The 121896-nt window shown below is 39.2% G+C and overlaps 10 protein-coding genes and 1 non-coding gene across 18 annotated transcripts in view; 8 read left to right on the forward strand and 3 right to left on the reverse strand.

Annotated features, from left to right (window-relative positions):
• The window catches only part of ube2d4 (ubiquitin-conjugating enzyme E2D 4 (putative)), an 8048-nt gene extending 738 nt beyond the window's left edge, over nucleotides 1–7310 (forward strand). Inside the window, exons 2-7 of the mRNA XM_044026264.1 lie at nucleotides 1723–1786; nucleotides 1891–1922; nucleotides 2020–2097; nucleotides 2204–2309; nucleotides 3654–3747; nucleotides 3865–7310. Coding sequence (XP_043882199.1) covers nucleotides 1723–1786; nucleotides 1891–1922; nucleotides 2020–2097; nucleotides 2204–2309; nucleotides 3654–3747; nucleotides 3865–3910 — 420 coding nt within the window. The 3' untranslated portion in view covers nucleotides 3911–7310. The remainder of the gene's footprint in view (nucleotides 1–1722; nucleotides 1787–1890; nucleotides 1923–2019; nucleotides 2098–2203; nucleotides 2310–3653; nucleotides 3748–3864) is intronic.
• A 2782-nt stretch (nucleotides 7311–10092) lies between these two features.
• dbnlb (drebrin-like b) lies at nucleotides 10093–22856 on the forward strand. Of its 4 annotated transcripts, XM_044026272.1 has the most exons (15): nucleotides 10093–10234; nucleotides 11819–11874; nucleotides 12070–12182; nucleotides 12274–12348; nucleotides 12871–13020; nucleotides 13413–13490; nucleotides 14165–14316; nucleotides 14416–14470; nucleotides 15300–15371; nucleotides 16254–16377; nucleotides 17703–17819; nucleotides 19622–19714; nucleotides 19883–19944; nucleotides 20038–20122; nucleotides 20985–22856. In XM_044026272.1, exons 1-15 carry the CDS (start codon nucleotides 10152–10154, stop codon nucleotides 21119–21121), a joined length of 1452 nt encoding a protein of 483 aa, XP_043882207.1. In that variant the 5' UTR covers nucleotides 10093–10151; the 3' UTR covers nucleotides 21122–22856. The 4 variants fall into 4 exon arrangements, with proteins under 4 accessions (XP_043882207.1, XP_043882208.1, XP_043882209.1 ...); XM_044026273.1 differs by lacking the exon at nucleotides 19622–19714; XM_044026274.1 differs by lacking the exon at nucleotides 17703–17819.
• Nucleotides 22857–26597: 3741 nt separating this feature from the next.
• Nucleotides 26598–40019, forward strand: arid5a (AT rich interactive domain 5A (MRF1-like)). Of its 3 annotated transcripts, none has more exons than XM_044027120.1 (8): nucleotides 26598–27568; nucleotides 29501–29685; nucleotides 31651–31727; nucleotides 35207–35375; nucleotides 36145–36197; nucleotides 38226–38323; nucleotides 38412–38571; nucleotides 38728–40019. In XM_044027120.1, exons 2-8 carry the CDS (start codon nucleotides 29682–29684, stop codon nucleotides 39946–39948), a joined length of 1782 nt encoding a protein of 593 aa, XP_043883055.1. In that variant the 5' UTR covers nucleotides 26598–27568; nucleotides 29501–29681; the 3' UTR covers nucleotides 39949–40019. The 3 variants fall into 3 exon arrangements, with proteins under 3 accessions (XP_043883055.1, XP_043883054.1, XP_043883056.1); XM_044027119.1 differs by having other exon boundaries at nucleotides 29614–29685; XM_044027121.1 differs by having other exon boundaries at nucleotides 26599–27568; nucleotides 29614–29685; nucleotides 31651–31724.
• A 1942-nt stretch (nucleotides 40020–41961) lies between these two features.
• On the forward strand, nucleotides 41962–46871 carry gins4 (GINS complex subunit 4 (Sld5 homolog)). Of its 2 annotated transcripts, none has more exons than XM_044025388.1 (8): nucleotides 41962–42254; nucleotides 42348–42434; nucleotides 43327–43440; nucleotides 43532–43629; nucleotides 43706–43794; nucleotides 45041–45131; nucleotides 45289–45393; nucleotides 45638–46871. In XM_044025388.1, the coding sequence occupies exons 1-7, from the start codon at nucleotides 42156–42158 to the stop codon at nucleotides 45383–45385; spliced, it is 675 nt and encodes a 224-aa protein (XP_043881323.1). In that variant the 5' UTR covers nucleotides 41962–42155; the 3' UTR covers nucleotides 45386–45393; nucleotides 45638–46871. The 2 variants fall into 2 exon arrangements, with proteins under 2 accessions (XP_043881323.1, XP_043881324.1); XM_044025389.1 differs by lacking the exon at nucleotides 45638–46871 and adding an exon at nucleotides 45528–45631.
• Nucleotides 46872–48696: 1825 nt separating this feature from the next.
• ppp1r3c2b (protein phosphatase 1 regulatory subunit 3C2, duplicate b) lies at nucleotides 48697–50735 on the forward strand. The gene is made up of 3 exons (XM_044026949.1): nucleotides 48697–48761; nucleotides 48851–48928; nucleotides 49468–50735. Exons 2-3 carry the CDS (start codon nucleotides 48909–48911, stop codon nucleotides 50336–50338), a joined length of 891 nt encoding a protein of 296 aa, XP_043882884.1. The 5' UTR covers nucleotides 48697–48761; nucleotides 48851–48908; the 3' UTR covers nucleotides 50339–50735.
• A 333-nt stretch (nucleotides 50736–51068) lies between these two features.
• Nucleotides 51069–59831, reverse strand: LOC122770002 (phytanoyl-CoA hydroxylase-interacting protein). Its single transcript, XM_044026948.1, has 5 exons — nucleotides 59700–59831; nucleotides 56748–56924; nucleotides 54201–54375; nucleotides 53291–53408; nucleotides 51069–53203 (listed from the first exon to the last, which is right to left on the reverse strand). The coding sequence occupies exons 2-5, from the start codon at nucleotides 56922–56924 to the stop codon at nucleotides 52657–52659; spliced, it is 1017 nt and encodes a 338-aa protein (XP_043882883.1). The 5' UTR covers nucleotides 59700–59831; the 3' UTR covers nucleotides 51069–52656.
• A 2680-nt stretch (nucleotides 59832–62511) lies between these two features.
• Nucleotides 62512–67190, forward strand: polr3d (polymerase (RNA) III (DNA directed) polypeptide D). 2 transcript variants are annotated; one of them, XM_044025391.1, is made up of 9 exons: nucleotides 62512–62621; nucleotides 63322–63490; nucleotides 63602–63645; nucleotides 64822–64973; nucleotides 65058–65182; nucleotides 65282–65444; nucleotides 66089–66336; nucleotides 66421–66573; nucleotides 66806–67190. In XM_044025391.1, exons 2-9 carry the CDS (start codon nucleotides 63332–63334, stop codon nucleotides 66920–66922), a joined length of 1161 nt encoding a protein of 386 aa, XP_043881326.1. In that variant the 5' UTR covers nucleotides 62512–62621; nucleotides 63322–63331; the 3' UTR covers nucleotides 66923–67190. The 2 variants fall into 2 exon arrangements, with proteins under 2 accessions (XP_043881326.1, XP_043881327.1); XM_044025392.1 differs by having other exon boundaries at nucleotides 63331–63490.
• Nucleotides 67191–67756: 566 nt separating this feature from the next.
• Nucleotides 67757–67828, reverse strand: trnac-gca. Its single transcript has one exon. It is a non-coding gene; the product is annotated as a tRNA-Cys (tRNA).
• A 585-nt stretch (nucleotides 67829–68413) lies between these two features.
• Nucleotides 68414–85831, forward strand: gpat4 (glycerol-3-phosphate acyltransferase 4). The gene is made up of 13 exons (XM_044026621.1): nucleotides 68414–68535; nucleotides 70544–71176; nucleotides 73900–73969; nucleotides 74109–74409; nucleotides 76154–76228; nucleotides 76330–76419; nucleotides 81188–81281; nucleotides 81386–81501; nucleotides 81688–81743; nucleotides 81847–81932; nucleotides 83112–83240; nucleotides 83495–83574; nucleotides 84501–85831. Exons 2-13 carry the CDS (start codon nucleotides 71009–71011, stop codon nucleotides 84607–84609), a joined length of 1374 nt encoding a protein of 457 aa, XP_043882556.1. The 5' UTR covers nucleotides 68414–68535; nucleotides 70544–71008; the 3' UTR covers nucleotides 84610–85831.
• Nucleotides 85832–88059: 2228 nt separating this feature from the next.
• On the forward strand, nucleotides 88060–112471 carry inpp5l (inositol polyphosphate-5-phosphatase L). Its single transcript, XM_044027114.1, has 16 exons — nucleotides 88060–88627; nucleotides 93996–94037; nucleotides 95040–95140; nucleotides 96158–96242; nucleotides 102163–102226; nucleotides 104556–104659; nucleotides 104929–104981; nucleotides 106913–107032; nucleotides 107145–107229; nucleotides 107556–107651; nucleotides 108492–108566; nucleotides 108932–109005; nucleotides 109108–109219; nucleotides 109456–109527; nucleotides 109604–109669; nucleotides 111355–112471. Exons 1-15 carry the CDS (start codon nucleotides 88568–88570, stop codon nucleotides 109643–109645), a joined length of 1185 nt encoding a protein of 394 aa, XP_043883049.1. The 5' UTR covers nucleotides 88060–88567; the 3' UTR covers nucleotides 109646–109669; nucleotides 111355–112471.
• A 4051-nt stretch (nucleotides 112472–116522) lies between these two features.
• Nucleotides 116523–121527, reverse strand: nkx6.3 (NK6 homeobox 3). Its single transcript, XM_044025849.1, has 3 exons — nucleotides 120699–121527; nucleotides 118943–119112; nucleotides 116523–117469 (listed from the first exon to the last, which is right to left on the reverse strand). Exons 1-3 carry the CDS (start codon nucleotides 121111–121113, stop codon nucleotides 117248–117250), a joined length of 807 nt encoding a protein of 268 aa, XP_043881784.1. The 5' UTR covers nucleotides 121114–121527; the 3' UTR covers nucleotides 116523–117247.
• Between the last annotated feature and the right edge of the window lie 369 nt (nucleotides 121528–121896).

The following is a 121896-nucleotide window of genomic DNA, read 5'->3' on the forward strand; positions in this document are numbered from 1 at the left end:
ATAGCTTTAACGGTGTTTTTTGCTTTTTGACAGCTACTTCGTGTTTGCTTGGTCGTGTGTATTCACTTAATTCAGACACAAATAATATCAATAATACCTGGTTAAAGCTGGCTAGCGTTAATCTAGTCTTCTCGAAACCCCCCACCATTCCCGTACTTACCGATCCCAGTTCTGTTCAGGTTACCTAGATTCAGACATTTTCAAGTCATATTTACAAAGTTTACCATTATAGCTGTTAAAAGGAACCCATAAAATCACACAACCTAACCAACTAATGCTTTCCTTATGGGCTGCCTGTATAACTTGGGATTTCTATTTCATGTAAATATGAAATATATGATGATGTCTTTCTGTTTTCCTTATGGCTTAGGTTTCCATTTCGCCTTTACTGAGTAAAATATAATACTGATTATTCATTTGTCATTGTGAAATTTCTATTTCTTTATTAAGAATTCTATCCTCATCCACATTTTTTTATAAATATTTCCTTTTAAATTCATATAAATGGAAAGGGAAAGGAAGTAATATAATATGTTAGGTACTAATCTAATTAGTTATTTGGCAAAGGCAGGTGTGTGTGATTGAGTGAATGTGTGTGTGTGTGTTGGCCCATGGTTTGACAGGCACAGGATTTGTTAATAAAGCTGAGCTTGTCAAATATGTTTCTCTTTGTGGTCGGTGACTTAGTGTAGCTGTTGCTGCTGATGATGTGTTTTAGTCACTGAATGACAGCTGCCTTCTGTTGCCAAAACTGAACCCTGGAGTCAGTGTAGCCATATATGGAATGGCAAATGGGCCACTGGAGCAGGCCATGGTGTCTGTGTGTGTGTATGTGTATTTATAACAGAATAGATTGGCTTCGCTTTAAGAGACATTCAATCACAAGTGTAATTTCTCTACGTTCATTATCATTTCATTGATGTGGCCTTGGTGTTTACGTAAATATTCAACATACACCATTTTACTCGCATTACTGTAGCGTCTTTGGATATTTCTGTAGAACATATTCTTTTTTTTCTTTTACTTTGATTACTGCATTATTTATAGATAGAGTAATGATTCATAGGGGTTGATCTTTTCATCCAATGCAAACTAGCCCTGTGCTTTCAAACTGTCAAGCTGCACTAAATGAAAGCTGCCTTGTCTGTATTTTGTGATTTTTGTCTACAATCGTGATGGTAACATAAACATGGCGGTTAGAAAAACATACTAATTACAATTTGGGCAGGCAAAAGAAGCTAGAAGATATTCACATTTAACAAGTTAAACATTTTGGGAAAAACAACACTGAAGGCTATCAATTGATTATAATATTTGCAGCCCTACTGGGATTATGATATGTATCTGAGCTTATTGTAGACATTGACACAATGTTTACACACTTTAAAGTACAACGCATGTAATCACTTCAAATATTTAACCTTAAACGTCTGAAATAGGTGTTTATTGGTTTGGATCTATAAACCAGTTATGGATCTATATTGGATCTATAAACCACAATTTACAGGTTTGTTGAACAAAAGTCAGGGCACAAAATCTGGTGTTTTTCTGGGTGTATCTGTGTAGCATCAGTTTTTGGTCTTAAGTGCCTTGGTTAAGTACACTTATGGCCTTTTCCATGCAATTTTTTAATATTTTATGTATAAAACACTATTCTAATAACAATGCTCTCGTCATTTGGAAAATCATATCTGATTTGTTACATGATTGTTGCACTCTTAGGAGCTATCAGACCTGCAGAGGGATCCACCTGCCCAATGCTCTGCTGGACCAGTTGGAGAGGATTGTAAGTTATGAGAATTTTTGCTGCAATATGCTTGAAAAATAAAAAAATATATATATGTATAACCATATACTTAAACTTTATTATTGTTTTTTTCTCCCCAACAGTGTTTCATTGGCAGGCGACAATAATGGGTCCGGTAAGTGACATGGTTGCCAGTGGAATTACTCAATAACAACTACTACTATGAAATAGCTATTGGAAATATTAATTTCTTTCTATTTCTATTTATTTAGCCTGACAGCCCATACCAGGGTGGAGTGTTTTTCCTCACCATCCACTTCCCGACAGATTATCCCTTCAAACCACCCAAAGTGAGTAAAGGGTCTGACTGTTGTCTCACATAATCAGGCATTAACAACTCCCGCCAGACTTTAACTTGTTTATTTATATGTTTGCTCACTGTGTTTTTTCTCACAGATTGCCTTCACAACAAAAATTTTCCACCCTAATATCAACAGCAATGGGAGTATTTGTCTGGATATACTGAGATCACAGTGGTCCCCTGCCCTAACAGTATCGAAAGGTAAGAGATGATTCAAGATTCATACTATTGTGTGGACAATTAATGTTAAAGAGAATATTGAAATGGATGAAACAACATGCGAATTACCAGCAGTCTGACTGTCCCCGGTATATGTATTGATGCCAATAATGATGTCAGTCTTTAATGTACACCATCTGTGCTGATGCATTTACTTAAAAGCTAATGCTCCAACTGTATGGGAGACATTTGTAGCTCTCACTCTTAATCAGGTCACATGATGATGATGATGATGATGGTGGTGGTGAAGAACCGTTTGTCTTTTACTTGGTGCTGTCAAAGTTTAGTGATGTATTTATGTCACATCATGGTTTTTATGGATGATAGCGGATTATGTACTTAATTTTTCTGATATCCGATCCAGTTATGGACCAATACTGACACAGCTTTATGCTTTTAATATACATTTATAGCACATTTGATCTTTACAAAACTTACATGAAGGTATCACTACCCAGTTATTTGAGGTATTTTTCTTCAACGTCTTTGTGTTTTCTTTCTCATAACTGTTGCATTGCAACTTTTGTGTTGCTGTTGTGCATCCATCAGTCTTAAAACTTGCAGAACTGGCAGTGTTGCCGAGTGACAGCATCTAAGAGACAGCTATGTTGAGAAACAGAGAGAGAGGTACATGGAGCAGAAAGGCTTAAACAGCGTTGAGTGATCTGGCTGTTGGTATTTAATGTATTTTAACTCATGGTAATGTCAAAATAGGTCCAGATTCTTTGTTTCAAAACCTTTACTAAATAATAAAATACAAATACAGAACATAAAACTTCAGAGCAGGGCCATGGACAAAAACAAATGTACTGTCCAATAGCACTGCGCCTATGAATTCCTTGATTTGTCCACAAATCAAAATGATTCCGAAATCTGGTGTTAATTATTAATCGATTATCAAAATGGTTGACTATTAATTTAGTAATTTATTAATCGAAAAATCATTACAACCTGACTCTCCAATCTTCAACTAAAGTCTAACTAAGAGGCTCAGGCAGCATGATGTAATGTACTTTACTTTATTAGTATAGCACTTAACAACAACCCACAGGTGACCCAAGTGCTTTACAGAATAAAAGCTACATAATGCAGCTACATAAATGCTGAGATTCGGCAACTTTAACTAGTCGAAATACATTAAAATTTATTTCACAAATGGCTGTAAATGAACAGATATCCATTTATACAGTATAGGCTACACGGCAGCTTTGATCAAATGTGAAAATGACAGCTGTCATGGTGATTTGAGTATTATTTGACCATATCCTTCTCACCGTCCTCTTAATGTAATATCTCATTTTAACTCTCTTCTCTGTTCTTCTACAGTATTATTGTCAATCTGCTCTCTTCTTTGTGATCCAAACCCCGACGACCCGCTGGTACCAGAGATTGCTCACACGTATAAGTCTGACAGGGAAAAGTGAGTTTGGTTTTTTTAAGAATAGTTTTAATCACTAGTTCCAATATTTTTGATGACAAAGGTCTTGGTTTGCCAACATTTCCATGTTTTTTGTGTGTGTGTGTGTGTTTTTTGCAGGTACAACAAATTAGCAAGAGAATGGACACAAAAGTACGCAGTGTGAAAATGCCAGGGAGATGAAAATACAACTAGAACAAAAAGAAATTTGATTTGTTACGTGAGGCAAATGAGCAACAGAGGGAAAAATAAACTAAACAACAAGCCCATCTTTTGGAGAAGGAAGCGATATAATGAGGTACAGTGCCACCTGGCTTTCCGTGTGCTGAGCTGCTACCATGTACTGTCCTTCATGACTTGTAGGAATCTGCTGAGCAGGACCTGATGGGCTCCTTAAAGCACTCCCATATGGAATACCCGGAAACTCTTCATAGTCCATAGCACCACACTCAGACTCAGACTATAGAACACTGCTATTGTGATCATCACTTTTATTGTCGCTGTTCATGTTTCCACTGACAACAGTCATATCTATCTGTGCTACTCAGAAGCAAAAAAAAAAAAGAAAGAAAGAAAAAAGTTTGATTTAGGAGATGGAATCGCCCTTGGTTCTCAAAGGTACTGTCTGTGTCTCACTGGATGTCTTGTTATTACTGTATTTCCTTGTTTTTATTTTGTGGCCTTTTTCCATGTTGTTTTTCTCAAACGGTGTATGTGCAATTGAGGCAGAATGTTCCTGCAAAAAAAAATGGTGCAGTGCCATCACCAGCAGCTGACCTGTTGGCACATACTGTCTCTAACCCGCTACAATGTGAAAGACATGAAAAGAAGAATTGGCCTCCACCACACAATCAATTTATTAGGAATTAGCAACAGTGTATAGTTGTTTTTGAGGACACTAGAGAGCTGCTGTGAAGAGCTAGCTGACCCCCCCCGCCCCGCCTCACTGAGCCCCTTTTCTCCTGGTAATAACATCTGTCCTGAGTCAACAACGTTGGGTATGACTGTTCACGCTTGTCTTTAGAATGCTTTAGAATGACAACGTGGTATCTTGTCTGGCTTCCCCTGACGTGTTTTAAAATACACATTGATTATGTGTCTGGGAGATTCAAAAATTGCTTGTTTTGTCACGGTTTGGTACAGTTTGGTATGGTAAAGGCTTGCATTTCGATTGATAATAGTTCCTGTACTTAATGGGCAGGGTGTGGTCTGTGCCTGATAGCCACGTAGCGTGACATACCAGTGTGAGAACAACAACGTAGGACATCCAGTAGCTCTTTTATCCCTATCTGAACAAGACGTCAAGCTTTGCATGAGAATAGCCTGCAGGCGTTTGCCTCAACCTTCATGGGATATTTACACCCATCGCAATGGTGATTGGGTCTGAGGACACATTCAGGACGGATTGCTAGTTTAAATCTGCATTCACTCGGGACAGATGTTAATACCAGGTCTGAATGGGTTCATGTGTCATTGCCCCCCCCCATATCCCACATATTAGTAGCCACGCATGGCTGGTGTCTATAGTGCACAAAATACTACTGTTGTACGACTTGGCGTACAGCAACGCTGTGAGCCGCCGCCGCCTCCTCCTCCTCCTCCTCCTCCTCAGTAAAGTTTACTCAGGTATTTAACCAAATATTCAGCCTTTGCATGCAGTGAACCACGGTGAGAAGAATAACCTGGGCCCTTTATCAACAGTTTTCTATTAACTTGTTCACTGGTTTCTTCACATCACACAACAGTAGCTCATGAATAGTTTGTGCTTCCTTTTGGAGCAAACATGATCAAATGTTGAATTTCTTTGTTGTTGGTTGTTTTTTTTTGTTTTTTTTCATGCACACAGACCCTAATGGGCTGCGTTGTCATTTAGTCGGGAACTTTTCTTTCTTTTCTTTCTTTCCCTTGTCATCTTTTACTAGTTTGTGTCATAATTTCCGTTCAGGTTGTGGAATTTTTAACTCTCGGGATGTGAACAGCTGTAAAAAAGAAAAAACGACGCTGTTGTTGAACGTGTACGTGCTACTGTTTGTCTAAAATGAAATGGCCTTTGGTTACAGCGGGTGCTACTGATACTCAAACAAAACAAAACAAAAAAACTAAATGGGAAACTTCAAGTCGGGCGTGTGTAGTTACTAGAGGTCAAATGGCCACGGCAGTTTCGTCTGCTTTAAATATGAGCTGTGCGGAGGCACGGAACTGCCACGGGGGGAAAATGCCTGAGCCAACATCGTTTACATACCTGAAAATCGGGTTTATTGATTGACTGTTGAAGGACTTTCCTTTATGGTAAACGGTCACGGAACGCGTTTAGAGTTTAATTACGTGCAGTTTGCAGCAGCAGGTGAAGGATAAGGTTCATCGAGGATGAAGACGCTAAAAACTCTCTGGATGTTTTAATGGAAAATTGGGCCACGGTGATTAATCCGTTAGACTGAATTGATAGTCAACTATTTTGGTAGTTTGCTAGATTATTTAGAGTTCTCAGATTTCTGTTTCACATACAAAACAGCATATTTGAGAACATCATCACTTTGGTGGTAAACGTCGATCAACAGTTTCTGAGATTTTATGGGCCAAACCAGTAATCGATGAATGAATGAATGGCAAAACACACTCTTTGTCTCCACAGACACGCATCTGTCAATAATTTTTTGCGACTTCATCAGGAAAAGTCGCCAAAAATTGAACTGTAAACGTGTAAAGTGATCAATCACAATAATCATGTGTCATTTAGTCACTCACGCTGGTGTCTGGGAGGACATGCCTCTCTTGTCTCTTGCGTTCCAGCTGTAGCAGGAATGAACTGACAAACTGAGGAGGCGTAAACATCCCTCAACAATCAATCAACAAAGCCAACCTTATGGTTAAAAACCCGTTTCTATCAGGCTCCGACATTTTCCCCTCCCGCGTGGCCGTTACTTGGCTCCCGCAGAGTCGACATGAAGTTGGGACATTATTTTTTTCTTTGTTCTCATTTACGATCCGGTTTACAAACATTTTATTTTTGAGGTTCCATCACGGTGAAACAGGTTTGTTTAGGTTGGTGACACATTTTGTGATCTTTAATTAATATTATATTATTGTATCTTAAGCTTTTAGTTTTAGGCTTTTCTCTGTTCTTTCTTTCTTTCCTTTTTTCCTCTTTCATTCATGTCTCCAGAATTGAACATGATTGTGACGTGTCATATTAGTTTTAATGTAACCCATTTTGACTGTTGGATAAAGTATTTAGGAAATGCAATGATGTCCGTTTATTTTTGTTTGTTTGTTTTTTCCGTCATTAAATCATTGCTCTTTATTTGCTGACGCTGCCAATATAAAGGGAATAATATGATGTTTGGAAGGGGATTGTTTTTTGGGGTATTGGGGCATTATTGAATACACACAAGAAGATATAATAGTAAAAGCATGAAGTCTTTAGAAGCTGATTGTAGAATTAACACCAAGGTTTAGGCACCAAATGTAGATTTTGTTTATCATTAACTACTGCAGAGAAAATAGTCGTAACAGGTTGTTCATATCCAATGACATGAAACATTAAATGGAAAGAAGACTGTACTGCACACCTTTTTAAGTTGTGTTTATTTTTATGTTGTAATATTTATTTGAATACCACCACAGCATAAAAAAACTTTGTGTATACTTAAAATAAATAACAAATATCAACTCGGTTTTACCTGCATTTATTTTGAAAGAAGAGTACAGTTTATGTGCAAATCGAGTGTTAAAAATACAGAATTTTTGCCTTTTAATGATGCAAAATATACTTCTTTGTGTGAATTATAGTGAATTCAGTACAATACAGGTACCTCAAAACATTTAAGTAGTCTAACAGTAATGTGTACTTAGTTGCTTCCCCCATATGTCCACAAATAAAACAATAACATGATATCGACATGAAAAAATGGCGAAATACGCTCTCAAATGTGGCATTTTGTCCACAATCCAAAGATTCAGTAAAGCAAGAACTCAAAAACGTTGAGTAAAATGAATGAACAATATATACAACTTTATTTCATTCATCTCGAACAGTGAAATAAAATGTGGAAGCACAGAAATCATCAAGAAAAATTGTCAATTTTAGGGCGAAATTGACATAATTTTGGTGTCCTTCAAATAGCAAATGTCAAAATGATGCCCTTGTCATTGTGACCTTGAAGTTACAATTTTGGGGTTGGACAAAATAAATTTGAAGACTTGACTTTGGATTTTTTTTTCTATTTCCACAACTCACAAAATGGATAAAGTCGGTGTCAGTTTGAAAAGACGGATTTGTTTCAACTTTCGGAACCAATTTGGCACACATGCGTGTGGTCGGAAAAATGGGGTCAGGATGAGAGTAATTCATTATATAAATGTTACAGTTATTTACAGAAAAGTTGCTGTAAATACAGCATGTGTGGTGGTGTATAACTGGGGTTTAACGGACAATGGAAAATTTGAAGACGTCACCCACATGATGTGACGTCTGTTCCGCATTTAAGAATCGAGATTTGAATCACAATTTAGTCGTGACCTTGCAGAACTCACACCATTCAGTGTTTCAAAAATAAAGGTTGATTTCATTTTGAAACTGTGGTGGATGATGTTTTTTCTATTCTTTCAGACTATTTTCATTTATGAATAATGAGAAATAAGAAATTTAACATGTAAAATAACATTTAGGAAGAAAACAGTATTTGTTCATATGTTTTTTCCTCAAAATAAAAAAAACAACATCTCTTTACTCAGAATAAGTGTAACAATTAGGTCTGTGCCAGTTTTTCAGATTATAAAGAATTTATTTAAAATTTAGAATGTTTTTGTTTAATGCTGAGTACTGAGTATACTAGTTTTACAGACAGGTATATATATACATATATATATAGATATAATGGTGATTTTTGTTGCGTCAATGGAATATAAAATTCAATTCTCCAATTTTAAATACATTATTCCAATGGCGTTTGCAAAGACGAAGTTGTAGAAATATCGAATTAAAAAGTCTGTGGGTGCGTTTGATTTATTAGACTGTGCTTCAAGGTTTGTGCGGTGCAGACAACACAATCTTCAGTTTGCGCACAGATAAATGTTCATGTCTTTCATTTTTACAAAGTGACAACGCGGTGAATGGTAAGTAGGATTCCTAACTGTATTATCACGGATTCATATCAGCGTTTATATTCATTTAATTTCATTTAAACGCACATTAACTCGGAGCTTTCGGGCTCTCAAGCTGCTCATAACGAAAGACACCACTCAGCCGCTTCCTGCCAAGCTGAAATCAGGGTTGCCAGGTTCGCGCGGAGGGCATGCTTTTAAAGCCTTACCTCTGAGTCTGGTTGAATTCTTTTTTTTCTCCGCAGGTTCTACATCTACAGTTTAACTGTTTAATTTTTGCTGTAAAGCTTCAGGTATAGCTGGGAAGTACCACCTTCTGATTAGTAACATATTCCCATAAGCCACTCATGTACTAAACAAAATATACCCATGGATTCACCCTTTTTTTTTGCTTCTGGGCATAATTAAATACATAGCCAAAGAAAGAAAGATTTTCCTGTCACAGATACTCACACTTTGCGACTCAGCTAGCGAACAGTTGTGCTGATCCAATCCAGTTTATTTATAAAGCACAACAATAGGCAAATTAAATTTGTCTTCATAAATGCCACATCTTCAAAATTAAAAGCCTTCGGGGAGAAAAGAAGAGGAGAATTTGTTAATCGAATATAGAGGTATGTGACTGACAGCATGAAGAAACTTATGTACTTACGTACTTCTGAGATACTAAGTCGTAATTATGATATACAAAGTCATACATATGAGATACTTAGTCACGTATGAGATGAGGTACTAAGTTGTACATATGAGATGAGATACTAAGTCAATGATGAGATACTAAGTCTTAAGTATGGGATACTAAGTAAATTATGAGATACTAAGTCACGTTTGAGATGAGGTACTAAGTCGTACATATGAGATGAGATACTAAGTCATAAGTATGAGATACTAAGTCAATTATGAGATACTAAGTCATAAGTATGAGATACTAAGTCAATTATGAGATACTAAGTCACATATGAGATGAGGTACTAAGTCGTACAGATGAGATCAGATGAGATGAGATGCTAAATTGTAATCCATCCATCCATTATCTACCGCTTTATCCTCCACCGGTCGCGGGAGGGTGCTATGCCTATCTCAGCTGACATAGGGCGATAGGCGGGGTACACCATGGACAGTTCGCCAGTCCATCGCATGTCCCTCTTAAAAAAAGATAAAGAAAAAGTTATGGACACCGCCTGTTTTGTTCGGCAGACCTGGCAACCCTGGCTGAAAGTCAGCATCAGCGTCGCTGCCACGCCTCCCAGTAGGAAGGGCGCATCCCGGATAGCTAGCTGGCTAGCTGTACTCAGCGTATAACGATGGCAGTAAACCTGAGCAAAAACGGCCCCGCGTTAACGGCCGCGTATAAAGACGTGGTGGATGAAAAATCCAGCACCAACTGGTAAAGAGCTGCTTTTTCTCTTTAGAAAAATGTTTTAAAGATTGAACAAGGTGCTGTTATTATACTAGCGTCGGAGTGTTGGCTAGCAGTGAGTTTGGTTAACCTTAACCCACCCAACCTTTGATAAACTGTGACCTAGTTATTTTTTTCGTATAGTGTACTGTTTTCTGCCTAAATAAAGTGTCGTGAGGCTTTCTTACATTTACTGTCAGGCTGATGAGAGATGAGCTAAATTAACAGCTACAAACACAGCTGGTTTGTGTTAGTTAACTGCACTAACTTACTAACTAACCAACCAAATAACTAAACATTTACAGTATGTATAATGTAATATTCATGAGTGTATAGTATGTGTATAAGCTTTCCATGCACTCAATAAAAATGAGTGCATGGAAAGCAAATATTTAAGCTACTTCCTGGTTAAATTTCATTTGGGTAAAACAATGACCAACATGTGAAAGTCAAATCCGCTGACTTCTTCCGCTGAGGTCTGAAAGAAACCTGCAGATTACAACTGCCAACACTGTGTTTAATGATGACCTGAATTAATTAACTCAGAGGAGCAATTGCTCAGGGAGTCCCAGCTGTAATATCCACACACTCCTACTCCTCTCCTTGGATTTCACACACTTGCGGAATGTGTCCACAGCTGGTGACACACTACAAGATTATTACCCAGATTATTATCACGATTTTACCCACGATTCACAGTTGGACAGTGTCTACACTAGTCAGTGCTAGTTGGGGACAGTTGGCACAGACATCTGTGAGTGTGTGAGGGGTAAAGACTCGTATCAGCATGTTTGTGAGGGGTAACAGACCTGACCTCATTCATAGTCAATCCAACGACTCGGGACACAATCACGTAGTGTGTACTGATTACAGACCCCACTGTGAACACACGTGGTCAACAGTCAATGAAAAAGAGAAGGTGGGACACAGGAAATGGCACTAGAAGACGAAGACAACAAGAAGTAGCGGGAATATCAATATGACGATGATGTTTGTTTACCTTTTAAATCAGTCTCATAGACATGGCCGCTCTTTATGTCTTTTGTAATGGTTGCATTATGATGCTCTTTATTGTCTCATAGGGTAAAGCTACACATTCTTAGCTTAAACCTTTAATTTTAAAGGCGACTGTGTTGGTTGCTTGGGAACCTTCATTTTGGCCTGATGAATGCAAACTCTCCTTTTGATATTCCATGATAACATGCTTAAGTCATGATGCTATCATTTGAAAGCCTTGTTGACTCATCTTCAACCGCAGCGATTGTGGTTGTGCTTATTTTTAGTGTCGTAACTCCAAATTGCTTTGTTCCAGACGTTCTGAGACTTGTCTTGGTTCTATTTCGGAATTTGTAACCGGGCTGTTTGTGAGGTTCAACACAAACATACTTTGTCTGTAAAATATATCTTGTGGAAAAAGGGCTTGTATAGGTTTACAAAGCATCCAGTTTATGGTTTAATGTGAAATAATGCATGTCGGTGCTTGAATAACGTTCTCTCTCTGTCAGTTTGAGCCGTTTTACGATCATTTCTCAAGATAAAAATAATGTGCTTTATCTGATCTTTCCCCCCCAGGGCCTTGTTTACTTATGAGGGAAACAGTAATGATATCCGTCTGGCAGAAACAGGGGGTGAGTAACTGAATGTTATGATCTCAACACAATTGTCATTGTCAGCAGCGTGCAGCTCCAGTCCTGGAATATCAGCACAAAAGAAGTGCTTGCCTCTGCTGTCTCAACCCAACATTTGTAAGAGGGAAGAAATGTCCTCTGTTACACAACTTGCCGCAATAACCCTCTGACTCTACCACAATGTTGATGTATCAGATGGAGGTCTGGAGGAGTTGGTTGAGGAACTCAACAGTGGAAAAGTCATGTACGCTTTCTGCCGCGTCGAGGATCCAAATTCCGGCCTGCCTAAATACGTCCTCATCAACTGGGTGAGTGCAACACAGACGGGCTGGTTTTTGACTTTATTTTGTCATTGTAGTGGCCATGCTTGACCTTATAGAATCAATATTTGCCTTTCAGACCGGGGAAGGAGTGAACGACTCCAGGAAAGGACTGTGTGCAAACCATGTCAGCTCCATGGCCAATTTCCTTAAGGTAACACCACTTTCATTTTTGAGTTTAGTTTAATATTAGTTCAATATAAGAACATTAGGCAGCCCATGGCCAAGAGGAAAAGAATTGGGCTTGTAACTGGACGGTTGCCGGGTTCAAATCCTGCACTTGTGAAGGGCTGGGTGCAGATAAGTGCTGCCCACTGCTCCTGCCCCTGGCTTGTGTGTGTTCACTACTGGTTATATAATAAGGATGGGTTACATGCAGAGGTCAAATTCACTACCACTAATTGGTCCGTGTGCAAAAATAAATAGAAAGACAGTGAAGAACTTGACATGCTTGCAGCGATTGCTGAAGTAATGTTTAGGGTTGGAATTCATCTGGAACACCCCCTAGATCGGATTTAACTACTACAACACAAACCCCGACCCTGGATTTCAAGCCTTGTGAAATCATTCTTCTACTTTAACTATGAATTACACTTATGTCTCATCTCAAACGAGGTTAACAACCATAGGTGTTTTTAAGAAAATTAACAGAAACTTCTCTGTTGTGTCGTTTCAGGGAGCCCACGTCACGATAAACGCCAGAGCCGAGGAGGACGTGGAGCCCGATGTGATCGTGCAGAAAGTAGCGAAAGCCTCAGGAGCCAACTACAGTTTCCACAAGGAATCCTCCGGTCGCTTCAGGGACAGTGGTCCTCAGGGTCCTGTGGTATGAACTCCCCGTTTGATGTTTGTTTGCACGGTAGAACAGTTAACACTTAGCTTACAGTATTTCTTATCTCACCTTCTCTTAATACCGTCCTGGAGTTGTGACTGAAGGTCCAAAAAAATTACCTGATTCGTGCAGGTGCTGCAAAAGTGCAGCTACTTCCTGTTAGCACTATTATTTAAAATCCCTAACATAAATTGTTAAGACAGGGAAGTAGCTGCACTTTGCACATGCATAGAACAAAGCTGTATTTGCTCTAGCGGTGTTTGATCATGACGTGTGTAGACAATTTCGTGTTTCGGTTGTTCATCTTTTAGTACTCTTTAGTACTTGTTACCAAAGTATTATCATTATCAAGTATTAACAGGTTTTTTTTCCCCCCCTTTGTTCAGGGCTCAGTGTATCAAAAGACCAACGCTATGTCTGAAATCAGAAAGACCAATAAAGACACCTTCTGGGCACAGACGGAGGTAAGTTCCCAACAAATCACTTGAGTTTAATACTTATTTAAATAAATGCTAAATGATAAAAAAAAGTGCCAGAACTCTTTGGAGTTGTCAGTTCTAGTATGTCGTCTTTTCCTTGGGAACTGTCACAGATGCAACCACAGATGACGATGCTGCTCATTTCCTTCCTTTCTTTCTTTCTTTCTTTCTTTTGGTGAAATTGAGATTATAATCTTACCTGTGCACCTTTCAAATATAAACAAGTTGCACGCTCATCAGCTCCACAGTCTACTCTCTCTGTGTTTCATCTCATGTCGCGCGCTGCACACAGGAAGTGATTTACGCAATGCCACGACAGAAGGCGGTAATAGCGACATAGGTTGCAGTTTGGCTGAAAACACACAAAGAAGTACCAATGAAAAGAGTTTGATAAGTGAATTCAACTGCTAAAAAATGTTGCTTTTTCAGCAGTTTGATGGGATTAATGCATCTTATCCCCACCCGCCCATGCTCTGCTTCTGTATACACACAAACACCCCCTCACTCTGGTCTGATAGTATTGCTTGACCGAGCCTGTTTTCAAGTAAAGGACGCAGCAAACGGATAATGCTCAACAAATCCAAGCAGAGAAATAGTTTCACTATGTGTACAATAGTAAACCTGGAGCTAACCTAAGGCTGTTGTGTTTGGCTCTTCAGAAAGAAGAGGAGAAACGTCGGCAGGAGGAGCGGCGCAAGATGGATGAAGAGCGCCAGCAGCTGGAGAGAGAGAGGAAAGACAGGGAGGCCAAAGAGGCAGCGCTGAGGGAAAAGAGGGACAAAGAGAGAGCTTCTGAAATCGAGCAACAGAAGTAAGTATCACCTGAACGGGAAGTGGGCGAGAACGGTTTGTAACGGTATCTGATGAAAGGTTCAAATGCACCTTTGAAATGTCCTTTTTTGATTGACAGGAAGTACCAGCAGCAGCAGGAAGCTGAGAACAAAGAGCACGAGAAACAGCGCTGGGTGAGTGTCTCGCTGTCCCCCGACTGTCTCACGACCTGACAGAGACATGAGGGTGCTGATGAGAGTGAATGTAGACTGTGTTTAGGGGTGGGAGTCTCTGCACACCTTACTATTCAACTCAGAGGACTACATTTAAACTATAACTTGATCCTCGATGTATCTCAAACTGTGTATTTAATGATCCATAATCATAAGTACTATTAATACAAATGCAATAACACATTTCTGAGGAAAAGACACCACTGTGTGTCTCTTAAAGCAATGTTTTAAGTTTTCTAATTAACCGAGTTCTCTTATCTTTTTTCAGCTTCTTAAATTTAAATATTTTTCTTTTTTCTTTGCTCCATATTTCAAATGAATCATTAAAACTGATTGATTTTTTTTTTGGAGAAAATCATCAATTCAAGGTTTGGGAAACATTTTATGAACCAAACAAGGATTTTCTTATAGTTGCAGGTATAATATTTGTTTGTTTTTTGGTCCACAAACCAAATTCATACAGTTTACTGTCACAGATGAGCAAATACACCAGAATATATTCACATTCAAGAAGCTGAAACCACAGAATTTTACAGAGACACTCGCACATACCAATAAGTTTATTTTGTAATTGATGACTCATCGATTAGGCTGCAGACCAAAAGCAGAGGGAAATAAATTTCGATGGCTGTAATTTTTATTTTTGAAGAGAGAATTATGAGTTTCTAAGTATAGAGTTTTATGTTATGTTGATAGTTAAGTAAGTTTCAGTAGTTTCACATGCTGTAGACACATAAGTCAGGAAGTTAGTGAATGTGAGCAGTGTCATCAGTGATGTTAACGTCATCAGGAGGAGCAGAAGGAGAAGGAGTCGGTCCAGAAGAAAGCAGTCAGGAGAGGGGAATCTGTGGAGAAGGCCAATGTGAGTTTACCCATGCTGAAAGTGATCTCTCCACACACTCACACACACACACACACACACACACACACACACAAACTACTTCTCTCTCCTTTTTTTCTAAACGTCCGAAAGCTTTTGATGTCTTTATTGCACGACCTCAGTCCACATAAAGCCAGGGCGTGACCGCTGCGTCTCTGATCACCTGCTTCTCATGTGCGCTGCCATTTTTAGATTTACAGATATCGAAAGTGGCATAAATAATATAGTACATGATTTTATTTTGAAACGGGGTGCACTAAGTGTTGTTTTCCTGTTCTAAATATTAAAACTGCATTGATTGTAACCGACTGTTATGCTGAACAATGCACTAAAAATTGGTATTGTGCGGCATTCTAATTTGTAAGTAAGATATTCCACATAAATATTATACATAATTATTAAAAAATACATTGAATTGACATAAATTATGTTTTGAAAAGTCTCTTAATAAAACTTTTTTTAATCTGTTGACCTAATTATTTGTGTGATAGCAGAATTTGACTACTTTTATAGTCAGTTTCATTGTCTCATGTGAAAAAGCCATGAAATAAACCAGGTATTATCTGAAATGAAAAGTAATGATCATATGTATTTTAAGATCATGTAGTACAGTACAGTATTACAGTAAATATTTAAATTTTTTAGCGCAAACATCTCAAAAGAAAACTTACCATGAAACAACCTGATCCCGTGTAATTATAATATATATATATATATATATATATATAATTTTATTTAAAATTAATTATTTATAAGCCATATTGACCCAGCCTTCGTTCCACATCACAAACCCCCGCTGCTCACTTGTTGTTCATAACCTTGTGCCCATCTGTTGTGCATTACACAAATTATTTATTTTCTCAGGAGGCGGCCTCTCTCATCTCTCAGCGCGCCATGAACCCCAGGGAGATGTTCATGCAGAGGGAGAGAGGAATAACTCCCAGTGACGCAGACGTCCCCTCTGCGGCCCCCGCGAGTTCACAGCCAGGTATCATCATCACCCAAACACCGACAATCAAACTGTTTGCTTCTCCTTCGTTTACTGCAGAGCTCTCTCTCTCTCTCTCTCTCTCTCCTCCTCTGACGCTGCCTTTTCACCAAGCTCAGGTACGGTGGAGTTTAGCTTTTTTAGCTTGTTTATAAACCAGACGGCGATCTTCCGTGACGATGTTCTTGTGAATCGCTCACGGTTTCTTTAAAAAAATGCAACATTTTGTTTTTTAACAGCCAACATAAAAATCCCGGCCTGTTGTCTTATCTTGAATTGATAAATCTATTGCATAGATCCCGTACTTTTGTATTCAGAAGTGAGATCTTTGTCCAATCAACAGTGATATCAATCAAGATGTTATTTTGACAATTTAAACAGAAAGAACTGAACTGAACTGTAACGCTTGGTGGAAACGGGGCTTAATTCTTTTTCTGTCAGGTCGTGGTTGATGCCATCAGGTGATTTTCTCTCTTGAAGGAAACTAGTGCTTCAACAGTAGGCTGAACAATTTATTTTCGTTTTACATGTTTCTAAATCTCAGTAGCGATATAACTTTTAAAGTCAAGATTCAGTTTAATATGTGTTCAAGACCCCTAGGCTCCGTTGTTTAGGTATAACCCAGTGAATATGTGTATCTAGTTGATGCTGTTTGTTGATCAGTTTAGTGAAAAATGTACTGCCCTCTCTGGTCAAACACCAGCTGCTGCATTTACATTTTGCCACTGGCTTTCTTAGTGGCACACACTTTTTGTTCACCCTCTTGTCCAACCAGAGCGAGGCTTGTTGCCTCAGACTCCTCCCCCTTTTATAATAAACGCAGGAGGTGTCGTTTTTGTCGCCTCTTGTTTTGTTTTTATTGTATTGTTATTTTAACAGGGACAGTGCACTAATAAAAAGTAATTGAACCAGATTTCATTGGCCAGGCCACGCCCCCTGCACTGCTTCCCACTTCCTCCCTCACTCCGGTCTCAGCCCACTTCATGGCATCAGACATTTGGCAGAGTTAGCTTCAGAATAGGGGGTTTAGTTACACTTTAAAACCAGATGGAGCATCACCTCATGAAAATATTAGTTTTTGTACTCGTTTATTCAACATTTAAATATAAAACTTCCATGTTGCGATTTGCCGATTAAGTTTCAACGATTTGTTGTTCAGCCCTGTTCGACGCCGTCCTCTTCTCAGTGCTTCAACTCTCCCATCAGACTGTCCGGTTGTCTCCCAGTCATGTTTAACCACAGTGTCTCCATCATGGTGTCCTTGTCTTCTTCTGCTCTCTCTCTCGCTGCATGTTTTGTGGGTTCCATATTGTGTCTCCGCTCAGGGCGTCTGCACAGCCCGTTTCTGCCTAAGCAAGCGTATGAATCTGAGCGAGCCGGCTCACCTCAGCGCCAAGCTTCGCCTGAGCCCGCGGGCTCCGCCTCTCCCGTCCGTGCAGCAGGTGTGAGACTTACGCCGACACACAAACACTCAACACCAAGGCTATGTCCACATTAGTGCGTTATCGGTTAAAAATTGCTTTTGCTCGAGATTTTGCCTTCTGTCTCCAAACTATTCCCAATTTGAGCCCTTAAAACTGAGAGTTTCATATCGAACCAACATTTTGAGGGCCAGGAAAAGCTATTTTTCAAATAATACGTGTGGAAAAATCTAAAAATCTCACCCTTGTGTGGTTGTTTGTGCTTCATGTACGTGCTCTTTATTTTGGTAGACTACAGCGTTCAGTCCTTTTGGGGGATTTATTTATGTATGAAGACATTTATTGAAACCTTGCTGAGTTTAGAGAAAAGAAAAAGATGCTATGTCATTATGGTAGAACCTCTGGACTTCCACGGAACCAGCGTCTAACCACAGACAAGATTCACGTGTGGTACTGAGAAGCTGACGTCACAGCTTCTCAGTACCACACGTAAACAGTTCTACAGACGAAATCCAAATAAATCCAGTCGGCCTGATTGTCGTGTCAGTCATAAGAGTTAAGGGTTTTTTGAGTGTGAAAACGTTACCTGAAGCGATGCCTGGTTTACAGAAAAGCAAAAGATTGAACGTGAAAGTTTGTTTCCGCTCGTCCAGACTAAGATCTTCCTCACAGAAAACAGTGACCCAGTTACCCACATTCACTTCCTGGCTTACTTTCAGTCTCACAGTATTGTCGTCACAGAAATCCCTTCATCTTAATTCTTCAACATCGTCGCTTCTCGTTAGTTTCTGAAACCAAGCAAAACAACTGCACAGGAGAGAATCGGCTTGTCAGCACATTTGAATGTTTTCACATGTGTTTGTATTTATCAATTATAACAAAGTTATAAACCACTTTGATTATCAGGTAATTTGTTTCTGCCCTTTTTTTCAATAATTAAAACAAGTTCTATGATTTTTTTCAGCTCCTTAAATGTGAAGTTTTTCACTTTCTTTGCTCCACATAACAAAGAAATTGTCAAACTGATACATTTTATGGATCTAACAATTAAATAATCTAGATAATAATTGAAAGATTAAATTATTATGAAAATAATCGTTGATTGCAGCCCTAGTTGATGTGGATGCTGATACCGGGGTTTATTCTGGTGCTTGATTTTTATATTTAATAATGACTGTATTTCTGCGGCTGAACAGTTCTCTGAGTAGTTTGAAGAATATAATAAGTTCTAAGTCTAAATGCCCTGACCACACGTTTATGACATGAAACCATCACTTCTATTGTGATTAAAAACTGTGAAATAATTATTTTGAGTATGTTTGTATTCATACATTCATCTCAGCTGTAAAGTGCTGGAAAAACTTGGAAAATGGACCTTGAAAGTGCTTGAAATTGGTCTTGGTCCCTGTGATATGGAGCTGAAACCCCTCGTCTGAAGGCGGAGACATATTATAATTCAAATAAAAACGTCACAGTGTGGATGTAGCCTCACACGCTGACTCTAGTGACTCAGCCTCATTCTTAACTAAAAGCTCAGTCTTCTCATTGTTGTGCTCGTGCGTCATCGTCTTCATTGTCTAATCATGACACATGCTTCCATTCATCAAACTTTGTGTTTTCATCATGAACCTGGAGATCAGTTCTTCTGCTGCTGATCGCTGCTGCTGCTGCTGATCGCTGTGTTTAAAGTGCAGGGGAAGAATGTTCTCATGTCTGAGGCAGGTGGTGGTGGTGGTGGTGGTGGTGGTTTCCAGCCTGTGTGGGCTTGTGTTTGTGTTCCTCTGTATCCACGCGTGTCTGTGCTTGTGTTTTTGGGTGATAAGAGCCTGATGTGGATGACCTGGAACAGTCCAGGTGTGAGTATGATGAGCAGGAGGAGGAGGAGGAGGCAGCAGCTCCTCAGGACCAGCAGAAAGGTGGGGCCCATGTCACATTTCACCCGCCCATCTGCTTCTTACACTCAGAAAGTGGATTATTCCCCCCAGTAATACTGTAATGGGATTAGCAGCTGCTGCTGCCACCTGCTGGTGGATGGATAACACAGCTCAGACAGCATCACACTAACTTTAATCTTGTCTTTTCAGAGGAGGCACCGGTAGTCGACAACACTCCCGTCCAGGAGCCGGCGCCTGAAGAGCCTGTGCAGGTGGTTGTTTACTTCCTGTTCATCTGGACACCTTTTCTTCCTTCACGTAAATAAATCCAGAAAAAACACATTTGACCTCATTTTCCCCCTCAGGTGGAGGAGAATAACTACGAGGTGGCGACTGACGAGAGCTCGGCTAAAACTGTCTGTGCCAGAGCCTTATACGACTACCAGGCTGGTGAGGTTTAGTTTTTTGTCGTTGTTAAGGACAAATTAACATCCTTTTTTATTAAAAAAAAAGGGACAACCTACAGTTAAATACATTAAGATTAGCATTTAGGCATTACACAATGAGTCGATTACTAAATTAATCTTCAGAGGATGAAGAGATTATATGAAAACTATTGTAAGTTATCGATTGATAATTTTGCTCTTTTCAGAAAGAGGAGCATCAAATGATAATTGATACCACATATTTAGTCAATTTAAAAAAAAAAAAATCCTCCATCTGATAAAATATAACGGTTTAATGATGACAATAATACCAAAAAAATGCTTAACCTCAGTAACCAGTTATTGGACTTGCACGTATTGCACCTATTGTCTCTTTAAACTAAAGCCAGATATCAAATGCATGAAACAGGTCATGAAAACTACAAAAAAGTAATATTTGGATGGAAAAAAGAGTTTAAGGAATATTTATTATTAAGTCATTAATAATTGTCTCAGTAATAAATAATAATTGGCCAATGCAAAATATCAGCCTGATTAATCAGTCTACGTCTATTTAATATTGCAGTGACAAATTCACTGTGTGATTGTAACATAGCTCTGAATATCATGTAGTATTTAGCTTGTAATTCTGAACATTTGTGGCTGCTCTGATTACTAAAAATTGTCATTTACTATAGAAATATGTTAGTCGACTATTATTAATGTACTGTGAGATTTTTACATTGTAACGCATTTACATATCTCTATATATTCAGTGTTACGTCACCTTTTGGCGATTTCTACATGTTAGCGTTGTTGCATCTTCACATGTAAATCATCCTTGATCTTTCGTCACGCTCACGCGCACTTCTCTCTCCTTCCGTCAGCCGACGACACGGAGATCTCGTTCGATCCCGACGACATCATCACCGGGATCGAGATGATCGACGAGGGCTGGTGGCGAGGATACGACCCCAACGGCCACTTTGGAATGTTCCCAGCCAATTACGTGGAGCTCGTCTAGCCTGCCGCGGCCCCGCCTCCTCCCCTCCTCCCTCCTCCTCCTCCTCCTCCTCCCTCTCTTCCCCTTCCACCCCACAGATCATCACACAGACAGTAACACACACACACACACACACACACAGCAGAGTCAGTCGTCAGGCTGACAACACGGAGCAAATGAGTCTCCACATCAAGGACCAATGAAAAAAAAAAAAAAAGGTTTCCAAAAAGAAAAAAGTCATTTCATTAAATGATTAATGTTGATGGCATAGTTTAGGGATTCGTGGAAACTTAAAGTCCCTCCCACTCAGTCTTTACCTGTAAATGTGATGCAGTACAATGATCGGCCTTCGTTATCATGAGAAGTTCTTACATTTCTAGTTCACATTCCTTTACAAAGTGACTTCAGTTCTAATTCAGGTATTAGTTTTAGGGCTGGGTATCAGCTGATTTTCCGCTTTATCGCTTTGATCAGTTTTTTCGATATGATGCGATTCACAGTAATGAGACATTTCACTTTCCATGCCAGGTTTGCTTGGTGTTGAAAGAGATTTTCACAGAATTAAGACTGAAAACTGTATAAAATCTGGATCTCTCTCACATGGTACGTCATTAAAAATATCAGGGATGCACAATATTATCGGCACAATATCCGTGTCGGACGATATTGACTTTAAAATACAACTGAATAAAACAGAAGGCTGAATATCTACATATGTGTTCATTTCACAAAAGAAGAGATGAATTTACCTGAGGTTGGGCGTGGGGGACGTATATATATTGGTATCGATAGCGGTTACTGTGTGTCAGCAAAGAGTCAAATATCGTGCATCCTTTAAGTAGTTACATTAACACACTCTGTGTTTAATTTGACCACACAGTGCAATACAGTCGTTAATAATTCAAGCTCAAACATGAAAACATTTGTTAAAAATTAATTAAAAAGGTCAAACTATCCAGCCTAGAAGCTCTTCAGACATTTAAAGTAATTAACCAAAGAAAAACGGAGATGTTTTGAAGTGATGGATGGAACGGAAAACACAAACAAACTAAAAATGTCCTCCTCAGCAGCAAGAGATCCATCCAATAATTATAGGACTCAGCATCAGATCGATATGAATCAGAAAATCAGTTGTTTCATTTAACCCAGCCCTAATGATTTTGTTGCTTGTAGCAAACGCGTTTCAGGAGGAAAAAAATCAAAGACGGTGTTTTTGCCTTGTTTGTTGTTTCTTTGCCTTTCTTTACCGGCAGACTGAATTTTCCTTTTTTTTATTATTCTTATTCTTATTGTTATGATGCAGTTGAACCTCTTACATTCTGTGTGAATTAAAACAACAAACCTTTTTTTAGCTTAAGTAAACTGTTCCGACTGTGGTTGACGTGAGTATTTAAGAAATCATGTTTGCTGTGCTCCTGCTGGGGGAGTGAGAAACAGGGCAAAGTTTCCCTTTAACTGTGACTAAACTGGGTCTAAACGCTTATGTTTTCATTTCAATCTCCTTCTGTGAATCAGATCATTTCAACACGTCTTCACGCGCGCTAAAATCACGTCGGGATCCTTTCTGCTCTGTCAGATTGGGATTGGAAGAGAAAAATCTTTTTTTTTAAACCTTTTGAGGGTCGGTCGTCGTCAGGAAACAATGTGTTTGTTGCATCATTCCTTCATTCATTCCTTCATTCATTCATGTTTGTTTTTCCCAGAGTCTATATAATAATGCACAGACATTCTTCATAATAAAACAAATAAACAAGCAGGCATTTTCGTATATATATCTGTATGTATGAGACTGTGTGATGTGAAATAACGTAGAAGAATCTGAGAGGGATTTTCAGACCTTTAACAGTAACTCACACACACACACACACACACACAGAGAGACAAACTCGGTCTTCGCTGTAAAATCAGTTTCCTGGAATAAGGCAACAGCTGGGGAATTCACCGCGTTAATGCACAGGTTTCATTTTCACAAGAAATATAAGATTTCTATCTCACCCACATCCTTCACTCACCGGTATGCGTGAGTGAATGACAAGTCTGAATAATAACAAAATAATAATAACCAGATACAGTATAATGTCCCCTACTTACCTCCTACCGCTGTGTCTCTTTCTCCCCCTCTCACATAGTAGAGATGGTAACATTCATTTCTACTGGGATTCACGTTCACATTCAAAGGTTTATGGTGTAAAATTGAAGCTAAATGAGCCCGTTTGTACGGGTGCCTGTTTAGGCCAGAACTCTCTTGTAATAGACATTTTTAGTGTTTTAATCCTGGTTGAATAGGGAATAAAAATGAATAAAATAACACTATAACTAACCAGATCTGTGTGTTTACAATAGCCTACAAAGTACACACTAAATGTACGTAAAGGCTTGTGACAAAGCTGAATAGACCACTCAAAAATCACTAATGATTATGATCTGCAGTTTAATTTGAGGCAATAAGATGAGAAAACACAATCATTGATGCTTCTGGAAAGTTGTAACGTGACTTAGATTGGATTGTAAACTGTTCATTTAAAACCAGGCTGAAGTCGTCTTAATAGCTGAATTTAAAGTAACAAGGGTTTCACGGTTCCCACGGGGCCTTGAAATCCTTGAACGTTTGTGAAAATCAAACCTAAACAGACATCGATCATTGAAAGAAAGAAGTAAGTTTATGTTTAGGTAAATGTCTCCCTTGTTTGTTACGACGCCACCTACTAGACCTACGCAGAAGAAACGCTGAGCGGTGTCGTGGACAGTGTCCACCGTCTCTCTCTCCCTCGCTCCGACTGTTAACGTGAGATTCTGTGCAGAACAACGAGTGAGTAAAGTTAAGCAAAGCGAGAACAAAATGACAACGTGATGCCTGGGAAGTGAAAAAACCCACGATCCACGATTTGACCACGATCCCAAAAAAAAGGACAATCTCTTGTCCAGATGCACAGCGTGCTGCAAATCAATAAAAGTGGACGAAGATGCTCGTACAAGTGCCCTACCGTCTTATTAAGCTGTGTCGGCACATTAGGTCCTTGAATTTGAGGGAATTGGTCCTGGAAAGTCCTTCTCACAAGAATTTGATGTCAACCAAGATGTCTCCTAACATGCATCTCGTGTAGAAAACGTCCACCGTCTTTTCTTAGTGTTTTAAAATATATTTTAAATGTCCATTGTGTCAAATTTGGGTGAAATTTTGCAAACACGTATAATCTCCATTTATTTATGACCAGAATGAGTCTTTAATATTCACATCAGCTCTACACAGGCTGCCATTTTGGACCACCACATTTTTTACAGTAGCCCACAAAGGACAAGCTTAACATATTTTGAGTTTTATACAAAACTAAAAGCTGCATAGTTTCTTGAAATGGAAGGTGGTGAGGTATGGAATAATCAGCTGTAACCTCAGTAGATTTTGCTTAATTTTAAACACTGTACTATAATCCTGAATATTTATCAATAACGCATAACATTTAAACTCGCAAAATGTTTCCGCAGCAAATGAGTTCAAATCGGCACCAATGACGAGAACCCGAATCACATTTGTGAACAAATTTGTGTTGAAATTGTTCGAGGGTTGCCGGTTCCATGGAGGTTTATTCTGGGCAGGGGTTAATTTGGTCAGTTGCACCTGTTCAAGGGAGGGTTTGCCGGTTCGACGGTCACCGGTTCGAGTCCCCGGCAGTTCAAAAGGCTGGGTTTACCCCTGAGCAAGGTACCCAACCCCCTTGGGGAGCGCTGCTCAGTGGCTGCCCAGAAGTTTCCCAGTAAAGGACGGGTTAAATGCAGAGAAAGAATTTCCCTAAGGCGATCGATAAAGTATAATCAAATATTGACATGTCGTTGCTGCCATGACAAAGTCATTTAATAACCCTAATACACAAATCAAATATGATGTTTTAGCAGTTTGTGGAATATGAAATTTGAGCTGAAATTGTCCTCTGATATTAGCGTCTTCCTGAAATGAATCATCGTGTTGTCTGGGCTTAGTTTCAAGAGAATTTCCACACACACCTACACATGGTCTCACAACGCTGAAGCTTTTGTAATATGAACTCCCACTGATGTTAGAGTTAAGACTCTCTCTCTCTCTTCAATATAAAGTTTGTTATTCTCCCGATTATTCAAAGTAAGAAATTCAAACTTTCTTTGTGGGAAAAGCTCTTTGTGCAACACAGAAAGTGACAGTTTCTCACCATGACGGGAATCTGAAACATGAGCACATTGTTCTCAGGACTGTGACTCACTTCAGACAAGAAATCTTTTTTTCTTCTCCTGTTTCGTATTCACAATATTTTCTCCACTTGTTCTCATTTTTATTGCGCCGTTGCCCTCACCTCAACCTCACATGTTTATGTCAGTGAAAGTCTGAAATGAATGGCTGGGGATTTTCTCTTCTCTTCTCTTCTCTTCTCTGATGATGTTTTTGCTCATCATCTCCACATTTGTGACAGGGTTATTAATCCTCCTGCAGCTGACAACTCAACAACTCTTCAAATCATGTTTCGCCATTCATTGCAATCAAAATAGGTTTCTTGTAAAGCCTCATTTCACAACATAAATGATCAATATTGTCAAATTTGTATGCCTCATTTTTGGCAGATTTTACTTTATTTTTCAAACCGCTGCCTCATGATGTTCACTACATCTACAGTTAGGTTATTAATTATTTCTAATCACAGATAAACGATTACTGTATCTCTAATCTACATAAACAAGCATGTCATCTGCATATCAAAATATGCTGTCATTGTGTTCATGCATGACTCAGGGGTGAATCTTAACAATTTTAAAGTTTGTAAAGAGTGTTTATTTATTATTTTGTCAACAAAACAGTTTCAAAGTGGCCTCATTAGGTTCACTAAATCTACATTTTAGTAGTATATGACCTCTAATTTAATTAATAAACAAGCGCGTCATCTGCATAGACAGATACTTCAAAACACAACAAAACTTCAAATTCAAACCAGATCGATCTTATCATCTTGACATTAAGACTGTTTTTTTAAAAAACCCAAACCAGAACTTGTTTTGTATCTATTACAAAAAAGGGGGTGAGAGAGAGAGAGAGAGAAAAAAATCCCTCTGAAATTAGGACAGTTTCTCGATATTTGGTTAATTTGACATTTAAATCTTAATGGTTCTGAAATGTCAAAGTCAGACGGGGGAATCCAACATCCTCCTTTTAACAGATTTTAAAAAACAACATGTGAAGGAAATGTGGAGTTCACTTCTGTCGCTCCACGATGTTTTTGTTGTTTTATAATTTTACAGTCGAGGACAAGAGACGGAAAAAAAAAAGACGCTCCACTTTTTAAAATGTCAAAGAAAAGAAACCTCTCACATGATGAGAACTTTGTCGAGCATGTGTGAAAAACCACTGCACAATGAAGTGATTTTCCAGCTGTGAAGTATTTTGTTAAATTATATTAAATTATTAATCTATGTTTATTTATGTCACCTGATTCAAATTGAATATTTTTTTGAATATTTCGATATAAATGCAAAATTACAATAAATTAGAGTTTTTTCGATTTGTGATTTGAACAATTTGTAGATATTTGGATATAAGATTATGTAAAAAAAAAAAAAAATCTTTACTTAAAGTTTTGATTTTGAGATTTGAACACTTTGTAGTTATTTGATTCTTAGATTATGATTCACCAGTGTTCAAGTAAGATTAATAATTATAACTTTGGGTCAATATAAAATTACGATAATCTCAAAACAATTTGTATTTTGGTTATGAGATTATGAAGTCAATTTTTGGATTTCAGATTTAGACTAAATTACAATAAATCAGTTTTGCACAGTTATTTTTGATTGTGAGATTATGACACACCAGTTTTGAAAGTAAGATTAGGACAAATTTGATTTCAATATGACATTTGAACAGTTTTCACAGAGTTTTGGACAGTGTGTCGATGCTAGAGTGAAAGATTATGATAAAACACTTAAGTAAGATTGTGATGAATATGCATTTAATTCACAATTTCAAGTTTGTACAAATTTGCTCACAAGATTACAATGAATCAGTATATCGATGTTTTTTTTATCAGTTACAATAAATTTGATTTCAATACAGAATTTGGACAGTTTATATATATATTTGATTTATGTCTGACTCAGAAATTTTCTGTGACTGTTTTTATTAGTGAAACTTAACTTGATCCTGATGTTAAATGCTTAATAATAACTGTATTTTGAATTGACTGGTGTTTTAAATCAACGCTCTAGTGGAAAAAAAAAGAAAAAGAAGCTGCTTCTCCATCGGCTCTGGCGTTTCTTTTATTTTTAACCTGTATATTTAAGGCAACGGTCAGTCAGTAGAAACTGTTTTAAAGAAGTAACTCTGCCTGTTCCTTAAAATGTCACCTCTGAACTCTTCTTCCACAGCATCATCATCGTCAGCTCACACGAGAACCTTAAGAGAAGGTGTTTACTCAACTCCACACGACTGCTCTGACTCAAAACTTGTTTCAGGTAGTTTGAATTTTTCCAATAAAAAAACCCCATATTCTGTATATTTGCTGTGTATCACATCACCATTGAATTACATCGTTTATCTTCCCTGAAATTTCTTTTGCAGTATTTTATGTCAATATTCAGTATTAACTCTTTAAGCGTTTTGCAGCAGTTATTGCACAAATAACAGATACAGTGACAGTAAATGAACAGATAAATAAAAAATATATCATAAAGGTCAGATGTCGCACACTGGGTTTAAATAAAAAACACCATGAATTCCAACTTTGTAGAAAAACCTTTTCTTAGAACTTTTTTATGACCAATGATCTTTGACTCTTATTAGTTCCTGATTTGAACATCAATTCCTAAAATGCACCAGTTTCTGTATTAAGGACGTTTGGGAAATGTTGTTCTTGTGGCATTTACACGTATTCACCCTTTAATTTTGAGCATTGCTTTCTTTCACTTCCCCAAACTGAGAAATGTGTCTGGACGTTAAAGGTCACCACGTTTTATTCTGTCAAAGATAAACTAATTATAACAAGAAAAATCATGATATTGTGTGTAACTCATGTATTTTGTCCATTTTGGGCTTCCGTAAAAACATGGTGGTCCAAAAATGGCCGCCTCAATAGAGCTGACATAAACATCTGATATAAATATTAAAATATTCATACTTAAATATAATTGTTTTATCTTTAATTTCTGCCAAATAGAAATAATAGCACCCGTATTTCTCACACTGGACCTTTTAAATTTCAATTTAGAGACAAAGTAAACGGTGGACGTCCTCACTTGGTTCACTTCAGGAGACAAATTGAAAATATTAGGCCTGACTTTTAACTTTAGATTTGACTAAAGACTAAACTCCAGTTATAGTTTTTATAATTATCTTACTTCAGGTTTCGGTCTAATCTGACCCACTACAACAACAACTTTGAGTGGTTTATTCAAATTTGTCAGACCTTTGGTGTACCCGGTCAAAAATGACCGCCATAGAAAATTAATAATATTAAAAAAAAAACATTCATCCAACAAATGGGGCAAAAAAATTCCACATACATTCCCATTTTTCTGTTAAAATATAATAAGTAGTAGCTAGTTTGATCGCATATTTTAATAAGAATAAGAAAATGTAGATTATGTATAATATATCAATATATTGTATTACGTTACATTATATTCTTTTGATTTTGTTAAGATATCACTGAGATAACCCTGAACTTGTTCAACGGGACTGAACCATGTTAAATTTAAAATTCCTCCAAACCCGTAATCTGCATCAGATCCAGATGAAATTTGATCTGATGGTCGAATATATAATCCCGCAAACACAAACTAAATTTCTTTTAAAATACGATAATCTTTGACAGATATGATATTTTTTTGACAGTTTTGCCGATTATAAAAGAATGGGATTTGTTGACAATTTGATCATGTTTTGTGACGTCATCAGTGGGTCGATTCTTACCAAAATGTAATCGTAATGTTCAGATTGATCCGTCAAAATATAAATAAATTTAGTTTGATGATAGATTATCTAATCCTGCATACACATACAAAAATTTTGTTAAAATCCAATGATCTTTGACGGAGATATGATTTCTTTTTTTGACAGTTTTGCTCATTATAAAAGAATGGATATTTATTGACAATTTGGTCATAATTTGTGACGTCATCAGTGGGTAGATTCTCACCTAAATTTAATGGGAATTTACATGTGTGATCAGCTACCCATTGGAAAGTAGTAAACATTTACAGATAAACCCACGCCAATGCAGAGGTAATGTGTGAATTTTATGAGTAATTGTGTTTGTCACCACCAGACGTCAAGATAAATGTCCTTTAGAGATGAAATATTTATCTCTCTTGCATCACTATCAGTCAACATTGGAGCAGATTGTTGGTTTCTTTTGTGTGTGTGTGTGTGTGTGTGAAAATAACCAGATGAAACTTATTAAGTAAGAAGAGGGGGAAAAAAAACTGAAACAAATGATGTGGTGCGGTGCCTTCAGTCGACCAATGAAACTGTCTTTGTGGGAACACCTTCCTATTTCGAGGTGTGGAGTCGAGGACGGAGCTTCAGCGTCTCTGAGTCAAAGTCTCAGACCGAGGACAGCGCATACACATGGGTGAGTGTCATTTTTAACTTTATTAACACCACATACTGTTGTTTTTTTACTCTTTTTTACTCTTTTTATTCTGTTAAATCATAAATACTCTCATATGAAAGAAATGTCTGTAAAATCTGATATTTGATGATTTAAAAGTCGCAGAAAAGTCGTATTTATAGCTTCTAAACAAGAAGTAAAGAGCAAAGTAAAGTAGAGATGCGTGAAGTTTGTACTCAAGTGCGCTAACAAAGTATTTGTGTACTTTGTCACATTACAACACTGGCTTTAATTCAGTGAAACATTACATTAAAGTGCAACTTTTTTGAGGTTTTTGGCCAATTTTTTCCCCTCATTTCACGTTACACTCTAATAATGGCTGTAGATATAAATCCTAAATAATCTCAACTCTGTCTACACAAATGCTGTAAAATGTGATTTTGATTACTTAAGTATTTTAGTTTAAAGGACATCATGTCACAGGAAAGTCATATTTATACTTCTAAACCAAGAAATGACAATAATCTGGCCAATTTCATAGAGTATTTGGTTAAAATTACAAAGGGAAAGGCACTTGAATGAGTTTAATAACCGCGTCGGACAAGCAGTAGTGTATATTTAAAAATATGTATTTTCTCTGACATGTGAAAATGGAGAAGTTGCAGCGACTGAAAGCAGAATTTAAGGTTCAAGCCGCAGCACAGGAAACAAGTGATCTCAGAAGAGAAGTATATTGGTTTTGCACACAGATGATATCAGTGTGGGCGGAGGGCAACAGCCGCTGCTGACACCTTTTCATCATTCACTCGTTCACCGTGGTTTTCAATGCCTAACTTTAAAAAAAAAAAAAAAAACAACAAACGTACGTGTTTTTGTCCTCATAAAAATATAAAGTGTCTTTAGTCTCCAGCGCTAAACAGCCGCGTTTTTACAGTCGTGTGTGTGTGTGTGTGTGTGTCACAATATCAGATACAATTACAGTGCAGCTCACGAGCAGGAAGTGGTTTTGCAAGCTGTGGTTTTATATCAGACTCGGTTGACAAAAAGGTTCTACAGATTTTTTTTTCATTTTTGCGGGTTTAAGTGTCAAAAATGGACAAAAAGAAAAGAAAAGTGCATTGAATACAAATATCGTTTCTCCATAAAAATGAAGAAGTGGTCGATGTCTTCACTACGGTTTTTTCCCTCTGAAAACCAAAATTCTCATACATCAACAGTCGTGTATGAAACACCTTAAAGGGGATAATAATATTACTTAAGTAAAAGTCACATTTTCTGATATGAAATGTACGTAAATTGAGATTGAGCCTTGGTGGCTCAGTGGTAGGGCGAGTTGTTGTTCAACTGGAAGGTTGTGGGTTCAATTCCTGGCTCTGCGAGTCTATATGTGCATGTGCATGTGAATGGACGAAAACTGTCGTGTAAAGCAGCTCATCAAGACCAGAAAAGCTCTATATGCAGTAAAAACAGACCATAATACCAACTGTAGAACTTTTAAGCAGGCAAAACTATCACTGTTTATTTTTTGGTCTATGTGACAGTTATTATGTCTGCGTGTTTGGAGCATGCGCCGTTCTAATGAAAGCCCAGTTGGTATCAAAGCATTATTGTCATCAAAGCTTTGCTATCAAAGCTCTTTCATGTATGTTGACCTTTATTTGTGTCACTGTCTAACTGCTAATCATCAGAACCCGTACGACTTGTCGCTTTTACAACCTGTGCGTGAAGTAGATCTTCATAAAGACGCTCGAGTTGTTCTGGGTTCCAGAAGGGATTATTCAGCTGAAAGGATCAGGCAGTAAAAACCTGGACACCAACTCTTCTTCCTCTTCTTCTTCTTCTTCTGATTTTATTTGGTAGTAACGAGTAACAAAGACACTTAGAGGAAATGTAGTTTGATTAAAAAGCAAAGTTGCAAGAATTACGACACTGCACATTAAAGTTTTCTGTTTCTTACTTTTCTGTCTTTCTTTCTTTCGTCCACAGCTGAAGACGGACAGAGTGAGACGTCGGGACAAACGGAAAGCGGCGGCAGTGAAGACAACTGGACAATGAACCAGGTAGCAGTGCCGTGCACAGGCATTTCATGGGCCCCCACATATTTATGTATTTATTTCACGTGCGTGTTTATATATCGACGCGTAATCGAAGACATTACGACTTGTGTAATCTTTTGGACAAAAAACGAGTACGAAACGATAACGTGATGACGATCACATTTTTGCAAGAAAACACCCTTTCTATCCTGAGATTACGCCTTCATTTAAAAAACGAGCCTTGTAATCATGAGATTATGTGTTAATTTGTGTCATTATTGCCTCATAAGGAGATGTTTTCCATAGCTATGTTTCATTATTATGAGAAAACAAGCCCGGTCATGCTAAGATTACACGTGCATTTAAAAAAACGAGCCTCGTAATCCTGAGATTATGTGTTCATTTGTGTCCCTATTGCAAGTCGGCCATTTTGAATTATGTCTGAGCGACATTGTTATCTCGACGAATAATCTCGCAGTATAAATGTAAAAATTGATATAACAACAACAATATTCACACATCACACAAATTAGCTTTATAATCCCAAGATAAAATGTGCATTTGTGTTGTAATTGCAACAGAAAGAGAAAACTATATTTTGTAATTATAAGAAAACAAGCCTCGCTATCCTGAGATAACACGTTAATTAATCTCGTGATCCTGTGATAACAAGACGAATCATTCTGTAATCTCGCAGTAAAAATGTTGCTGTGTTCAACCGGACAATATTCACATATTATTCACAATAAAATCAGTTTTATTGTGAAAAACTGGGGCGATACCCTCTCTAACGGGTTCGTAGAGAACGTTCCATATGTCAGATTCTGCAGATTTTTCACATTTCTGTACAAAAATGTCTCCTGGACGTTAAACGGTAAACAAAAACACAACCATCGCTCCTTCATGTCGGCTTCTAACGTCAGTCAGTGCTGGTAAAGACGTCAGTTGGACTTCTGGTAGCAATCGGGGGGGGCATTTTATTTTCCATGAGTTACAGTTAGTGACTACTGACTACTCAGAATGACTTACGCTTTGTTTTCACTTCCCTTTTTTTTAAATTCTGCTAAAGTGCTGATTGTGAAATGAGTAACGAGCGAGCGATGATTCTGCTCTGGACGTGAAATTATCACCACATCAGACTTGGATATTTCACAGCGTCTGTGCGTGTGTGTGTGTGCGTGCGTAGAGAAACTGCAGCAGGTCGTCACAGGCTGACACAGTTTTCTGGTAACTGGAGACGAGACGCTCATGAGACGCGAGAGCTTCGTCAAATTTCCTCCACAACAGCGAGGCTGCGAGCCCGAGAAGCCCCGGTGGTTTCTGCGGGCGATCTTCGGGTCTGCTGATGCCAGAGTCAGAGTCAGAGTCACACACCATCATCAATAACACGCTGACATCAATCACCCACAAGGTTTTCCAACAAAAAAAAAACAGTGGAAATTAACTGAATGTCGTTTCACAACAGTGTGTGGAGTCAGATCTGCAGCTCAGATACTTCACACACACACACACACACCTCTCTCTCTGTCTGTCTGTGTGTGTCTGTGTGTGTGTGTGTGTGTGTGTGGCTTTGACATTTCCTGTACACAACCATTGATGTATAAAACTGAAAGTTTTGTGAATCAGTCACCGAAAGTAAATCAGTCGATGTTAGTGAACACATTTCAAGACATTACGTTACATTATTTTAACTCTTAGACGCAGATTCAGAGCGTAATAATAATAATAATAATAATAATAATAATCTGCTACAGTGGAAAAGTCAGACAGACAGATGTGTGTGTGTGTGAGTGTGAGTGGCAGAGTGGAGACGCTGTGCTGTGACTCAGTTGGGGCTATCTTGGGTAAAAAAAAAAAAAAGGCCTGCACCTTCACTATTACTCACTGTGGAGGCCTAACTTCTCGGAACCAGGAACCACATACAGGAACTCCATTCAATATGAAACCACCTTGAGCCGATTTGTTGTATAATGACTGAAATAAAGCCACCGCGTGTGTGCGTGTGCGTGTGCGCAGTGATTCAAAGCGACGCGCTGACATTGTCCATTCTGTGGCCTGCTTGTCAAAAATTGACTGACGCAAAAACACGGGGGGTTACGTGAGAGACGCAGCAGCAAACTTCTGTCGCACAAAACAAGGTCACGGTGTTGTTTCTTTTCAAGAGTCAAATTTAGAATATCATCAGCGTTAAAATACAGAAACGCCTCCGTGGGCAGTTTCTCTTCTCGTGCTCCTCACTTCTCCTCTCGCAAGTCGATTTAACTGATGATTTTAATTCTGCCTGCCTTCACTCTTTCATTTCTGCTTTCACACAAACCACAAACGGTGACTTTATTATTTATAATGTTGGTGTACTGTTAATTTCTCCATATTTCAAATATAGGGTATATATATTTATATACACAACACCGGTGACCTTTAAAGTGGTGACGCCGATCCAGAGTGAAAACAGAGAGTGTGTGAGGGTGGTTGGAGTGGGTTGCCAGATTTGACAAATGATGTAAATGACAAGCTGCGTGTTTACTCTGCGTTACAAACACGCACACAGATACAGTAGAGGATGACAAAAATGACACCATTCTGAGAGTAAAGTCAGAATTCTTAGGAAACATTATGTCAACATTTTGAGAGAAAGGTCCGAATTCTGAGAAAAAAGTCTGACTTCTGAGATTAAAGTCAAAAATATGAGAAAAAAGTCAGAATTCCAAGAAAAAAAAGTATGATTCATAAGCGAGAAGTCAGAATTCTGGGCAAAAAATGTGTCAGAATTCTAAGACAAAAGTCAGATTTCTGAAATTAAGTTCAGAATTATGAGATTAAAGTTAGAATTCTTGTGAAAAAAGTCAACATTTTCAGATTAAAGTCAGAATTCAGAGCAAAAAGTCAGAATTTTGAGACAAAATGTCAACATTCTGAGCAAAAAAAGGTCAAACCTCTGAGGTTAAAGTCAGAATTCAGAGTAGAGATTAAAAGTGAAAGTGTGTCTGCTTTAGAACGGCAGCAGAGAATGATCACACGATGAGAGGAGACGATTACAGACTGTAAAAAACATTATATACTTTAAAGGAAGTTGGTCACAGCTACAAGCAGGTAAACTTATATACAGATCCAGGTGTTGAAGTCTTGGTGAAGGTCTGTTTCCCTCTGATCTTGTTTCTGTTCCTGACACATCCTGGTCATTTTCTATCACAACGTAATAACATTTCTCACCTTTAACATGATACAGTCCTGCAGAGAAACACCACACCCACAATTTTATTGACTGACAGCTCTGGACCAGAAAGCCCACAGTTCTGCTGCTGCCTGTGCAGACAGGAAGTGTGGTGGTTATCTATTGAAAGTCATGGTAAAACAAAAACTGCTCCGGTCGTCGCGTTTCATTTCAACATTTTTGTCTCCCATGAGACGCCTGTGAGTGTCCTCTTCCCATCTGTGAGCGAGCCTTGGACTGTAAACCACGTGTGTGTAAATGTACGTGTGTGTGTGTGTGTTTTGTCCTCACGCAGGCGTCTCCTCCGGTGATCGAGATTCACGACTCCACGACCGAATGCGAGGAGGAGGCGAGGGCCAGTCCGGTGCAAATGGAGGAGAAGGCGTTTGTGTCGAGTCTGCACTCGTTTATGAAGGAGAAAGGTTCCCCGATAGAGAGGATCCCACATCTGGGCTTCAAACAGAGTGAGTTAATGAACTTAAAGTACAAAAATCACACATTCACATGCGGCAACATGGGGTTAAGTGTCTTGCCAAAGGACACATAGACTATCAGAGCCAGGAATTGAACCCAGAACCTTTCAGTCGAAAGTCAACTAGAGACAAATAACCATTTACTCTCACACTGATGGTCAATTTAGAGTGTCCACTTTTACCTAATCCCACAAATCTGCATGTTTTTGGAGACACACGTGGAGAACATGCCTCGTTCTGACCGGGTCATGAATCAAACTTTATTTATAAAGCACTTTTCACACAGGATGAAAACAGAATCAAAGAAAACAATCGTTTCAACCGACACATGTTTGGTATTATGTGTTAAAATTGACATTGATTCCTCTGCACTATGTAATTAATTAAACTATTAATAGAAATCGTATCAAAATTGTGATTTGAGGGAGCAATGTTATTGTTGTGACCTTTACACGTAATATTCTACAGAAGGACACGCCTTAGTTTCACACAGTAATGTTATAATTACGTGAAAATTGCAATTGCAATTAGACATTTGTTCAAAATCGTTCAGCCCTACTACGTAACACTTGTGTGTCCAGTTGGCGCGTGTGCGTTGTTTTGTATACGGAAGGAAAAATCAAGAAAAAAGGAGAAATTTGTCAAATGAATAAAAACAGAAGGAGAAATTCATAAAAAGATCCCATCGTCAAGTTCACACGTTTGCTATTTAATTTGCTGTTTTCATTTCTCATATGTGTTTTTTATTTGTTTTTTGCAGTTAATCTCTGGAGAATCTACAAAGCTGTTGAAAAACGTGGAGGCTACGAAAGTGTAAGTATATATATTTCGTGTGTGTATTTTGTTTACGTTACACAAAACACATGCACTGATGCGCGACTGGAGTAAAGTGTGAGTGGAAAATGAGTGGAAGGTCAAGCGAGTGTTTAACCACAGAGCAGGACAGTTTAGGCGTCTGAGCTCTCGGCTCAGCATCGCCGCCCACGCTGCGTCGTCTTTGATGATGATGATGATGAGGACACTGTGGGACACGCTCTTCACACTGTGGAACACGCTCTTCACTCTTATCGTCTCGCACCGAAATAGCCGCGAGACGCTGAGTTCAGGCTCTTAAACTAGAGCTGACCCCCGTTCTTCAATCCACCACCACCACCACCACGTCTGTGGGAGGAAGTGCAGCGATATGAGTCGCCTGCATGTGCACACTCTTTAAAAAAACGCTTTCTACTCTTTCATCGAGCTGCAGTTTAACTGGCGTCTGAAGCGTAAACTGCCTTTGCCTTTCCTTTGAAACAGTGAGACCCAAACATTTCTCACAATGCACAATGAAGGGTGAGCGTGTGTGTGTGTGTGTGTGTGTGTGCACAACAACTCCAGTATGAGCAAACTAAAACAGCTGTTAAGCTACGAGTCTCAAAGACAGTGAGTTTCTAGTCTGGAAAGTCCCAACATTTTAAGAAAAATAGATCAAAATAATAAAACTTATGAAAGTTCACAGGAAATTTCAAAATAAAATGGATTGTTTTGATCTGGAAGGATACATTTATGATGTAAAAATGAGTCTATCAAATAAAAACAACAAGAATAACTCATTATAACTTGATATTTAGAAGTTTGAGACCTTAAACGGTCATTAAAACGACATAATAATATGTCTCTCTGGTGGTCTTAACACCTTAATGGTACTTTTCTAGTCTAAGCTGCTTGACATGACAGTTTTGCCATTCACCCATTCATATCTACTGTGTGTGCAAAGCTTTTTCCAACACATATTTTTCATACCCATTCACAGGCTGGAGCAGCGTTAGTGGGTTAAGTGTCTTTGTCCCGAGAAACAGTTTCAATCTACACTTGCCTGGAGTCGAATCCTCAACTTTCCAGTTGAAAGACGACTTGCTCTACCACTGAGCCACTGGTCGGCGCACTACTTCTCATTTAGTGCCAAATTTTAACTGAGCTTTTAAAAATGTTTGTGGTCAAATTTGAAAAAATAAAATATGAATAACATTGGGAGTTTAAGTCATGATGTCACAACCGTGGAATCTCACTGTGACGCCTCAAAATGTGTCCGTTTGGCCGATGCCATGTTGACATTTTGAAAAAAACAGAAGTTCACAGACTTCGGTTACAACAAAAACACTTAATCATCGGTTTCCCTTTAAACAGGAACATCATTTACATCAATTTCTATTGAAAAACAGTAAAACAATAGTGATAGAGAGGAAAATATTTACTCACATTGCAAATGTTGCAAGTTCTTTTTTGTTGTGTCCAGTGTGTTGCCCCCTAGTGGCCTAGTGGCAGTTTACGCTCTTATTTCCTGATTGGCTGATAGGAAACTGGAAGCCTGTGACCAATAAATATCTTTTTTTTATCAATATGGCAACTTTATGTGACCGTGCATATGACAGAAACTTTTGACTTTTGAGATTAAAGTCAGAATTATGAGATTAAAGTCAAAATTCAGAGATTTAAAGTGAGAATTCTAAGATAAAAGTCAGAATTCTGAGGGAAAAAAAGACAAAATTCTGATATTTAAGTGAGATTTCTTAGAAAAAAGTCAGAAATCTGAATTTTATCTCAGAATTCTGACTTTTTTCTAAGAAATCTCACCTAAATATCAGAATTCAGAAAAGAGAGATATTAATTCTGAGCGGAGATGAAAAGTGAAAGTGTGTCTGCTTTAGAGCAGCAGTGGATCAGGATCACATGATATTCTATTCCTCCTAAAAGCTGACACTTACAGTATCTTCCACATATGATTTATATATATATATATCGATATACATATATTATTGTAGCAGTTATGAACTGTTTCTAAAAGTGCTTTTGTTTAAACAGGTCACAGCTCAGCGTCTGTGGAAGAAAGTGTACGACGAGCTGGGAGGAAGTCCAGGCAGCACCAGTGCTGCCACGTGCACTCGTCGACACTATGAGAGGTGAGGATAACGACGATGATGATGATTCTGTTTGGAACATGTGGATTAAAGACAAAGCAAAGTTTCACGCGTGTGTTTGTTTCTTCAGGCTCGTGCTGCCGTTTGAACGGCACATAAAGGGAGAGGAAGACAAACCTCTGCCGCTGAGCAAACCTCGGAAACTATACAAGAGAAACGTGGAGAGCAAGGTGAAGAAAGCTGAGGTCAAGAGGTCGCGGTCTCAGCTGGACGCGGAGATGGATTCACAGGTAACAACAGACTGTCTGAATGATGACTCAACAGAGATGAGTTGATTATCAGTTTAAACGGAAACCTGGAAGATCTTTACCTGATTTACTCCACTGTTTTCTCCACTAAATTGAGAGTGTTTTTTAACAGACGTTCACCTCTGTGTTGTTTTATAGATCCTGACACACAGGAGTCCAGAAGCCGCGTGCCGCAGTGACGCCGTGATGCGTCCTCACTCTGCTCTGTGGGCCGCCACGACAGACAGACAATATCCAGACTGCACTCAACCAAACAGAGACATTTGCCCTCCCGTCTATGCTCTTCTCCCAGTCCCCACATCTAGTCCTTGGACGGCTCATATCCCACCTGCTCCTGCTCCTGCTCCTGCTGCTCCTGCTGCTGCTGCTCCTGCTGCTGCTGCTGCTGCTGCAGAGGTCATCTCTCCTCTGGAGAAGAAGAAGCGAATGGCTCAGGCGAGCCTGAACTTGGCGCCAAGTCCACAGAGCGAGGACAAGGAAAGGCCCTCGGTCATTTGCTGCTCGCAGTCTCCGGCGCGGGCCTCTTCCAGCCAGAACTGCGGCTCCTCTGACGGCTCTCCGCTCCCTCTGTCCTCGTCCTCTTCCCGCAGCCCGTCCCCGCTCTCCGTCTCATCGGAGGACAGTCCGCCAAGGAGGGAAGACCCACCTGCGTCAAGCTCAGAACTCAACCAAAGATGTGTTCCGTCCAGCTGTAGTGAGGACAATAAGGCGTCTCAAGACTTTACAGGACCAAACAAAGACATTTCTCAGCTCAGTTCCCAATCACTAACTGCTGAGTCAATAAAAAGTCAAAATAAAGACTCTGTGGTGTGGGAGCCGGTCCACAAATATCTCACCCACCCTTTCCACTCGATGTCTACCTCAAGCTTCACCAAAGTTGTCCCAAAGTCCACGCAGCTCCTGCGACCTGCTCCCATCCGGCCGAGTTACAAAACCCACCCGAGCCGCTCGGCGCAGCCGGACGACCCTGCGACGCACGGCAAGAAGCTGAGCAACGTGGCGCCGTGGCTCTATCAGACGGAGAGGAGGGACAAATCCAGGACAATGCTGCACAAAGTCCCCGCTCCGCAGAGTCTGTCCCACCCCGGCGCCGCGCTGCCCGTGCTCTGCGTCCTCTCGAGCTACGACAAGTCGGCGAGAGACTCTCGGCACCTGCCTCCGTTTCACCCGGTGTTCCTGCCCAACAGAATGAGACTGCCACAGTCCCAGCTCATGTACCACCGCATACCGATGGGTCCAGGTCCGTCTGCTCTCAGTGGTTCCGCTGTTTATCCATATCCTTATTCTGTACCGCTGTTAAATCCACAGCCTGGATACAGTCTACCCGCCATGAATCCCATTTATCCTCACAAGCTGTGATTTTTCTTTTCTTGTTGTCGTCGTTCAAAGTGACTTTTTCTGTCTATTCCAATAAATGTGAAATGAGTTCATTCAGTGCAGATTAAGTCTATCAGCTCCACACGACTCTCTGTGTTTCCCAGTGCAGTACAAGCTATGTTTACATGGACACAAGTCAGCGGAATAAAACATGCCAATCCGAAAACTCTCATCCGATACAGCCCATTCAGGAACAAATTTCATTCTGAGAGGGCTGGAATATGCCGATCGTCTGGTCCATTTCTTCTGCTCCTACTTCCAGAACACTTGAGGCTTGTGTACACATTTTGCGTCCACGTAAACGATTAAATCACAGATTCCACATCGGAACAAATCTTTTTTGGAATGAAGAAAGTTTGCACAGGTAAACATGACGACGTTGCCGCGTTGCACCCCGGAGGTGGTTTGTTTTTATGTGGATACAGACGTAGCCAGCAGCAGCAACATTGCGTTAGTAAAGCGAGTTTGACTGGAAACACAAATCCTGAAATCTACTGCTTAAAAGAAGCACGGTTGTTCAGCAGTTTGATGGCATAAATGCTGCTGCACTGCTGTGGTATACACATAAGACCCTTAACCACTGCAGGAACTTTTCTCATTGAAGCGGGATTTTGAAAAACAACAACACTCTGATTGTGACAAAGAACTTTGATGGTTTACCGGAAATTCTTTTCCCTGGGTAAATAAGTAATAGTTTCTGGAAATGGTGGTGAAAAAGCAGTTATAAACACTCCCTCAGTCCGCTCGGATAGTTTTTCTCATTAAAAGGACACAGCACACTTATAATTCCACATCATTTCTGTTCATAAAAAACAAAACAAGATCTAATAAAATTATTATAAGCAACGACTGAAACTAGTGACTGAGCTTGTAGTTGTAGTTGCTTTGTTACCAAGCAACTAAAACCTGAGAGGGACTGAGAAGAAGATGATGGATGATGAGCCTGGTGACATATGTGAACTTTTCCTGTACAGATAAGGGATGTAACGACATCAAGCCGTCGTGGAATTCTGACTCGGGATACGTGAGTTTGCTCCGAGTCGGAAATTCCGAGTTCTGAGGACAAAATGGAACGCGTCGCCTGTAAAGCTCTGTGCCCTGTGACCGCCACCAGACGATACAGAGAGTAAACAAAGATGCAGAAGGAAAGAAGGAAATATGGTCGCAGTCCAACCTCGATAAATTGTCCAAGCGCTTGTAACTGACAACTGTGAAGGAATCTACTCAGAAACCACACGTGTTATTTTTATCTTTCACACATATCTTATTTTTTTATTACTGTAAATTTCACTTCACATATTTACATTTACAAGAAAAATCCCCCCCCACATAGATTATATCAAAACATGCAGTTAATTTAAATAAATGGATTTACATACAGATAAAAAAGCAATTTCTTCCCTTTTTTGTCTTTGCTTGTGCAATTTCACTGCAAACTTGTGCACTGTTCCTTATTGTACTGTGACATGAAGTTTGTTGAAAATAGTACTGTATATATTATTGTGTGTATATTATAATTGTCTCAGTGTCTTTTCCAATGTATTTAAATAGGACTTAATTAAATGATCATTGATGAATAAACACATACACATGGATATCAAAGCATCTGGTTGTTTATCCATCAATTAAAGACACATTCAGTCTTCTATCTACGGTCTCTGACTTTTACAAAAAGAAAATCTGGGAGGAGCTAGGACTAAGAATTAATTTCCCATATTTTTAACCTCTAATTTCAGTCAAAATGTTGCTTTATTGAAATTATGCATGTGGGTAACTGCAGATTACAAAGTCTGGTATAAAAAAAGTTTTGTTCATTCATTCATTCATTCATTCATTCATTCATTCATTCATTCATTCACTTAACCTATTAAATCCATTTGGTTAGAATTGAGGTAATACATCCTGCACTCCGTACCAGCTGGGGGCGGTGTGCTGGTTATCAACCGCTACAATACACCGAGAAGAAGAGCACGTTTACGTCATGTCTCGCGAGACTACGGTTCCAGTGGCGCGAATAAACAAGGAGTCCAGTGACAGCAACTCTACTGTTTGAGCTCGTTATTCATCATTTAAGCGCAGTTGTTTGTGTTAAAGTCGCTTTAAAGTTTCTTTAAGTGGTAAAAGAACAGACTCTATCGTAGTTGAGTTCGGTGTTTTTGTTGTTTTTTCGTGTCTCGGGAAGGAAAACGATGTCGGACGCTGTGTCTGACGGAGGCAGCGACGCCAGCCATGATGACGGTCAGGAGGACGTCATGACTCCGGCGGAGCTCATCGCGAAACTGGAAGAAGTGAGACGATAATAAGCAGAAAAAGACTTAAGTTTCACAGACTGAGAAACATTTGTCCTCATAGTGTCTTCTTCTCTGTCGTGTTTGTTTCAGGCTTGGCTCAATGAGAGGTTTTCTCCGGAGCTGCTGGAGAACAGATCAGAGGTGGTGGAGTGTGTGATGGAGCAGCTCACTCACATGGTACAACTTATACACTAACACTCTGTTTACTTATTCACTCTATTATAAAGTTACTGTGACCATTCGTAATATATTTAATACAAAATACAAGCAATGTGTTTTGCATCTGTTGTCATAAGGTGGCAGCAAGCATTGGTGAGAGAACTTCATGTTTGTTTGCAGAAGTAATGACATTTTCAAGGTTTCTTGAATGCATCTTGAAGATGCTTCTCCAAAACACTGGTCAACAAGTCCCGTGGACCAAAACTGGCCTGCCAGCACTAATGTTTAAAAATGTTTGTTATTTATTTATTATGATTTTCTTATCTTCTCAAAAATGACACATTCGTGCAGAATTAAAAGCCTTTATTCTGACAAAAAGATGAACTGATTCAAACAGCAGTTTTAAGACGAGTAACGGTCTGTGTTTCTTAAAGTAGCTTATTTGCTGTCTACATGGACAAGCAAGGCCGGTGTTCACTCAAATTCACTCAATCACTGGGAGGTGTTTTCAAAAAATACACCTAAAACTACAAAAGTATGCGTATTCACCTAAACCCATTCTGTGTGGACGGCCCCTAAGATCCTGCAGAAGTGATAACATTTACCAGTGTCTTTGAATGCATCTTGTTAGCTGCTCCTGTTCAGATGGTGAACCCTGCATTACTTCCAATATTTTGAATATAATTTGAACATTTTCAGTTTTCTTTGTCCCTAATAATAAAGATATCTACGTAGGAACAGATATTGATATCATGCCGATAATATTGTACATCCCTAATTACATTCATGCAGTGTGAACTCGATCATCGCTGATTAAATGATTGTTTGCATGAATAATGTACTATAATGTACACAGTTGCTTTTCAAGTATAAAAGGTAAACCCTCTTTTGTAACCATTTATGTCAACAGGAAGAAAACTTACAGCGGGTGAAGAAAGGCGACGCCAAGGCTAGTATCCATCGCATGGAAATCGACAGGATCCGCTTTGTTCTGAGCAGCTACCTGCGCTCTCGTCTGCAGAAGGTAAACAAAAGCAGCACGCAAAATAAATCTATTTAATTACTCATTGAAAAACAAAGTAACCTTCCTTTTTTTTAATCTCTTGCACGTGTAGATTGAGAAATTTTTCCCTCACGTACTGGAGAGAGAAAAGTCCCGAGGTGAGGGAGATCCCTCTCTGCTCTCGCCTGAGGAGTTTGCCTTTGCCAAAGAGTGAGTGTTTAAAAGTCAGGTTGTTGCTGTTTTTGTTTGACAGTTGATGTTAAATGTTTATGTGTCTTGCACACAGGTACCACACAAACACAGAAAGCTACTTAAAGGCTGTGGCATTGAAACGCATGCCCCCCAACCTGCAGGCGGTGGATCTGCTCAAAACAGGTAAAAAAAATCATTTTATTTTTACTCTACTTATTCCTGATCTAAAGTTGTGCTCATTAATTTACGTATAATTTGTCAATATGTGTGTGTGTGTGTGTGTATATACACATATATGTGTATATTTTTATATATATATATATATATATATATATATATACGCATATATGTATATGTGTACATATATATGAATATATTTATGTATGTATATATGTATATGTGTACATATATGAATATATATGTATGTGTATATATATATATATATGTGTGTGTGTGTGTATATAGGTACAATTTTGAAAGTCTGAATGCTCTCACAGAAAAAGTATCTTTTTTTTAATAGTCTGTTGAAGCTTAGAAATATTACATACTGTAATTATGTGTGCAATAAAATAATGACAGAAATCACCCAAATGGCCTCATTTAAAAGTTTACATACCAGCCATCCGTTATCTGTCGAATATTATTATTATTATTCACAGGGAAGGACAGATTGACTAATGACTAATGGCTAATTTGTGGTGCACACATATTACCACAAGGTGGCATCAGCAGCAATCATTTAGTTAGTGGACTGCATGTGTCTTTGCAGAAGTGATGAAATGATTGGACTATATTACAGTGTATGAACTGCCTTCTATTACATAACTATATTGTTATGTGTGGGTTGCATTTTCTTCTATCTGTATCCTGTTGAATTATAACTTAGTAATCGATTAATATTATTAAAACAATCGTTAGTTGCAACCAAGAGTATCTCTTGTTATTTCCTTGTTCTGTTAAATCATTTTTGTGTTTCTATCACACTTTCTCACCTGATTTAAATCTAGGGCTCCAGCTAATGATATTTTTCATTTTCTTCAGTAATTGATTTGTTAGTTGGTCCAGAAAACCTTGAAATGCCTTGTTTTGTCCAAAAAACAAAATTATTCAGTTTTATTGACACTGTCTGTTTTTTTCACTTGGAGCAAATAATCCAGAAAATACTTAAAATTTAAGAAGCTGAAAAATGACTTGTGTTAATTATAAAAAGAATACCCCACTGAACACCGATGGAAGTAGTTGATTCATTTAGTAAACGATTATGAATTGGTTAAGCGATTAGCTGTTGCAGCCCTAATTCAGAGGAACTAAATAAACTATCTCAGTTTTTTCTTTATCACCATGTTTTGCTTCATAATTTTGCTTTTCTCATCTGATTTAAATCCCATTCAAAGTCAAATAAATCCCGTTCATTCTCCTGTAATCCCAGTTCCTGAGCCGTGTTTGGACTCCTTCGTGTTTCTGCGGGTGAAGGAGCGTCAGGAAAACATCCTGGTGGAACCTGAAACAGACGACCAGAGGTACTCATTTATCAACTTCACCTGTTTGCACTGTTTCCAGAAGCCAGAAGGTGGCACTGTTACCTTCTCCTCCTCTCCTTCAGTAGCTTGTTCTGCATGGATACTAAAACAAACCTATTTATTTCTTTTCTTCATGCCTTGTTTCTCCTTCCATCAGAGAGTATGTCGTGGATCTTGAAGAAGGTTCCCAGCACCTAATGCGGTACAGAACTATATCGCTGCTTGTCTCAAGTGGAGCCGTGCAGTTAATCTGAAAGTTGAGGTGAGTTATCTGTGTTTTGCCTGTGTCATCTTTTACATTAACTCTGCACATGTTACATAAGCAGCTGCTTTGTAGTTACATCTGGATTTATTTTTAGCTCTCACTGTTTTTTTATCATTGTCTCATGGCAACAGGAAGAAAACGGCATCTTTTGAACAAATTTGACAGAGTTTACAAAGTTTACACTGTAGTGTACAACAAGCACATAGTGATGATGTGTTTGTTTTTTATTTTCTGGTTCCAGGTTTTTTTTGTTTTTGGTGTAAATGGCTCCAGGTGATCATGAAATGAGTCGCGGCTCATTTTCATCACACATGAATGATAATAAGGGGGATGAGCAGAGGTCACATCAGCAAAACACCTGAGACACTTTCAGAGGTTTCAACGCTTCAGGGACACTGCAAACAGCAAATGTTCACTCACGACTAACGAGAAGTGACGGCTGTGAACGAGTCCAACTACCTTATATTTGGAACCTTTTTATCGTTGGATAATTATAATGTATTCTGATTCATGAATAATTTGCTGCTCATTACTTTTGCTATCATTTATCCAAATGGACTTAATTAATGAGCAAAAGGCAGAACGTAACCAAGGCCCTGTTAGTTTTTATATTGTGTATTTAAAGCAATATTATTTTAGTGATATTTGCACTTAAGTGGCTGCTGTTAGTGTTAAAAACAGCTCAAAATATCAGACAAGAGGGGTTTATTGGTAGAAATTTAACAAGCTATCATCAGTATGTTAAAAAAGTGTATAAACACTCCAAAATAATAATAATAATGATAATAAAAATAAAAAGACTTGGTTTCATAGTTTCATGGTCCTTTTTTGAGGCAAGGGCCTTGCTTTTCAGAGGCCACAATTTTGTGGCGCAGTGTTTCTACAGCATCCCCCAATGGACAAACTGGACAGAGCAGTTGTTCCACATTTTTGACATCTTTTTTCCGTATGTGGTGGCCACTGTTGTTCCATGACACGCTTGGGATAAAGCGAAGGATGAGCAGAGGAGTCCTTCATTTGTTAATAGCCGCCGATATTTTAGATGTTCAGAATTAAATGTCCAGGACGGACAGGATTAGAAATGAGCTTATTCCAGGGACAGCTCAGGTTTGGAGATAAAGTCCAGGTTGAAGATGGAGCTGCCGAGGGAGGAAAAGAGGAAGACGTCAGAAAAGGAGGACATGAGGACAGACAGTGTAACAGAAGAGGACACAAGGGAGAGGACAAGATGGAGGCAGATGATCCACTGTGGCGACCCCTCAAAGAAGAAGCTGAACGAAGAAGAATATCTTTTTAAAAAGGGGGAAAAGTCTGCATATAAATTCAGTGTCTATGCAAGTCATAGACCCAAAAGCATAAATGCTGTATATGTTGAAGTGTTTATTAATTAATAAAAGTCATATTATCATTGCAATAGTCAACAATGTCACTGTGTATAAAACCTTTAACCTCAATAAACTTCAGCCCACTTTTGACCACATTTGTTTGTTTGTGTGTTTTTGTGAGGAGCATAAATCAAAAACCAAAGGACAGGGTTTGGATGAGATTTTCTACCGATTTCACTGAAGGCCCAAGAATGAAATGATTGGAGTTGGGTGATGATCCATTTTCAGGATTTATTACTGTAAGGGGGGAGAAAAAAAACCAGCACTGGTTTTTGTGCGATAGGGCAGTGACACTGTGAAAACTGAGTGGCCTTGGTGGAGTTTGAAAAATTAAACTGTAGGGCATAACTTTAAAAACAAAAGTTTATAACCGTTGCCCAGTGACATTCCTGCCCTGCACGCAGGAAGTAATCTGTCTTGCGTCAAGGCAGTCAGGTGGTCTCAAAACTTAACTCGGATTTCATTTCAACTTCATTTCCAACTTGAAAACTGAGCAACCTCACCAATCCCAATTTAGGATTCCAAGACGGCAGTCACCGTGCAAACACTGCTACTGTTAGTCGCACTTCTGTCATATTTGTTATACAGTAACCAAGTGTCCCTCTGATTTACTGTTGAATCTTAACCATTAACTTGTTGCTACGCTGTTTGTAATGTCGAGTGTTGTTATTGACTGGTATTGCTAACGATGACTAGCCTGAGTTATGTTAGCATCTCCCGACTTGAACTGGGGGATGGGATGACGCCACGTTTCTACCGATATTAGTGCGATACTGTCATTTTAGAAGCTGTTAATTAATTGGTGCTGAGTCTTTTCAAAGACATAATGTTTGAAATATGTAATAAATATTGTCCCAAAAAGATGAAATAAATGGCCAACTGTGACTCATTTTTACACATTTTTATAGTCTGTGCATAGTGAAGCATGTGATTAATAGGATTTGAGGATTGTATTGTATTGGTTTTAATATTTTTATGTGTCAAAATATCTCATCCAGTGATTTTGACCAATATCGGACCAATACCAATTCCCATTCCTAACTGGAATGCGGTGAAATGGGGGTGTGGCATCACTCCCAGTTCTGAGTTCTGATGTAAATGGAACGCAGCATATGTGTGACGGCACAAAGAAGTGTACACAAAAAGATTCAGAAATGAATTTTGCTCAAAAAACCCAGTCATTCTGTAGGATAACCACTTCTTTCCCCACCTGCTGCTGGTGTATACACACAAATGCTCCCTCAGTATGGGTTGAATACTTTTGCATTTTTCTTCCGTTGCATCATTTCTGTTCCTAAAAAAACAAACAAAACAATAACATCATCAAAAATCACCCCACAAATTACACAGTGCAGCTTAAAGAGAAGTATTTTGGTCGTACAGATTTATTTTGAGTCGACAAAATATCCATGTAGGTCCATCAGGAGACGATGTTTTATGCAACTCAGTAAATCTACTCATGCACTTGGCTTGCACTTTGAATAGCACTCTTGTGAGGTGACGAGCACGCGGACATGCGCTGGTAATCCAGACCCTCTTTAGCGTCACATGCTGACGGACGACCCGACAGTGATCCCCACGACCCTGCGAGCCAACAAGCTGTGAACTTGGAACCGTGTCCCCATGTGAACATCTGAGGTCTGAGAATAGAGGACCATGGGATGATTTGTATAGTTTCCACTCTGCAAGTTACATTTACATACACTAGGGCCTGTATGTGTGTGCTTTGAAAGTGTATTATGTTACATTCAAAGGTCGTAAATTGAAAATAACGACAATTTTTGTCCTGTATATTATCTAAACTCTATAAATTTGGTCGTCTAAAACTTATGTAAATGCAAAAAAACGACAACATCTGCCTGATTGGTCGGGAGAGTAAAGGGGGTGGAGCTTATGACACGAGTGTATATATAGTGTCAGATTCTCTTGTGGGGAAAAGGGATGATTGAGGCTACAGACGACGACCTGCAGCTCATGACTGTGAGTATGATCTTTGACGCGACAGATTCAGCAAACTTCACTTAAAAACTGGCAGTTGTAACGTTAAAATGCATTATTCTGTTTTCTAGAACTCCCTCTGAACAGTGAGAATCACTTTACAGTCACTCAACACTATAAACCACCAGGATGCAGGTCTCCAATACACCGTAAGTAGACGTGCAATGATATATAAAAGAAATTCCTGCTTCAGTCTTTTTGCTAGATGCTTTCTTATAGGCAGATCTTAAAACTTACTTTGGTTCATACTGCATTTGAGCACATTTTCCGAAACCTTAGGAATATGGAGGAACATGAATTAATGAATGAAAAAGTGAATTAATGTTAGAAAAAACCCAGAGATGGGGAGCAGTGGGAGGATGCGGAATGAGTTGCTAATCTTATTTCAGAGTCGACAAAGAACCAGTTTGACCTACTTATTTGGCCTGGGTATCAAAAGATGCACCAGAAGCACTCGCTGTTGAGATATATAAGTCTCGATGTGATGCAGACAAATCTAGAAACACAGGCACTTCCCATCTGACAAACATTTCCACTGAAAATAATGTATTTTTGTGCAAAAAAAGACTTATTGTGGACTTGCCAGTGTAGTGAATCTGCTGTTACCGCTCTGTTCTGCCGTCATAAACCAATAACGGTAGCCGTGAAAGAGGCTTTGAGGATGACACTTCTCTTTGTGTATCTTCAGTGTTCCTCCGCTGCTCGGCTTCGGGTCAATGGCTCAGTCCGCTGGACTTGTGGAAATTGCTGTGAGGCTGTGTTTGAACCAGAGTAAACAACTATGTCCTCATGTTTGGGTTCCCATCCTAAAACCCCAGCGCCCTTGCATCCGCTCCCCAGTGTCAGATCAGGTACCCTCCTCGGACTTCTCGATTCCAGCATCTCTAACCCACCATTTCTCCACTTTGTTGGACTTGGACGACTGGGATGACGAGGTTATGTCGCCAGCCAAGAAAAAACACGTGGTCTTCGCCGATTCCAGAGGTTTGTCTCTCACAGCCGTGCGAATGTTTTCCGACCAAGAGGAACCCTCTGACTTTGACTTGCTGCCGTCGCTGCGGGGCTTGGGAAACATGACGGAGGACAGCTACAGCTGCACCGTCAGCACCTGCTGCCCGGGTACACAGCTCAAACTGGGGTTTCCACAACCCTCGGCGGATTTCCAGGCCTTCCGTGCCAAGTTGGCAGAGAGCATGGTCACCCTGGAGAACTGCAGTGTCAGTGAACAGGTGCTCCAAGGTACCGTCCGCGTCCGGAACATCGGTTTCAAGAAGGACGTGCAGGTGCGCATCACCTTTGATTCCTGGCAGAGCTACAAAGACGTGCCCTGTACGTACCTGCAGAAACGCTTCGGAGGACCACAGACGGACATCTTTGAATTTGACATTGCCATTCCTAAAGTGCTCGACGCCAAAAGGAAGATAGAGTTCTGTTTACGGTATTTACCGGGAGGCCAGAGCCGACCGTTCTGGGACAATAACAATGGACAAAACTACAGTGTTGTAGTGAGTGTGCAGTCACATCTCTGCAGAGGGAAGAATCTCAATGAAAGGGCATGAAAACCTGCCGAAGAACAAGGTGTAGACTATAGTTTTTATTCCATTTGCATTGGTTACACGCAGGTTTAGTACATAGGTTTAATTTGAGGCTTCAGTATTTACCTCTGCCAAGGAGAGTATGTTTCCGACCACATTTTTTTTATCTTGATTTTTAACCATTTGAGGCATTGTACAAAACTGAGCTCCTTTGGACTTTATTTTTTATGCTTTATTTAGTTTTAATCCACACCCAGACGCCAAGTCTGGTCCCACAGATGTGAAATTTTTCTATAATAATGCATGTGTGACAGAAGTAATGGTAGTTAAATGTTCAAAAACTGTACGTATATAATGCACACATTTGTTCACGTTTCTTTAAAACATGTGTGTCCATAGTAAAAGTGTGGGTACTGCTCAAGTCTATTCACATTTTATTCACAAATGGTTGGGGTTTTTTTGTGTTACTGTTGTGCGTCAGGGAGAGGATCCCTTTCCCTGTGGGTATTTCTGGAATCCCCTTGTAGGCCAAAGATTACAAGGGGGGCAACAGGAGTAAAGCTAATCTTAGCTCAGTCATGTTTGTAGAGCGCAGGCATCCTTGTGATACCAAACAAGAAACATCACCATAGGCACCGATGGCTGCCGGATCAGGGAGACACTTTAACATGCCAACAACGCACTGATGCGAATACAAAGCAAATCTCAAACATTCAAACCCTGAATGACAAAGACGAAGGCCAAACACAGAATAGATCATTCAAAAATAATTTATTTAACTTAAATTATTAAACAAGTAAAGACAAAGGAGTGTAAGTAGAAGAAGGGTCAAGTCAAGGGTATGGATGAGCGGTGTAAATCCTGTTGAGGAGTCCAACAACGAAAGATGAGGAGGACACAGCAGGCCAGAAATGGAGTGAGGCTGCACTCCACACGTACACAATGGAGGTGTCAACTCATGATAGGCTTCTCGTCCACTTTAAATGTCATTGCAAGCAAATGGCTGCATCGCTTGGCTTGCATTGCGCGCCGCAGAAGTTGCAAATCACATTGTTCAAATATACAAACACAGGCACGAGCTAATCAAATCCTGGTCATGCATTTAACTCAAAAAACTACACAGTCCAAGCAGCTCGATCAAACGAGACGAGAAAGTTCCCCTCCATCGCTGGACACCCAACTTTGGCCCCGTTTACACTTGGCATGAGAATGTATTTTCCGTGATCAGATAGTGCTTCACCACATGCATTTACACGTCTCCGGTGTCCACATCAAGATCCAATTGCTATCCAATCGCAGTCATCTCCCCCTTTTGTCGCCTCCCCCTCGGTGCGCTGCCTTATCAACACCAACGTTAGCCATGTGTGACGTTGCACTACTGTATGGACTCCTCTTTGCTTTTTGACCCTTGCGAAGAAGCCGTCTTTGACAAGCGGAAAACCGACGATAGCAGAGAAGACTGTGCCGTGTTATCGCCGTTTTCACGTTAGCTGTGCTCGGTGGAGTGGAAACGCATTGGAGACTGATTGCATTTACGCTTCTGTTCAACGTGGTCACAGTGTGTCTCCGACCACCTCCTGAAGTGGTTTGGCAGATCTGATAACAATCCGTCCTTGGGTGTATTTACACCTGCATTTGAAAGTGGTCAGGTGCTCATGAGATTACAATCCAATCGCAGGATATGCATTTTAATGCCAGCTGTAAAGGACCTTTGAGTTGAGTTGAGCCATAAAGGAAAAATGTAACTGAAAGCGGTTTAGAAAATGCCACAAAGACATCAAAAATTACAGATTGAGCACAGACTTCTACCATTAATTTGCAGCTTTTATATTTTAAGTTATGATTTGTTCCGCTTTCATAGAAGCACATTTATTCAGTTTCCAGTTGTGATTATCACAAAGTTCAACGACATTGGTAGTTTAAAACGCAACATTCTAGGAGGGAAGAAGGAAAGCAGCACGCTGTACTTCACACACTTAAACAGGTTCTACACTTCTACACACGACCGAGATAGCATCCGGATGTGGGCCTAAAGTGATCCTCAAGCAAATGTGGACCTGTTTTGGCAAATGTGTTGGACTGGACCATGTAAATATGGCCTGAATATCTTCAGACAAATGTGGGACAACTATGGTAGAGATGTGGCACAATGGCTGATATGTGTGATATGGTGGTGCGGTGGCCAGCTTTTGGTCCAGATCTGCCATCATTCCACACGGTATTTGGACTTGATGAAAGTGTCAGGTGTGGGCCGGATCTGGGCCACAAACATTTTGCTATGTCGTGGTGACCTCAGCTGTTTGGTCTTGTCTGTCAGGTCAGTCTGACATCGGGGTCTGTCCTCAGCGTCCTACACTGATGTTGCACACTTTGCAGCTCGGGTCTTTCTTGGCATTAGCTGTGGTCAGACTCATGAGCTGGTGGTGTCCGCTGATCTGCTCCACACTGCCCTGGTCCAGATGAACGGGCTCTGTGAAAAGCACCTCAAGGATGACGTCACTGGCATGGCAGTACAAAGGCTCCTCCCCCTGCCTCTGGGGGGCAGTGTATGTCAGGAAAGGGTTGGAAGACAAGTCCAGCATAGGAAGACGCGTGCGACAGAAGGTATCTCCCTCTGAGCCAACGGGAGCCAACACCAGCACCACATAGTGGTAGGCTGTGTACATACAGTAGAAGTCTGCGAAATACAGGCAGATATCGGGGTTCAGCAGGAGTCCAGCTGGTATCTGGAAACGTAGAGGTCCGTATGGGGAGTCATTGGGAGGAAGGCCTGTATCGAACTCTGTGTTGCAACTGAAGAAGACTCCCTGCAGTTTGGCATTGATTGGAGAACCATGACTCCCACTGTTGTCTTTCAAAGCCGGACGCATCAGTCCTCCACATTCCTTCCTAATCCGAGACGCAAATGAAAGAAAACAGCATTACACTTAATTTGCCGAAGGCATGGCTTTAGTTGTACGTTTGACTAGCACTGACCTGACATAGTCAAAGTAGTCCGGCTGTTGGTTGCGATAAAACACAGTGAATTTTAGCAGCCTCCCTGCGGAGCCCTTAGCCTTGTCAAGAAGCTGCTGTAGATGTTCCATGGCATAGTCTGCAATGATGATAGCAACTCATTTCAAATATTGTTTTAATACTTAGCGTCAACCAATTAATCACACTATTGTTACCTATTTATGTATCTTAGTCCACTCTTGCTTCACTGGTACACTCTTCAGTCACACTCCTGTCTAATAACTACGATACATGTTGTCCCAGACTCCTCCCCCTTTTATAAATGCTGGAGCTGTCGCCACTTACTTTTCTCTCTGATAGGCTCGACTCCCTGAGCACCTATTTTTAGCAGTTCCCCACTCTCCCTCCCTTATTAAACTCTCAGCCAATTTCTTGGCATTCAGCGTCTTAGCCCCAGAAAAAGGGGCTTTGTTACCCTTTAATAAATGCTGCTCATCAACCTAAAAAATGCAGTCATCAGTTGCTTTGAAAGATCGGCATCAGCCGTAGAAAAACTCACAAATCAAATTGACTTCTAAAATTGATATAGATGTAAAATGTTTACATTGTCTTTCAGTAGTTGTTTTTGTAGTTAAACTTGAGGGATTCAACATGAATTGAATTTGAGCATCATGAGGAGACAACAGCAGACAAAGACTGTGTTGCTCTGTGTACAGTCTCTGCTAAATTCTATAATTTGTCACTAATCACTCTTGGTAACGTCTGCAGGCACCACCGACTGCAGAAGTTACCAACTGTAACATCTCTGCATCTTTGGCTGACAACTTACCAGAAATAGTTGGACTGACTTTTTGAAGACCATTTGCTCTCACGTCTCATTGCATACCTCATTATCCTTGTTACCTTCGCTGTCACACATGGCGTCGCTTACCTCCAGTGCAGAACTCCACCACCTGGCTCCACTCTGACACCAGGTAGTCACCATCAGGCTGTCGGACAGCAGTTTGAACGGCGACGCAGTACTCTGTCCGCGGGCTGAGGAACCAGTGTCCCCTCACTGCCATGGGGAGAGGCACGGCCTTGGCCACCAGTTTGGTTGGCACATCCTGGAGGACGGAACAGAAAAGTGGTGACATCAGGCACAGATAATGGGTATTTAACAGGCTGCTGTGTTTTGATTTGCATATCAAAGCAAATGTAAATGCAGTTGTGAAATCAAACCCACTTTTATTCACAAATTCTGCCTTAGTAGCAAGATATTCCACTTCAAACCCAAGTAACTAGGATACAGCTTATCAAATCAGCACCTTTGTTTTGAGCAAGGCTTCACAGCTAATTACTGCAGGCTCACAGGCTCATATATCCATAGCAACATCTCTGATGCAAGTTTGCTTCAGAGAAAGAGAGAGAGAGAGAGAGCATTTCCATTCAACAACAGCTCACTCACTCACAACCTGCCTTGACTTCACAAAGGCACCTTTAAAAGGATTGTTCAGGTTGTTTGAGGTGTAGTTTCTTGAAGCATAGACTCAAATATGCCCCATTCCCAATGGGTTTTAAGGGGTTTAGAGTCATAGGAAAGTGTTGAGTCAGGAGCATTAGTTGAAAAGCAAGACCTGAGTGAACATGCTCATTTCTTCTTCATTTGCTAGCACCAATGCAATATAAATGTTTTGCCTGTTAGCATAGACCTTAGCCTATCGGTTAGGCCTGAATGTTTACGGTGAACGTTACTTTGGGTCATTTTTGGTGCAGTGCCATGACACACTTTCATTTTTTGCCTGTTAGCATAGACATTAGCCTAGCTGTTAGCCATGAACGATTATGGCGAACCTTGCTTTTTACAAGTTTGGAAGGAGCTCAATTTCTTTTTGTTCATTTCATTCTTTTTGTTTCAGATCAATTGAATAACCTTTTGAAAGAAGGACTGAAGTATATATATGTAACAAATACAACAACATAGTGTTGTTTTCACAACATGGCAGTTTTGTGTATTGTCATCATCTCTAGTTGGGATCAGCTTAGCTTGAAAAAGATACACGGACTAACTTTCCCATCCATATTTGTGCTGTTAATATAAATAAGTAAACATCAGTCTGGAAAATAAATGTGCTCCAAGTTAGAATTTCAGTTCATCTGCAGATAAAGTGACTGCAGAGTCAAGTAAGTGCAAAGCACATCACACATTTCACACACACACACTTCACTTTATATTTATTTTATTTTAGTGACGCAAATTGCAGACTTTTTTTCCACTGAAATGTGTTTCTTGTGTATTTTGACAGTTGGGAAATACCTTGTTTCTTCTATCAGGTCATGGTTGTCCAAATCAAATTTAAAGACCCCTTAAAGACAAATTAAGATTAAATTCAATACCGACTTCAGTATCATCAGTATTCAAAGTATGGTATGGAGTGTTAGAAATTTCAAATTATGCTTCATGACAGACCACTATTTTTATGACTTTTCTAAAATATTTTTAAATAATGTTACACAATCACTTTTGGAGATAATTTTCTATAATCTGTAACATGTATCTAATCTATAATCCGAGTAGGATAACAGTGTTGGCAGTTGGTAGTGGCGCAATGAAATGGATGCCTATAACTGGACAGTTTTGCAAAAGCTAACAAGGTAACACTTATGGTAATTTAGGGTAATACAATCTTTCGTAACCACTCAGTAGTAGCTTGGTAATAACAATAGAACAAGTGTGTGATGAATTTTAACTTTATTTTATGGTTATTGTCAATTTTGAGTCACAACATTTTAATGTGAAGGTCTTGCATTGATGGCCGCCTGTTCTAATTCTCATTACAAACTATTACAAGAATATTTCTTTGGAAATAACATCACATTACTATAGTACTATCTCCTTACTACCACACAATTACCGTTATTATTACCAATGTGGAAATTGCATTAGAAATAAGATGATATTACCATAATACAAAGCATATAACCACACTACCACTATGTTGTTTCCGTGCCGTTAAGTGTTAGCTTTAACTAAAAGCCCCCGTCATGTGAATTTCAAGGGTACGTTCAGGTACTTCAAGGGTGTTTTGCCCAGAGCCCACACTAATTTCCTCCCCTGGTGCACTGAAAGTAATTAACATGGAAAGAGTTTTGTGCTGCAGCTCAATTTGTCCATTTTTGTCCACTCTATGAGGAAAACAATGTGTGACGGTCTGAGTCACAGCCCCAAAGCTGTTGACTGCACTCATTTTCCTTTATTTGCCTGAATTGGAAGTGACTGAAATGGTGCAACTGTGTTTTTTTCTGCCAGACAAGAGCCTCTATAATGTTAATCCAGTCAGACCTGTATGCGAATGTCTTATTTTAGCAGTCTTTTATTCTGAGTGGTGGAAATTACTGCACACGGCAAATGGACCGGTGTGATACGGCACAGCGGGGAGCTGATGACATTCAGGGGGGAATAAGTGTGAGGTTGTGCAGCACTTTCAAATGCTCAGACCCTGTGTTTGAAGCGGTTGGGATCTTTGCTCTCTTTGCGGCTCAGGTCGATGAAGAAGTGCGTGGCTCGGGCGGTGTCCTCGGGGTTCATGTCCCACATGATGCGGAATGAGTCACAGGACACCTCACAAATCTGGATGTTACACGGTGTGGTGAGAGGGCCGTCCATTTCTGTCATCTGCCATTGAAAGATGAGAAGAGAGGGCCGTTAGACCCAGATGACCTGGGACTGTGATACAAACAGCCTGAGAAGGAGAACATCTGCTGACATCTCATTTTTAAGGATCTGTCTCCTGGCTTTTTATTCACTGTCTTGCCCTTTTTGCTCTCAACCTCCCCCACCTCCTCTCCTCTCCCCTCTCCTCGCCCTTAAGTGACATTTCCAGTTATTACACAACTCAGTGCGCTCCCAGCTGAGTGACTGGCCGCTGCCTTTCCCCTGTATTTCATAATCCACCTACAGCTGTTTCCCAGCAACCACACATCTGCAGCCTCCTTCAGTCTTCTCCTGCAACTCTCAAAGCAGGGGTCACATCCAATAATGAGGGATTGGCCGATGCAATGCTTGTATGTCTTATTATCGGTCCAATAATCAGTATTGATATCGGCCACATACTCTGCATCAGTTCTGAGGACTCACCAAATACTTAGCATCAATATCGGCCTGATACATAGCATCTGTATACTCATTGGTATTGGCCGGATGCCGAATACTTGGCATCAGTATTGGCCAGATACTCTGCATTGGTACTGGCCCAATACTCAGCATCGGTATTGGCCCAATACTCAGTATTGGGATTGGCCTGATGCCCAATACTCAGCATCAGTATTGGCCAGATACTCGGCATTGGTATTGGCCTGAGACTCAGCATCACTATTGGCCCGATATTCAGCATTGGTATTGGCCCGATGCCTGATACTCAGTATTGGTATTGGCCTGAGATTCAGCATCGGTATTGGCCCAATACTTGGCAACGGTATTGGCCTGATACACGAGCATCGGTATACTTTTTCAGAGTCATATCACAGCAGATGTATGTATATATATATATATGTATATATATATATATATATATATATACATATAGTATGTGTATTTGTTTTACATAATGAAGAAAATGTACATATATATATATATGTATATATATATATATATTTATATACATATATATATATATATGTACATTTTCTTCATTATGTAAAACAAATACACATACTAAACCAGTTGGTGAGGGCACAAGCGTATAAGTTTAAGGTTATTCAATCTACTGTTGTACTGTTGAAGTCAATAGTCATATTGGAGATCTATTGGCTGATATACAATAATACATTGCAGCCCGTGCCCAAAAGGAACAGAATTGAAGAATTCTTATAACTGGTTGGTTGAAATCCTGGGATGAGTAAAGGGTGGTGTGCCCCTGAGCAAGGCACCCAATCTCCCATTGCTCCCAGGTTTGCTACTGGTGTGTAATAAGGATGCGTTTAAATGAGGTCAAATTCACTATCACTAATTGGTGTGTGTATGCAAAGATAACCAATAATGAACTCATTTTTCTTATTCTAAACTTCTATTTTCCTGCGTGTGTGGATTATATAATGGGAAAAAGAGCACGAGAGGAACCCTGACTTTGATCTCGACTGCCGGTGGCTGCGAAGGTGCTCTCCACTCAGAATGATGGACGGGCTGCAGCAGCTCATTAAAACCCGTGAACTGTGAAATGTGTGCGGTGGCTCATCTACACGCAGGCCAGTTGAGATCACACACACGCACACGCATGTGTCTTTCCACACGTCTGTACATTACAGCTGCTGTTAATCTCACTCTCTTTTTCTTTAGCATGGTGTGTTTGCAGAGAAACTGGGGCAAGAGAAGATCCTCACAGGACACAAGTCACCAAAGCCCCACCATGTCTGTGTGTGTGTGTGTCTGTGAGTGTGTGTGTGTGTGTGTGTGCGCGCGCTCCACTTTTGAATCAAACACAGTTCACGCGCAGGTTTCCTCACAATCACACTGTCCTCGTTTCTGTGTCTGCAAACAAACAAACCCTGTTATCGCTGTTGGACGCCAACAATGCCACAGTCAGATCATAAACCACAACTGATTAAAAAAACGGAGTGGGTAACGTCGAGCTGTGAAAGCACTCAGCTGCAGTTCTTTCAGCAGCTGTAACACACGCGTGCATGCACGCACACGCACGCACGCACACACACACACACACACACAGAGGGATGTTGTTATCTGTGTGAGGCAGCATCATGAAAGAAGATGCTGCTGCTGCGTTCATGCATATGGAGCAGGTCACAAATAGCAACTCTGCTGCTTTTCTTCTTCTTCTTTCATGGTGAAGACTTTACACTCACGCACACACACGTGCGTTTGCACGAGGGCAGGAAGAAAATAGCATCGTTCTTTTCACAGTGTATCATGTGATTTTATATCAAAAAATACTGACCTTTTTTAAAACATATCACATCAGGACATAATGTTTAAACCAAAGTGGGTCAAGTGCATGTTACACAGTATGAACCAGACGTAAATATTGCATAAAGTTCTATAAATAAGATGTTAAAAAAGAGATATTGTGGTAATTAATCCAGTAATCCCTCTTTTTTCAAATACTTGACTCATTTTTAGCAACATTCGCCTTTTTTAATCCACTTATGTATATTCTGTGAATTACATCTGTCGTCTCTGCAGCTGCTTTGACACTTTAGCCTAAGGAAAATAAATAAAGTACGTTTAAATTTGACTGATTTGATTGCACATGATGTGCACATCATTAAGAAACTCGTGCACCTCGTGCACCAACATGACATCTGCTATTATACAAGCCAATGAAAACACTAACATCACGGCATAAAATCGTTTGTAATCCGCAGATTACAGTGCGAGCTCTCACACAAGCATCAATGAACACATGGATTGTTGTTATTTTTTAAAATCCTTACTTACTCACTTGTGTTGCTCAGATCTGGTGAGAAGATTTCAGCCACGCTGAAAATTGTGCTGCCGTCTTTTTCCTGCCTCACAACCTTCTGCTCTGCTGCAGTCGACAGAAGATCCCACAGGAAAAATGATTACAAACACACAGTCACCTCACTCTCTCTCTCTCTCGCTCTCGCTCTCAGTCTATGTCTCTCTCTCGCTCTCTCTCTCTCCTGTGCAGCCCTAGAGGATGAAGTTAGATTTATTTTGTTTAGTACGTTCAACAACGAGCGTGGGTTCTTCTGGTTTCCTCCCACCGTCCAAAAAACACGATGCAGATTAGGTAAAACTGGACACTCTAAAATGACCGTATAGGTGTGAGTGTGAGTGTGGATGGTTGTTTGTCTCTATGTTTGTCCCTGTGATGGACTGGAGATGTGTCCAGGGTGTAGCCTGCCGTGACCCTCGTGAATGGACGGATGGATGGACATTCACCAAGGAGGTTCTGTTATCTGTCCTGTCTGACGTTTTCGATCAGATTTTTTTTGTCATCACCCAAGTGTGTTCCCATTACGACCCACTGATGATGGTCCTCAAGACTAGAAAAGCGTTATATAAGTATAAACCATTTATCATCTGGATCTGATCCAGATTATGGATTTGGTGGCAATTTCAATTTAACACGGTGCAGTCGCTTTTGTTTTTAGATGTTGTAGATTGTTGTATGTAGATGTTTATACCTCAGCAACATCTTACCAGATCATTATTTTAGCAAATTATTTTGTATCTATATAAAAGCATTATAACACTTTTTTTTCAATCTCAACATTTAAAATAGAATCATTTTTATTATTCAAACCATTCATTTAGTTCAATTCTGCAACTGAATACTCCTTTTTATATATGCTTGTTATATGTTATGTTATTTTTTATGTAAGAGGGTAAGAGCTTATTTTACTTTACATTCCGTCAGTTTGCTATATTGTACGATGAAAAACAAACGGTTAATCTATCATATTATTGTTATTAAACTGGCTGTATTTGCTCTCCTATAGGCGGGAGACTCTTCAAAGGAGATGATACTGGTAGTTAGTTAGTGATGTCCCAGTAAACCACACAGTCTGCACCATCTAGACCTCAAAAATATACATGTGCCAACTGTTTTGCCATATGGACAAACTCTGCGGGGCATTTCGCCCCTGGCACATATGCAGACGAGGGTGGTGGTGGGGGATTTATGTAAGTCCAGAAAAAGCAGATTTTCACTGGCATCGTTTTTGTTTCTGTGCTGGTTAAAGATCACATCAGTGAGCAAATTCAAAATCAAGAGACTTTCTAGGTGAATGCCTTTACTGAATTGCTGCTAAAACAACTGTAACTGTAGACCAGTGGAGCTGTGAATGTACTTTTATTTTTATTTTCATTGAGATACAAGATCTCTTCTTCCAGCGAGTCCTGCTCAGAATACAGTAGCCACACAAAAAGCTACAGAGATATAAGATCCACCATCATCACACAGAGGGATAAGCTGATAGTGAGAGTCCAAACATTCTCACTATCACAAATCCTTTTTTAAAAAAAAAAATGAAATTACAAAGAAACCCATCGCCACAATAAAGCAGATAAACGCGGGTTATGGAGAAGCTTGATTTATTTCCCCGCCGTCGGCCTCACATCAGTGATTCGCTCAGACTGTAATTAAAGTGCAATCATCCATCATTGGTCACGCGTCTGTCTGTCTGTCTGTCTGTCTGTGGCCACATATCCTCTCTCAGCTCCCAGAGGAGAGAACAGCCATGTTTGTCAGGGAAAGAAAAAACAGACTGCCTGCAGATTCTGGCTCCATTTATACATATATAAACCATTTTTATATAAAAAAGAAAGAACCATATATCTTGTTTTTTATTGATGTCTGGCACCAGGACTTATTGCTATTGTCGGTACAAAAGGTCTGTAATGGCATTTACAGTAAATACCCTCTAAATGACCTACAAATATGATATATATATATATATATATAAACCTGAAAGATCTGGTCTCATTGGGCACTTTTTTAAATGAGTTTTAAATGACGTGGAGGCAGAAACATCTGCTGCAGATGTTTCACTTCATTGATTTTTTTACTGATTATGTGATTTTTATATTATATTTTGTATATTTTATTTTGTTTTCTGTATGCTCTTGACCCAGTATTAACATGTCTTTCAGTATAATGTCATTCATGTAGTATGATAAACCAAATAATGTCATGTTTGAAATTGGCAATGTCAAATTAAACTCAATTAATTTGACACTAACTCAAATACAAATACGTTAAACAGGACGATTATTATGATCATATATAGTATTATTAATAATATAATTATCCCATATATGATCATAATAATCATGATTTTGTATATATATACAGTATATACACAAATATTAATTACTATTATATTAAACTAAAAAGTGGCATACTGTTGTGTTCTTGTTTTTCCTCATTTATTTATTATTTTTTTTTAATAATGCTCAAGCAGATTAATTTGTAGTCAACAGCTAATCTTGTCCTACCTCTCTAATTCCACTAGATGGTGCCATTGTGTGATGTGTTTGTTGAAATTTCTTTAACAAAGTTTTATTTTACTCAAATACGCCAATTAAAATACACACAACAACGGGGAAAACACATAAAAAAGATTATCTTATGCATCTCAGTTAAATTTACGTATAATGTTACGTATTTAAACGATTTTAACTAAACAAAAAGCCCAAACAACTGTGTTGGCGTAAACCTTGCGCAGCTCTGATCCCCGTGAAGTCCGGCATCACCATACACCGGAAGTATGGTGACGTTGTACAAACTGCAGTGTCAGTGTCGGAGAAGCAGCAGCACAACGTCTGCGTTAATGTGTGTTTTTATTTAAGTTTGGACTCATTATCAGATTAAAAACCCTGAGGAAATCAAACGTGAGTATGTTTAGAATCTCTGAATGTCAGCGTTTGTAACTGACAGTGTTTCATTTGTGTTTAAATACGCGTACGTTTGTTTTTCGTGCCCTGATTTGACCACGTGTTGCTGATTTTTTTTTGAAGTGTTCACACAAAATCGTTAAAAAATTTCAAAGTCGTTGTAATTTGAATAAAAATACAGTTTAAAGTTATAGTTTGACTTGTTCGCCAATGTATAACAGAAAACAAAAACTCCTTTTAGAAGGAGTTTTCCTAAGAAACCCTCGTGTTTGTTTATTACTATTTCCCATTAGTCCTAATTTATACGTTTGTGCAAATAATTTATTTATTTTTTAATAAATACAACCAAATCAAAGAAGATAAAGGAACTATAAATGAAAACCAAACACTATATACGTACAATACAAAATAAATCTTCAGACGCTTTTTTTGCAAATAGTCACTCATACACAGGACAAAATAAAAGGAAAATAAAGACAAAAATAACAATGACAAAACTGGTAGAACAAGCTAGACAAACACAAACAAAAGGGAAACATGCAACTGAAAACAAAAGATCCACATGTATGTCAGGTAAAACAGTGGACAGCAAAACATGCATTTTGTGGAATTAAACGTATTTACTCGTATTGTTTTATTTATTACACAAAGTATAAATTAGCATTGTGACACATACTTCTGTCTGTTTATGATCCAGTATAAACAGGATGGCTGATCCAGGCTCAGGTGACTCTGGTAGTCAGCGTGTACCGGGGCCTGGAGGGACCAGTGCAGGACTCCTGATGGGCCGCAGACCGGCGTCCTCTGTCGCACCACGTCTCCCCTCTATGCGATCACGGGACCTCACCCTGGGGGGAGTGAAAAAGGTAAATTAGTATATTATATAATAAGTATATTTTAAATAAAGATACATACACATGTTTTCTCATGAGCTGACTCTTAATAATCTTATTTCTATGTGTTTTTCTCTTTTTAAGAAAACATTCACACCCAACATCATTGGCCGAAAAGCCAAAGAAGAGTAAGTGACATTCAGTAAACGATGCCTTCATCCATCCATACATCCATCTTCTCTCGCTTTATCCTCCACATGAGGGTCGCGGGTCACTGTGCCAATATCAGCTGACATAGGGCAATAGGGGATAGTCGCCCTTCAACGCCAACCTTTATTTTGGTCCACTTTTGCAGTTATTTTCCACCAATATCTCGTATTTATGATGCCGTTAGAACTTCATGTTTTAGAAAATCACGGATTTGAGCTCAATACAGTGTCATCTCAGTGCACGTTTGAATAAAACTAGTAAAATGTATTTACAGAATTACACACGGTAGCATTTGTATACCTTCTTAACTGCTTATTATTGATTTAAGATATTTATTTAAGTCTTCTCCAGCACATCGTATTCTCAGTGGGGTTAAAGTCTAGACTCTCGCAAATCCATCTTCAAAAAGTGCCGACTCAGGCTCCATGAGCCGCTCTTTCACAATTTAAGACGGATGAATCCTGGATCAGTCGTCTTGGATTATGGCTGAGGAAGTCGCTCATCCGTCGTCACTGCTGCAAATATTTCAAAAATAACGCTTTTGGTTGAAAATCATGAATGGATTCAGTAGCCTGAAGCACAAGTGTTTTTTAAATTTATTTTTATATGGTGACACAAGTGCAAACATCACAGTAAAAGTAGAGGTAAAGAAAAAAATAGTAAACATGCATTTTTATATCTATGGATGTACAATACAGAAGAATATTAATTTTAAGTTATTAAAAATAGAATTCTATATGTAGTAGTATAGAAGTACAGAAGTATAGTAACATTAAAAACACAAGCAGAAGTGTAAGAAATAAATACAAAGGAAAATTAAATTACAATCCATAACAAATTCATGCAAAGATGGTAAAATAAATTAAAGGTTTAAGGAGATTAAATGCATTAAAAAGGGGTAAAAGAAATAAAAACAAGTAAATAAACTAATAGTCATCAACTGAGGAAACGATATTTAAGAGAGAAAATCTTTAAGTATGGAAAAAAATTAAGGTTTAGGACAGGAATTCCGATTGTTAGAAATGTTTATAATAATAAAAAGCACTAAGCTAAATATTACACTAGCTTTTTTTGTCTGTGTCGTGCAGAAACCAGAAAAAATAGATTTCGCTCCTGTTCTCATGACGACATGACTCTTATCTTTTCTCTGTCAGAACCAAAGCTGAAGGCGGGCAAAGGAGAGAGAGGAGGGATGATCGAGGTCGAGGCCGAGGAGAGCGAGGCAGGGGCCGAGGTCGTCCAGAGGTCATCCAGTCCCACTCTATTTTCGAGCAGGGGCCCGCGGAGATGACGATGAAGAAGAGAGGTCGGAGATCTGCTGCAGTCATGTTCTCTGTGCTCACTTTTGGCTGAAGCGCAGTGACGTTAAAACCTTTGTGTTTGAACTCAGGCGGTTACGAGAATGAGCGAGAGGCTGCGACAGTGGGACCCTCGCCCATCATTAATATTAAAAAAGAGAAGAGGGAGACTGAAGAAGAGACCAAAGAGATCCTGCGCAGTCTGGATAGAGAAAACGTGAGTCCTGCTTATCGACTTTGCTCGACCTAGTTACACCGCTGTGTTTTAACGTTGGTGATGATGCTGTAACCCCCTTCTCTCCCGTGCTGCTCTCAGTTTGTCAACGATCCCTTCCTGAGGAGTGAAAGGAGGAGCTGCCCCGTCCAGCTTCCCCTCGCTGTGTCGGGATGGGGCTTCACGGAGGAATTCAGTAATGAAGAAGTTAAAGATGAGAAAATGGAGGAGGAGGATTGTGAAGTCACGGAGTCCACGGTCAAAGGTAACTGCGGAGTTTCTCACTTTCTCTCGTGAATTTCCAATTGCTCCTGAAAGTGGGAAGTCACACGCTGCTGGCTCCAGCTGCACGTTTATGGTGGCTGTGGATCAGGTGTAGAGTGGAATCATCCTCAACCAGAGGATTGTGGTTCAATCCCTGGCTCTTAACTCCCAGTTGCTGTCTACATCAGCAGCTTGTGAGTGTGTGTGTGTGTGTGTGACGGGTGGTAGCTCGTCGTGACGTCGCCCATAAATGCCTGAATTCTCCCCCGATTTTGTCAACACAAACCAAAATGATTAGATTTCTTTGTTATTTGGAGCAAAAAAAAAAAGAAGATAATATTCACATTTAAGAAGCTGAAACATCCGTCAAGCTTATTTAGTGATCGGTTAATAATTGAGTTATTGTTTCAGCCCTAAGTTCTTCTTCTTGCTGTAACTGTCCAGCAGGGGGCAGAAGAGGAATAACATTGATATTCAGCTGTATTTGGATCAAGATTATGCTACAATATATTATTTACCAACTATATTTAAGTTCCCAACCTTCAATTTAAAAAATGTAATTCCAGTTTTTTCCCCTTAATTTCTGTCCCATTCCTAGTTTTGTAACTTAATATTTATACAATTTCCCTTTTCCTTTGTCTTCAGTCAAACAGGAGCCAGAGGAAATAGACATAAAGAAAACAGAGGGCGCTTATAAACCTCCTCCCCTCCCTGAGCCTGAAGTTCTGTCCGAGCTGATGCATCGATGGAGCCTGAGTAAAGGGGAGGAGCTTTTCTTTATCCAGCTGCCCGACTCGCTGCCTGGTCAACCGCCGACCCAGGAGCACAGGCCGGTGAAGACGGAGGTGAAGTCAGAGGACGGACAGGCTGTGCTGCTGAAGACAGAGACTCAGGTACATGCTGCAGGTCTTCTCAGTGTGTGTGTGTTTAAATTCACAGTGATGTTGACATAAAATTGACACGTGACTTTTAAACAGGAAGAGGAAACTGAAGAGAACAGCTGTAACCTGAAAGACCTGCGGGAGGGTCTCGTTGGAAAGATGCTGGTGAGGAAGTCTGGACGAGTGCAGCTCATCCTCGGACAAGTGACGCTCGACGTGTCTCTGGGAGCAACGTGTTCTTTCTTTCAGGTATGACGGTGCATTATTATTATTATTATTATTATTATTATTATTATGTCTCCTTTCTATATGTTTCTATATGTCTCCTTTCCACATTTGGTCCTGAATGCTCCACGTCCACAGCGTTCAAATAAAACAGCATGAATTCTGAGATTAAAGTCAGAATTCTGAGGAAAAAAGTGGGACTTCAAAATCAGAACTCCTCTAATATGTTTGTCTCTGCTCTCTCTCCCTTTTACAGGAGCTCGTCTCCGTGGGTGCGGAGGAAAGAACAGGCGACCTCACCGTGTTGGGAAACATCAAACACAAAATGGTTTGCTCCCCGGATTTCGAGGCTCTCCTGGAGAGCAGCGCTTGACGCGCGCGACAGCAGCACAACCTCTAAACACTGGAGGCCGAGACACACACGACACACAGAGGCACTCAGTGTTGTGGTGGGTTGTGTTGTTGTTGACCTGATACTCACTGTTACTGTAGACTCTCCTTCTCTGGACTGTTGATTGTGCTTCTGTGTGCCATATTTCAATACTGGATTAATTTCTCTGTGTTGAGAGAACGATGCAAAAAGACTGTACATGAATGTAAATGTGTGAATAATTTATTTATGTTGCTGTGAAAAAAAAAAATTTGGTTGTGTTGTCTTTATTTCAAAACCAAAATAAATAATACAGTGTCACATCCAAACAGAAAATCTTTTTGTGTTGTTTTACTGAAGCTGCTGAATTGTTACAGGACTAGAGTTTCCCAAGAAAATACAGCTGGGTTAATTCCTGGGTGCTTTCTGTTATCTCTTCATTGTCGACTGAGACCTTGAACTCTCTTTGATATGGTTAGACTATGACTTTATTTGTATTTTAATTTTACTCTTGAAATCATATTTTGTTTCGATCAATCCCTTATTTATTTGGCATTTTTATTTCTGTTTACTAAAATAATTAAATTCTGCTTATATTTTTTAAAGTGTATGTATATATATATATTTATATACATATATATGTATACATATATATGTGTATGTATAGTTTTATTTGTTGAATTTTTTTTATATCTTCCAAAACAAAGTTTGTTGCTCTTGTCTTAGTGCATACAATAAGTTTTTGGACTAAGCATGAAGTCAGACATGTTAGGTAAAGAATATAACATAAATAGCTTAACATAAATAAATTCACAATATTATAAATGTTAACAATAAAGGGGGCATCCGGATTTGAACCGGGGACCTCTTGATCTGCAGTCAAATGCTCTACCACTGAGCTATACCCCCGTGCCGGAAGTTGAGGCAAGAAGCTGAGTATTTAAACATACCCATAATACAGTACATCTAGGATTTTATTGATCACAGTATTATTATTGTTTTATGACTTCATGCTCTAAATCCCGCCCCTATCTGTCATGGTGATGTTTATTTATGATTTATTTATTTGAACTGTTTCTTCTTCTGATCTTTTTTTGTATCCAGTTTATTTATTCTGTTTATTTCCTTATGTCTATAAAATATTTCAATCTGATAATTATTAGTATTATTAATTTTAGTAGTAGTTGTAGTAGTTCGAGGAATATGAAGTATTTTCCTGCTTTGATCTTTGATCTCAGCGCACACTAACAACAGAGACAGGACAAACATGTGTACATATATAAATGTATATGTACAGAAAAAGTATTTTCTTGGTTATTACTAATCACTGATTATTGTTAGATTATATTAGCAACCATTTTCAAACATTAAAATATACATATATATATAATTAACGTAGTGTCCACTTGTGGCCACCAGGTGTCAGTGTTTAGCCGGGCTTTGTTGTTGTCCGCCGGCGGGAGGAGGAGGCAGGTTTTGTGGATTAGGTAACGTAGGCAGCAGCGTGTGCTCATGGTGTACGCCGGGCGGAGTTTAGCTCCAGTCAGACCGTCAGACAAAGACAAGTGATGGACTATTGAGGACATGTACCGGCGCTGGACACAACGTGACTGAAGGTTTGTCCTCTCTTATGTTTAATCTTTTAAATTTTAATTTAACTGCTAAGATGCTAACATTAGTCTGCGTACGAGAAGGTTTGCTCCGCACTTAGCTAACGCGCGCGCGCACACTCACTCACTCACACACATATACAGCTGGCAGCATTAGCTCCGAAGCTACATGCTAACCTCAGCATAAAGACAATTCTTTATTTGGTCCGTGTCGCGTCAGCAGCCTCCGTGTCACCGCCCAGTTTACAGCTCAGATGCTGTTTGTTAGTTGTGTTTGGCGTGTGTTTTGTCGTGAGGCTGAGGAATGATCACGTAAAGCCATGGAGAACTGTGGAGTGTAGCTAATAATAATGAGTATGAGTATGTGTATGTATGTGTGAGTGTGTGACTGTGGCGGTGTTTGTCCGGGATGTTAGCCGTCCTGCTGCATCAGCCGGGCGGGATGAGGAGGGCCTCCGTCCATCGTTATCTCCCTGAGCTCCCTGTGGCTGCTGATAACAGTCGTGTTAGCAAGTGAATGTGTTTTTGTTTTCTAAACAACCAGAAGATCAGCTTTAACTGTAAACTTTGAACTTAAACTTAATACAGATGCAGCACATTGGTTCCTCCCCCCCATACCATCTTTATAATAGGATTGGGAATATTTTAATTAAAATATATGTAATTTACCTCAGTTACATTATTACGGAAGAGCATTGGTGCCACATGTGAATATTTCTTTAAAATAAATGTTAAAAAAGAGATGTGTTTAATTATTAGAACCACATGTGATTACAAAAAAAGCAAGCAAACAAACAAAAATAGGCAGAATTCCTAATTAAGGCTTTATTCTGACTAAGAAAACGTTGTTTTCCAAAAAACAAATCACACGTGGCCATAACCCTTTTCCGTAATCACGTTCAAAAACAGTGCACACAACCAAGAGCCTAGGAAGAAAATGAGTGTTTTGAAATAGTTTGTCAATACATACTAAAGTAGCTCAGATATAATCCGATTTTATTTTATTGTTTTAAATCGAATTCTGACTTGGAAAATTCTTACTTTCCAAAAATATTCACATGTGGCCTCGTCTTCTGTAATAACCTAATAAAAAGATAGCGCACACACAACTAAGAAAAAAATGGGTGTTACTGTTTACAAAGAAATACATACTGAACCTTGGTTATGTTGTACTTAAGTGTGTCATATTTGTTGATATCAAAATAGTTTTATCAGTCAGAATAAAGTCAGAATTCTGATTTAAATCTCTGGATTATGTTTGGTTGATTGCCCAAAAACAAAATCACAAGTGGTCCTAATAATTTAATAATCCAGAATTCTGAGATTAAAGTCAGAAATCTGAGCGAATAAAACCCCTCACTCTGACTTTAAACTCAGAATTTTGGATTTTTCCCAGTCAGATTAAAGCCAGAAATCTGCTTTCTTTTGATTTGTTTTAGGGGAAAAAGTAGCATCTGGCCCCACTCCTCTTGATAAAATATTCATAAACTGAGACAGAACACATAATTGCTATTTAATGTTTTGCCTCAGGTTTTGGGATTTCTTGTTGTTTTTTTAAACCACTATTAATTGCTGTCTTCAACTTTCACTCGGGGGCAAAATGTAATCTTTCATTATCCATTATGACATATATCAATATTGCCTTTAAAAAAAAAAAAAAAATCATGATGACATTTGTGGGCCCTACTTTATAATACACATATTTTGTTAAATAATAATTCTTGTAATGCAGTAATTGCTGTTTTTAATTGTTTCATTCTCTGCTTTTCTGTGTTTCTAATGTCCGATTTGTCAATACTGGGGATTGTTGTTCTTCTAATTGTCACACTGAGTTTTGTTCAACAACATGTTGGATCTTCATTTGTCTTGTGATTAAATGTACCAGGGATGAGCCTCTGGCTGGATGATACATTATTATTGAATTACATGTACATGATGTGCTCCCTCAGACCAGTGAGGACATATTATTGTCGTGACATGGATCATCCTGAATCTTCACTTTCATGTTTCCCAGGTCCGTGTGACACCCAGCTGCAGAACCACTGGATCTCCACCAGACACGGGAACCATCTGCTGCACACTTGGTTTTTGTTTCATTGTTTACTCCTGTGTCACCAGTGGGAGGCTTCGCTCCAAAAGCAAACATCGTCTGAGGCAGGGACGGGGCCAACGGGGCCTCATCACAGCTGTTTCACTCTTCCTGTTTCCTGGAATTGAACTCAACTGAGAATCAGTGACCGTTTTATGAGTAAAATAATGAAGTTTATCAATATTGCCCAAGAGGGCAACATCAAGACGAACATGTGTATTTGTGTGGACTATCTGCTCGGCATGAAGAGAAGCTCTGTCCTTCAGTTTTCTTTATGAAGACCTTTTTCTGATAAAAGGTCCACTTAAAGCCAGGAGGTGGAGCACTGTGCCTCATCCGCTCCGTGATTTCAACCTTTTAATCGATTTTGGTCGCCCTCCTGACTTCAAGATGGAGCTTTTCTTCAACCCCTTCGACAACTTGGTGTGTATCCTGCTGGGGATCTCCTTCACCGTGTGGTTCACCCTGCTGCTGGTCTTCATTATCGTGCCTGCCATCTTCGGGGTGTCCTTTGGCATCCGGCGCCTCTACATGAAATCCTTGTTAAAGATCTTTGAGGTAAGAGCTTTGTGCACTACTGAACAAACAAGAATTTCACACCAAAAATATGAAGTCATCTGTTGAGGCTTGTTACTTTTTCTTGTGCAATTCCTTTTATAACGAAGCTAAAATTGGTGGATTTACAAGGAATTAGAGAAAACGATACCAATACCGATATTCATGCTGCTTAATCGATTTGATACTGATTGGTACTCTTAATTCTTAGGTTAGGATGTGCAACTAACGATCAATTAATCTGTGGATTATTTTCTTGATCAACTGTTTGATCGATAAAATGTCAGAAAATTTTGATGATTTCAAATGTATTTTTTGTTGCCGTTCAGTTTTATTTTACACAATACAGTTTTGATGAAGGAAGGACACTGATTCACTCGTGTCCGAGTTAATGCAGGCCTTTCTTTAACCGTCAACAACTTTTATGAACTATCTGATGCAAATGAACTGAACAGACGTGGAGACGCTATTCCATAGTCATGTAACCTGAGACAACAGTTATACAGACTTTGCCAGTTACTCTTATCTGGAGGTGATTTGCAATTTCACTTCCCAGATATAATTATAAGCCACCGTTGATGCTTTGGTTTCTATGTGTAATAATAGTTAAAGCCTCCTCACATTTGAAGCTCCAGTTTCTTCTTCTTCCACTGGTGTAGTTTCACCAGTGAGGCCGTCGTCGCTCTCCAACATGTACACCTCTGAGAGCGGATCCTCTGCCAGAAATAAATGGATGAGTGGGAGACCAGACTCCACCAGCAACTATGAGATTTAGAGAGAAGGTCAAAGGACAGATTTAGTTCAGTCTGTGCTAGGCTGAGGTTATTTTTTTCCATTTTGAGCTTGTTGAATAAATAAAGTTAAACGTCGTCTGTCATGGCCGTGATTCAGTGTAGGACTTAAAATTTCTCCCCCATTCCCTCACCTGTAATCCCTCATAGGGGGGAAACCTCCTTTCTCCTGCAGCTCTGCAGCCTCCCATGACCAAAAAAAGACCCACCTAAAAATCATTGCTTAAAGCTGGAGCTGCATTTTTAACACGATGACGCAGTAATATAAATCCACTATCCTGGGCAGCCCGTGGCCAAGTGGAAAGGGAACTTGACTTGTAACCAGAAGGTCGCCGGTTCAAATCCCCACCCGGCCAAAAAGGGCTGGGGTACCCCTGAGCAAGGTACCCAACCCCCCAATGCTCCCCGGGCGCCACAATTTCGCTCCTAATTCTAGGATGGGTCAAAATGCAGAGGAATACTTTCCCTAAGGGGATTAATAAAAAAAAACTAAACTAAAACCAACTAACTAACAACTCCAAGATAAACACATGGGGTGAAAAAAGATGGAAGAAATTACTTCAATGGTCGTCACTGCTGAGGATGAAATGTCTTTAAATCCTCAAATCTTTTCACAAAATCACTTATTAGCCATTTATTTACATTTGTTTTGAAGCATGCAGAGAAAAAAACAGAGCATCACATAAGGTTTACTTATTCACCATGTTTGTTAACATATTTACTGAAATATTGGTTCTTTTTTAGTTGTTTTAAAGCATTTATGTACTGTAAGTGGAAATAAATAAATAATATAGTGTGTATTTAATTGTTTCAAGGTGCTTGCAGGAACCCACTTTCGAACAGAGTAGGGCTTCAACAATTAATTAGTTATTAATTGATTACCAAATGACTCAAGTGCTCTTTGAATAATTAAAACAAGCTTTTTAGTTTTTCAGCTTCTTTTGAATGTGTGACTATTTTCTGGCTTCGTTGCTCCACATCACAGCAAAATCATTCAAACTAAATCTTTTTGGTTCAGTGGACACAATTTTTGACATTTTATGAATCGATTTGCACATATTTACTGTCAATAAACTGTACTTTTGTATACTCAAAGTGTTCATGTGAATAAGCAACAGGTTAAAAAAAAGTGCAACTAGATTACATAAGATCCTTTAGGAGTGTAACTGTAGCTGTGAGTTCCTGGCACAACCACCGTATCTCCCACATTCCTAGAATACTCTTCCACAAGTGCCTCTGGCGTAATTCCAACTGTTTTCAGCCGTGCAAACACTTAAGCTTATGTTTGTGAGCGTTTAAACATGCAGCCATCGCAGAGTTAATTCAGCAGTCATTGATTGATGCAAATAGACTGAAAGTTGTCAAGTCCCTGCGGTGTAAAGTGTAGTCCGACACTCTTTAATGTTCTAAACTTTAAGGCGTCTCGCTCTCTCTCGCAGCCAGGAGAACACCGTGTTCTTTTCCTGCTTCTCAGTGAAGACGTTTGTTTTTATCTCCATGTTGCCAGTACACACACAGTACACACACAGTGCACACACACACACACACACAGGTGCCAGACGTTTACCTCGGAGGACACATTTGTCACATACCGTATTGTAATGTTTCTTAGAACGAGGCTGTGGTCACAGATAAGGTCCTGGCAATAATCGGTTACAGGATGAAGTCAGACTGAGAATTCAGAACTGGTTTCCTCGAATGTAGTTGTCAATAGTGTCGTCTGTTTGCCACGCTAATGTTTTCATGAGCTCCGTCTTTGTGTAAACACTGTATGGTTCAGCCTCAAACAAGAGTTTTAAACTAAAAATGCCTTACTATAGTAATATAAACTAATGCAAGGGTGAAGTATGGAGCCAACAAACAACCAGGAAGACCAAACAGTTCTTTGGCTTCCTGAATGTTGTCTTATTCGCCTTTTGTTCTGTTTTCCTGTAGTGGGCCACACTAAGGATAGAGAGAGGAGCGAAAGAAAAGAATCACCAATTGTACAAACCCTACTCAAATGGTAAGATGTGATGATGATCTTCTTCTGTGAGTTTTAACGTCACCTTGCATCCATGATGTTACATTTCTGCCTTCTTCTGGAGTTGGAAACCTCCTAAATGCAAGTATTGCTAACTTCTCGTCTTTCTGCCGCGCCGCAGCAATCATTGCCAAGGAGCCCACCTCCTTGGAGGAGGAGATCAAGGAGATCCGGCGGAGCGGCAGCAACAGAGACCTGGATTCCGCCTCGGAGTTCGAGATGTCGGACATCTTCTACTTCGCCCGGCGGGGAGTGGAGAGCATCATGGACGACGAGGTGACGAAGCGGTTTTCCGCCGAGGAGCTGGAGTCCTGGAACCTGCTGACGCGCAGCAACTATAACTTCCAGTACATCAGCATGAGGCTGACCGTCCTGTGGGGGCTGGGCTTGCTGATCCGATACGGCATCCTGCTGCCTCTCAGGTAATGAGCTGTTACCTTCAGCTAAGGCTACAGCCATATTAGTTTGTGTTTTCATATCAGAAGTAAACTGTGTCCACACCTAAAAATACATATCATGTGATCGTTGAGGGATGCTGGCATAAACAGGAAGTTCTTCTGCTGTTGTTTGCGTAGTTAGGAAGGAAGTACTACTTAAGAGTTTCAAATGTAAACAGAGCCAGCACCTTTTTCAAACTTCTCCGTTTTCACGACTCAAAAATCGGAGCATAATGTGGCTTGCGCTGAATGTGTTGAACTGAATTTGGCTGTCTTCTCTTTCCAAAAATCATATTCTGTCAAAAATTTACATGCTGTGTTATTCCTGCGAAAAATGCATTCAAAATTGATCTCAGGCCAGCGCCCTCTACTGGACCACACTGTACATACTTTAAAACAATTTGGTGCTTCTTTAAATGTATATTTTTTACTTATGTGGCTATAGCCGTAGATGTACAGATATTAGATAATCACATGTGTCACACACTGTGACACATGTGGAGAGTAAACTTAATTTCCTCCTTCCCAAGCAGGCTCCAGTGTCCACCATAAAATGTAATCATAAAGCAGAAATAGCAACAGCTGAGCGAAGTACTCCAATGAGACCAGATCAATAACAATAATATCGTCATTAAAAACAAAATGGAAACGTCAACGCAGGAAACGCATAAAGCCAAAGAGGATCCAGTGCACAGTATGTAAACAAATTATCACACACCAGTCTCCCATAATACAATTATAGAACAAACTATATGAACAGGCTGTGTCAGACAAACATGAAGATTGAAGAGCGGTTATATTCAGACTGGTGTGGTCAGAGGTCGATTGTCAGTGAGATTTAACTTACAAACCGCTCTCCGACCTAAGGCATATTATTATTTGACTGCTGAATATCACGGATGCATTATGAAAATGTGTCAACTGTGCATGGCTGGGGAGTTCAGAGCGTTATCATTTAGAAACCCGTCATAAATGCGTGTGAGTAGCTGCAGGTGTTGATCATAAAACTGAGAGGTTAAACGGGCTTACACATTTACAATCACAAACCTGGTCTCCTGCTAATTTAAACAGCTGTTGGATTTTAGCATATGTTGATATTCTCATAAACAAGCCAGTACGGGAGTAAAATCTACACAGTCGAAGCGGAGATCCCTCTCTTCAGACTCGACTTTGAGAAACACAAGCTCTGTTACTCGGTACTAAGCGTGGTTGGCTCATTTCCAGCTGCCAGTGGGGAGAGGAATCAGGCCACCGCCGCACAGACAGACCCCATTCTAGTCGCCGTCCATCTAATAGATTCTCTCATCCAGTCCAGTGTCGGTTTAGCTCCCACTCGCCTGAAGCCTTCACCTCTACAATCTCTTTCTAATCCTTGTCCAATTTAATCATCACCTCTCTCTCGCTCTCTCTGAACCTGAATTATTGCTTCATCCAGATTATGCCGGCCTCCAGTGTGCCCTTCTGCAGGTTCTGGAGTCAGTTATTATCAGTGACAGTGGCGAGTGGAGCAGAGAGTATGATACTTATTAATTATTAGCAGGATAGTGCTGGGTAACATCACTCTTGACCTTTACATGTTAAAAGAAAGGTTACTCTTCTCAGTGAAAGCGGAAGCTCTATTAGCTGGGGATCATATCCTTGAAATTATCCCTCCTGTCTGTGTTATACGTGTTTTTTTTTAGAGATTATCTCTCCAAGGATTACATGTTTTCTTCTGTCTCTTCACCAGGGTAACTCTTGCCTTCACTGGAGTAGGACTCCTTGTGTTCCTCACCTCTGTTATTGGGCTGCTGCCGAATGGAAGGTACAACGAAAACACCTGCTCAGGCCTCCTCCGAATGCAGTCATTTAAAATGTTCCATCTTGCCATGTGAAGTGACTCGTGCTGTTTGCTCTTTCTTGCAGGATCAAAAACTTTCTGAGTCAGAAAGTCCATTTGATGTGCTACAGAATATGTGTCAGAGCCCTGACGGCCATAATAACCTATCATGACAGGTAAACACCCTCACTGTTTTTTGTACATTTTTTATCTGTTTTTTTGAAGCAGGAAGTCTCTGAGGAGATGATTTAAAATATTTATAGCTGTGAGTGTACGATGGTGAAAGGGATTATGGAAAATGTGTACGAGTTTAGGAGAATCCACAAAGGTTTTGTATGATATTGGCTCTTTTATCCATGTGGAACTGGCATTTTGGAAGCCCTAAAATGCAATTTTTGGGCCCCACAGTGAAAAAAAAAATCTCAAAACTCCACCTTTTATGTTTTTATATATACAGCATTGGGAAAGCAATGACTGTAAAGAAACACATCACACACATAGTTGATGTTCTTCCAGCACACAGCACACAGCAGATGGACCGGTTTTGTAAAAACAGACACTTGTCAGTATGTTTACTCCCTGACAAAAACACAGGGCTGCTCAATCATAGCAACAGCTGACTCTAAAACCACAGACGTATTTATAATTCATCAGCATAATTATCAAAAATATGCGTAGTTTTATAAGGCTTGGGCTGCACTGGATGTATATCATGCTGTGTCTGACACACCTCTGTTCTAACAGATATAATAATAACAATAAAACACCTTTACATAGGGTTTATGCAAATAACCCCTGCACACAATACAAAGAGAACATAAATGCTAGACTGCTTTTACTTTGAATTGGTTACGGGACATGTGTTTGTGGCCTGTGCGACTGATACTTGCGATGAAAGATCTCATCAATTGTCTGTTTTGCTGTCAACTTTGTGAGGGTTATGGTAAAAATAGGCAAGAAGAAGAGCAGCATGACTCACTCACATGAGACGTAGCTCTCGCATGAGCTTGTCGCTAATCTGTTAACACGTGTGCCAAAATGAAAACCAGGATGTTCCCGACTGTCTGCTTTCACGCTCCCAGTTTGGCCCCGGTTCATGTATTTGTGCTTTTCGGTAGAGGAACTTCATTTCATGTTGTGTTGTCATCAAAATGGTTAATGATTAACACACATGAAGGAGAATTTGGCGCTGCATTGGGTGGCAACTAACTACTTTTCTCATAGTCGGCTAGTCTTTGATAATTAAAAACAAATAATAAATCTAATAAATCACACAGTTACTCAGTAGCTTTCTTTAGCTACCGGCTTTTCAATTTACCTTGAGGTTGCTTTGCAAATTTTACACGATTATTTCCTTTTTCCTTGGTGCGTTTGATTAAAATGCTCCAATACCGTTTGATATTTTCAGACGAGCGGGTGTTTGATCAGCAGCATGTTTACCCGCCGTCTCCTGCTGTTCACTGCATGTGCGGCTCCCAGCAGAGGGATGGGTAGAAAGTGAGATGTCTCACTCCGAGTAAAAAAGGACGTTCGAGTCCATAAACCATGTAATGTTGAAACCAACAATTAAATTCATTGGCGACTAATTTTATCACAGATTTTTGTTGACAACGTAGACTTTTTCATCGCAGCCCTACGGTTGCACCTAGAATTTTTTAGCAAGTCATCTCATCACTGTAGATATTTCTGCAGATACCTTTGTATGCACTCAGTGGCTGCTCATTTACATATTATGTGTCACAATATAGCGCACAGTGTGGTTTCCTGCTGCTGTCCAACTGCTATAAAGTTTGATGTGTTGTGCGTTCAGAGATGATCTTGGTCTCCATTCTTAGTTGCTTGAGGGTCCAGGACGATGGTCATTCCCAGTACTAGCCTCTTCCTACAGCTGTATGTGTTAGTTGGGCCAGAGGTTTTTCTAGCCAGTCTTGAACATTGTCTTCCCACCTCCCACATGGTGTCTTCCTCCACTTCTTCTACTACTTATGGTCCCTTGCAGAAAGTGTGTAGAAATTTTGTGTCACCTGCTGACATGGCCAAAGTACTGGAGTGGTGTATTTTTGTGTTACTATTGCCTTCCTGTCATTTCGTACCAGTTTGGTCATTCTCCTCCAACATCAACAAGCCATTTCCTCCCAGAGAACCACTTCTCACTGGATATTTTCTGCTTTTCTGCCCGTTTCATGTATGTCATAATCCCAGTACATTAGTAGTTTCTGAGGTACTTGGATCAGGCTGTGTGGCAACAACAATCATTTCAACATTCAAAGTCACTTACATCACCCTTCTTCCTCATTCTGATGCTATGTTTGAATTTCAGCAGGTCTACATGTTAACTGGTAAATTAAAGAACTTGTAAACCCTGTGGCCGGTGATGTATATCAAGCAGATATCTTCACATCATGCATGCTAATAGAGGAAGCCATTTGCTTCCTCTTTTTTTTTATTTCAAGCATCTTTGCAATGTTTTTCGTCAGTTCTTACTCAGCAAGAAGTTTTTCCGACAAGTTAACTTCTTAGTCAGTTTCCTGATTTCTTTTGTTGTTGTGATCTCCACTGAACCTTTTTCTTTCTTCTTTTTTTTTTGTTTTACAAAAACTGATAACACGTGTGGTGCATTTGAAAACCACTACGAACTAAAATGTAGGAGAAACATTTCAAGTTTAATACAAAAAAAAACTCATCACTATGTCTGCAACGCGTGTCTGTTTTCCTCGTTCCATCGTTTACTTTCTCAATTAATCGAGTATTCTTTTGTCCATAAAATGTAGGAACATGCCGATCAGTATTTACCAAACCTGGAAATCACATTCATAGCTTAAAAAATATTCACAGTCTGAGATTAGAAAGCGCTGGCATTTCGAGATTTGAAAATATTCACATTCCGAGATTAGAAAATGTTTTGCTTGGGTGATTAGAAAATGATTGCATTCCGAGATTAGAAAGTATTTACCTTCAGAGATTAGAAAATATTAAAATATTCACATTCTGAGAAAACAGATGAATCGATTATCAAAATAGTTGACGATTAATTTAGTCATCGATTAACAATCAAATTAATCTAATAATCGCCTACTCAAATGTAATCATAAAACTTAGCTGTGAGGACGCTGGGGTTTTGAAAAGAAACAGGCAGTACCAATCAAAACTGAAGCTTTAAACGTTTTAAAAGAAACAATTCTTTGTTTTGAATCGATTTAGAATCTTCTAGGATAAAGATCTCGGCTTTGACACCTCCTATTAACAAACATTTCAAGACATTTCCAGGCGCATGGTAAGAGGAGACAAGAACATTTGGACTTATATAAGTGAATCCTCTGGGGTACATACTAGGGTCTGGATATAGGGCCTCCTCTCTGCTGCAGGACCCTCCTGCTGGGAACATGACCCAGCCTGAATGTGAGATTACATAACCACAGACGAGTCTGGAGAACAGACACCACCAGGGTGTGTTGGCTTTTGCATTGTGAGCGCTGTCCTCGAGTGCTGACTATGAGAAAGAGGAAAGCCCGATGACGACTGACTCAAGGCTGCGTTCATGTTCGCCGGCGTGTTTGTAGCACATGATCTTTTAATGTACAGTAGATGGTGGTTATCCACTCTTACTGATTCAGATGGAAGTTTGTAGTTGGGTTTTTTTGTCTGTGAGGATGATGACACATGCAACAGGAAGTCCATGTGTATGTTGCCATAAAGTGAACTTTTTAAATCTTTCTCTGTCTTTTTATGACTGAGAAACACACTGACACAGAACTTATTCATTGTCGTCTATTGTAGTTAAGTGTGTGATATCAACGCCTGTTGTAAGACTCAGTCATTTCCAGTCTGGGACTAATAATACACAAGTGACTCATGAAGATTTCCTCTCCCTCCCACCCCTCGTCTCTATTTAAGATTGTAACTCAATCTCTGGAATGTGGACTTGGTGCTTTGGGGTGCTGCTCGTGCTCTGGACACATGAATTGCTTTGTTTTTCTCAAGAATACCTGGAAAGTGACAGTGGATCCAGGCAAACCGACGGTGTATTTTTAGGTTGTTTTGATACTTGATTCCACATTGTTTTAGCCTTTGATGTCGAATCAGGTAGTTTTGTAGTCAATACCACACCAATGGAAACCAAGAGAGACCAACAGACGGAGACCAGGGCAGATGGAGTCTAAGGGTGCGTTTGTTCCAGTCCCTCTAAATCAAATCCTAGTTTGTTTGCTCTAAAAGTCCGGTTCGTTTGGGGAGGTGTGAATGCGCAACCGAAATCTGATCCTCAACAAAGACCAAACAACCTAAATCTAGACCACTGCCCTATATGCTGTGTATATATTGGCAGAACAGAATTTGATTATTAAAAACAAAAATGCTTAACTTCACTGCAAATTGAATAATTGAGAAAATTCAGTAAATTTGCCTCGGGACCGCAAAAAATGTCCCGTGACTCATCTGTTGGTCCCCATCCAGTGTTTGGGAACCACTGATCTACATGCTCTCCTGTCATATGTCTCTCATTTTAGCGAGGGAGCGGCAGTATTACGGCATGTAGTGTTGGCTGTGTGTGAATCTCTGGTTGTTATTCTGCAAATCAATTCTTCGTGCTTTACGAAAGTTTCAACATTTCAACAAAGTATTTGCTAACCTCTCCGCTCCCAAATGAACACATGAATGTGATTTACTTGGTGTAAAGGGAAGGGTGGCGGGGAGGAGGGTTAGCTGCTGTTATAAGTGAAACTACAACTTGTAACTACCTTTTTAAATTTTAGTTTATTTATTAGTACAAATAAATCACTTGTGTTGTGATTTACAATCCTAAGTCAAGACCTTGTAGAAATGTGATCCAGATGACACGAAGACCCTTGAAAAACTTCTCTTGAGACCATGTCTGAGACCAGGACCACTCTTGAGTACTACAACACTAACTCAGGGAGATAAACACTCTTCTCTCGTCTTTTCCAGTGAGAATAAACCCAAGAATGGAGGCATCTGTGTTGCCAACCACACCTCACCCATCGATGTCATTATCCTGGCCAGCGACGGCTGCTATGCTATGGTAACGATACAGGAAACTTTGACCCTGGTCTATTTCCTGTCTGTGTAAATGGAATCTCTCCTATTAATAGACGAGTGTGTGTGTTTGTGTTTGTGTCGTGCCAGGTTGGCCAAATCCACGGTGGCTTGATGGGTGTCATTCAGAAGTCCATGGTGAAAGCCTGCCCTCACATTTGGTTTGAACGCTCAGAAGTCAAAGACCGACATCTAGTGGCCAAAAGGTGACATTACAACCACTATGTCAATCATTTTCTTCACACATCATTGAACTCTTTTTCTCATTTTTTTTTTGCCATACTGGTGTTAGTTATTGTATTTATTAAATTATATAATAGTATTTCACTTTCTTTAAATAATTTTTTGTGTCTTTAATCTCATTTATGCCTTATGTCCTGTTTGTTTTTCAGATTGAGTGACCACGTCGAAGATAAATCTAAACTACCCATACTAATATTCCCAGAAGGTGAGTAATAATAATAATAATAATGTTGTTAAAATGCTCTTTTTGAAAAAGGCTTGTAAGCTTTGATTGATTTTGTTATAATAATTCATCTTAAATCTTCCAGGCACCTGCATCAACAACACGTCAGTCATGATGTTTAAGAAGGGCAGTTTTGATATTGGTGCCACAGTTTATCCTGTGGCCATTAAGGTAAGAGTGATTCTGTTTATTTTTCCACATCAAAACAAACACTTTTCTTTTGAAATGATGTCAATTATCATCCTAAAAATTGTTAGTTCAAGGCATTTTTCTCAAAACGTTTGACTACTGACACTCTAGACACATTTTTGACTGTTTTATGAAGATATAACGATTCATATCTTTACACTTTGATCCTTGTATTACAGTTTAGAGTCATACTAATGTGGTGTGTGTGTAGTGTGGTGCTTCATTGTTTGTTTTAAATCCATAATTCAGTGAAAATTGAATTGAAGCTTGACTTAAAAATTGTAATGTATCCCCACAAAATCACCTAGTTTCTTCCTTTATTATTGCTGCGTGATGACATTTCTGTCTGCAGTCAACACACATGTTTTTAACCACGCTCATTATTTCCCTTGACAATTGCGTTGTTATGCAAAGTTAATTGTTCCCCGAGGGTCAGAGTTACAAGCAGCTAACTCTCCTCAGTTGTCTAAGGGTGTGTGTGTGTGTGCACACTAGACTTGTTTATTAGAGTATTTGGGGGAAAAGAAAAACAGCCTGGAGCGTTTATGCCGCAGTCTGTAAACTCACTGATGTGGACCAGACAACCAGACTCTGGTTCTTCTCTTTGAAGGTGTGATCTTTAGTCAACTCTGCAGCTGTCTATGTGTACTCATCACAGGAAGTACTTTCGCCTTCAATCATGCGCTCATTTGCTCATGAGTGACTGCTCACTTCCCTGGTCCCCTTTGTGTTTTAAAGAGGTCGTGGTAGGAGAGAGGTGGTGTTGAGGAGCTTTAAAGTGCATTGAAGGAGGAGAACTTTTAACTGTAATATCAAACTTCTCACAGTGGAGGGCGGCATTAATCTTCTCAGTGTGCATCCTGCTGGACATTAGCTAGACGTCTTCTGTTGTATATTATTGTAGAAGAGAACATCAGTTGGTGCAAAAAGAAAAAAACCAACGGAACATTTTATGAATGCTTTTCAATTAAAATGAGTAATTTCCATCTGTCTGACCTTATTACTAATTATTATTATTGTCGCCTCAGAACCCTTCAGTCACACTCCGTGCTGTTGACCCTGTTTCTTTCTGAGTGAACCATCAACGTTAACCGTGTCTGTTTGTTCAAAACAGATATTGATTGTCGCTCTGGTGTGTGTGTGTGTGTTCGATCCTCACAGTACGACCCCAGATTCGGAGATGCCTTCTGGAACAGCAGCAAGTTCGGTATGGTCAACTATCTGTTACGTATGATGAGCAGCTGGGCCATCGTCTGCAGCGTGTGGTACCTTCCTCCCATGTCAAGAGAGGTGAGACTCCACTGTTGACTCTATTTCTTACAGTTTTTCTTTTCTCTTGCTGGATGGATGGAGTGGTTTTACTCACATTTTCTGTGACAAAGTTTACACAAGTCTTAGAGTCTCTCATCTGCTCTCTGTTTATTCACGGAATACTTTCTCTGAGAATAACAAGATTTACTTCAACAAAGAAACAAGGCTTTTAGACTTATTTTAGCTGACGTATAATAGCCTGTGTTTTCACTGGTGTCAATCTTCCCCCACAGGAGGGAGAGGACGCCGTACAGTTTGCTAACCGTGTAAAAGCAGCCATTGCCAGACAAGGAGGACTGGTGGACCTCCTGTGGTAAGAAAACACTCACTTGCCTCAGTTTCTGCTCTCTTTCACATACAAACTCTGTGAGTGTTAGTAGAGCGTGTGACAGAAATGCTTCACCTCACACGTACACTCTTCTCCATGTCATCAATCACAAATGATAGTCGTGTAGAAACGTAATTATATTTTAATTGGAGCCGTCAAAGGATTCAAAATGATGAATTACTTCATCTGCTGTGGGTTAAATACATCACCTCTTGGAGAAAGAAACCGGAAAGAACCCAATCACACGCGCGACACGGGGGGGACATGGCAAATTTGGTCCAACTGGGATTTGAACAGGGGACCTTTTTTGCGGTGACGCGACAATGCTAGCTGTGTAGTGCGAAGTATGAGACTGTAATGGTTAATCACAGAATTTAAGATTTTAAATGAATTAAAAATGTAAATAAACATTTACATTTTTAATTAATTTAATTTGTAATTAAGTTTTAAATTGCTGTAAAATAGGGAGGACGTTAAAGCATTTGTGGCCTTTGACCCATCCTGACTGACAAATTATGTGTTTACATGTTTTATTTTGTCAGCACGTTAATTTGTAAAGGTTTGCGTTTAATTTAAAAACAATTAATGTGAGATTTGTGACACAAGAAAGAACCACAACCTTGTTATAAGAGTAACTAAGTAACTTTTACTCTACTACTAATTTTAAATGAGCTACTTTTTGACTTTAACTTGAGTAACTTTTTAGGCCAGTGCTTTTACTTGTACTTAAGTAAAGGTTTATATAAACAGTGGTACCTTTACTTGAGTAGAATATTTCAGCATCTAACATAGTATAGTATATATATAGTATAATGTATAAACAATATTGTGACATTTTATGTGCAAGTATCCACCGTCAGCCGGTCCTGTTTCGTAGACTCCATCACTAACTGTCCCTCTCGTCTCTGCAGGGACGGAGGACTGAAGCGAGCAAAGGTAAAGGATACCTTTAAAGAAGAGCAGCAGAAGCTGTACAGTAAAATGCTGGTGGGGACGCAGGAGGACCGCAGTCGCTCCTGAAGGACATTTACGTGGAGGACGACTGACTGACTCGTGCTTCTCTGTGACTGTGAAGGCGATCGGCTCAGGCTCGGTGTCGACGCTCCTGGACCGGAAAAACTCCCTCTCAGATGTCAACAGTTGCTCCATTTGGCTTCCTCGGTCACTGCCACAGCCCGGCATGTTCTGTTTGCATCGCGGCTTCTAGTCTTTCGGAGTCCCCGCTGCCCCCTTTTGTTGGAGTAGCTTGACTTGAAGCCTCACACATGCATTTGGAATCAGAATGAGGTGCTCACAGAAAGAGTATTGTCTTCCTCGGTGGCAGTCTTTTTTTTTTAGAGGGGAAACCCTTTTCTTCCTTTTTTTGTTATTGTTATTATCTATCATTGAGTTCCCTGACTTTGTTTGATAGTTTTTAATGTTTTTAATTTTTTGTTAACGTTTACAGAGCTGTTTGTACGTGGGGACGTAGATAAAAAAAAAACTTAGTTTATCTTAAGCTAAATAAAACCTGTGACTGAGTTGGGGTTTCGCATGACCGGCACAGGCCCATGGTTTGTGGGCATGAGGCCGGAGATTTTGTTACATTTACAAATATTTTTATGGGCTTTTTTCCAAGAAGAGAAAAAAAAAAATACTTGTATTCTAATTTTTTTTTGTGTTTGGCATTATGACTTGTAAGCAACAGGTGTGATCACTGTCGGAGTTTATGTTGCAGATGTTTTTAAGGGTTTTTCGTTCCACAGAATGTGAAAGTTCTCACATTATGAAGTGGATTTTTTGTGCAGCCACAAGGACTGAGGCAGATGATTTATGATCCTTTTCATTCAGAACCTATTTTAGATACACTACGATGATGTAGTGTAAGAAGAACTATCACAATTTGTCTCCCGGTCAAAACATTTCAGGCGATTTCGGTCATTTCTCCTTGGAAGGCCGTCGTCGTCGTTTTTTTCCATTGGCTTCCTGCCTGTGCAGGGATCATCGTGCTTAAATTATTTTAAAAGAAACAAAAACTATTGTCTTTATTTTCACAAGTGATCTTTCCCCCACTTGGCAGCAGCAGCCTCTTCAGGGAGGTTTTTAAGGAGGGACAGAGTGCAGCTGTGGTGCAGGAGGAGCAGGACGGACAGAGTCCGGCCGCAGGTTTCTTTCATCCCTCTGGTCTTGCTGTGATCAGGGATCGTCTTTGAGGTCATGTCAAACCTGTTCATCGAAATAAATGTTCAAGAATGTGACTCTACTTTTGACCTTGTTTTTCCTTTCATGCCGGCTTAAGGGTTTTCACTCATAGGAATCTGAAGTCCAGTTTTAAAGCCTCAAGATTTTGGCCATTTGACCATCTCAATACCAGCTGCTTTATTGTCTATTCCTTTCAACTATTACGATTATTTTCTCAATCGATTAATCGTTTGGTCCATAAAATGTCAGAATTTTTTTTTTTTTTGTCCACAATCCAAAATGATTCAGTTTTAAATATATATATTTTTTGTTATATGGAGCAAAGAAACTATTCACTTATAAGAAGTTGAAAAATCAGAGAAATCTGGTTTTAAGTCTTTTGGAAACACTCATCAAATAATCGAGTAATTATTTGAGCCTTAATGGGAACATAATTTACTACACTGGCGTCATGTTTTACTGAGGAAGAGCAGAAACTAGTGATTAAGACCATTAAATCTCAAACTCTTGAATATTTATTGGCATTATAAATCTAAGAAATAATGAATTACAGTCAAAACAGCCTATATTATATAACGAAATACGTCAGAAATTGGAAAATCTTCACGTTAGTAGCACTGGAGAGGTCAATAAAACAACTTTAAGGCACTCATTTAACATTTTTAAATGTTTTGTTTTTTTTTTAGTCTCAGGCTCAGTGTCTACACTCCTGGACCGGAAAAGGCCGACCTCGTTTACGATTAACTCCCAGAATTAATAGGTTTTTATGCCTTTTCAGTTAGGGTTTGTCCTAGTAGGAACTTTTTTTTTTTAAATTTAGTGCAAATATTTACTTTAACTCAAGATACGATAAAACAGACTTTATTGTCCCTGTGGGAAATTTGCCTTTCCAGTTTGATTTATTGTCCTGAGAGCACTGAAGCTACAACAACACAATCTTACATGAGGTTTAAAGACGATGGTCTTTAAGCTGGATGCACGCTGCTCATTCTGCTGCAGCTGCTTCACCCTTAAAACCCCAACAAACCACCTCAGTCTCCTTTCTTCACACTGTGCTTCCGAACCGGTGATGGACGGACGTGGCAGCATTCTTCTGCAGCTCTGTCGCAACACTTTCAAATGGACCTGTTGATGCTGGTGGATAAAGCACACAGTGCTCGGGGGGGGGAAGGAAGGGAGGGAGGGAGGAGTCCGAGGAAACGGGGGACAAAAAGCTCAGACAGGTTGGCTGCAAGAACCACGCCATGGTTGAACCGCTCATTAACGGCACTATGGAGCCCAGAGTCGGGGCCCCCGGCGACGTGGGTTTGGAGCTCAGACTGTGAGCTGGCACTGAAACCATCGAGTCCGAGTCAAGACTTTTACATCTCTGTGTTTCACTGTAGAGAACGCACTACATAATACATGTTATATAATGACATACGTGTGTTTTTATGATGACTGGAAACTACAGTTCTACAGAATTACAGCTCGTACACATAAACAAAAGCAGACACGCTGTATCCTGTGCTGTATGTTGGTAAATATGGCAGCAGCAAAGATGAGATGTTACATAACATTATCAGCAGGATCAATTCTGTACAGTAGAGAGGAGAGGAGTGTCGGACAAAGAGAGTATTTCACTGGAAAACATTTTTTAAGAGGCTTTCACAGAAAGAAAATGACTAACTTCCTGTTGAGACGCAACACTCATTGAGTGTGTGGTATGTTGAATGGTGAGTTAACAGCCATGTGTGTGTTTTGGAACCTTTTTATAATATGAATGAAGGAACAGCACACTAGTAGTAGTATTTTACATAGAAAATATACATGTAATGCAAAGAATAAATTGTGTAAATGGTGCAAAAGGTGACTCACTAAGTGTACCAGCGTGTGCGTTGCAGAGTTGGGACGAGAAATGCGAGATATATTGGTAGATATTCGACAGGTGTATCGCAAAATGAGCCCCGTCTGCCTTGTCTTTCACACAGCGCCCCATTTAAAAAGAACAATTTCATTTTATTTCATTCTATTTAAATGCACCAAAAAGTCAAATTCCTTGTATGTTATGTGCATAAAGTCTGATTCTGAGGGACCCTAAAAAAATCTCTTGCATCCCATCTGTGGGTCCCAACCCAGTCTTTGAGAACCACTCATTCACTCATTCACAGTGGAGGCTTGTTGTTGTTGTTGTAGTGGTTAATGAAAGTAATTGAAACTATTATAGTGTGTGTGTGAGTGACACTGAAGGTTTGACTCAACATGAGGAGGAAGACTGTAATTGAGTGTTAGCGGTTAAGTGGGCGGAGCCGCGCGTTTCTCATAACACGGCACTGAAGACACAGACAGTGACAGAGGGACAGAGACAGACAGGAGACACAGACAGACGGGGGGACAGTCCTGTGAAGTGAAGACAGCAGCAGATGCTTCACGTCCGTTAAGAAGACACTAGTCCAATTAACAGAGAGGAGGCGGAAATCCGCACGAGGGAGGCGAACTACTACAACTACAACTACAACCGCCGCTTCTGCCGCTTCTGCCGCTGCTTAGACGACGGTTGGTCGCGAGCGCCGCGGCCGTTTCAAACGCCATGACGCCCGCGACAGCCGAGTGGTGACGGACCGGTGAGAGCGGGACGTTTACTCGCACTCTGCGGTGTAAAAGTCTCCGTGTAGAAGCGGAGGAGGAGAAGGAGGAGGAGCCGCCGCCTCTTCAGGCCCGAGTCGCGCGCGCGTCATCCGGGCGACGCTACCGCCGCCGCTGCTGCTGCGGAGTTTCCTGGGACCGTGTGCGCGTGAAGGCTTTGCAGGTCGTTAACATGGAAACGTTCACTGATGTGCTGCTCGTCACCGCCAATGTCGGCTCACTCTTTGACAACGTGAGTAAACCTTTAAAATTAAAGAACACACACACACCAGCTCAGATTATAATCGGATTATAGATTTAGCAGTGGCGCGTTCTTCCTCCTGTGAGTGTGTGTGTGTGTGTGTGAGTGAGGGTTAGCGCTCACACACACATGGAAACTACAACATGTTCACTTCAGTGTGGGAAGTTTGTAGTTTTCTGTTGTTTTCGACCTGTTGCTGTTACTGTTAATAACGTTTCTAACAGAAAACGGTGTGTTTTTACCCTGTGTTGTTTGTCAGCTGTCAGCAGCATGTGCTTCACTGTATTCATCCGCCGTCGTTTCAAAAAAAAAAGTTGTAAAAGCAAAAGATGCGCGAGATTTGCAGCTCACGTGACCTGAGCGGAGACGCCAGATTGGCAGAGACTGAATAATCTGTGACGATTAATCGAGTCCTACCACTTCTATGATCATTCAAAATAGTGAATATATATGTGTGTGTATATATATACATATATATATATACATATAAAGTATATATACATATATGTATATACTGTGTGTGTGTGTGTGTGTGTATATATATATACATGTATGTATGTATGTATGTATATGTATATATATATATATATATATATATATATCTACATATATATTGAAAGTGACTTCAACTTGTACCAAAGTCAAGTTAAACAAGTAAACCAATTCAATGACTTTGATTTTTAAAACACTGTTTAGATATCTAAATCAAGATTTCTTTCATGTGTTAAAATTTGGGTCAAAATATACATTTAGTGATACATCATTGTCGTGCAATACGATAACCAATGCAAATATTGTGTTGTATCACTGTATAATTGTCTTGCAATATATTGACAGAATCACAGAATCGTCATATCGTGATATTATTGGTATCGTGGACCATGTATCGCGTATCGTATCATATACCACACACTATTGGGGGCTCCCCGATCATCAGGATTCTAGTTTACTTGCTTCTACAGTACATTTTAGAGAGTCCAATTAAACTGCACATTTGGAGGAAACCTGTAGAACCTGTAGAACCTGGGTTTGAGAACGTGGAGAACCTGGGTTTTTTCTACACAGGAAGGCCCTCGGGCAAACTGGGATTCAAACTGACAACCTTCTTGCTGTGTGGCAACACTATGCTGTCATATGAATGTAGGAAGATTTGTGGTTATAAATACAGTAATTGATAAAAACAATTGTTTTGTTTCTTTTCAGTATATAACTAGAACCACATCAGCATTTCTGATAACATGTCAGGAAATGTTGAGAAATGTTAGTCAATGCTTTCAAAACCTGGAAATGTTGATGTTTTCAAATGTTCATAAACCACACTGAGTCAATTTTCTTTTCGTTACATGGAGCAAAGAAACCAAAAAATATTCACATTTAAGAAGCTGAAAAATCAGAAAGCTTCTTCTAATTATTAAACAAACACTCAAACAGATTAATCGATGATCAAAATAGTTGACAGCTAGTTTAGTCATTGATGAAGAATTGAATAATCGCAGCTGCCTGACATAACTTACAGTGTGTTTTTTTATAATGTAGTAAAGACATCTGACTGTAATTGAACGATTCAAAACACTGTTTAATATGCAGCGGTTTGTATTTCGGTTCAGACTGGGTTTAAAGTCACAGACAGAGGAGAGAGGAGGAGTCTGACACTCATGGAAATTTGGCTCGGGACCATGTTTCCGGTTGCCTAATCTGGCTCCAGTGAAAACATGTTAGATCCCTTTGTGGGAAATATGTAAACAGATGAGTATCTTTTTTTCCTCCCAGGGAGACGCAAGCTTTTCTACTGACTTTAGGCCCGATGCATTTCTATAAGCAAACACTGCTCAACGTTCTCTCTCTCAGGATAAGAGCAAGTCTTTAATCACATCACAGGCTTTTAAATCCTCTTGTAGTTCAGTAACAGGAGCAGCTCAGCCAGTGACAGAGTCAACCCTTTATCTCTGCTCCGAAAACATCACAGAAGCATCTACACCAGTGGTCTCAAAGTTGCAGCCTGGGGGCCACATGTGGCCCTCCAATCGATTTCATGTGGCCCTCCAAACAATATCAAGTTGTAACGAGTCATTTCTATATGTTTTTATTTTTAAATTAATAGATTGATTTTGCTTCATAAATGTGTTTTTTTTATTGTTGGATATTAAAACAACCACTTATATTTTGAAATGATCCAATCCAACTTTATTTGTAAAGCACTTTAAAACAAACACAGTGGACCAAAGTGCTGTACAGAATAATGGATAAAAGACAGAAGAAGTAAAAGACGGAAAAGCTCACACGAGGCAATAGACTACATATATATACATATACATACATATATATTGATATGTTATTTTGAGCTCATAACGTCCACCCCAACTGTTGCTTTTCCCAAAAAAGTTGGGCTTTTTTTTTTACTTGACTGGCCCCTGACTGACCAGACGAGACAGTCATTGGCCCACAGGTCATTTGAGTTTGAGACCCCTGATCTACACACTCTCTGCTGCTTCTCTGTGGCTTGTGATTGTGTAGTTGGTCTGTAACTAAGTCTAAGGATGACACAATAATGTTATGTGATATGATGACATGATAGTAATATATATACAGTTATTACAATTTAAAGTGATAGTATAAAGTAAATTAGTAAAGTAAAGTTAAATGTTTTAAACAGACAGGTAACAAATTAAAAATATAGTTTTAGTGACTTGTTTTTGTGTACAAACATGCATATTTTGTAAGGTAATGTTTAGGTAAGTTGTACAACTTGTTTTTGCAACAGTGAACTATGTTTTTGTGACGCTAACATTTTTAGTGTTTTTATTTTAGCATGAATAACCTGTTTTCTTAACATTTCAACGTTTTGTTCCACTTTTTAGTAGTTTATTAAAACATTTTTTAAACCTATGTACATACACAACCTACATTATATTACAATTAGGGATAGTACAATTAACGATATAATCATGCATTGTCATAAAAAAGCACTTGCAATATCTTGATTGCAGTGAATTTTTGTTATCGAGATGATCATTCAGATCAAGAAAATTGTAAATATTTCATGTGTGTGACTTTAGAAACACTGTCCTACTTGCCAACATACAGACCTAGTCATTTATTTTGAAGCGCCACAAGGGGGAGCCTGCATTTTTTCCAGTCATTCCAGGTCTTCATGATTTATAACAATCCCTATTAAAGATTATTAAAAATGCATATCCTTCATAGCGGAGTTAGAGTTCATCCGTTTCCTCCATATCTGTAAAGCTTTCATAACACGTCTGTGTAAATATTTACATTCAACCAAATGCGTGCCCATTTTCTGAGAGTTTATAGTGTTGGAACCAAATGGAGTTAGTATGAGTACAGACAGAAGGTTTAACCTGTTCATATTTATGAATTAATAATATTAATCAATGTTTAAGTTACTGTATATTTGAAAAGTTATGATGACCGGATGAATCTTGAACATTGTCAGACGCAGTGCGGTTCATGTTCATGAACACATGATTTGAGAGGAGACCTTCACGTCCTGCACAGTCCATGCAAATACACTATGCAAAGCCATTCCTTTGCTGGTGTGAGTGCACCCGGCTTCACCCTCTCACCACACTGTGGCCCAAAATCCTGATGCACGTGAAGTCGACTGAGGCAGCAATCGATTGTTGTTGATAAACTGGAGAATCCTGTTATCATGAGAGTCAGACTTGCAATCACAAGTGTACTTCAGCATTTTTGACGTATTTGTCACAGTTGAATGAAGCCATAACTGAACGTCAACATTCAGAAATGACGTGACACGAATGGAGAACTATGCTGAGTTCCATTTACATCGATTCCATTTAGAGTTAAATAGAGGAAAAAATGAATTGAAATGACAAAATAGAAGAACTAAATTGCAACGATTTTTCACATGGTGTTGTTTTCTGGATCTCTCGGATCAGAGATCGGATAACAGATAAAAATGTAAAAATCTGATCCAATCAAAAAAAGACTGTAAAAATGTGAATAAAAATCAGCAAACAGTTATTACACAGTTGTTACACAGAGTTATGTCTTTGAAATTACTCGGCACAAATGTGTTGTTAACACATTCATAAGTTCATAAAGTGTCTAAAATGACTGTATTGGACTAGATTGTGATATCAGTATTGGTCACAAAAAATGGTATCGTCCCATCCCTATATCCAATGGTTGTTTCATATTTCATATTGAGAATGAATTGTTCAACCTTGCCCAGACACTTTTATTTGAAACAAAAAAAAGGTTCTGCTCTATTTCAGCCTAAACTGAACCCCTCAGAAGGGGCAGAAAATAAAACTAAAGGGGATTTAATCCCCCTGCTAAGTCGCCCTCAGCCTTTTTTGCATCTGCCTGATTTTCTCATACATGTTTTACTATAAACTCAGCTGTAACAGTGGCCAGTGTGTAATTTAAAACACACCTTCAACACTCATGTCCAGAGTATTACAGGTACACTTGTACTTCCTGGAAACAGAATCAGCAGAATGTGCCAGATTATATTTCCAGACAGTTTGTATTTCCTTGCTCAGAGTTAGCGCAGAGTTTCCATGATGACTTCTTAACATCCTTTTGACCTATTTTTGACCCAAAAGTCATATTTTTTTATTTTTATAATATATACAGCCTTAAACTTACAGGTATGACTCATAGCTCTAATTAGCAGAAGATTAAGAAGTGTAGCATGAGCTAGCTAACAACAGCTCTTTTTCCTGCTCATAAAATATGTAACTAAAATGAAATGTTAAGAAAGACCAATATATTTTTGATTAAAACGAAGGGAAATAACTGAAAAAGTTATGAACTTCTTTCATAACATGAAATAAGTTTTGAGGTTTACTTTTCCTCAGTCTTGAAAATCTAGATCTTCACAGGCAACATAAAAAAAAAAAGCAACCAGACGTAGTAAAATATTTCTGAAAGCTTACAGATACAGAGGAAACAAGCTCCCACTTGTGGCATTTCAAAACAAATCACTGTGACTCTATGTTGGCAAACTAGAAACCAATTTAAAGTCGCTTTTCTGATAAATCAGGATTATCCTCCTAATGAAAATTCACCGTAATCAACTTTTGTGTATCACGATACACAAAAATGTCATATATAACCATCCATAGTAGCAGGTTAGATTCATTAGCAATATTTAGCTCCTGAGAGAGGATGAAGAATTAAACAGCTAAATGAGAGAATATCTGTTGTGACATGCAGCTAATCTAGGCTGTCATGACAACTTTATTTATTGTGCAGAAATGTTGTGTTTACAGGTTGTTGCTCTGCCCTTGAGGTGGACAGAATAAATCAATTTCCTTCTGTTTCTTCCAGGAAAAGCCTTTAATGATTTTTTCTTTCCTTCTCTTTACAGTTGGGTGAAATTGAAAGTGATTGGTTACATGAATTGTATAAGGTAAGGTAATTTTATATTTGTTCTCTTAATTTTTGTTAAACGGAATTATATGTAACTGATTGATTTATTATTGATAAATTGAAATACACTTTTAACTAAAAAATATACTAAAATTCATCAAGAAAATGAAGTCAGTCATAAGAACGTTTAAAATCTGAAATAATTACATCTTACAGGTCATGAAAAAGTGTAAAACTTACAATTGTTTTTGTTCAGAACTTTATTGTTCCTCAAGGGACAATTGGTTTGGCAGTTGGTGGTATACAAAGCAATAAAACAATTATTGAAACACAGTAAACATGATAATAAAAATGCTTTGGCTGATATAGACATAGCACAAACAATCCCATTAAGAATTCAGCTTGAAGAAATTGTCTGACTAAGAGTACACATGCAGGAATAATCAGACTATGAATCGCATAACCCAGGTATGTTAGTCTGACTAAGACTAGCTCTATTTTAGTCAGACTAATGTGTTTACATGACATTAACTCGATACAATTGTTGTATATCTGCTCCTGGTCTCTTTCTTTAGTCTCTACCTCACCTCCCGCTTGTCCTTTCTCTCCCCCCTTTCTGTCCCCCACCTCGACTCTGTCCCCCATTTTTCCTTTCACCCCAACCGGTCGAGGCAGATGGCTGCACATCTTTGAGTCTGGTTCTGTCAGAGATTTCTTCATCTGTTAAAAGGGAGTTTTTTTCTATCCACTGATCCACTTTGGTCCTGTACAAATAAAATTGAATTGAATTGAATTGAATTAAGAAAACCTATTATTAAATTATTGCTTTACTATGACTAAAATTGGACTTTTAAATGCATGTAAAGACACTGACTGATATAACTAAAAACCCACACCGAGACACTCCACATGACCTCTCACTGATGGTTTGTTTGGTCCTGTAACACCATGTGCTGCTGTTTGACCTTCTTCTCCACTCATTACTCTGTAATGAAGGACGCGTAGACTGAGATGTGTTTCGCTCGCTCTGCTTTCGTTACAGACGATTTACAGCTACAAGCCACAGTTCATCGCTCTGCACTTCCAGGAGGTCGGAGGGAAGGACTACATGGTGAACATGGGCCATGCAGAGAACTTCTTCAGGTTTGTAAAGTCACATTCACCCTTTTTTTATTTAAATTTTTAAATATTTACAGTGTGTGCATCATACAGTATGTACAAAAAATACAATATACATCCATCAATTCAAAAGAAACAAACAAGCTCAGTCCGTCTAAAATAAAATGTGTTGAAATTAAATAAACATGAATCCTATATTCATTTAGCAACTGTATCATGTCAAATTATATCTGTTGGATTATTCCCTATTTAGATAATCGCGGTTTGCTTCATGATATGCCATAAATCTGTTGGAAAAATCCCAATGTGTGCTGTTTTCAGGCATGAACTGGGTAAACATGCAGAGATTAGTGACTGGAGATAATCTCATTCGGGATTTTTTCATGCATGGTTCTGACACGAGTTTATTCGGATATTATAGTAGAGATAATAGTCGAGAGCTGTCAGGAGAATCTCCAGGGAAAGTTCTGGGTCTTTTCTAAAGACGTGTGCTTTCACAGATACAGCTGCATAATCTCTGCATAATCTGTGGAGTTCAGTGCATTTACAGTGTCCTAAATCTGCCGTATGTGTAGCATTTATTAAGTGAAGCTTCCCTATATTTTTCCTTTAGACTTCAAAACATTGAATTCAATTCGTGGGCAATTAAAATAAATTCAAACTACTTTATTAGTCCCACTAGGGGGCAGTAAATAGCAGTGAAGGTGACGCACTCACAAAGAGGCAAAGAAGTGTGCCACGAGCCAAGGAATTAGGATACAGAATAAAGTGCCAGTAGTTGAATAAAAGACAAAAAGCATGATTAAACAATTCATTGTAATAAAAAAAAACATGTTAATGTGTGATGGTCAAAGGTAGAACATATTTGGAGTTAATTTTGGCAGGGAAATCACAGGTTGTACATATTCAGTGCATGTGAGTCAGTCGGAACCCTGAAACGGTGACCTCTCGAAATGGCTGCTGTGCAAAGAACCCATGATTTCACATGACACAGAATAATGTCTTTTTTAACTAACCTATTATTATTTGTATTCTCCCCAGGAGTATCGAGTCCAGTCAGGAAATGAAAGACTATGACAGAGTCTGCATCTATGTGGATAACCAGTTCCAGGCAGACAGTTTCACAGTAAGAAAAACCTTCTTTTTTTAAGTCAGTGTAGTTCACACCTGCCTCCAGTAGATGGAGTCCTCCTCCATGTTAGGGCTCTTTGGTAGTTGTACCCTGCCAACGAGCTGGTCGTAAAGTTCTTTTTTTATTGTAAAGCAGTTCATAACAGGGAATCTTAACTTATTTTATGTGTGTGTGTGTGTGTGTGTGTGTATTTAATCAATTTAAATCACTCAACAACCAACAAGAGTTACCTGAGCTGACAGAATGTCACTGCAACACAGATGTTTGTGCGTCACATACTCCACAAATGCATAAGAACGCATACGGAGTACGTACATACATGTATCCATCCATCTTCTCCCGCGTTATCCTCCACATCACAGGGACACATATAGAGACAAACAACCATTCACTCTCACACCTACAGTCAATTTAGAGTGCCCAGTTTACCTAATCCGCATACTGCATGTTTTTCTGTGGGAGGAAACCGGAGAAACCGTAGAAAACCCACACAGGTCACAAACTCATGTCTTCTTGCTGCAAAGGCACGAGTACTAACCACTAAACCAACCCATGTGACCCTTACCAGGACCAGTTCCCTCAAATTCAAGGACCAAATGTGCTGACACAGCTTAATAAGATGGGAGGACAACGTGTAAGAGCAATCTCTGCATCGCGACAAGTGATCCAAAATCAGTCTTTGTCATTTTCTTTGGCGAGATGAAGATGTTGAAATTTTTAATTTCCCAGACATCACATCACCATTTGCTCTCTCTTGTTTTAACTTTACCTGCTCTTTGTTCTGCACGGAATCTCACGTCAACACCAGAGAGAGGGACAGTGGACAGTGTCCATAACGCCTCCAGTAATTATGACTCCATGTTTATTATGCTTAGGCCTAGTCTACGTACATCAGGCAATGCAGGACACATGAAACAGTAGGTGGCGCTGTAAAAAACAGACGAGGCATCTACCTAAATATTAACTTAACTTGCACAAATTTCAAGCACTTTCAATGACCCATGTCTATTAAGAGTGATTTTCAAAACCTTCAAGGTCCTTAAAAATAAAAATACACTGTAAGTGTCACTTACAGCTTTTTTTTTAAGTTAGGGTTAGCGATTCATTTTTATATGTATATTTATATGTATATATATATATATATATATATATATATATATATATATATATATATACATATATATATATACATATCAGAAATCATTTAATCATTGTTTTAGCAGTTAGCCCTGAGGCATTCAACATGACCTAATAGTATGAATCTATAATTCGTCAGTTTCTTTGCTCCATTTGACAAAGTAATCATTAAAACCGAAACTACATTTTTGGTTTTAAAAATAGTATAATAGTATTTAAAGAAACCAAGTTTTCAATAATCCAGCCCTGACCTGTCAACAGTCATGTGTCTGCAGAAGATACCGAGACACAAAGTGATCGTGCATATCGTCAATTTGACAGTTACTGTTGAAAGTTTTTTCAATAATTAAAATAGGTTTTCAGATTTTTCAGCTTCTTAAAATGTGAACATTTTCTGGTAGCTTTGCTTCATTTGACAAAGAGATCATTAAAACTGAATCATTCTGGTTTGTGGACAAAACAAGACATTTGAGACATTATTATTTCCAGGGGTACATTATTTGAGGGAACAAATAAGCTCTAATTCTAACCCAGCTTTACTCTACGGTTCACAGTATCTATGAGAGGCTGAAAAGTGGCTAAGTGTCTCTGAAACTTATTAACCCTCACTCCTCCCAGGTGATCCCCTCACACTGGCGCTGTGACAGTAGGGGTCAATGGCAGCAGCTGGAGACTGAAGGTGTGTGAAGTAGAAAAAAAAAAGGGGAGTCAATGGCCAGGTGTGGGGGGGAGAGGAGAGACAGGCCAAACTCAATACATTTAACTCTAGATTAAAACTATTGATCCCGGCCTATTTGTGCACGATAAATAAAGTGTGAGAGGGGGTTGGAAGACAGCTGGGACTAAGTTTCCCCCTGCGCTCCAGTCTTTGCACCCTCCACTCTTTGCCCTGAGAGGCCTGCACTGCAGCCCCCCCCACACACACACACCACCTCCACTCCTAATGCCTCATTCTCATTTCGTCTGTGCCACCCGCATTGATTTTCAATTTGTTTTCCCTTGGCTGCAGATCATCAGTTATAAGGCCAAGAGAGAGTTGGGGGGGGTTCTCTTTTCAGAGCTGCAGCAGTGGACGGCGCAGACTTGCATGCATTCTCAGTACAAATGGTGTTTTGATAAAAAATCACTTGTAAGTCAATATTTTTTTATTAAACTGTGCACAAACCTGATTGATGAAGATAGGTGCCTGGCAGAGTATGTTGAGGTGAATGTGTAGCTGTGTGTGTGTGTGTGTGTGTGTGTGCGCGTGCGCTTTTCTGTTCGCTCTTCAAACACAATATTGTTACACATCCGACATAAACTGGGCCATATCTTATTTTAGCTAATTGACAGAACTGTATCCGCGGATTTCCAGCAGGGAATGATCATTTTGCTTCATTCATAGAGTCAAAAAAACTTGCAACTCCTTAATCTAAAGCAGTGCAAGTCTGCAACAATTAATCCATTAATCAAACTTTAATCTCAAACTTTTTATACACAAGTATCAACTGAGAAAACACTGAGCTCTGAGTAACACCATTATCACCAACGTTAAAATACAATGGCGTAAATAGGCCGAGAAAAAGTCGGCTACAGACTTTTCACAGGAGGCAGATTAATCTCTCATCATCCTCCTCTTCCTCACTTATACTTCACACACAGATAAGGTGACTCACATACCCTGGTTTATACAGTGCTGAACAAGTGTATTAGACCACCACCCAAAGTCACGGCTGCCCTAAATGAACAGCATTGGTAATTATCAAAATACTTTTTTTTATGTTTCTGTAATGGTTAATACACCAGTATGTAGAAGCTCTTTTGTTTTACAAAAAAACTGAAAAAAAAATACTAAATTATAGTTGTTGACTTGTTGTAGTGGCTGCCCAGTGAGTCGGCTCAAATTTGGTTATAAAAAGGTAAATTCAGTTTGTTATTTGTATAAAAAAATAAATAACAATACGTTTTGAAAGACTACAAAAAAAATGTCTTGCTTTTATGACAGGTGGTCTAATAAATTCTCTAAGCGCTGTACAGTAGAACAGTATTTCTACATTTTCCTCTTGTGCCACAGTTTGAGAACCGTGGACTTAATCAAGACTTACATTTACGCATGTTACTAAAACATAATCACATTAGTCTTGGCTAAAAAGGTTGAGAAAATTCTGCAGGAAACTATCAAGGCAACAAAGGGAAAAAAAAACCCAAAAAACTCAAAGATAAAGAAAACAGAAAAGACTACGAAGAGTCCAAACTGAATTTTGTCCAAAGAAAGAAAAACAGCTGGGGAAAACCAGGAGTCTTTGTGTTGCGTTGTCAAAGAGTGTTTGACAACGCAATACCCCTGGTTTTCCCCAGCTGTGTTTCTTTCTCTGGACAAAATTCAGTTTGGACTCTTCGTAGTCCTTTCTGTTTTCTTTATCATTGAATTTTTTGGATTTTCCTTGTGCCTCGTTAGTTTCCTGTTTTATTATGTAATTCTTCCTAGTGTCTGTGTGTGTGTGTGTGTGTGTGGGGGGTTCTAATTCCTGTCCTGTTTTCCCCTCATGTGACTGTGAACGTCCTCCCTGACCTGATGTGGTCCAGTTTTTTTTTTTACTTTACTTATTAGTTTCAGATGTGTTTTATTATCCCTGCCTCCTTAGTGTCTTGATCATTTTCATAATTCATTAATCTGTCGATTATTGTCTTGATAGATTAGATTAGATTAAATTGATGTTTAGGGAAAATGTCTCGTTTTGTCCACAGTTTTAACAATTTCTCTGTTATTTGGATCAAAGACACCAGGAAATAATATAAAGAATTCCTCTAAATGGGAACATAATTTAAAAGAAATTGACGTCACGTTCAATCAAAGAAGAGCCGAAGCTCATTATTGAGGCCATTAACTCCTCAGGAAAATATTTATTGACGTTATAAATCAAGAGAAGAGAGAACCTCTTTGTCCTGTAGACTTTCATTTATATGGAGTCACCCCCTGGTGGATAACTGCTACTTATTCTGTGGCTTTACTTTTATTTTATATAGAGTTGAAGATATAAACATGTATGTATTATTATTCTTTTAAAATAGCATAAAACAATAAGATATAGGAGAATAAAATCTCGGCGATTTCAGTTCAAAAAACGGTGAATATGTTCGGTTCCTACTTGGAGCAAATATCTGGCCGTGCACTAACCTCCGTCCCTTAGTTTGGACAAGTTGGTCACTAATTGCTGCTCACTGACTGCAGCCGACAATGTAGACTCTTCCATTTTAATAAATGAGGAGGACTTTGGCACTGAAGATAAATGAAGTCTTCAGGGAGAGATCTCTCATGCTCCGGCTGGACGGTGAACAGCGGCTCCGTCACGCCCCGAGCTCTCTGAGTGCCGGCTGATTTTTCTTCTGCACCCCCCCAGTCAGAGCGGCGGTTGTGGTGGCAGACAGCAGCCCCACTGCTTAATACCTTTTAAATTGTTTTAATTTTCTGTCTTTATTGATCTCTTGGGGCATGATTAATCAGATCAGTGGAGCAGGCAGTTAGTACATTAAAAATTGTCAGCCCCACGTCAGGGATGATTGGGTGCTGAAGTGTGTGTGTGTTTGTGTTTGTGTCGGAGGGACGGCGTGTGAGCGAGTGAGTGTGTGGTGCATTTACGCTCCGACTGTGGACGCCTGAAGTTTCATGTGTCTTTCACGCGGGCGACAATACACTGTGTCGCACTGCATCATTTAATTCAAGGCTCACAATTCAGGCGGCGTAATGTGGAAATGAACAATTCCATCCGTCATCTCAGCTGCTCTCATGGTTTCTCCCGCTTTTTAGTTTTAGGTTCATCATGTTTTCGGCTTCATTGTGGGTCACTGCAGAGAAACGCGGGAGCTGTTGTTTCATTTTTATGATTTAATTTCTGTTATAACCTTTATTTAACCTCATCTTTTACGAGAAGGTCTTGGCTGAGGTCTGAAGTAGGGATGACACGATATCACTTTTGTCGCTTTTCCACCACAGTTCTAGCATGATTCGGTTCAACTCTACTATGTTTTCCGCCCATGTTGAGGAGGTACTATAGTCATGGAAAACGATACCAAATCCAGTAGAATCGAATATAGAATAGTTGAAAAATGCCATTTTTAGTGTCTGATACAGTCATTTTAGAATAAAGTACTAGACATTTGTGAAATCCATTACTATTGTGACCACATCATAATAATTAATTTACAGGCATATTCATTTCATTTCATGAATTTTATTCAAAAATATACACATAAATCTTAACTAAAGAGGGTGGGAAAAGTCTGAAAATTTCTTTGGGGACCCCAAAAAACTCTCCTGTGACCCATCTGTGGGTCCTGACCCAGTTTTTGAGAACCACTGGTGTAACACATATTCTGCTCCAATGTAGAAGAAATGCGTAGTCCAAAGTATGACTCAGCAAACAATGACTGTGCACAGAGAAGCATGCAAGACATAGGATTTTGGACTGAAACACTTCATGTCTCCGCCCGCCCCTGCTCTGCTGCTGTATACACAAAAATGCTCCCTCAGTCAGGTCTGATAGTTTTGCTTCACATAACCCGTTTTCATAAAAACAACAGAAATGTTTTTTTGGGTCATATTCCTGTATTTATTTACAGCAGCTGTTTGAAATAAATTAAAAATAACAGATGACATTTCAATGGGATTTGTTTAAATAATGAACATTTTTCCACTTCCAAAAGACATAACTGAGACTGACCTTTCTCATGATTTATTGTGTTGCTGCAGGTTCTTATCATTATTGTGAAATTTGACTTTATTTCTGTCTCTCCCCAGGCTCTGGGAAGCATGTACTTCATCCACAAGACACTGAACAACATCTATCAATATGACTTTAACGGTAAAAATTCACTCCCTGCTCTACTCTACCACATTTGCATTTGTTTGGAATGATTTCCTCAATATCAATGCAACAAAGGCTCAAATGCTAAAGAGTCTTTTTCTGATGTAGGAGAACTACTTTCAGTCTTTTTTGCTGTTCTCAGGAAGATCACAATATCACAAATGTCTGTTATCTTACTTTGCATTTTGTAATTGATATGATAATAAACAATTTAAGTATATTTGTGAAACGAATCCAGGGGAAGCCCAAGGCTGTGTGGAAGGGTTGCCAGTTCTTATCCCTGTCAGGTCAAAAGGGCTGGGGTATCCCTGAGCAAGGTATCCAGTCCCCTTTGTTAATGGTGCCTCATTGTTAACTGGACCCTCTAAATTGACCCCAGCCATCATGGGGACACCACATCCAGTGTAGTCCTAGTGCTGGTCTCAAGCCTGGATAAATGGGAGGATTGCATCAGGAACGCATCAGACGTAAAATCTCTGCCAAATCAAATATGTGGATGGAGAGGGTGAAGCCAAAGGACCTTCTTAATGTTTTCATGTCACTTTTTTTATTCATCAGTGGTAGAACATCCTTCCTCTGTGTATGATTACACTTGGATGGCACCCATCTCTTCTTGATAACTTGCTTTCACTTTTGGTTTTTCTCCTTATAACGCGTACAAACAGCAGGACCTCGTTAGTGCCTTCTGGGGAAAATACGGCGTTTCTGCAGAATCTTTAACACAAAAAACACCTGGCACAAGTAGCCAAGCATTTTTTTTGTTGTTTCTCCATCATCACGTTTAGAAATTCAGTTTTCCCACAATTTAAGCTATTAGTTAGATAGATAGATAGATAGATAGATAGATAGATAGATCACACATTAAAGGAGCATTTTTGCACACAAGTAAGGCTGCATGATCCACTTTTTTTCACTTTTGATCGGATCCCGATAACCTGAATTTGGATATCTGCCGATACCGATACTAGTCCGATATGGATGCTCTGTTTGCTTTAATATTATTATCATCATTATTGTTGATTTTATATAAGGCTGTAATAAACTCCTTTATACAGGCAAGTTTGATATGTACAAACATATGCATGTATGTCCCAAGAGGACTTACTTGAGGGAAGTAAAAGGTAAAGAGAAAAGGAAGTCCTAAAAACAGGAAATCCTGTTGACAGGAAATATCCCATCCTGACTGCGAATATGTAACTGCTAGGGTTTCAAATTGAAAGCTATGAATCAATCAAGATGTAGTTTTGGTTTAGCAGGAATTAATTTTCAGCCAACATTAATTAATAGGGCATTAATAAAAAGTAGCCAACCTAGAGCTGGTCGCGGCACACCACCGGTGGAGGGAATGCTCCTGGCGGGGGCCGGCCAGCGGCTGGGGAGAGGTCTCGTGAGGGGATCCTCCCGCACATTCTCAGTTTTTTGTATGTGTATGTGTTATTTTTCGTTTTTATAGTCCCTAATAGTAGTGTATAGGTGACGGCTGGGATTACGTCGGTTGGAGAGCTGATTTTCCTGGTTAACTCCTGGTCAATGCTGGTCAAGGTTCGCCTGCTAGCTGGCTGTGAACTGTGGAATGGATTTCCTGAACGGAGGCGTATGTTACTCCGCGTCTCATTGGGACACGTTCAGAAAATCCATTCCACTTTTTGCAGCCAGCTAGCAGAACAGTCAGGGAATCACTTTTGGAGACATTTGAGCAGACAACATTAAAGCACAGATGGATCGGATCGGAAATCTCTACAGTTGGATCGGAAATTTCCGAGAATTACGTTTGTATCGGAACCCGATACTGATACTGGATCAGATCGGCCTCATCCCTAAACATAACATTATAATTTTAGCCTCAAACTGAACCACTTTGTACCGATACAGTGAGTCGAGTTCAGTCAGGGCAATGTTGCATATGATTCATGTCATTTCCTTTTTTATACATCAGTGATAGGATGTCCTTCCTCCTGTGTATAATGACTGTTTGATAGCGCTCCCCACTTGTGGCCAGGATATTTGCAAAGAGCCTGCATTTAAAGTCGGGCTGTTATTTTCTCTGCTGCATAGTCCAGTCACGTTAGGTGTGAAAAAGCTCCTCAGAAAAGCTTATGGAAGAACCATAAACATCCCGCAGCTGCCACCCGCCGCGCGGCCCCAAAACCGATTGTTGTTCGCCAAATGCCGTCTAATGGCTTGCTTATAGATCCCCCTCATCACGTATGCCGCTCTGATGAGGTTAACACCAGTTTATTGATTGCTGTTTGCATGTTTTCTCACTCTTTTACATGTCACGCCTCTCTCTTCCCCTCCATCCATCCCTCTTCTCACCCTCTCACAGTTAAGGATTTTAAATCGCTGTCGGGGCAGAACAAGTATGTGGGCTCTCTGGAAGGGGTCACCACAGTGGAGAAAGAAAAATTCCCAAAGAATTTCTGGCCTGATGTGAGTATGCCCGCATGTGTGCGTGTGTGTGTGTGTGTGTTTGCAGGTGAAGGGAGGAGTGTGTATGGGCCAAAGGGAGATGTTGGGATAAATGAGTCTACTGGGGCTGTAGAGGGAGGAGGTGAGGACGGGGGCGGGGCACTGTCTGCCTGCTCTGACAGGGAGATGAGACAAATTATGTGGAGGAATCAATAATTATCAGTTTGTCCCTTCAAAGACACAGTGTGTGCCACTGTTTACTCACTCGCTCTAATCTCTCTGTGTTGCAGTTCAAGTGGTCCAGAAAGGGCTTCATGAGGACCCGCTGGATTATCCACAACCAGTACGTACTTGGAACTATGAGCTATAACGCTTTCACTTTTGGTTTTCTGTTTGTTTTTTTCACAAACTGATAACGAGTGCACAAACACCAGGACCTCGTGACTGTGACGGTTGATTCTGTGAATTCGGTTTCTGCAGAAGCCGAGTGAGCTTTAACACAAAAAGCCTGACTCAAATAGATAAGCAGTTTTTTTGTTTTGGTTGAACATTAAAGAAAGATTAAATACAAGGACACGTGGGGATGATGCACAACTCCTTATATGGACATCCTGGAGGTGTGTGTTTATAGGTCACTTATTCAGGCTTTACAAAATGCGCTCTTGTGTTGTTGAGTCAAAGTTCTGATCCATTTTATATCACCTTTTTTTAGTAGTGATATAAAGTAGCAATAAGTGTGCAGAAGTCACAAAATAAAGTCCTTTTTCTTTCATTTCTGTTCATAAAAAAAACGAGCCAAGCAAACTTTGAACTGTGACATATTTCCAAATTTCTCAAGTTTAATTGGCTTTTTAAACATTTTGAGTACTTTTTGCTCAAGTCTGTTTATATAGTTGGTCAAAATATTTATATTTTTTTTATCAGATTAGCTAGGTTGCTGCTGCTGCTGCTGTGGCTCTCAGAGAACTGTAGTCACTTGTTTGAAGACTCAGCATTTACACGAAATCCTCTCAGTGATAAGAACAGGGTTCCCATGGGTCCTTGAAGTCCTTGAAATCCTTGAAGGGTTTGTGAATTTTACAAAACGTGAAGTAAACTTTGGAATTTGATAGAATTTTGGGTAAATAACTAGATTTCGCTTGTAGTGTGAATTCAGGATCTTTAATAAAAAGACAGTTATTAACTCTTAAGAGGGGAGTTTCAGTAATAATCCTAATAAATAATACATTTATTGAGCATTTTTCGCCGAAATAAAATTCACAAAGTGCTTCAAATGAATGTGATTTAAAGGGCAGAAACACAACATGCAAACATCAAATACAAGGCAATAAAAAAAAACACGAGACAAACCCGGCATCAAAACAAAGCTGATAGAAAGGACTGTTAACACATGTGAGCATCATAAAACAGAAAAAAACATCCCGTTATGATAGTATAAAATAAGAATGAAAGTGAAATACAGTAAATAAATAAAAGAGTTTAATCTGAGTACAAATGTCTGTGTGATTAGTGGTACTAAATTTTTACTTTTATTTCAGGACCTTTGTCCTGTCTTATTTTGTCTTGTTTATTCATTTGTGATTATTTTTTATTTGTTTGAAGTTATTCATTTGCTCCTCGGTGGAGAACACGGTTCCCATGGGTCCTTGAAATCCTTGAAAGTTTGTGAATTTTACAAAAAAACATAAAAATGCCCTTGAAAGTTTATAGACACGGTTCATTGAAAGCGTTTGAATTTTGTGCAAGAAAGAAGTGAAGGTATGACGTTATGCTCAGGGTTAGGGTCTCCCTGGTTTGTTACGACGTCACCTACTGTTTCATGCCCTGCACTAGCAGTGTTGTGGACGCTGTCCACTGTCTCTCTCTCTCTCCGCTGTTAATGTGAGTTTCCGTGCAGAACAACGAGCAAGTAAAGTTAAGCAAAGAGAGAGCAAATGACGACGTGATGCCTGGGAAATGAAAGATCGCTGTCTCACCAAAGACAAATGTCAAAAAGACATCCCAAAAAGGACAATCACAATAAAAGTGGACTCCATCATGGACAAAGACACTCTTACAAGTTGTTCTCCCATCTTGTTAAGCTGTGTCAGCACATTCAGTGCTTGAATTTGAGGAAATGTTGTCCTTGAAAAATCTTTGAATTTGATGTCAACTAAGGTCTGGGAAAAAGTGACACATAAATGACCGTTGATATTCACTTTTATCAGTTTGTTTCTCCACTTGCTTCATAGAACTATTTATTTTGTGTTCGTTTTAATGTGTGTGTCTCCACAGAGGTCTGGACCTGGTCAATGTCCACCTGTTCCACGATGCCTCCAACCTCACTGCCTGTGAATCCAGTCCCTCCATTTACTCGGCCAACCGCAAAAACGCTCTCAGATACATCATCAACAGGTCACATCACGTCGTCTGTGCAGCAGCAGAAAATATCACTCCATACAGTATATATATATATATGTGTTTATTTATAAGGTTTAATCGAATTTGTGTGTAATTCCCCCTCCAGGATATCAGACAGCTGCTGCTCCCCGCTGCCTTTCTTCCTGTTTGGAGATTTTAACTTCCGCCTGGACACGCTCAGTCTCGTTCAGGTACTTCACTGCCTGAAATTCATCATAAATCCTTCATTTTTGGTTCATCCAAGTGGCACAAATGCACAAAACGAGGCATCAGTAGAGTTAAAATGCAGATTTTTTTTTCTGTGGACTTTGGTGCAGGAGAGTGAGCAGTTTACAAACGTCTGTCCCAAACAACATTCATGTGATCAATAAGAGTAAAGTAGAAAGTGAAAGTTGATGATGTTTGCATGTGAAGTAAACAAAACAGTAATGAGGTTGTGTATCAGCTCGACCTTTTGACTCACACACACACACTCTCCTCCTCCTCCTCCTCCCTGTGTCTGTGTCTCTGTGAGCAGCATCTGTCCACGACAGCTGACGTGCAGACAGTGAAGAAGGACAGCAGCGACAAAGTGGAGAGAATCATCTGTGAAGAAAAAGACAATGATCACCAGGTGACGAGAAACATCTGCTGAGACAACAGATACATCTATGTCTTTTCAGTTTTGTTCATTTGAAAACAGCTTTCTGATATAAATGGTGTCCATGGGGACTGGGCTAAGTTCAGGTCTGAACGCTCCTGATCTGTCCCGACTGTGTTAGGTCACAACAACCACATTCAGATGTGACCTCATTCCTGAGCTGTATAAACATCAGAGACGGCCACCACCACAATATCAGAATTATTGTTATAGATTTTTTTCTTTTTTAACGGTTAAAATGTGCAAAACACACACACTGACACACAGTACTGAGTGTAATCCACACGGAAACAACTTTCCCCAAACTTTCAAGAAATGATTCCCCCCAAAATGACTCTCAACCTTGTAGTATACATGCCAGGCCTGTGTGTGTCGCTGTAACAACGCCACAGAAATATATACCAAAGATAAAGAAGAAGACGTGGAGCAACTGCGTAAAGCCTTGAACGCTGTGAACAGACTCTGAACACAAGAAGCAGGGCTGTCACCATTTTCCCAAAGTTGCGTCTTGGTTGTAGACACGTAAACACAAGTTCGGCATTTTGAGAGGTTTTTAATCTGGGATTCATTTTTCAAAAATGTCATTTTAGGGCTTCACTTCCGATACTAAACTTTAGCAGAGTCTCCTAAACGTGTTCTTCATAGTTTCAAGAAATACTAAAAGCACTAATTCAACCTTTTTGGGCTTTGAGGATGAAGTGGAGAGCAGATGTGTCCGTAGCACAATGTGTGTATTTTAAAAAGGAAACTGTGTGGATGTCACATAAAGTGTTAGTGCTCTAATTTCTAACTTGCCTTTCACTCTTCACACAGGTGTTGCTCCAAATTGAGGAGAAGCTGTTTGCCTACCTGCACCAGGCGTACTTCAGGGAGGACAATGTCCCGTCGGTGAGAACTTCTTCTTCTACTTCTATTGGCTTCTCCCCATAGGGGGCGCCACAGAGGATCATTTCACTCATCCACATATTTGATTTGGCAAAGATTTTAAGCCGCATGCCCCTCCTGATGCAACCCTCCTTATTTATCTGGGTTTTGGACCAGCACCAGGAGATCTGAGAACATGAGCTCAATCAGCTCCATCACGTCTTCACAGAAACTCAGTGACATAACAAACGTGTTATAATAAACAATCTGCTCAGCAACTATGTGATGTGTGTTTTCACATATTTTAAATTTCGATCCTATCAGAGGAACTCAATGTGTGGATTCCAGTTTTCAGTCACGCTAATCATTTGCGGCTTGTGTGTCCTCAGCTTCTGAAATATGACAAAGAAGTCGCAGCCTTTCACGACGTTATTAGCGAAGAGGAGATCACGTTTCCTCCCAGGTGAGAGACCTTTGGCTGAACCAGCGCTCGGCCTGCCTGAAAACATACTGCTTTGCATGACTCTGAATTCCTCCCACGTCTGTGCTGTTGTCTCATCCTCAGCTACCCCTACAGCGAGGAGTACACTAAACCCACTCAGTACATGAACACTCGCTGTCCCGCCTGGTGCGATCGTATCCTCATGTCACACAGCGCCCAGGAATTCATCCACAGGGTCAGTCACTTGTATGTCTCTTGGCTTCTGCAGTCGTTTATTACAACACCAGCTTTTGTCATCAGTTATCAAATGAAACAAAGGCGTCTTTAAGGTGAAATTAAACCCTTAAACCACTTTTTTTAAGGTGTAAACTAGTGTATATGTGTAACTAGTCAATGTAATATCTTGGTATCATGTTGTCACATAATCCATGCTTGTTGTCAACATTTCTTTTGTCCTTTGTCTTTGTTCAGCGAGACGATGACGGCGAGAGGAGCGTCGTTTACAACACAGTGGGTCCTGACGTGTGTATGGGAGACCATAAGGTAACACTTTAAACAGCACGTACAAAGTAACCATGCAGATGCAGAGAAAGTGACTGTGGTTCTGCTTCTCCCGCAGCCCGTCTTCTTGTTCTTCTCACTGAGGACAAATAACCATTGACATCCTTCCTCGTAAAGATAAGAGGTTAGTGTATGTGTGTGTATGAATGTGGGTTTTTTATGGATGTGAATATAATTTATATTATTGCACATCATCGTCATACGAACGCACTTGTAATTGGAGTTGATTTCCATTATAAAGATAATTCTGAATGTTGTTAGTATTTCACAGGAGGGTGAGGGTTAAATGCTGTTGAGCTCACCAGCATACAGTCCTAGGGATTTATTTTCACTTTAAATATTTAAAACTAACTTGTTCTTGTCATATTACAACATTTTGCAATTTTCGGACAGAATAGTTTTTGTCATGTCAGTAACATTTTTTGTAAAAGTATAGAAATTTTATAAAGTCAGTTAAAAATTTGCAACACAATCAATTTTTTGTCAGTAACAAAATTTTGCATTTTATAAATTCTAAAATAATATTTTCCTACGAGTAACATGTTTTGTAACATTTTTGTCAGTATAAGTAAAAAACAAAAATAGAAACGTAACTTTTTTCCATTTCAAATTTAGAAAAATGTTCTAGTATTTTTTGTAGCATTTAGCTGTAAAATCACAACGTTTTTGGGGGTAAAACCGTCCAACAAAACTTTGTAACATTAAGTAAGACTTTTGTCACCTTAAGAACATTTTTTAAATATAATTTCACATTTTGTAACTTTTTTTGTTAATGTAAATATTTTTTTTCTGTTTCCATGTTTTGGTATTTTTGCTAAAATAAGCATTTTTTTCATTAGTAACATTTTTGCAACATCACAACATTGTGTATCACTTTGGTAACACAAGTAATGTTTTTCACAACATCATTTGTTTTCTCTGTATCCAGAAAAAAAAACACCTTTTTTTTTGAATATGAACCACATGATTATGAACAGAATACTAAGCAATTGTTTCGGGGAGTCATGGCAGGAAGTGTTCCTACTGTCCCAGACCTGGTGTGTGTACTGTACAGCATGTGTGTGTATGTGTGTGAGGTGATTCCAGAGGGAGGATTCAGTGTGTGAGAGCGATCGCAGTAATCTCGCTCTCGTCCCTGGAGAGCCATCACCCACTCTGGCCCAGTGGAGTTGGTGATATGAACTAAGATGAAGTGTCTGCGGGACACCGGCGTTGTCCTTTGTGTCCAGTGTAGTTGCAGCAGAAGCGATCAGCACCTTCTCCCTCCTGATCTATGTCGATTGAATCCTCTCCACCGTCGCTTGTGGCGCCACACACTTGTGTGTATCGCTGCTTTGGCTTTTCATTAATTACCAGGCCCGGGACGCTCGTCTAGAGAGACATCATTTGTGGCCGGACAGGATATTGGCATTTTTACGGCCATGATTTTGTTTTGCAGCTGTTGAAATGTATATGTTTCAGGGATGGAGTGTTTTTTCATGACACTCCATTTACGCCGAGCTGCAAAATAATGAGATACTCACGCGTGGCAAATGGACTTTAAAAATGTTCGAGAAACAAAACCCATTCTTTCCAGTGCATCAGTGTCTTTCTTTGTCTACATTTTGACTCGGAGAGAAAAGCTTCTTAACTTCCAGTTAGTGGTCACTAATGGAGACTTTCTATTAAACCAGGGCCTCAAACTCAACTCGTTGTTTTTGCTTTTCCATCAGTGACAGTACCTGTGCATTTTCTTCTCCTGAATTCATTTGTAATTCTGTTTTATTTGAATGCACTCTCTTCTCTGCTTGTGTGTGTGTGTGCGTGCAGGTTCACGTCCTCTGAGCTGCGTCAGAGAATCAGAACCAGACTCACTCACTCACTACGACACCGACGTTTGTCCTCCGCGGTCGTGAGTTTTCTGAGCCACTTTTCCAGATTCTTATCCTCACTCTTCTCTCTGATGGCCTCTGACCTTTGACCTCTGAACCCAGTGACACTAAGGACTTTACCAGAATTCCTGCTGTGTTGTTTGTTTGTTTTTTTAATTCACTGATGCAAAGAATGAAGTGTACGTGCACTTTCGAATATTCCTAAATTTTTACATTAAAACAGTGATTCCTGCCAGCCCCCTAGTGGGCCGTGAAGGTACTGGACGGACAGGTCGGACACGGGAATTAAAAAAAATGTTAATTTTCCATTGACTGTAAAAATATTTTACTTGAGTTAATTAAACGTGATAACTGCAAGGTGTGACAACATCATAACATTAGGTTTGTCCAACTAAATCAACTTAGTAGATTTTATAGTGTAGCTTTACAGAGGCCTGATGTTAAAATGTTAATATCTGCCTATTTATGAAAGAGACATTGTTAGCAATACCAGTAAATAACAAAGCTCTTCATTGTATTTTAATTATATTTTTAATTTGCACACAGTGTAGCAACATGCCCGTGTACGACTGATTTAATGTGAAACAAACAGGACAGAAATGTAATTAACAGTAGACGTAGAAGAGTGATTTTAGTGGCAGCCATCTTAACTGTATGGAATTGTTTGTCTGGGTCAGTCCGACCTGAGGCGAGCGTTCCAATTGAAACTTCCGAGCAGGAACTCGGAACATTCCCGACTTCTGACTTAAACTGGGAACTCGCTTGATGAAAATTATTTTAAGAATCAAACAAAAATGAACCACAAATTCAAAATGACACAAATTGCAAATAAAATATCGATGTAATCCTTGTATGATATGATTGTATTTTTGTTTGCGATTCTGACCATGGGCGGGGCTTAAGAAGCTACCTGCTGATTGGCTACTGGGACCAGAAGTCGTCACAGGCTTGGAGTTGCTGTCCGTCTGGAACTCGTTCCCCAAGTAAAACATTAGATACAATAATTTTTTTATCGGACAGCTACTCCAAGCCTGTGACTTCCACTTTGAGCTGTCGCTCCAAAACTCGATAGCCAATCAGCAGGCAGCTTGCTAAGCCCCGCCCATGGTCAGAATCAAACAAAACAAAAGCAAACAAAAACCCCAGGGAGCGCAAAGAAAACGCAAACGAGTCGGAGAAAACAAAATTCCGATCACTGCAAACAAAATGTAAATATTTTTGAATGATTACATTTGTGTCATTTTGATTTTGTGGTTCATTTTTGTCGACACCAATCTAATTCCATACATGTGGTTTGAATCTGATTTGGGATAAAAAATATTGTACAGGGTTAAAAAAAGGATCTGTAAAAAACCTTAATATGCAAAGAAAATCAAAAACAGATTTTTCGTTCCCTGACAGCCTTTAATGTCAACTTTCAAGTCAGAAGTCACATTCAGCCAATCGTAATGTGGCCAGAATCTCTAAATAAGTCGTGTGCGTCGCAGGCTCTGATTTCTTATTTTTCAGTCTCGGTTCAGGTTTTTTGTGTATCTGTGAACAGGATTTAACACCAACAAGAAACACAGTAGAAAAACGCTGCTCTCTCCGTTTCCTGTTGACGTCCCTGCTCTGATGTTCTCAGCAGATAAAACACAAAGACACAAAACTTCCCCTTTCAGAGTGCATTTTAATCCATAGTGACATTATTTAGAGGTGACCATAACAATGGAACAGCCACAGTAGTTTTGACACACACTGCACAGTCTATGTATGTATATATATGTATGTATATATATGTATATATATGTGTATATATGTATATATATGTATGTATATATATATATACACATATGAATATATATGTGTATACACATACATATATATACACATATGAATATATATGTGTATATACATACATATATACATATATATACATACATATATACATACATATATGTGTATATATGTATGTATATACATAAATATGTATGTGTATATATATATATATATATAAATATATGTATATACATACATATATATGTAGGGGAATTTATGTAATTAATTCTGATAAACAGCTAAAATTATTATCCTGTTACTTAAAAAAATGTTCTATATATTTTTGGAGGGAAATTACAGTTGGAATAAATTGTTCTTTTCTAGCGAAAAAAATCTCTTTGTTCAGAAAACAGAGCAAAGTTTAGTTTTTTGAAAAACAGCTGAACTCTCTTGTTAGTTAGTTCATAAACTAGTAAATAATAATAATTATTGAAATAAATTAGTTCATAAAAACAGAGGTTTTTTTGTTGCTACGTTAAATCTCCACGTCAGTTTGACGTTTTTTTTCCTCCCTCCCTCAGAGAGATCTGGTCACACACGTTTATGGTTTAAGGTTTTTAGGGTTTTGAGTTTCTCTTCCTCCATTTTCACGTTATTTCATTTGCCAAAAGAGTTTTTCTGTCGTTGTGTGTTTACGTGTCACTGATGTTCAGGAGTTTGGATTTTTTTTAAACCTCGTCTTCACTTAGACATCACAAAATCCTGCTTAAATCGAGTAAACCAGGGTTTCTCACTCCTGGTCCTGGTCCTGGTCACTGCTCTAACAAACCTGATTCAAATGTTTCAGGTGTTAGAGCAGGAGAAGGATTGAGAAACACACACGTTTCTGGTCTTATTTTGGTCGTTAGTATCTTCATACTGTAGCACCACTGCTGTGTTTTACTGTCATTATAATGTTTATTATGGGTTTGATTTTTTTTGTTTTTGTTCTGTGGGACTTTGGGCTTTATTTGACATAGAAAAGTAAAAAAAATTCAGGTTTTTAATGTTAGAGGTGTTTTATTTTGAAAAGCTTGGTGGTACAGTTTTCCTTTTGTGCATAAATTTCACAGAAAAATATTGTCCTTTTTTGGCTCTGTCAGTTACTGTTGTGTTAAATATCACCCTAACAAGATTAAACATTCAGACTGTGTGTAGATTGAGCACAGATTATAATCTCAGCAGCTCATTGTTTTGTTTTTATGGACATGGTTTTCGTGGGAGTGGAGTTGATTGTAAGGCCAGTATTTTACCTTCAGATGAACTCAACACTACATTCATTCATTCATTCATTTTGTAAATAAAATATTACACTCATAAAAACTGTTCTGTCACTTTTTATTGACTTATAAACATCCACAGTTTCGTTGTGTCTTGAGTGAATTTAGGATCTGGACCACAAACTGACAAGAAACCATATATTTGACCTTGAAAAGCGGGTGGGGTGGCTCAGTGGTTAAATCCGGTACTCGTGTGCATTCCCTTGTAAGTCACTTTGGATAAAAGCATCTGCTAAATGACATGTAATGTAATGTAATGTAATGAAAATGTAACTTATCATCAAGATAATTCACATATAAGTGATTTATAAGTGATGATAAATGAACTCTCTGGCTGCTCTAACTCTAACTCATGGTGTTTGTTAGTGAAGTGACTTCCTCTCGTTTCTCAGTGCTCGTGCTTATTTTTTTTTTTGGGGCAGAAGAAGAAAAACGAGGAGGGAAAAAAATGAAATCTGCGTCTCGTGTGAAGACGGAACGAGCCGCTCAGACCCACCGTCTGCAAGAGCCGATCCGTCAACTCTAACTTTCATTACATTTCACTTTGGACTTCAAGTAAATCCACATTTTAAAAGATCGCGAAAAACCGACTCCGGGAAAATATTTAATTTTGAATATTTGTTTATTTATCACGTTTGCTCCAAAGCGAGCGATGAAAGGAAAAAAAAAAGGTGTTTTTTCTTCTTCTCCTCCTCTGACGTCAGAACAGATGGAGTCAAACTCTCTGAGCTTCAGCCGTGAATGAGCTTCTCTGCTGTTATTGATTTTACGTCGGCCGATGCCGAGCGGCCCGCGCTGCCTCATTGTCTTCAATTAATCCAAACCACACTGGTAAATGACTGCAGCTTTGACCTGTGACCTTTGCACCTCTCCTCACACGTCGCTGTCGTTTGGTTTGTAAACGGTCACTCCACGACTAAAACATGCTTGTTTTCTGTCTCACGGGGAATTATAAGACTTTTTATTTTATATACTTTACAACTTTTACAAAAATCAACGACATATTTGATTTATTTCCTTCTTCACTTTATTTTTTGTGTTGTTTTTTTTTTTAAATTTGACTTTTTTTGAAGTGTATGCCTTCATTAATCCATTTGTTCATTAATTAAGTCATTCAAAGTAAACTGGTTTGAGATTTGACTTAAGCTTCTTTGACCAAAAACCTGCATTTAAAGATTATTTTTCCACAGATTAAATATGCAGATTTTTACTTCAATGATGTTTATATTAATGAAAGGAAAAAACGTTCATCGAAAGTTGAATTTTTGCCTCTCTGCAACATTTCTAAGAGTTTATGGTTGTGTGTGAACATTAATGTTAAGATCATGTTTCAGTATTTAAAATCTAATTCTCCAGAAATGATTTAACATAAGAGACATTTCAGCACTCAGTTATTTAACGCCATCATGCGGTTTGGCTGTTTTTCTGTCTGTTTGTTTTATTTGAAAAAGTAAAATAGAAATTTGTAAGAAATGATTAGATTTTGGTGAATCAAAACAGATTAAAAAAAGTAGAGGCTTGATTATGGACTTTTCTCTCATATTTTCACATTATTTATATTTAAATCTTTCTTTATTTTATTGAGAACTGAAAAAGTATAGTCTTTAAACTTTAAAAACAACAACAAATGAGCTGTTTTTAAAAAAGAGGACACATGAAACAATGTCATCTTAGTGTTTTATTTCTTTATTTATTTATCAGGATTATTATGATCAATATCATCATGCAGATGTTGTTTTTTTGGCATCTTTTTCTCATATATTTCTTTTACAAAATGAATTGTGTGACATGATTCTCCCTCATGTCAGTGTCACAGTGAACACAACAGATTCTTCAGTCACTTAGAAAAGTAAACATTTGTTTGTTTGTTTGTTTGTTTCATTGACGTCTGCTGCTCTTCCTGCTGTGAACATGCGGAACTGCACTTTAATGTCACTTTGAGTTTAGATTAGATGTCGTCATGCAGGTCTGCAGGAGTGTGTGTGTGCGTGTGTGTGTGTGTGTGTGTGTGTGTGTGTGTGTGTGTGTGTGTGCATGGTTGGTTCAAAACTATAATTGTGAGGACATTTTTTAAGGATTTTTGAGGGTTAAGTCTTGGTTTTATGGTTTGGGTTAAAGCTGTAGTACGTAACTGTGATCTCAACACAAAATTATCCAAAAAAACAACTTATATAAGTGTCATCGGGTTAATATTAATAAATAAAAAGGTTAACTAATTACTGTATTATATAAACATGTTATTTGACCTTTAATTTTATTTCCCTATAACAATTTGTGTTCTGGGTTAAACTCAAGCCACGCCTCCTTTGATCTCGTGTCGCCCGGTGACACAGTAAAACACAAAGAAGTGTCAATGAATCATTTCTCCACAAACCGGCTATTCAGCAGTTTAACGCCTCTCTGTCCCCGCCCACTTCTGCTCCGCTGCTGTATACACACAAACGCTCCCTCCGTCAGCTCCATCGAGTGTTTATTAAAGGAATAAAAATGATGTTTCAATGGAAGTTTATTGTAAAAAAAAAAGAGCTCGTAACGTGCGTCTCGCTTGATTTAAAACGTCGTTAAACATTTTCCTGAGGAGTTAAAATGGTCTCAATCACTAGTTTCAGCTCTTTTGTAACAAAAATCAACAAATGCTACGTACTGCAGCTTTATATTTGGGTTACGAGTGTTTGAGGTCATGATAAAGGTTACGGGAATGATATTAATGTTACTAAATGTCCTCACAACTCTACAGAGACGTGTGTGTGTGTGTCAGACGTGGTGCGGTCCGAGGCGCAGCACGGAGAAAGCCCTGCGATGTTTGCGCAGCAGCAGTCGGATCTTGTCGTCGTCAGAGTCCGGGTCCAGGGGTTTGTTGTACTCCTCGTCCTCCACCTCGTTGTCGGACGCCTGTCCCGCGTGGTTCGTCTGCGTGGAGCTCGGCTCCGTCGTGCTCTTCTTCCTCCACTTGGTGCGGCGGTTCTGAAACCACACCTGAACACAACACGACGCCTTCACTGACTGTGGTTTCATGTTCACATGATCAGGCCGATCATTGTGACTCGTATCCAATATTTTCAGTTTAATATGATTGTTATCGATCTGCACACGGCAAGGGCGGGGCTATACACGGGGGGGGCGGGACTTTAAGAATGAGGATGAAGGAGAACTTCATAGTGTAAACAATTTTGAAGGATTATTGAAGATTATTAGCGATAGAAAAAGGACTTTGAACAAATGAGGAGCTTCAAAAGAAGAAGGAGCAGTTAGAAGTATATAAGTTAAAATTAACAAAATAAAAGAATAAAACCAGATCAGTGTCACATGGTCAGGGTAAGTGTGAGGTCATTGTTCGCTGCTCACCAAAAATATTCTAATACTAACAACTTGTAGGAAAAATATCTTATATATTTTAAATTTAAACACTTAAAAATGGTCTCGTCCTTGTTTTTTTAACCAATCTGTCATTTTAGCACCAAGATCTCATACTGACGTCTGAATTCTCGTGTGGTTCTGTGTGATTTGGACAACATGAAGCCCCGCCCCCGTCTTGCGCTCCTCTAAATCAATTTCTTTCTTTCATCCCTGAGGCTTTTTGCATATTACACACACGTTTGGTGTGGACATGCAGCAAAATCTAAAGAAACGAAGAGTGTATATAATCTGGATTAGCCGTAAATGAGCTGCGATCTCCTGCTTCAGTACAAATATGACATTTAATCTGTCCCCTGCGAGGACACAGTCATGTTCAGCTGTGAGACACTTGTAGTTCACTCAAATCTCGTCGATAAAGAAGCTGATTTGAATCCGATTGGAACGTTGCAGCTGATAATCTGATCACAGCCTAAAATGTGTGATTGTGTGGTCACTGATAACGCGAGAGGAAAAACGGACTTTAGCCTCTTAAAACCTTCACCTACTAAAATCTACTCCTGCTTAAAGCCATAGTGTGTAACCTTTACATCTAAAGAATGTCCATTCAATTCAAACCATTGTCAAATTAGTTCATAAAAGGCTGATTAATCCCATCGTCTGTCTCCACACCACTGTCTTTTCTGATTAAGGTAAAAGGAGGAAGGAAAGACAGAGGACTGAAACTGTGAAGACGCGTCACAAAGAGTCTCTGAAGTGAATTCTACTGCAAAACTATTCTGCAGTTAAACAGAACAAATGTTTATTACAACAGTAGAAGAGAGATGATGATGATGGTGATGGTGGTGCAGGATTATCCAGGCGGTATGTCATATAGAAGCACCACAATTCTTCAAGAAGGGTCAGAAAAGAACCACAAATGGACCTTTAAGTCTACAAATCTTTAAAATAATAATAATAACGTCGTAGACATTAACACAGAAGACTGAGGACGTAGTTTCTCAGTCACTAAATTCATTCCCATTAAATCTCAAACACTGTGTTTATACTTAAAACTTATTTCCATCACTCATTGTGTAAAAGTCCAGTTCTTACCTTCACTTGTGACTCGGTCATTCCCAGAGAATAAGCCAGTCTCGCTCGCTCGGGTCCGGCCAAGTATTTGGTTTGTTCAAACGTTTTCTCCAGAGCAAAGATCTGATGTCCACTGAACGTCGGTCTGGTGTGTTTCTTTCTGCCCGACATTTCTGCCAGAGGACCGCCACCTGGACACAACAATCAAATCACATGTATATAATGGATTGAACCACCGAAAAAAGGGAGAAATGTTCATTTCAACTCCAATTTATTTGCTCGACGTTCAAAAAACTCATCGTATTTGTAATTTATACGCTGAAAATCAATCAAATATATTTGTTTATGGGCGTTTCCTCTCATAATATAATAAAAATGACCACAGTTTTTGAACTTGTATTAACACATTTTCTAAATTTCAGCTTCTTAAATGTGAATATTTTCCTCAAAATCAGATATTTTCTATTTACCATTTTCTTCATTTTTAACCAAATTACAAATCAATAAATCCAGAAAATAAATAGATTGATCTATTTTAAGGAGCAGCCGCCGTTTTTACAATATAAATATTATTTAGTGAATTGTAAAAAAAAAAAAGTTTTAATAATGTATTAAAACTTTGCTTTAAAGTGTAAACTATTCATGACAATCATTTTTAATAATTACCTGAAAACACAGATGTCATTGTTTTTATTTCTTGTATTTGTTGCTTTTTATCACAGCTTTTACTTTGTGTACTTGTTTATTCTGTGAAGTGTCTTGAAAGATGCTTATAGATGCGTTATTATTATCATTATTATGTTTTATTGACATTGATTTATTGATATCTGGCTTATGTTTAAGGCTCAGTGCTGCTTTGTCCTTTTTAAAATAAATTCTGGAAAGTTCTTTAAGCTTAAAATCTGCCATATACAAAATATTAGTAGTATAATTATTAATAAGTTATTTTCTGTGGCATTTGCTATTTCCTGTTATTTTAATTGAATTTTTTCTATTGTAAATTATTGCATTACATTGTATTAGTATTGTCGTTTTTATTAATTTCTTTTTCCTTTTCGATTTCTCAAAAACTCAAATGTGTTCATTTAGTTTCTTTTTTTTTTTCTAACACCTGATATTTGCAACAACAACTGGAACAAATTCATAATTTTGTCAAATCTTTACCTTCGGACTCTGATCTTTCCTCTTAAATCATTGTTTGTATTTGTAAATTAAAATTATTGTTGTTTTAACGTAACCTTTATTCTTCTCACTGCCTCCACTTCCTAAAGGAATAATGCAGTGAAACCAGCAAGGTGTCAAATATTTTGTGTTTGTTATTAAAATGTAGACCTATATAGTAATTAATATATTATATATGTTGCCTTTTGCATGATTTCATCCATCCTTTTATATTCTGTTCTATTCTACAGCTGCAATAAACAAACTACTTTGATAATAAATTCTTTGTAATTTTCCCCCAAGCTTCTTATGTGAACATTTCACATAAGTTTTTTACTCCATATATATATATACATATATGTATATATGTATGTATATATATATATATGAAGCCCTATTCTATTCTATTCTATATTATTCTATTCTATTCTATTCCATCCTAACCTAATCTAATCTAACTTAACCTAACCTAACTTAACCTAACCTAACCTAACCTAACCCTAACCCTAACCTAACCTAACCTAACCTAACCTAACCTAACCTAACCTAACCTAATCTAACCTAATCTAATCTAATCTAATCTAATCTAATCTAATCTAATCTCCCTGACACTCACTGTTACACTGTTGCCTCCCTGCTCTCCAGTCACAGCCGCTCTCTGCCCAGCAGCTCACGCTGCGACTCTTCATGGGACACTCGGCGGCGCCGGGCTTGGAGAAGCCGCTCAGCGAGGAGTTGTAGTCTCGGTTGTAGTACACGGACGTGCCGGTGACGGCCGGGCTGAAGCCGCCCATGGTGGAGTATCCGGACAGCAGGGTGGTGGTGCCCGTGGAGCCCATGCCCATCATGGAGCGACTCAGGATGTCGCTGATGCCGTGCGGCGTCCCCGCCTGCAGCTGGCTGTTCAGGCCCGGGCTGAGCTTGTAGAAAGAGTTGGGCACCGAGTACTGACACACCGGTGCCTTTAGGTCCGAGGGGAACTGGTTCAGGCCGTTGTTGAACAGGAAGGATCCCTGGATGTTTGGATCCATGGGGGAACGTTTGTATCTCAGTGAAACATCCAGTAAGGTCCACGCAAAGGAGGAGACCTGAGCTGGGCCTCGCGAGGAGTTCTCTGGAGCCTGGGGTCACACCCACTCTTCCCAGGTTCTCAAATGAAAATCAAAGCAACTATAGCAACTCTAACAGAGTCTGAGATGTTACCATACAAACTCTTCACCTCTGCCTCTCGCCTCTCCTCAGCCACAGTGTGGCGCCTGATATCTCCATATCTGAGGTTCTGGAGGTTCTGGACGAGGCTCCTGAGTTTAACGTTTCACCTAAAGACACATCCCTCCTGTCCCGGACTCTCTCTCTCGCGCGCTCTCTCCTCAGAAATCCTAAATGAGTGTGGAAATGGAGTGACACCTTGATAAAGACGGTCCACATTAGAATGCGGCCTGGGATTGGCCCGAGTCTCACATCCTTTCATTGGCTCCTCGGTGAAAGCCAAGCCTTTTATTGGAAGGGCAGCAGATTAATAGTGATTTGAACAGGTGGAGAGGGAACGAGTTGATCCTTTGATGGCCTGCCATGTCTGACCAAGAGCGGTGGAGCGGAGGAGGAGGAGGAGGAGGAGGAGGTCCCTCTGCTTTAATACTGAAGGAAAATATAGATTTTAAACAAAGAAAATGATAAAAATGTCTTTGTTTAAATGAACGTAATCTAACCCAATCACAATCCATATGCATGCATGTAACAGTTAAACGTCCAGTGTGTTTGTATAAGTGAAGGTTTTTAACCTTAAAATTAGCCTCTTTTTTTAAAGATATTAA

This window comes from Solea senegalensis, linkage group LG5 (genome assembly GCF_019176455.1).
Source record: "Solea senegalensis isolate Sse05_10M linkage group LG5, IFAPA_SoseM_1, whole genome shotgun sequence".
Lineage (NCBI taxonomy): Eukaryota > Metazoa > Chordata > Actinopteri > Pleuronectiformes > Soleidae > Solea > Solea senegalensis.

Coding starts and splice junctions, on each gene's coding strand:
- ppp1r3c2b (XM_044026949.1), top strand. CDS start 48,909: ATGCAGGTCTCCAATACACC. Junction 48,929..49,467: donor ATGCAGGTCTCCAATACACC/GTAAGTAGACGT, acceptor GTGTATCTTCAG/TGTTCCTCCGCTGCTCGGCT.
- nkx6.3 (XM_044025849.1), bottom strand. CDS start 121,113: ATGGATCCAAACATCCAGGGATCCTTCCTGTTCAACAACGGCCTGAAC. Junction 119,113..120,698: donor AGGGAGGCAACAGTGTAACA/GTGAGTGTCAGG, acceptor TGTTGTGTCCAG/GTGGCGGTCCTCTGGCAGAA. Junction 117,470..118,942: donor TGACCGAGTCACAAGTGAAG/GTAAGAACTGGA, acceptor TGTTGTGTTCAG/GTGTGGTTTCAGAACCGCCG.
- gins4 (XM_044025388.1), top strand. CDS start 42,156: ATGTCGGACGCTGTGTCTGACGGAGGCAGCGACGCCAGCCATGATGAC. Junction 42,435..43,326: donor TGGAGCAGCTCACTCACATG/GTACAACTTATA, acceptor TTATGTCAACAG/GAAGAAAACTTACAGCGGGT. Junction 43,795..45,040: donor GGTGGATCTGCTCAAAACAG/GTAAAAAAAATC, acceptor CTGTAATCCCAG/TTCCTGAGCCGTGTTTGGAC.
- gpat4 (XM_044026621.1), top strand. CDS start 71,009: ATGGAGCTTTTCTTCAACCCCTTCGACAACTTGGTGTGTATCCTGCTG. Junction 71,177..73,899: donor CCTTGTTAAAGATCTTTGAG/GTAAGAGCTTTG, acceptor GTTTTCCTGTAG/TGGGCCACACTAAGGATAGA. Junction 81,282..81,385: donor GCGACGGCTGCTATGCTATG/GTAACGATACAG, acceptor GTGTCGTGCCAG/GTTGGCCAAATCCACGGTGG.
- arid5a (XM_044027120.1), top strand. Junction 35,376..36,144: donor ACATCTGGGCTTCAAACAGA/GTGAGTTAATGA, acceptor TGTTTTTTGCAG/TTAATCTCTGGAGAATCTAC. Junction 36,198..38,225: donor AACGTGGAGGCTACGAAAGT/GTAAGTATATAT, acceptor TTGTTTAAACAG/GTCACAGCTCAGCGTCTGTG.
- polr3d (XM_044025391.1), top strand. CDS start 63,332: ATGGCTGATCCAGGCTCAGGTGACTCTGGTAGTCAGCGTGTACCGGGG. Junction 64,974..65,057: donor GATGACGATGAAGAAGAGAG/GTCGGAGATCTG, acceptor GTTTGAACTCAG/GCGGTTACGAGAATGAGCGA. Junction 66,574..66,805: donor CAACGTGTTCTTTCTTTCAG/GTATGACGGTGC, acceptor TCCCTTTTACAG/GAGCTCGTCTCCGTGGGTGC.
- inpp5l (XM_044027114.1), top strand. CDS start 88,568: ATGGAAACGTTCACTGATGTGCTGCTCGTCACCGCCAATGTCGGCTCA. Junction 104,982..106,912: donor CGCTGGATTATCCACAACCA/GTACGTACTTGG, acceptor GTGTCTCCACAG/AGGTCTGGACCTGGTCAATG. Junction 107,033..107,144: donor CTCAGATACATCATCAACAG/GTCACATCACGT, acceptor TTCCCCCTCCAG/GATATCAGACAGCTGCTGCT.
- LOC122770002 (XM_044026948.1), bottom strand. CDS start 56,924: ATGACAGAAATGGACGGCCCTCTCACCACACCGTGTAACATCCAGATT. Junction 54,376..56,747: donor CCAACCGCTTCAAACACAGG/GTCTGAGCATTT, acceptor TCCGTCCTCCAG/GATGTGCCAACCAAACTGGT. Junction 53,409..54,200: donor GGTGGAGTTCTGCACTGGAG/GTAAGCGACGCC, acceptor TCATCATTGCAG/ACTATGCCATGGAACATCTA.
- dbnlb (XM_044026272.1), top strand. CDS start 10,152: ATGGCAGTAAACCTGAGCAAAAACGGCCCCGCGTTAACGGCCGCGTAT. Junction 11,875..12,069: donor CCGTCTGGCAGAAACAGGGG/GTGAGTAACTGA, acceptor TTGATGTATCAG/ATGGAGGTCTGGAGGAGTTG. Junction 14,471..15,299: donor AGCACGAGAAACAGCGCTGG/GTGAGTGTCTCG, acceptor TAACGTCATCAG/GAGGAGCAGAAGGAGAAGGA.